Source organism: Gorilla gorilla, chromosome 6 (genome assembly GCF_029281585.2).
Source record: "Gorilla gorilla gorilla isolate KB3781 chromosome 6, NHGRI_mGorGor1-v2.1_pri, whole genome shotgun sequence".
Taxonomy (NCBI): Eukaryota; Metazoa; Chordata; class Mammalia; order Primates; family Hominidae; genus Gorilla; species Gorilla gorilla.
In genome coordinates, this window is record NC_073230.2 from 45,292,286 (window position 1) to 45,436,464 (window position 144,179).

General features: G+C 39.0%; 3 protein-coding genes and 2 long non-coding RNA genes across 6 annotated transcripts in view; 2 read left to right on the forward strand and 3 right to left on the reverse strand.

Moving 5' to 3' along the window:
• Positions 1-241, reverse strand: part of LOC129523834 (uncharacterized) — a 10,406-nt gene extending 10,165 nt beyond the window's left edge. The window contains exon 1 of the long non-coding RNA XR_008667482.1: positions 174-241. This is a non-coding gene — a long non-coding RNA (uncharacterized lncRNA). The remainder of the gene's footprint in view (positions 1-173) is intronic.
• Positions 242-8,467: 8,226 nt separating this feature from the next.
• Positions 8,468-66,499, forward strand: NME8 (NME/NM23 family member 8). Of its 2 annotated transcripts, none has more exons than XR_008667483.1 (17): positions 8,468-8,702; positions 10,260-10,299; positions 10,378-10,435; positions 10,635-10,741; positions 17,313-17,384; positions 22,064-22,180; positions 23,424-23,490; positions 24,380-24,453; positions 25,557-25,649; positions 27,741-27,937; positions 36,850-37,025; positions 44,360-44,504; positions 45,201-45,308; positions 48,347-48,498; positions 60,562-60,706; positions 63,013-63,203; positions 66,342-66,499. XR_008667483.1 is itself a non-coding variant. In XM_019030612.4 (17 exons), exons 2-16 carry the CDS (start codon positions 10,267-10,269, stop codon positions 63,186-63,188), a joined length of 1,767 nt encoding a protein of 588 aa, XP_018886157.2. In that variant the 5' UTR covers positions 8,737-9,030; positions 10,260-10,266; the 3' UTR covers positions 63,189-63,203; positions 66,342-66,499. The 2 variants fall into 2 exon arrangements, 1 of the variants encoding a protein (XP_018886157.2); XM_019030612.4 differs by lacking the exon at positions 8,468-8,702 and adding an exon at positions 8,737-9,030 and having other exon boundaries at positions 62,966-63,203.
• A 6,371-nt stretch (positions 66,500-72,870) lies between these two features.
• Positions 72,871-83,002, reverse strand: SFRP4 (secreted frizzled related protein 4). The gene is made up of 6 exons (XM_004045324.5): positions 82,146-83,002; positions 80,425-80,505; positions 80,265-80,330; positions 78,173-78,371; positions 75,684-75,747; positions 72,871-73,729 (listed from the first exon to the last, which is right to left on the reverse strand). The coding sequence occupies exons 1-6, from the start codon at positions 82,654-82,656 to the stop codon at positions 73,544-73,546; spliced, it is 1,107 nt and encodes a 368-aa protein (XP_004045372.3). The 5' UTR covers positions 82,657-83,002; the 3' UTR covers positions 72,871-73,543.
• A 3,619-nt stretch (positions 83,003-86,621) lies between these two features.
• Positions 86,622-117,960, forward strand: EPDR1 (ependymin related 1). The gene is given in 4 exon segments (XM_004045325.4): positions 86,622-86,712; positions 86,715-87,237; positions 114,870-115,078; positions 116,228-117,960. Coding segments are annotated over 4 exon segments (1,020 nt in total). The 3' UTR covers positions 116,425-117,960.
• Positions 90,458-109,445, reverse strand: LOC129523835 (uncharacterized). Its single transcript, XR_008667484.2, has 3 exons — positions 109,253-109,445; positions 92,722-92,815; positions 90,458-90,746 (listed from the first exon to the last, which is right to left on the reverse strand). It is a non-coding gene; the product is annotated as an uncharacterized lncRNA (long non-coding RNA).
• Positions 117,961-144,179: the final 26,219 nt, after the last annotated feature.

A 144,179-nucleotide genomic window follows, 5' to 3' on the forward strand; every position in this document is an offset into this window, starting at 1 on the left:
AAACTATGGAAGCCATCATACTTTAGAAAGATATATTCAAAGCACTGAAGAGAGTGAATAAAAAACATGTCAAGCAAGAACTCTGTATCCATAAAACATTTTTAAAAATGAAGGAAAAATTAATACATTTTCAGATAAACACAACTGAGAGCATTTGTCACTAGAAGACTTACATTACAAGTAATCCTATAGTGTTCTGCAGACTGAAGAGCGATGAAACGAGATGGCAATTCTGATGCCTAGAAGGAATGAAGACAACCAAAAATGATGGTAAGTATGTGAGTTAGTAAGTTAAGAACTCTTCTCTCTCTCTCTCTCTCTCTCCCCTCACCACATATGTGTGTATCTGTATTTTCTAAAAAACATGACATTTTAACAAAAATTATAGCACTTTATTGATGAGTTTACAAGATATATAAATATAATGCCAAAGATGATAATAACATTAAGGATGGGGGAGAGATGACTAGAAATATACTGTTGCAAGTTTTCTATATTTCACCTAAAAAAAAAATCAATACTAATTCCAGGTAGGTAAGGCTAAGTTATAGGGGTATATTTTACACTCTAAAGCAATAAGTTAAAAATAATTTCAAAACATATAGTTAGAAAACTAAAAAAGGCATTAAAGTGGAATGCTTAAAAATGTTCAATTAAAATAAGGCATCTAAGGAACAAAAGACAAAAACAAATAAGACAAATAGAAAAATGGGACACCTCAGTACAACCATATCAGTAATTACATTAAATGTATATGGACTAGATACTCCAATAAAAAGGCAGCAATCAAGATTTTTCAAACTGTGTAAAAAAGTAAGAACCATCAATATGCCATCCACAAAATAATGCACTTTAAATATAAAAACACAAATAAATTGAAAATAAAAGGATGGAAAACAGTAAACATAATAAAGTGGAGTAACTATACTAATATCAGCCAACATGAAATTCAAGACAAAGATACTTTCTAGAGACAGAGGGACATTTTGTAATGATAAAGAGACAGTTCAAAAGAAGACATAACAACTGCAAACATATGAGCCTAATAAATGAACTTCAAAATATATACAGGAAACTGACAGAACTAAAGGAAGTAATGCACAATTCCCACAGTCATAATTGGAGACTCTATCAGACTTTCTTTTTGCCATGTAGATTTTCCAAACGTTAATATGCTTTTTATTTATCAGGTTTTATAAAGGAATAAAACATTACAAATACAGCTGACGTCCCGCCTTTCTATCACATTCTCCTCCCTCTTTCTTTGGGCATTGGTAAGCTAATAATAATTCAGGATGTAAATCTCTGGAATGTGTGTTCTTGGAGTGCAGCACTATATCTTATTAATCTTGAATTTTTAGCTAATAGCAGTGCCTGACTCTAGAAGAGACAAATAAATATTCAAACAATTAAATAATAAATGAATGAAAGGGATTGTTTTTATAATAATAATAATTTTTATCTTTGCCATATGTAATAGGGGCTCTGTAAATGTTTGATGAGTTTGGGAATTAATAAAATAGTTTTGATTTCTTACTGAGAATAATTGCCCCTAGGTTTTTTTTTTATACTTTAAGTTGTAGGATACGTCTGCACAACGTGCAGGTTTGTTACATAGTTATACATGTGCCAAGTTGGTTTGCTGCACCCATTAACTCGTCATTTACATTACGTATTTCTCCTAATGCTATCCCTCCCACAATCTCCCACCCCAGGACAGGCCCTAGTGTTTGATGTTCCCCACCTTGTGTCCAAGTGTTCTCATTGTTCAATTCCTACCTGTGAGTGAGAACATGCGATAGTTCTTGAGACAGTTTGCTCAGAATGATGGTTTCCAGCTTCATCCATGTCCCTGCAAAGGACATGAACTCATCCTTTTTTATGGATGCATAGTATTCCATGGTGTATATGTGTCACATTTTCTTAATCCAGTCTATCATTGATGGACATTTGGTTTGGTTCCGAGTCTTTGCTATTGTGAATAGTGCTGCAATAAACATATGAGTGCATGTCTCTTTATAGTAGCATGATTTACAATCCTTTGGGTATATACCCAGTAATGGGATCGCTGGGTCAAATAGTATTTCTAGTTCTAGAACCTTGAGGAATCGCCACACTAGTTCAATGGTTGAACTAGTTTACACTCCCACCAACAGTGTAAAAGCGTACCTATTTCTCCACATCCTCTCCAGCATCTGTTGTTTCCTGACTTTTTAATGATCGCCATTCTAACTGGTGTGAGATGGTATCTCATTGTGGTCTATCAGACTTTTTAAGTAATTGTTAGAACAACTACACCAAAAAAAAGGTCCTTAAGAATCTGAATGACAATGTCAGTGGCTTTAACTCAAATGACATTTGTAGAACACTGGCTTTAACTCAAATGACATTTGTAGAACACTGCCTCCAACTACTCCATAATACACATTTTTTTTTTTTTTTTGAGGTGGAGTTTCGCTCTGTCACCAAGCTGGAGTGAAGTGGCACAATCTCAGCTCACTGCACTCTCCACCTCCCGGGTTCAAGCAATTCTCCTGCCTCAGCCTCCCAAGTAGCTGGGATTACAGGCACGCACCACCATGCCCAGCTAATTTTTGTATTTTTAGTAGAGACGGGGTTTCACCATGTTGGCCAGGATAGTCTGGATCTCTTGACCTCGTGATCCGCCCACCTTGGCCCCCCAAAGCTTTGGGATTACAGGCGTGTGCCACAGCACCCAGCCTATTTTCAAATGCATATGTAAGGCTTAACAGGCTAGACTATAAGCTGGGCCATTAAACAAATCTTAGCAGATTTCAAAAGCCTGAAATCTTACAGAATATGTTCTCTGACCGCAACAGAATTAAGGAAATCAGCAATGATAAAACACCTAGAAAAGTCCTATCTGGAAATCAGACAACTAATATGTAAATAACCAACCCATAGGTAAAAGAAAAAAAAAAGTAAATTAGAAAATATTTATAAATGAATGGTGATTTTAAAAACACAACATGTCGAAATTTATAGGATGCAATTAATAAGTCAGTTCTTCAAACTTTATACCTTAAACATTTTATGTTAGTAAAGAACCCTTTAATTTTGAAGATTATGTTAACTAATTTTTATTACTTTGTTCATAAGCCTCATGTTGCTTTTGTTGTTGTTGCTGTTATTAGCGTTTTCATTGAAATATGTATCTTCACTCATATAAATATCTGTCATATGCCTAATAACAAGGTACCAGGTTTTCTTGGTTTTACTCACCTACACATAGTTGGTGATTGAATGCACTTTGAAAACTAGATCTAGTGAAATGGCAGACATCTGGTGCTGCTCTTCTTGTCAGAAGTTAGATCGTCTCCTCTTCTCTAATATTCTGAACGCATATACCATACTCATCCTACATTTCCACTCCTTCTTTTCCTATCGCTGTCCCCGTGTAAGCCATCATTTAAAATTATTATCCAGCGGAGTCTTGGAACCACCTTATACTAGTTAATGAGAACAAATTGTTAGGTTTCAGGAATTATGTGAGATGATCATTAATCACAACCATTACAAAAAATATATAAAGTAACAAATTATTTATATTTAAAATATAAGTAATAAATTTCTCAAACTTGTTACTTCCTTATCACTTTATCACATTTTACTATTTTCTGTGCTCTTAAAATTACTTATATATATTGTATCTTTAGGTAAAAACACCAACCATATAATGAAGTGTTAGCGCATATCTTTTGTGTCCCATGGCATCATGCTGGTAACTTGAAAGTGAACATGGTGGGAATATTTACACCATGGAAATCTGCAAATGCTACAAATTAGCACTTTATTGATTTGTTGATCATTAATGCAGATTAAAAGTTAAAGTGTGTTGCATCTGTAGTTGTTACATTCTAAAAAGCACCCAATATTTGAGAAATAATCTTCCAGTATTTGCAAACTATTACCATATTCAGCAAGAAGTTGTTTATGTCACTGATGAATGGGTGAAATTCTAACTTATATCTTCATTGTTTCACTTTGTCGAACTCATTAACGTGTATTGAAATATTGACCAACATTCTTACTGGACCTACACACATTCATTGATGACGTGAATAATTTCTTTGCTGAATCATATAGTAAACAAGCATTTATTCATCTTCTGAACAAATTGCAACCGTAAATTAGCTATGGAAACATGAGTTTGGCAAAAATTAAAGAAAAACACTTTTGTAAAAGTCAATTGACTATATGGGATTTGCAGTAAAGAGTACTGTATATTTTATAATATATATTAAAAATGTGAAACATCATTTTAACAATTAAATTTGTAGTACTTTGTTGTATACATTTTTTTCCAAGAGAACTGGTTATTAACATTTACCGGCATATCACTGATTATGACTCTCAGGATGTCACAAGTTAATTTTTCCATTTTCTCACCCTTGCTTTTCTTATTTAGAAAGAACTGTGATCTTCCATAAATACAGCAAAAAAGGTACTAAAAGGTAGAAAATAGTACATAAATTGCATTATGAATCAGTGCCTGGACTGCAGAGGGATGGCTACTGTTTTGGTTTATTGCAACTCGCTGAGTCTCTGAGACAGAAAGCAGACAGGGAGGTCCAAAGCCTCTTTCTGATTAGTTTCAGGCTGGCAGATTTGCTCGGACATAGAAACTGCACAAAATTTTTATCTCAATCCAAAATCATCAATCTTGCAGTTCCCAACAGGTTGCAGTTGTAATAGGTTCACTCATTCTGTTTTATTATTATGAGTTTTTATTATTCTCAGTGCCTTAATTTCATATACAATGGGAAAAGAGAATATGTAATTTAGTATTATTATGCAGGTGACTTTTAAAATTGGAATTCAGAATCCGTGATTTTGATCTAGTGGAGATAGGAGAAATTTTTTAAAAGTTATATAAAGTTCTCCTGGATAGATGACTAGCTTACTTCTATCTCTAGCTGAAGTGATAAAATTAAAGTAAGTCCCTATACCATTTATTTTCTTTATAGTCTACTTAATTACCTGGACCAGATTTCTTCTTTTTTTAAGCATTGTGTCTTTATTTTATTAAACTTTAAAAATATTTTTCAACTTTTATTTTAGAAATGAGGGGTACACGTGCAGATTTATTGCATGAGAATATTGCATGATGCTGAGGTTTGGGGTACAAATCCCATCACTCAGGTAATGAGCATAGTACCTGGGAAGTAGTTTTTCAACCCACATCTCCCTCCTTGTCTCCCACTTATAGTAATCTGCAGTGTCTATTGTTCCAATATTTATGTCCATGTGTGCTCAGTGTTTAGCTTCCACTTACAAGGAACGACATGCAGTATTTAGTTTTCTGTTCCCACATTAATTCATTTAAGATTATAACCTCTAATTGCATCCATGTTGCTGCAAAGGATATGATTTCATTCTTTTTAATGGCTGTGTAGTATTCCATGGTGTATATGTTTATATACACATTTTCTTTATCCAGTGTATCATTGATGAGCCCCTGGATTGATTCCATGTCTTTGCTATTGTGAATAGCGTGGTGATGAACATATGAATGCATTGTCTTTTTGGTAGAATAATTTACTTTCCTTTGGGTGTATATCCAATAAGATTGCTGGGTCAAATTGTAGCTCTCTCTGTTTTAAATTCTTTGAGAAATCACCAGACAGATTTCTTGGATTCAAAAATTAAGAATTTTGTTTATCTTCATTAAAGAGTACATAAATGTGTCAAGAATATCTGCTATTTCCAAATGCACTAGCTTGCTATCTAATTTTAAAGTGTTTATGCACAAATGGTGATGCTAGGTGCCAGAGAGGATTTCAAGAGGAAGAGAGCAAAGCGAAAACAATTCTACAATCCAGTTCTTCTTTTCTGGGTCTTCATATATATTTAGAAGTCATGAGAACACACAAATGAAACAATTAGGCACTAATAAACTTGTGCCCCAAGGAAAGCAAATTGAGCACTATACATAGTGCTGTGTGAGGGTAAGAAAAGGCAGGTCAATATAAGAGAGTACCTTTAATGAATGTTGAAAGATAAAGTCAAATATATGTAAGGAGCAAAACAAACTATTAGGTCCCTTCAGAAGTAACATCTCTCATAGGCTTTTTGGCATTTATAGCTTACACTCTCCTATAATAAAATATACATTGTCTTGTAACCAACATTTTCAGAGAATTTGCCCTTAAAGTCAATTCTGGGCAGACCCAAGTCAAAGGCTCTTCAGGTTTATGTTTTAAAGCCTCAACATTCAAAGTTTTTGCAATTAGTAGTAATGATGTAAAAAAAAAACAACAAAAAAACCTAATTACACCTTCCTTCCATGTATTGGCCACTGGTAAATGTTTGTTCTAATTTGAGAATACATTGAAACTTCTTGCATCAAAGTGTTATATGAAGAATTTGCCTGAAATATTTGCATGAGCATTTCACCTTGTGAACTATTGTGTTGAATCAAAGAAGAATCAAAAGTCAATTTACTAACAGTCTGACTCTGGTGAAATAGCAATTATAGGAAATACATAAAACTTCTGTGAAAATAGCAGATGGTTTTAGACCCTTGAGGAATCGCCACACTGTCTTCCACAATGGTTGAAATAATTACACTCCCACCAACAGTGTAAAAGCGTTCCTATTTCTCCACATCCTCTCCAGCATCAGTTGTTTCCTGACTTTTTTTAATGATCGCCATTCTAACTAGTGTGAGACGGTATCTCATTGTGGTTTCGATTTGCATTTCTCTAATGACCAGTGATGAAAAACTTCTGTTCATATGTTTGTTGGCCTCACAAATATCTTCTTTTGAGAAGTGTCTGTTCATAACCTTTGCCCACTTTTTGATGGGGCTGTTTGTTTTTTTCTTGTGAATTTGTTTAAGTTCCTTGTAGATTCTGGATATTAGCCCTTTGTCAGATAGATAGATTGCGAAAATTTTCCCCCATTCTCTAGGTTGCCTGTTTACTCTGATGATAGTTTCTTTGGCTGTGCAGAGGCTCTTTAATTAGATCCCATTTGTCAATTTTGCCTTTTGTTACCATTTGACCCAGCAATCCCAGTACTGGGTATATATCCAAAGGATTATAAATCATTCTATTATAAAGACACATGCACATGTATGTTTATTGCAGCACTATTCACAATAGCAAAGACTTGGAACCAACCCAAATGCCCATCAATGATAGATTGGATAAAAAAAATGTGGCACATATATACCATGGAATACTATGCAGCCATAAAAAATGATGAGTTCATGTTTTTCGCAGGGACATGGATGAAGGTGGAAACCATCATTCTCAGCAAACTAACACAAGAACAGAAAATCAAACACCACATGTTCTCACTCATAAGTGGGAGTTGAACAATGAGAACACATGGACACAGGGAGGGAAACATCACACACTGGGGCCTGTCAGGGGATGGGGGGCTAGGGGAGGGATAGCATTAGGGGAAATACCTAATGTAGATGACAGGTTGATGGGTGCGGCAAACCACCATGGTATGTGTATATCTATGTAACAAACCTGCACTTTCTGCACATGTATCACAGAACTTAAAGCGTAATAAAAAAAAAAGGAAAGAAAATTGCAGATGGTGAAGTGAAGGAGTACTACATGTCCTGTCTTGATAGGATATGATCCTGGTCAAAAATCCTTCTGTAGGTAGCCCTGCTCATCTATTTGGTCCACTCCAGGGATGAGGATCCCTACAAAGGTTCACTGTGTCCCTCTACTCTACAGTTGCTTTCTGTATCTCAGCCTGTGGATTAATCAGAAACTATTGTGAAAAATTATTTCCAGATGCTGCAAGTGGGAGGGAGGAAGGAAAGTAAAGAGAAAAAAAAAGAGAAAAAGAAAGAGAAAGAAAGAAAAAAGAAGAGGAAGGAGAAGAAGAAGAGGAAGAAGAAGAAGAAGAAGGAGACGAAGGAGACGGAGGAGACGGAGGAGATGGAGGAGGAGGAGGAGGAGGGGAAGGAGGGGAAGAGGAAGGAGAAGAAGAAGAAGGAGACGAAGGAGACGAAGGAGACGGAGGAGACGGAGGAGACGGAGGAGACGGAGGAGACGGAGGACGAGGAGGAGGAGAAGGAGGGGAAGAGGAAGGAGAAGAGGAAGGAGAAGAAGGAGAAGGAGAAGGACGAGGAGGAGGAGAAGAAGAAGAAGAAGAGGAAGAGGAAGAGGAGGAGGAGGAGAAGAAGAAGAAGAGGAAGAGGAAGAAGAAGAAGAAGAGGAAGAGGAGGAGGAAGAAGAAGAAGAAAAAGGAGGAGGAGAAGGAGAAGGAGAAGAAGAAGAAAGAAGAAGAAGAAGAAGAAGAAGAAGAAGAAGAAGAAGAAGAAGAAGAAGAAGAAGAAGAAGAAGAAGAAAAGACCAAACCAGGGTAGATGAAGACAAAGTTAAAAAGAAAGAAAAGGCTGGTGCTGGCAGAGAGCCTTCTGCTCCGATTTGAGGTGTATGCATTTTATGCTGTAAAGCGTGGCTAGTCACGGGAGGATTCAAAGCCAAGGAGAGATATGATCAAATCTGCACTTGGGAAAGCGCACTTTGGTGCGCATCTGGGGATAGAGGAATGTAGGGATGGGAGGATGGGGGATAGGAGTTTGGGGATGAGGCAGCTGAAGAACAGAGTCTTGTGATGGTGGAACCAGGACTTCGTTGTTCCTTCATTGTGTGGGCAGAAGAGGTGGAGGATTTTAGGCACCACCTGGTCTTGTCCCCACTGCCCAGGTAAAGCTGCTGTCTGGAGCAGGGGCCTCGAGACACCGCTCAAGTCTCACGGGCAGATGGGTTGGACAAAACGTTGCCCCCCTTCTTCTCCCCAGACAGGCAGGGAATCCCTCTTCTTCCTTTTGCTGAATCAGCTGGAGAAGAAAGCCCAGCAGGAGGCCGGCCAGCCTCAGCCTCGGGCCCTACCAGGGTCCTAGGTACTGGAATGGAACTTCGCCGAGGTCACCGCTCAAACGGCCACAACGAGGGAGCCGATTTAGATCCTCTGGGCCTGTTCCTTCCTTTTCTTTAAACGTCCCAGTCTAGCTTAGTGGAGGACCTGTTTTGTGTAAGCCTTGCCGGAGCAACCAGCACCTTTCCTGGGATACAGTCTTGTTTGTGGCTTTTCCTTTGTTGTACGCTAGTGTCCACTATCGCCCGCACGCTGACTGACCCCTGTTCTACACTGCCCCTGACACCACTGAATAGGGAGTTTGGGAAGTTTATGTCGTGCCCCAGAAAACACTAGTGGCCTTGTTCTCAAGACTAAATATCCTTAGAGCAGCCAGATCTGAAGAGGGACCCCAGAAAGATCCACGGGCATGTTCATATGTTTGCAATTGATAATATAGGAAACACTTTCTAATATTTCAGGAAAACAAAACCTTTAAAAAAACCAGATGACGTGTAACTCCTAACATTCTTACCTTGCTTCAGGACTGTTGGGAGGATAAGATAGTGTGGCAGCTATAAGCATTTAGCATAGAGCCTAGCATACAATAGTCCTTCCATGACATTAGCTTCTCTCTCCCCAGCAAAGATGACACTGCATAATCCAATGTACAGTGGGGAAATTTTTCACTAGTACATTAAGATGTTATTTGCAGTTAGAAAGGATGAATACTGTAATCCCAGCACTCTGGGAGGCTGAGGTGGGAGGATCACGGGTCAGGAGGTTGAGACCATCCTGGTTAACACGGTGAAATTCTGTATCTACTAAAAATACAAAAAGAATTAGCCGGGCGTGGTGGCGGGTGCCTGTAGTCGCAGGTACTCTGGAGGCTGAGGCAGGAGAATCGCTTGAATCCAGGAGACGGAGGTTGCATTGAGCCCAGATTGTGCCACTGCACTCCAGTCTGGCAACATAGTGAGACTATGTCTCAAAATAAAAATTAAAAATAAAAATAAAAAATAAAAAAATAATAAGAAGAACAATGAATAAGACCTAGCATTTGCTAGCACAAACAGGTGACTGCAGTCAAAAAATCTAAATTGTACATTTTAAAATAACTAAAAGAGTATAATTGGATTGTTTGTAACGCAAAGGATAAATGCTTGAGGTGATGGATACCCCATTTACCCTGATGTGATTATTATGCATTGCATGCCTGTATCAAAATATCTCAGATTTAAATACACAAATATTTAAGTACATAAATACAGAGATACATAAATACATACACCTACTATGTACCCACAAAAATTAAAAATTGTTTTAAAAGATGTTATTTGCATGCATAAAGAAAATATTATTTAAATCTCCTACTTAAAAATATTTCTTTCTTTTTCCTATGATAGTAGATAAATGGCAAGCAAAAAACGAGAAGTCCAGTTACAGGTGGGTCTGACATATCAACAATTCTTTATCTGGTGCACTAGTGCTTGAATACATTTTACAGTGCCTTCCACTTTGCAGACAGTCATCAATAATCAAAGCTTGTGGGATGAGATGTTGCAGAACAAAGGCTTAACAGGTATAAGGACTCCCCGGCTGTCTGGCCACCTGGGGTTTGACCCAGGGCTCCTCCTGGCACCCTGTCCCTCTAGAGTGCCACTCCCCACTTTGACCAAGAAATCCTGCAGTGCCTTTGCCCTGGCCATGGCTCCAGATTGGGATAACTGCTATCCTAGATTGGTAGACTTTGTTATTTCATAAATATCATCATCTTCTAGTGATTGATGTTTACCAAGCCTGGTGTGGACCTTGCAAAGCAATGCAACCTTTATTCAGAAAATTGAAAAATGAACTGAACGAAGATGAAATTCTGCATTTTGCTGTCGTAAGAATTTTGTTTTCATTAAACCACTGTTTTCACATTATATTAAGTTTTTAAGTATCCTCTAATACTTTAAGTATTGTCTTAATTTAAACAAACTGTCAGTTCTTCAAAATAGATAGTCTTTACTTGGCAGTTTTACTATATATTTAATTCTACTAGATCTGAGAATGAACATGATTTTTATCCCATTCCTATAACGTCGAGGCTATTTACCATGACTGTGAAAGTCAGAAAAGTGTAATAATGGATACGTCTATTGTTCTGTTTCCTTTCACCTGACCACATGTTCAATGTGTGTCCTTTAGAATAAGGGCTGCAAAAGCTGTTTACTGGGTATCATTGAGTAGTGCCCTGGCATTAACCCAGTTACCATATTTTCCAGTGGCAATGATTTTTTCCTCATTTATTTGCTACCTACTTGCAATAAGGGATTAAAATATTATAGCCAAACACATTTTACTGAATTGTACTGCTTTTTCAATCTATTCACATAAAATGATCAACTAATTAGAATTTTGTTGTCCAACATGGTAGCTACTAGGCATAAGTGACTATGGAGCTCTTGCAATGTAGCTGGTCCAACTGAGGAACTGAATTTTTAATTTTAATGAATTTAAATCTGGATTTTCAAACTGATACTCCATTGAGTTATTGTAAAACTTTTAAAATCTGGGATAACTTGAGTATGTGAATCTACTACTTAACTGTAAATGTTATCAAAGCTAATTAAGGATTAATTATTTCTGATTAACATTTAGCATATGAATTAAGATGTACTCTTAAGTGTAAGAGACACATTAGATTTTAAAAATTTAATATGGAAAAAGAAAGTGAAATATGCCATCAATAATTTTATACATTGATTACATGCTGAAATGATAATATTTTGGATGTATCGGGTTAAGTAAAATTTATTGTCACATTATTTTCACCTTTTTTTGTTTTTAAATGTCACTACTGGAGAATTTATATGTGTGGCTTATATAATATATTTATATTATATAGAAAAGCTCCCAAACCAACTAGACTTAAGATACAGGAGCAGATAACAGATGATAACAGGTCTTTACTCCTTATCTCTGAAATACATAGTTCCTAATGCAGACATGCAACCACAACCCACTCATGTTCTCCCAGTTACAGGTCTTTCATGGCCCCTTTCAACCCAAACATCGGAATGGGTTTGCCTACTGACCTTGTATTTCACTATCCATCCCCTTCTTTAAATGCATTTTCCGTAGGACTTATTTTCCTTAGTTCAAGATGATGAATAAGCAGTTTGAAGCCTAGACACTCACCTCTTATTATTTTTCTATTCAAGAGAGTAAGTGGCTGTCTACAGTAGTTAAATCCTGTTGTCCTGGTGAAGGAATTGACTTTTTTTTTTTTTGTCTTCTGAAATAAGGACTTTGTAAGGTTTTCATTCCTTTAATTTTTTTTAAAAAATCTTTATATAGATGTTATTTTTAGAGCAGTTTTAGGCTCATAGCAAAATTTACCATGAAGTAAAGAGTTCTCATATATCCCCTATCCCCACACTCTCATAGCCTTTTCCACCATCAAAATCCCACATCAGAGTGGTACATTGTTACAACGGATTAGCCTACACTGGCACATCATTATTTACCAAAATCCGTAGTTTACATTAAAGTTCATTCTCGGTGTTGTGCATTTTAGGGAGTTTAACAAATGTGTAATGACATGTACTTACTATATTATGGCATCATATGGTATAGTTTCATTCCCAGCAAAATCCTCTTAATCTGTTCATCTCTCCCTACCTCATAACCTCTGGCAACCACCAATCTTTTGACTACCTCCATAGTTTTGCCTTTTCCAGAATGTCATATAGTTAGAATCACATAGTGTAGAGCCTTTTCAGATTGGCTTCTTTTACTTAGTGATATGCGCCATGTCTTTTAATGATTTGATAGCTCATTTCTTTTTAGTGTCAAATAATACTTCATTATCTGGATATACCAGGGTTTATTTATCCATTCCCCTGCTGAAGAACATCTTGGTTGCTTCCAACTTTTAGCAGTTAGGAAAAGGCTGCTATAAGCATCCATGCTTAGGTTTTTGTATGAACATACTACATTTTCAACTCATTTGGGTAAATACCAAGGAGTAGGATTGCTGGATCATGTGGTAATGATATGTTTTATTTTGTAAGAAACCACCAAATCTTCCTAAGCAGCTGTACCATTTTGCATTCTTACCAACAATGAATGAGAGTTTCTGTTGGTCCACATCCTCACCAGCATCTGTTCTCTGGATTTTGGTCATCCTAATAGGTGTGTAGTGGAATCACTTTGTAGTTTTAGTTTGCATTTTCTGAGATTATGTGAGGTGGAGCATCTTTATATGTACTTATTTGCCATTTGTATATCTTCTTTGAGGAGGTGTCTGCTAAGGATTTTGGCTTATTTTTTTAATTGGGTTGTTTGTTCTCTTATTGTTGAGTTTCAAGTATTCTGTGTATTTTGAATAACAGTCTTTTATCAGGTATTACTTTTGCAAATAGTTTATCCCAGTCTGTGGCTGGTTTTTTCACTCTCTTGTCATTGTAGTTTTTTAAAAGACAAGATTCTGTAATAACCTGTTTCACTCTGGAGAATCAGAACCACCAGAAAGGAGCTAGGAAATTATTCTAGACTTGATTCTTCACAGAGAAGAAAAATCAAGTTAGAAGAGCAGAGAATAGGGCCTAAAGGAGATTGCCACATGCAGTTGGAAAGGGGTTGATAGAAGCTAAAATACAGTATCACAAGTGTCTAACAGCTGACAGATGGATCACAGGGAATTGAGGATCAGGAAATTCTTGTGAATCCTGGCAGTTGGCATTAGGAAAGTTTGTTCAAAAGTGGCAGTAGACATTCACATAGACTAGGGGTTCTGGATTCTGGTGACCTACCCATAAAGGTGAAAGAAAATTATATCTCCAAACCTCCATTGTGAGCAGCAATGGAGAGATGCCCTCTGCCGGACATATTGTTTTCTGCTGTTAATCAAGGAAGAGAGACACTCTGAACTTGAACATGTAGGTCCAAAATTAAAATGTATGAGGTTATTACCTATTAAAATTGCCCTGAGCTGAATGGTCAGTATACAATTTTTTTCTGCTGTGTGCCTTTTTAAAAGAGGAACATTAAATATTTTATATATATAGAGAGAGAGAGGCATATAAAATTTAGTTAATAGTGTTTATTATAGTTACTGTTATATTATTATTAAATTATTTAATCCTTAATAATTTATGTATTATAATATAAACATTATAATTATAATACCTGAATTACTTCTAAATAGAGTTGACCCTTAGCAATGCTGGAGTTAGGGGTGCTAACCCCCCTATGCAGTAAAAAATTCATGTATGACTTTTGACTCCACCAAAACTTAACTACTAATAACCTACTGTTGACTGGAAACCTTATGGGTAACATAAACAGTCGATTGATACATATTCTGTATGTTACGTGTATTGTATACTATATTCTTGCAATAAAGTAAGCTAGAGAAAAGAAAATAGTATTAAGAAAATTATAAGGAAAACAAAATATATTTACTATGCATTAAGTGGAAGTGGATTACCATAAAATTCTTCATCCTCATCATCTTAACATTGAGTAGGTTGAGGAGGAGAAGAAGGAAGAGGAGTTGGTATTGACGTCTCAGGGGTGGCAGAAGCAGAAGAGGTGGAGGAAGTGGAAGGGGAGGCAGGAGAAGCAGGCACAGTGGATGTAATTTTATGGAAATACGTGGTAATTTCTGTCTGACGTTTTTGCTTTTTCATTTCTCTAAAAATGTTTCTATGTGGTACCAATCCTTCTTCCACCATTTGCTTTGGTTTCAGTGCCCATATCATAGAAGGGTCCATGTCATAAATGAAGTCAAAAGCAGTCTTGAATAACTGGAATTCTTCTGCCAGATGTTCTAATGTCAGTTTGTTTTCTGGCACTGGCTCTTCTACATCTTCTCCCTCATCGTCTGGCACTGCTTTAGAGGCACTCATCTCTATCAATTAGTCTTCTGTTAATTCCTCTGGTGTGGTGTCTCTCAGCTCTTGGATTTCTCCAACATCCATATATTGAAACCTTTCACCCCCCACCTTTTTGCCACATACACAATCTCTTTTATGACTTCCTTAATTGGCTCTGTCATAAATCCCATGAAGTCGTGCACAACATCTGGACACAATTTTCTCCAGCAGGAATTTATTAATTTGTGCTTGATAGCTTTTGCAGCTTTTTCTATAACAATGATGGCATCTTCAATGGTGCAATTCTTCCAGACTTTAATGATGTTCTATCAGGGTTCTCTTCCATAGCACTGACATTTTTTCCATAGAGTACCACGTGTAATGAGCCTTCCAAGTCCTTATGACCCCCTGATCTAGAGGCTGAATTAGAGATGTTGTGTTTGGGGACAAGTAGATCATTTTGACACCTTTGGTGTTGACCTCATGGGATTCTCAGTGACCAGGGGCATTTTCCAATATCAAAGAACTTTAAAAACAGTCTCTCACTGGCAAGGTACTTCCTGACACCACGGACAAAGCACTGATGGAACCAATCCAGAATAAAAGGTTCTCATTGTCCAGGATTTCTTGTACAAACTGAAAGACTGGCAGCTGGTGTTATCTTTTCCCTTCAAGGATTGGGGGTTAGCAGTTTTATTGAGAAAGACAGCCCTGATCATAAACCCAACTGCAATGCATAAAATGGTTGAGTTAGCCTATCTCTTCTTCCTTAAGTCTTGGTGCTCACTTCTCTTCCTCACTAAATAACGAACTTTGTGGCATCCCCCTTCCCCCACCAAAACCCAAGTTTAGGGCACTTTCATCTGCATTAAAAACCTGTTCAGGTAGACGTCTTTTCTTCTTAATTATTTTCTTAAAGGCATCTGGAAACTTTTCTGCTGTCTCTTGGTCAGCAGCAGCTGCTTCTCCTGATATGTTAATATTTTTTAACCTTTTCAAAAATTATCAAACCATCCTTTGCAGGCATTAAATTCTCCAGCTTTAGATCCCTCACTTACTTTTGCTTTAAGTTGTCATATGATAACTTTGCTTTTCTGGGAATTATATTAGAGTCTATAGGCATGCCTTTCTTATAGTAATCCTGCACCTGCATAAAAGCTGCATTTTCAGTGTGAGATAAAAAGGTTATTTCAGAAAAAGTGCAAGATCTATATGCCTGCTGGCACAGCTGCAGCAATGGCTCAATGAACTTCCTTTAAAAAAAAAACCCAATTACTCTTAGACTGGATTCTTTTATCTTGAAATGGTGGGCAACTTCAGCTGCAGACCTCAATCTAGGGTACCTATCAGGCAAGTCAGCTCTTTCTTGTAATGTCATGATTTTTCTCAGCTTTTTAGCAGCACTTGCAACATCCCTAGTAGCACTTTATCTGGATCCCAAGGTGTTAGTCAAGGTTTATGGTATTGCACTGAACACAATGAAAATGCCACTTTGAAAAGCGTTGCCTTAGATTACAAAAACCAACTGTTATAAACTGAATGTTTGCCATCAAATTTCATACGTTAAAATCCTAATGTCCAATGTGGTGATATTTGGAGATGGAGACTTTAGAAGGTAATTAGAGTAAAATCGAAGCTTTTATTTAAATAAAGGAAGAGACATATGATTTCTTCCAGGTGAGGACATTAGTGGAGAAGAGGGCCTTCACTTCCGGCACCCAGACTGTGCTGGCACCCTAATCTGAGACTTCCAGCCTCCAGAACTATGAGAAATAAATGATTGTTGTTCAGCCACCCAGTCAATAGCAATTTGCTATTGCAGCCCAAACTGACTAAGACACCAACTCTTACAGGAGACCCTACCAAACGATCTCATTCTGGCAGCTGGACCAATGGATACTATGTTAATATGGAAGAAGACACTATTATTGAATGTATAGTAGTTCATAATTAATTTGGAACAACTTGGAATTTATGAGAAAATATTAAGAAAATTACAGACATAAAATTCAAAATCTTTAAAAGTTGACTACTAATTTATTCAAGGAATGTTTAGTAAACCTCTTTTAATGTATGGCCCTATGACTGACAGAGGGAGATGAGATACGAACGTGGATAGGAAACATGCTATCTCTGTGCACACAACTCTCCTTCTAACAGAGCAGGTGCAACAGGCCCACACGTGCCTGTAGTAGAATATTGAAAGGGACATAGGTGCCTTGGGAGAGGGGCAGTAATGTGCTTTGCAGAACAAGAGATGATTTACAGCAAAAGGAAGTGAGAGAGAGTTGGAGGAAGGATAGTTGAACAGGGACAGCAAAAGAAGGGCAGGACCAGGGAGGAAAAGATGAGTAAATAAGTTTGGCTAAAGGTTGGTTAAGGTAAAGGGAAATGGTGTGGAAAGGTTAAGGCCAAATGACGTAGGGCTTGAATCGCCAGTATGTGCAGTTTGATCCCTAAAACCACTAAGGCATACCGAATGTTGCAGTAAACCTAAAAATTATATATATCTCTGCATTGTTTCAACATAGTGTATCAAATTACTTGAATATAGTTTTATTTATTATTATATGAAATGTTTACTTTTTCCAGGCAGAAGCGGACAACATTGTGACTTTGCAGCCATTTAGAGATAAATGTGAACCTGTTTTTCTCTTTAGTGTTGTAAGTATATTTACTTTCTCAATTGCATTATCAGATTCCAGTTTGCAGTTAAGAACAAGTAACATTGTAAAATTACCATGAAATTGTTTGCCAATGACAGTAATTACACAATGTTTGCCTTATCTTTTCTTGACTATTTATAAATTTTATAATTTGGCTGCTAGGAGCTTATTATGGATTGAAGGGATTAGATGATGACACACTGGATTCATCAGGGAAAGGAAAAGTAAGATGGCGTTTATCTTTGCTAAGGAAATGATCGGAGATTTGTACAATAAATTTTTTACAGGAGTAAAACCTTGGAAATTTCATAGATACCTAGCAAGAGAGAATTGGTTATAAACATTCATGCATATCCATACAAGAAAGCATCTGTATGATCAGTCTTTTGTAATACACATTACTCTTATCTCTATATTTATAAAGAAGAAAGCAAGTGGATCCACCAAAATGTTATAGCAGTTTTCTATGTGTGAGGAACAGGTGACTAATTTAAGTTTTATTATTCATACTATTCTATATTTTCCACATATTCTGTGAGGAACACACAACTTTAATAATCAGACAGAGGCCAGGCATAGTGGCTAACGCCTGTAATCGCAGCACTTTGGGAGGTTGAGGTGGGAGGATTGCTTGAGGCCAGGAATTCAAGATCAACCTGGCCAACACAGGGAGACCACATCTCTATTTTCAAAAATAAGTAATAATAAAATAAATATAAAATATAAATGAATAATTAGAAAGACATAAATAGTGCTATTTTCTAAAAGCAGAGTGTACAGTTAGTGCTAAATTGTGTGACACAGGGTATAGCTGCTACAGAGTTCGAGAACTGAGACAGAAGAAAGAAAGCCTTCACGGAGGAGATAGACAGGACTTGGACTGTTCCTCCACTGTGGATATTTATTTTTGATATTAGAAATACTCATTAAAAACACATCTTGGATATAACTTTTTTCTGCTATTAAACAGTACTCTTGCAACCCTTTCAAAGAGTTGAATTGCTGGGTTAATCATAAAAAATGCATTGAATGGTAAAAAATGCATTGTAGATCTCCTCTAAGTTGGATGTTTAGAATTCAATGATTTAGGTGAGGGGTCAGCTAACGTTGTTTTTGTTGTTGTTGTTGTTTTGTTTTGTTTTTTGTAAAGGGCCAGGGAGTGAATAATTTCAGCATGATTAAAATACAGTCTCTGGACTGGGTTGAGGTTTGCTGACTCCTAAACTAGATGTCATTACACTCATGAGGGGACCAGAATGAATAACAACACAGAGGCAGAATGGGCTTGGGGGGCTCATGGAACAATGAGGAGGCTTTAGCTGCACGTAGTGGGTAGGAGCATGGGACTGAGAGAAAAGATTGGGCAGGTGGGTCGCATTGTAGAGTCTGGAGCTCTGGGATAGTCGATAATATAGTTTGGGTATTTGTTTCCTCCAAATCTCATGCAGAAATGTGACCTCCAGTGTTGGAGGTGGGGCATAGTGGGAGGCGTTTGGGTGATTGGGGCAGATGCCTCGTAAATGGCTTGGTGCCCTCCCTACAGTAATGAGTGAGTTCTCCCTCTATTAGTTCATGCAGGAGCTAGTTACTTAAAGAGCTTGGCACCGTCTCACCTTTCTCTCACTCCTTCTCTCTCCACATGACATGCTGTCTCCCTTTCCCTTCCTCCATGAGAACAAGCTTCCTGAGGCCTCACCAGAAGCAGATGCTGGTGCCATGTTTGTACAGTCTGCAAAAGTTTGAGCCAAATAAATTTTTCTTTACGAAGTTCCCAGCTTCATGTACTCCTTGATAACAACACAAAACAGACTAATTGGGCCATCACCCCGACAGCTAGTCCAGTCTGACCAGTAGACCCAGCCCCACTCTCCTTAAGTGTACCATCCAATCCATGTTCTCTAATGCCTGCAATCAGTGCCCAGAGTTTAAGTCCACCCTTCCTCATAGCCATGTTTCATCCATCCTTCTAATGCTTATTCTTTGTCACACCCAGTTCTCCAACTCTTCCCCTATCTCCCAAACCTTTCCACTCTATGACATCTGGAATTAAAATGACTTCCTAAGATTTTTGACCATGGCTCTGAGCTTCTGTCTCGCTTCCTTGGCTTACCTTAGTTCTACCTTCTTCCTTTGGACACTCTCTCCACAGCCCAGAAGTGATAACTGTTTATTTCAGAATGTGAAGTATAATTGGTGTTTCCTTTACTTCTTAGTTCTTCAATAACTTTCTTTTCTTTGCTATTACTAGAGGTCTGTTTCACATGGCTAAATCTCCTATTCCCCCATCTCACTCCTGTCATTTACCGACCTTCAGATCAGGTCTATTGATGACTGAAGTCTTTGGCGTGTGGTTTAAAGTCTTACTCTCAAGCCTGAGTCCTGCCATCACCTTGAGGACTTCAGTATCCACACTGACAACCCGCCCAATATCCTGGCCTTTCAATTCTTGACCTCCTGGCTGCTAATAAACTTTTCTTCCAATAAACTTCATCGAATCACTCCTGCAATCATGTCTCAGACTGCCCATTGCTCCACAGCCATAATCATTAATTTAAGAATAGAATTCTGTGATCACAAAAACACCATCAAGCCCAATGCTCATTTTATTCAGATATTCCCTCAATGTCCCTTTGTACGGGTCAGCATTTTTAGCTGACAACAGATTCATTCCAGCTAGTCTCAGCAGAAGCCTTCCTCAAGAGATATTAGATAATTCACAGAATTGTTGAAAGATACTTTTTAGTTGGAAATGGTAACTAGAGTTTCAGGTTTCATTTAAACCTTACTCAACTGGATCTTTCCTGTTGGCTTTTGAATATGATTAAGTCTTTTCAATTTAAAAAATATATAATACTTCTTTCTGTTAGCATATCCCTCTCTAGCCACCATCCATTTCTTGTCTTCACCTCATAGCTAAATTGGTCAGAAGACTTTTTATATTTAATTTTACTTCTTTTCTTTCCATCCCATTAACTCCTCAATCCATTCTACCTGAGCTCTGATTATTCCACCAAAATTGCTGTTGCTAATGTATCCAAGTACCAGCCTGTACTAAGTATAATGGATATTGTTAGGTATTCATCATTTGTACCTCCTAAATGGTTTGAATATAGTGACCATGCCCTCCTTTTTAAAATATTTGCTTCTTTTGGCTTATGTGACTTGGTTTTCCTTTCACCTTCCTGGATGCCACTTCCCTCTGTCCCTTTGGCAAATTCACCCTTCTTTATTCCATGATTAAATATTGACTTTATCAGGCTACACTCTCCTTAGAAAATTTCCTCTACACACAGTTTCAATCACCACCATCTGTATATCAATAAATCACGTTTACATCTTCAGCTGAATGCTATGCTTTCCACTCGCAGCATTTCCAGTTGGGGTCTTGGCATCTCCTATTGGCTTTCTCAAAAAGCATCTCACAGCAAACTCACTCAATACCAGATCTTCCTCCCCACAAAACACAGTCCCCTTCTATTGTCTCTGAATTTGGCATATAATATGATAACTTATAATTTATCCAGTTTTCAAGTGAGAAACAGAAGAGTCACCTTGTGACATCTCTTTACATCACATTCCATCCAAGTCATACCTTGGACCTGTCAATTTTACTGCCCAGGTCTCTGTCACACTCATCTACCTCTTTCCATCCTTTCCATCTCCACCACCATCATCTCTCCACCTCCACCTCTAGCGTAGCTCCTAACTTGTCTGCGAATATTTTCTTTTGCTCCCCCCAGCATTTTTTCCACACAGTAGGTGAAATAATTTTTACAAACAATTTTAATCATGGTCATGGCCTCTGCTTAAACATTCTGACTGCACTTAGGATGAAGACTGAATCCCTGGCCCACCAGGCTGCGCACAGTTTGGCTTCTCCTGAGTGCTGGGCTTCAACTCACACCAGGCTCCCCCTCACTTTGTCACCTGGCCTTGTCACTTGCCATCTTCCCTTCCAGCTTTAGAACCCTTATGTCTGTTATTCCTTTTGTTCTTTCTTCTCCTTTTTGCCCAATTAGCTCTTACCCGTCTTTCATATTTTAAACCAAGAATCACTTCCTGACATTGAGAAGTACCTTTCCTGATCTCTTTGACCAAAACCCATTCTTATAGGTGCTCCAAGGGCTTTGCATCACTCTTGGTAGCACCTACTAAGGTTGCTGTTTCACATGTTTGTGTTTTTACGTAGGGCTTTTTAAAAAAAATCTAATTAGGTCAGGTACCAGATCTATTATTTTATACCATTATGCCTGGTATGGCACCAGTAAGCAGATGCTTAGTAAACAGGTGTTAAAAGATGAGTGAGTGAAAGGGGCATGGTGTCAAAAATAACTAGGGAGGATGTCATTGGGAGGCCTATCCAGAATTGTTCAACTTTAAAGCAAGGATGCCTCAGGAGAGATTGCATCAGGTGAGAGCTCCTGCAGGGGGATGACTTGCTGCAAGGTGCTGGAGGATGTGCAAATTGGAGGTAGAACTCAAAGAGCTGAGTTTATCAAGTCAAGAACATTCACAGTATTAAGACCTTACTGTAAAACGTTAATTACCATAGCTAAAAGAGGATTCATGAGGATGAGAGTAGGGTAGAAGGGAGGGATGACTTAGTCCAGTTTAAGTGTTAGTTCTTGATGCGTTCTGCAAATGAAAGTTCCCCTCCTGTTTTCATTTCCCTTACAGAATGGCAAAATTATCGAAAAGATTCAGGGTGCAAATGCACCGCTTGTTAATAAAAAAGTTATTAATTTGATCGATGAGGAGAGAAAAATTGCAGCAGGTGAAATGGCTCGACCTCAGGTAATACTTTGGATTAACAACAGTTTGAAGACAAGCTTATCATTTAGAGTGAAATAGAACAAAATGCACTACTGGTGCTAGGTACCTCTAAAGGCTTTGAGTACTTTATGTCTTTTAATTTTAAAAAAGTACATTACCTTTTATTTGATGTTTTCCTAAGTTGTTTAACCTAATTTTGTAACTATCCAGGTGTGTAAATGGTGCAATCTTTCTGGGAAGCATTTTGGCAATGCATGTGTATATATATTTATATACCTAAAAATGAAACCTTTCGGATAGTTCAAGAATCACAGAAGCATATTCATGGCTTCCCTGAAAGTTAGGAACATTTGTCCTTCTGGTACTTTGCTCTTTTTTTTTAATTGACTTTATAAGTGTAAGTATATAGTAATTATTTATATGAAATTTGTAAGAACATAAAAGCTATTTGGATGAATAAAAAAATCTGGTACTTTGCTCTTTAATAGGATATTGATTATTGGTTTGAGAAATTTTTTTTTTTAAGTTAAGGAAATATCGTTTTTTTCCAAATTTGCTGACAGTAATGGTTAAGAACAGATCTTCACACTTATCAAATGCCCTTTTGATATTTAACATGATTATCATGTGTTTGCAGTTTTCTTATTTATTAATTTCTGCTTTGTTCTTATTTTATCTCCCATGCTCTTATTAAATTTTAAGGTTTGGCTGGGTGCGGTAGCTCACGCCTGTAATCCCAGCACTTCGGGAGGCCAAGGAGGGCAGATCACTTGAGGTCAGGAGATGGAGACCAGCCTGGCCAACATGGTGAAACACCGTCTCCACTAAAAATACAAAAATTAGCCGGGCATGGTGGCAGGTGCCTGTAATCCCAGCTATTTGGGAGGCTGAGGCAGGAGAATCACTTGAACCCAGGAGGCGGAGATTGCAGTGAGCCGAAATAGCACCACTGCACTCCAGCCTGGGTGACAGAGCAAGACTCCTACTCAAAAAAAATAAAAAAAAAATAAAAAAAATTAAGGTTTGCTACCCTTTTCATACTGCACATATGCATTATTCCTGCCCCTTCCATTTTAAAACATCGCTTATTTTATTTAAGTGGAAAGCTGGAGACAGTAATGTTAGATAAGTTCAGGAACTCTTCCACTTTACTTTCTATTTCTTAGACTATAAATATTTACTAGATACAAAATTTCTAAAAACCCACTCACTATCATATTAAAACATAACTGTGTTATCTTTGCATTGCATTTCTTTTTCATAGTATCCTGAAATTCCATTAGTAGACTCAGATTCAGAAGTTAGTGAAGAATCACCATATGAAAGTGTTCGTAAGTAAATTTACTTCAAAGTAATCCAAGGGTTTTCTGTACATGGGCGGTCATCACAGCATCACTTGTTTCAGCAAAACACTGGTAACAAATCCATGTTTATTAAGGAGGAATTGTTCAGATAAATGATGATTTGGGCCTTGCAAGACTCAGCTATTAAAAAGCACCTTCTTTTCCTCACTCGCCTTACCTTTGGTTCTGGGCCTGGAGCCTTTCAGAGGTTACCCAGTACAATGGATTCCTGTCTCCTGTGACTTATCTGGACAGCAGCTTCCTATTTCATCCTTCATCATCTTCCAAATATTTGTGATGATAATTTCTTCCTTGATGACCCATACTCTTGGTTTACTTTGCAGTTAACAATTTCACGCCTTCACTAGATTATCTGCATTGGGGTAGTGGGGTGTATGTGTTCATACTCTGGAGGGAGCAGAGGCAAACAGCCATAACCAAATGAGTTATCTTGCACTAAAAGCTCATTATAAGAATGTCGATACATTCATAGATGAATCTGTTGGTGATGTTTACTTGCATGATTCACAGTTAAAACTTCACTTACTGGTAGTACTGTGCTGGATGGATCCTGTGTGTGATTCTTACGCATGGGAATTGCATTCAAACCACCAGGGCCTACCTCCTCAATTTTTGTTTCCTCTGGATTAAAAACTCCTGTCAATGTTTCCCCTGCATGCAAATATAGGAACTGCCATTTGATTCTAAGTAGGAACCCTCTGGTAGTTGAAATGCCATAGTAAGTAAGATACACAGCTATCAATGGGCAACAATTAACTGATCATTAGAAATTTACATTGCTAATTGCCAGATCCTTCATTATCCAGACTTTGTGCCAAGAAAATGAAATTCTGTCTTTTTCTAAATTTTTTTCTAGAGGAATTATACAGTATTGCTATTATCAAACCGGATGCTGTGATTAGTAAAAAAGTTCTAGAAATTAAAAGAAAAGTAAGTAATATTTTCCAACTATGATTAAATTAATTGCAAAATAACAACCTCTTAATCGTCAGTTTGAAGACAAGCTTACCATTTAGAGTGAAATAGAACAAAATGCACTACTGGTGCTAGGTACCTCTAGAGGCTTTGAGTACTTTATGTCTTTACAAGGCTCGATCTATTCATGCATCCTTCTGTAAATGATCCTACTCTACCAGCATCCTATGTAAATTTTAAAAAATTATAGTTCTTATGCTAGATTGTATATTAGTCTGTCTTCATGCTGCTGATAAAGACATATCTGAGACTGGGCAATTTACAAAAGAGAGAGGTTTATTGGACTTACAGTTCCACATGGCTGGGGAGGCATCACAATCATGGCAGAAGGCAAAGAGGAGCAAGTCACATCTTACGTGGATGGCAGCAGGCAAAGAGAACTTGTGCAAGAAATCTTCCATTTTTAAAGCCATCAGATCTCATGAGACTCATTCACTATCATGAGAACAGTGCAGGAAAGACTAGCCCCCATAATTCAATCACCTCCCACTGGATTCCTCGCACAACACATGAGAATTGTGGGAGTTTAAAATTCAAGGTGAGATTTCGATAGGGACAGAGCCAAACCATATCATTCTGCTCCTGGCCCCTACCAAATGTCATGTTCTCACATTTCAAAAACGAATCATGGTTTCTCAATAGTCCCCCAAAGTCTTAACTCATTTCAGCATTAACTCAAAAGTTCACAGTTCAGCATCTCATCTGAGACAAGGCAAGTCCCTTCTGCCTATGAGCCAGTTAGATCAAAAGCAAGTTAGTTACTTCCTAGATACAATAGGGGTGCAGGTATTGGGTAAATACAGCCATTCCAAGTGGGAGAAATTGGCCAGAATGAAGGGGCTACAGGCCCCAAGCAAGTCTGAAATCCAGCAGAGCAGTCAAATCTTAAAGTTTGTATATTTTTGAGCCACTTCAAACCAAGTGTCCTATAGATTTTGCTGAGGTTCTTATAGAAAATGTATTGAAAGCTGGTGGTTTGTTAAGCCCAAAAAACAAACTTAACTTGTTTTACATGTGATCCCACGACACCTGGATTTGACCTTACTCTCTAATTGAAGATTACCAAAGGTGGATTTATTATAGAAGCAGAGCATAAGACAGTGCTCACTGAAGAACAAGTTGTCGACTTCTATAGTCGAATAGCAGACCAGGTATGAAAGTTAAAAAGAAAAAATCCTGTATGTGTTTAAATACAGTGGCCTTCATAAGCTTTAAATCTTTATTACAGAAAAGCAAATTGGTAAGTCTGAACAACTAAAATAAGCTCCTGGTGCCCCTGTTGGTGTCCATATCATGGAGATGCCAATGATAGTGGCTCTGAAAAAATCTTCGGTAGAAATAGTGGCTACCAAGCAAAACTGGATGGTCTGATTGTGTTTTGTTGACATGAAGACCTCTTTATGTCAGGCCTTCCAAGAGCCCCTGCATCAGTCCTCTGGAAGTGAATATCCAGTCGTTTTCTATTGATTTTTATTCTGGGTTGAAGGCTCTGTCATCAGCTTCACAAGAATGCTTTAATCTTTTCTTTACCTAAGGGCCTTTCTCTCAGGCTGCCCCCACCCCAACTGCCCCACTCCTGCCACCTCCCTACCCCACCAACTCTTTTTTGTCTGGGGATATAATATAATAAAGGCAGTGCTGTGTATTAGAAAGTGTACTGGCTTGGGAGTGAGGAGACCTCACTTCTAGAAATGAACTGTCCAATATGGTAGCTACTAGATACATGTGATCATTTGAATTTAAATTCATTAAGATTAAATTACATTAAAAATTTGAAGTCTCAGTTGCACTAGTCACATTTTAAGTGTTCAAATCCACATGTGGCTACTGTGTTGGAAAGGGCAGAAGAGCATGTACATCATCACATACCATTCTACTGGACATCACTTTGTGGAACTGACTGCACCACTCATGCCATCTCTGTTGGCCCCAGCTTCCACCTGTGTAGAAAGAAAGGGTTATGCCAACTGTATTCGCATTAACTGTAAACTTCTGAGAAAATCCAATTCCTGGGCCCCACTTCAGACTTACTAAATCAGAAACTGTAGGATTGGGCTCCAGAAATATGTGTTTTAACAAGCCCCGTAGATGACTTGGAAACATCCTAAATTTGGGAATATTGTTAGGTTATCTTTAAGATAAATTCCTACTAGCTTTGAACTTCTGCCACTTAAAAATGTAGGAGACTAGTGACTGGGAAGGGATAGGGAGAGATTTGTTAAAGGTGTGAACCAAAAGTATCTGAGACAGGTTGCAATCAATCTAGAAAGTTTATTTTGCCAAGGTTAAGGACACGCCCATGACACAGCCTCAGGAGGCCCTGATGACATGTTTCCAAGGTGGTCGGGGCACAGCTTGATTTTATACATTTTAGGGAGACATGAGACATCAATCAATATGTGTAATATGTACATTGGTTCTTCCTGGAGAGGTGGGACAACTTGAAGCAGGGTTGCTTCCAGGTCTTAGGTAGATAAGAGACAATCAATAGCATTCTTCTGAGTCTCTGATGAGGCTTTCACTGAATACACGATTTACATGTGAGATGACATAGAGGAATAGTCACTTATGCCTTAGTCTTGCTTAGTGAATCTGTGTTTTTACATAAACAACTGAGCAGAGGAAGCCATCAGATGTGCATTTGTGTCTGGTGAGCAGCGGGATGGCTCTGTCTTTTGGCTCTGTCTGTCCTCTGTCCCCTACCTGTGAAGATAAGCTATCAATTATCAATTTACATTGCCAGGGTGAAATCCAACAGAACTGTTTTAGAGTAAAGATCTTGAGGCCCACAAGGAATTTCCTTGTGGACAAATTATGAGGGAGGTATGTAGCTTTTTTTTTTTTTTAATCTTTGTAGCAATCTTATTTAGGAATAAAATGAGAGGCACGTTTGCCTGATGGAGTTCCCAGCTTGACTTTTCCCTTTGGCTTAGTGATTTTGGGGTCCAAGAGATTTATTTTTCTAAGGACACAAAATTACCCTGCTCTGGTTATTATACATTTTCTTTATTGAAACATCACTATGTCCCCCATGAATATATGCAATTATTTTTCAATAAAAAGCAAAAATAAAAACCCCCAAACAATAAAAATGTATTGTTAACAGGAGATTTATAAGAGTAACATTCCTTTGCCCAGGGACCATGGAGAGGGAAGATTTCATTTGACTTGGGTAGTGACCACCATTTTAGTCCATCCATTTCAGGAGCCTGAAGGAAACAGTTTATCATTTTATTTTGTAGCCTGACTTCGAAGAGTTTGTCTCTTTTATGACAAGTGGCTTAAGCTATATTCTAGTTGTATCTCAAGGAAGTAAACACAATCCTCCCTCTGAAGAAACTGAACCACAGCCTGACACCGAACCTAACGAACGATCTGAGGATCAACCTGAGGTCGAAGCCCAGGTTACACCTGGAATGATGAAGAACAAACGAGACAGGTATAGCTCAAGACCAGGAATTGTGTTACTTGCAATGTCTTATTGGGTAATGAAGCATAGTGTAGGCACCTCAGTACCTAAGGGCAAATGTTTTTATGTTAAAGGCATAAGTATTTCTTCCAGTCAACCTAACATACTGTATATTCAGAAGAGCTGTGTGCCAGGTGAAGTGTCAGATACCTGGCATTGGAAAAAGTAGTGGCTTGTGGGTTGTAGGGTAGTAAGAATTTACAGATGACAGTGTAGGTTTGAAAGAAAAGTTTTGTTAGATAGAAAGAGCACTGCAGAAGAGTGCAGCGGGGCTCCTCAGTGAGAGAGGACTGAGCTCGCCATGGTGGATTTTTGTTTAGGGATATTTATGGACCTTAAAGCTGGAGCTTAAGGGTAATTTGCACCTTATTAGCCACACAGGTCATGATAAATAATTGCACTTGTAGACATGTTGGTGCCTTGATGTCAGCAAGGGTTGCACAATGAGTTTGAACATGCATGCATTCCGGAGATGTATAGAAATTCTAGTTACTTATAATTTTTTTTAAGCCTGGTACCAGATGCCAGCTTTAAATAATAGGGAAGTCTAGTTACTTCTAAATTCCTCAGATAAGGAGTTTTGCCTCTGGATAGTCAGCTTGGTGGCCCTCAAGTGATCTTTGCTCCCCTCACTGTGACTGCCCTGAAAGTTTATGTCAAGACCACTAGAAAGGGAGGCCTTTTCCCTGTTTGTCTTCCTAGAGCTGGGCATACCAGTCTGGCCACAAGGGCTGGGGCTTGAAGGGTGTATTGGAACCATGTATATAATCCCTGCCAACTCAGTCTCCTCTCCCATCTCCCCACCTTCCCCTTCCACCTTCCCGGTGCCCTAAAAACATGAAACATGCACTTTTACTTTAGATGGTTTGTGGTTACAAATTACTGAGAACAAAACGGTTGTATATTTTTTGTTGATGGATTTTAAAATATTAGAAAATGGATATAAATAATTTGTAGAATGTTGGTTTTATGTGCTGCTGTTTGTGCCTGTTATTCCTCTGAAGACTCAGAGAATGGAGAGTGTAACACAGCAGTTGTCAGGCTGCACCGGAAAGAAAGTCAGGTGAGCAAGAACATACTTAGAGTATCTGAGCCTTGAGGCTTCCTGGGATGTGTCTCCCCCTGCTTGGCAGCCCATCTCCATTGCATTTTCTGGCTGAGACTATCCAGAATGTCCCTTGTTGGTCCTTCTTGACTTATTAATGAATCGTAGTGGCTTTTCTTGGGTGCCTACCTCTGTTGGCTCCTAGTGATGCCATATTTTTAGGAAGTGGGAGATCCTAATATCATTAGTTCCATGTTGTACGCAGGATAAAGGAACTCATAAGGTAAATCCTGCTGGCAAGGAGCTTTTTAAACAGTAGCAGTTACTTTCAGGGTTTTAAGGGAAAATAATAATGAGTGGGCTGAGGGAAGGTTTGTTGGGTAGGGTGTGTTAAGTTTAAAAAGATACCAGATTTTATCCTAGAAATTTTGAGCCATTCAAAAAACAAAAAGCGTTCTACGAAGCACTCATTAATGTGACGAGTGAAGTCATCATTCCATGGCGCTATTGTTTAGGTAGTAAACCTCCATTACAACCAACTTTGAGAAGCTGCAATTGTCCCATACTCGCATGACACCATGGACAATTTAGGCATGTTAATTGGCATGTCAGAGGAAAGTGCCAGCAGCTCTCCCTCCAGAACAAGGGCAAGCACTATAGGGGCCAAGATCAGAGTGAAATGAAATGTGTACACCTTGCTCTGGCACAGTCTACAGTATTTCCTTTCTAAACTTAGAGTCCCCATGTGCCTTTGGCCCATGTTTATCCCAAGCTGGCCACAGCAGACAGCATGGGACAGTGTGGAGCATGCTTGTTTGGTGTGCTCGGGCTCAGAAACTGATACCCAAAATATGGCGCTTTGACATGCTGAACTGAAAAAGTCTCACAATCTCTCTGACTTGCCCCAGCACTCCCGGCCAGCAGTCTCTCTCAAAGCACAGAATGAAGTTGAATTTCTTTTATCTGCCTAAGATCCTCAGATCCGACAAGAACAATTGTTTTTCTTCCCCTCCCTATAAGACCAAGAATGTAACCACATCTGAACGGAGATAGTGTACAAGTTAATTTCTGTGCGTTGGTCCATTCATTCTCCCTAGTCATCCTTTATTGTCCTTCAACAGAATTCTTCTCCCTGCTCCCATTACCTGTTTTGCCAGATGGTCTATAACAGGGGTGTCCAATCTTTTGGCTTCCCTGGGGCACACTGGAAGAAGAATTGTCTTGGGCCACACATAAAATACACTAACACTAATGATAGCTGATGAACTTAAAAAAAAAAAAAAGAACTCGCAAAAAATATATATCATAATGTTTTTAAAAGTTTACCAATTTGAGCTGGGTGCGGTGGCTCATGCTTGTAATCCCAGCACTTTGGAGGGCCAAGGCAGGCAGATCATGAGGTCAGGAGATCGAGACCACATGGTGAAACCCAGTCTCGACTAAAAACACAAAAATTAGCTGGGTGTGGTGGTGCATGCCTGTAGTTCCAGCTACTCAGGAGACTGAGACAGGAGAATCACTTGAACCTGGGAGGCAGAGATCGCAGTGAGTCAAGATCGAGCCACTGAATTCCAGCCTGGGTGACAGAGTGAGACTCCATCTCAAAAAAAAAAAAAGTTTACCAATTTGTGTTGGGCCACATTCAAAGCCTTCCTGGGCCTCATGCAGCCAGTGGGCTGCAGGTTGGACAAGCTTGGTCTATAGGCTTCTGAACCTCATTGCAGGGTGGGTACTCACTCTGTGGTTCTCTCTGTGTACATGTTAATCAAATTTGTCTGCTTTTTCTCCAACTAATCTACTTTTTGTCTGTTGATGCCTGTTGGTTTTTCAGTAAAACTTGAGAGGACAGAGGGGAAGCTTTCCCCTGGCTTCTATAATGCTTGTTCTTATTTTCACAGCTCTTGCTCTGGAGGGAGGGCCTGAAAGGCACTGTCACTTCCATGTGACATCTTTCAAGTAGGTCCAGAATCTAAAGGAATAAGGACAAAAAACTCTCATGCGCAATTTATTCAGTTGTTTACTTTCACTCTTTATTGCCCCCTCTCCCCTATCTCCCAGCCTGCTCACTCTCCTCTCTGGGTGGTGGGGATGGAGAGGGTGAGAGAGGAGAGAAGTTAAAAGCAGAGCAATTGAACTGGGAGTGATTGATGACCCCTCTGTGTACAGAGCAGCGGAGTCCCAGAGCTTTATTGGCTGGTTATTCCTGTGGAGACAAACACTCACAGCTTATGAATTCGCATGTTGTGGGGAAACTCTCTCCATGCCATCGATGGTCTGCCTGCTCCAGTGGCTGCAGAAGGGTGGGGGAAGAGCCAGGGAAACAGGGCAGAGGTACCCATGTTTGTCGTTCACATTCCAGCTTCCTTCATGATGGCTTTTTATTACATTATTTACATGTCTGTCTCTTTAATCAGCCTGTTTTAAGAAATCAAAGGATAGTGTAATTTATCTTTGCTTTCCAGTCTTTCTACAAATCAGGAAGGTGTGGTTCCATTAGCTACATCGCTCAGAGTCACACAGGTAGTAACTGGCAGAGTCTTCTCATTCATTCACTTATTTTGTTATGTGTTGATTCATTCATCTAGTATTTATTAAAGACCTACTATATGCCAAATCCTAGAGATACAAAGATGGGGAAGAATTAGATGACGACCTCTGAGGTCACTTTCAGTTTTAAGTCTTTATGACAGAGTGACTTTCCAACCACCTCTACTATATTGTATTCCTCTGTCCACAGAAAATATCTGTTCTCTTCTCAGTAGCCTCTCTATTTGTCCCTATACATGTCATAGCTATAGGGAGCTTAATTTTTTCCTTTATGATATTCTCATTTAAATTAAACATAATAGATACAATTCCTAAAATAATCCTTAAAAGTATTTCCGGGATCAGGGAAGTCTGAATTCTATACCCTGACTCTACTCCCATCTGCAAAGCTTTCTTTCCTCTCCATAGTCAAAGGGAAGCTTAACTGGTAAGCAGCTGGCTGTCAGTGAGGTCTGGAGCTCTGTTCAGGTCCCTAGGGCAGGAGAAGATGAGGGTGGTGTGGTGTTTTCTCCACCGAGAGTTTGGGGAGCTCCTGAACTCCCCAGAAAACAAGGACCTGCAGACAACCACAGACCCTGAGAATAACAGACTTGTGGACTTCACTGAGACTTCCTGACTCCTAAAGGGCCAGGATAGAACTGAGTAGAATTATTGAATTCCTTGCCCTAGCTAGGTCTCTGGGGGCTTTTCCTGATTGCCCCTGCAGAAGAATAATAACCCACTGTCTTCTACAGCACAAGCTTGTAGAGGTCATCTTGCCTTCCAACTACAGGGTTTCCAACACATATCAAAAATCAGACCTAAGCCCCAGTGAGCCACCAAGGAAAAATGAGTACCTGCCTAAGGGAGACTGGCAGCCAGAGAAAGGAAGGCCTGTACAAAAATCACAACACAAGTCTAGTGAAAAAGAACTGCTTAGATATAGAAAAACCCTTAAATAAAATAACAATAAAAAAAGGACTTGAGCTTCAATTGCTAGGTATACATTTAAAAAGCCTTTCAAACTTGAATTATACAAATTGTGATTTGAATTATAAGTTTAGTGGAGAATTGGTATGATCATCGTTTGAGACTCAAATTAATGACATGGAAAGTCAGATGCAAGAAACAGCTGAAAGTACACACAAAAAATTAGACAGGATGAGAGCACAAGTCTGCAATCTGGATAATATACTGAGGGGATCAATTGCTAATGAGAAACTCTGCACAGAGAAAGAACAGATGGACAAACTATAATTCAACAAATAATGGGGGAATTTTTTCCCAGAATAAATGCATTTGTCTGCCAATTGCAAGGGCTTACAATAGTCCACCCTCAACTGATGCCACCCCACCCCCACCCCACACACAAATACAGGAACATCCTGGGAAGAAATACTGCACACTGTTTCCAGACAGACAGAGTAAGCACTTGTATACTTCATATGTTTGAAACCCAGAGCAGATCATCTTCTTAACAGCCTCTTCCTCTGTATGATGAAATTATTTTTAAGTACTAGTTACTGAATGAGGCAAACAATTATGCTAGAATAAAAATACAGACAATGAAAATAGTCTTTTATGGGCCAGATGCCGTGGCTCCTGCCTGTAATCCCAGCATTTGAGGTCAGGAGCTCGAGACCAGCCTGGCCAACATGGTGAAACCCCGTCTCTACTAAACATGCAAAAATTGGCCAGGCGTGGTGGCCCATGCCTATAATCCCAGCTACTTGGGAGGCTGAGGCAGGAGAATTGCTTGAACCCAGGAGGCGGAGATTGCAGTGAGCCAAAATTGCGCCACTGCACTCCAGCCTGGGCGACTGAGTGAGACTCTGTCTCAAAAAAAAAAAAAAAAGAAAAGAAAAGAAAAGAAAATAGTCTTTATGGACCTTTGAATATATAAACATATGAGTATAAAATAAAAATAAATGTTACAATGTCCCAAAGGAAAAAAGTGATAGATGAATTGTTTAATTAATCTTTTTAACAATAAAACACATGTATGTCTGTATATATTAATCTGTCACAGAAAATGAAGTACAGTTTTTGCTTTTTGAAAGCTTTAATTTTTGAAGATTTGTCCATGATGTTCTCAAAATTGATCTCCACTCTATGTTTAATAGAAAAAGATAGGTGAAATTCCCATTTTACAGTACATTGCAGAAATTGCAATAATGCCAATAGCTTTGTTGTTTTTTGATTGATTCTATATAGAGCACCATGTACAGCACACTACTTATGAAAGGATAAGTAATGAATATGTGTGAACTCCAAGAGTACATAGGCGCATTATCACTAATGTTGATTAGGAGTGCTGGTACATGGTGCTGATAAAAAGCAACCAGACTTTTAATTGGTTTTATTACTGATTTAAAATCGCACTTGCACTTTAGGTGGATCCCTTCCACCAACTGCATACTTGGCAGCAATTGAGAATAAGTTACTTACAAGGGAAAAATACTTGACTGCCATAGGGCTCATTTTAGGACTACTGGAAGAAAAAGACTGCAACCCCTGCATTCTTACAAAGCTAAGATGTTTACCTGGTAGAGCAAATGAAGATCTTCAAGGACATACTTAGCAATATATCACCTATATACTCCTTCTGTGGAAAATATGTGAGGATATACTCAACCAAATCAAAAATATGGGAGGAAAAAAAAGAAAAACAGTTCTTAACAGTGAACCTTGGAATCTCTGAACACACACACAGACACATACAGTCCATAATTCTGGGTTTTATAATATAACAGCTGATGAAGGACTCTAGAAATAGAAGAAAATTCTTCTAGATTCTAAATTATCTCAACAAAACCTAGAAGTTTCTGGGTGTATGTGGCAAAATGGTTCAAAGATCAAGAAGGCAGTATTTTGACAGTTGTATTTTGAGGTTCTTATTTGCAGAAAGGGCATAAATGGAGTATTAAAGTTGGGAGATAGTGTGTCAGAATGCAAGAAATATTTGGGGCAGGAAATATCTGACAACAGGGGCAGGAAAAAGACAGTAAACATTAGTGCAGTGGATAAGTATAGTAAAACTTCCACATTAACAACGGAAAAACATGGAATGAAGAGCAGTTTGCTCAGACCAGCAAAATAAGGGGAAAAAAGAAGAAACCTCAATTTAAAATAAATAGTCTAGATAAAGTAAGATGAAAAAAATAAAGTCAAGAATATGGCTATTAGGCTAACTATGAAAAGGTTAATTTTCCCATCACATATGGACATTACTAGGTAAAGGTTAAAAAAACCTAATTTAAAAACCATCATATTAATGATGTGCACAAGAATCATCATTGGGTTTAAAACTATTGTGTGAAAAATATATACACAGTTTCATATAATGTCCTTAGAGATTACTTATTAATTATAAGGGGAAAATTGTAGCTTTTCAGTAGATAAAATGGGGGGATATCAACTACATTAATATCACCAATAATGGGAAAAACTGACATCATACACCTCCTATGTGATGGAGCAAGTAACGGACCAAGAAGGACGCAGGCTCATGAAGATAGTTTTCCTGCCAAAGGTTCATAACCAGAATGTAATAGGAAACTACTGGGCCATCCAATAGTTTGAAACCATCCAAAATGAAGGGAAGTCTACAAACAACTGTCCTGGACTCTTCAACATATCAATATCATGAAAGACAAAGGAGGTTGAGTCGCTGTTGGAGATAAAAGCAAATTAAGGAGATGGGACAACTACATGCAATATATAATCCTGGATTAATATAAAAATTACTACAGATAAGACGGTATTAGAAAATTGGTGAAAATTGAATACGGACTGTTTATGAGGTAATAATTTTGTATTAATGTAATATTTCCTGAAGTATTTAGAGGTGAATGGTTAAAATATCTGCAGCTTACTCTCAAATGGATCTGCCAAGACACACACACACACACACACACCCACACAGCCCCCTATAGCCCCCACACACATTGGGGGATGAAAGCAGGAGACAGAGAGAACAAATATGGGACAGTGTTAACAGTTGGTGAACCTAGATGAAGGGTGTAAATGGGAGTTATTTGTCCTAGTCTTGCAACTTTTCTATTAATTTAATTTTTTTCAAAATAAAAAATTTAAACAACTTTTCTCATCTATATTCTGTTTAGAAAAAAAAGATGAAAATAAAGGGATGGCCAAAAAATAGCCAGGAAAAATAAAGTATTAACACTGATCATTAAAATTGCTAAATTTGATAAAGACACGATGTAGAAGGCAACATTTATGACAATACGGCACCCAAAAAAAGAAAAAATTGTGTCCCCACCAACATAATGGCTAAGTACCTAAGGAGGGAATTATTGGAAAAATAAGGAGAACCGGAAAAAATACCTGCTAGCAGACAAGAATAAGTAAGGATGAGAGGAATTAAAAATACATATTCCATAAATAATATATAATAAATTGACTGGGCGCGGTGGCTCACGCCTATAATCCGAGCACTTTGGGAGGCCGAGATGGGCTGATCACAAGGTCAGGAGATCTAGACCATCTTGGGCAACATGGTGAAACTCCATCTCTATGAAAATACAAAAAAAAATTAGCTGGGCTGGTGGTGCGCGCCTGTAGTCCCAGCTACTCGGGAGGCTGAGGCAGGGGAATAGCTTGAACTTGGGAGGCAGAGGTAGCAGTGAGCCAAGATTGCACCACTGCACTCCAGTCTGGTGACAGAGCGAGACTCCATCTCAAAAAAAACTATATATATATATATATAGATAGATAATAAGTTATCTATAATATATGAAACATAAACATGTATACAACCTTACACATTACAAATAATTTTTTCTTTTACACAAAGAATACCTCAACAAATTTTTAATCAAAATTTTACCACATATATTTTTCTGATTATAATTCAATAAAATTGGAAATAAACAATAAAAAGGTAATTGGAAATGTTCATTTGAAAATATGAAATGCACTTTTAGATAACCCTTAGTTCAAAGACAAGATTAAAAAGAAAATTAAAAACTATCTGGAAAGTTCTACATAGGGAAAAGAAAAATTTTTCCTTAAAAACACAAAATTTTATTTTGATCTTTGTTTATTCTCTCATAAAGTCAAACATAGATAATATCATATAAGTAATTTTTGTAGTGGGCTCAATAAAAAGTTGAATTAAGTATCATATTATTGGATATAATAGGGAGATACAATTTATCTTTACATGACATTTAATTTTTGTTTTATTAAACTTCTAGTAATTTCTGAACATATTATCAGATTTAATTTGTTGGCATGGTTATAAACTTCAGTTTATAATAATCTTAAATTATATTTTGGATTTTGACAGTTTACAAGAATATCTGGAAAGACAACATTTAGCTCAGGTTTGTGATGTTGAAGAGGATGCAACTAATGTTGCTAAGTTCATGGATGCTTTCTTCCCCGATTTTAAAAAAATGAAAAGCATGAAATTAGAAAAGACATTGGCATTACTTCGACCAAATCTCTTTCATGAAAGGAAAGGTAGGGAATCAAGCATAAATTGTTTAAGTATTTTATATAGATGAGATTTGAATAAACCCTAGTATAATTGCATTTAAAGACATTGTTTTAAAATTTAACATTGAAGAAAATGCACCTTAAGAAATTAATGTATTAACTTACTAATATCTTAATAGTGAATAAAACATATTTGTAGCTGAAGAGTTTACAAGGTATTTTCTAACCTGTGAATTTGTTAGAGTAGATTTTAACATTGTAGGAATTATTACATAATAAAGATTTAAAGCTTCTATGTCTGAAATGCCCCAGTTCAAAGCTGGGATCTACCATAACTGATAGTGTGACTTGAACAAGATATTTTACCAAGTTTATTTCTTCACGTGTAAAATTCAGAACATTAAAATGAGAAAACACAAATAAAGTACCTGGCACATAAAGAGTTAGTTCTTTTTAATCTCATCCCATATTCTTATAGCAGAGTGAATATGGCAGAACAAGAACACAAGTCATAAATTGACACTGTTCATTCTTTTTTTATACCTAATATATGGAAACATAATTACCATTAATATTTATATATTGGCCTTTTATTCTCTGACTTGTCCAACTACCTAGGAGCTTTCTAGGAGTTTTGACATAGTTTCCTTGGCATTTCTATGTAGACCAGGATTTCTCAACCTCAGACCGGCTTACATTTTGGGCCAGATCATTCTTTGTCCAGGGTGGAGGATTGACTGTGTTATGTGCATTGTAAAATGTGTAGCAGCATCCTTGGCCTCTACTCACTAAAAGTCAGTGTCATACCCCTCTTCCCCCCTGCCCCACCTCTCAAATTGTGACAACGTCAAAAATGTCTCTGGAGGTTGCCAAATGCCCCTTGTGGGGCAAAATCTCTCCGGCTGAGAATCATTGATATACACAGTAATAGGGTTTGCAAAGTGAAATACTTGTTCCTCTTCATTTCCATCTGTATGCCTTTTATTTCTTTTTCTTTCCTCATTGAGCTAGCTAGCACGTCCTGTATGACGCTGAATTGGAGTGATGAGAGAAGACATCTTTGCCTTGTACCTGATCTTATAGCAAAAGCATTTGGTCTTTTACCACTAAGTATGTTAGCTGTGTATGTCCTTTATCAGATTAAGAAAATTACCACCTCTTCCTAGTGTGGAGAGAATTTTTATCAGGAAAGGATGTTGTGTTTTTCTCAATTTTTTTGTATCTATTGATGTGATTGTGTTTTTCCTTCATTTTGATAATATGGTGGATTATTTTGATTATTGATGTTGAAACAGCCTTGCGTTCTCCAGAAAAATCCCACTTGGCTGTCATGTATTATCCTTTTTACACACTGCAGGATTTGATTTGCTAATATTTTGTTGAGAATTTTTGTGTCTATATTCAGGAGGGATATATGTTGATTTCTTTTCTTGTAATGTTTTTATCTGGTTTTGGTGTCAGAGTAATGCAGGTTCATAAAGTGAGATGAGAAGCAGTCACTCCTATTTTATGGACGAGATAATGTAGAATTTGAGTTATATCTTAAATGTTTACTGGAATTTATGAGTAAAATGATTAGACATGGGGTTCTCTTTTTTGGAAGATTTTGTTTTATTTTTGTCTTTTTGCCATTTTCAATGTCTTTTAATATTTAAAAAAGACAATATTTTCAAATACATGTTATTTTTAAATAAATAGACTTTACAGAACAGTTTTAGATTTACAGAAAAATCAAGCCAAAATATTAAACCATTGAGGACTTCGAGAAAAATTAAGAAAAATACTACAGAGTTCCCATATACCTGCTCCCTCCCACCTTCTCCTATCAACATCTTGTATTACTGTGATACACTTTTACAGTTAATGAACCAATATTGTTAAAATATCATTAACTAAAGTCCATAGTTTACATTAAGTTTCACTGTTTATTTTGTTCATCCTATGGATTGTGACAAATGCATAATGTCAGGTATTCCCATTATAGTATCATACAGAATAGAATTGCCACCCTAACAATCCCCTGTGTTTTACCTACTAATCTCTTTCTCTCTCCTAACCCCTGGCAACCACTGATCGTTTTGTTATTTGATATGTTACGGAATGTCTTAGAGTTGATATCATACAATATATAGCCTTTTCATTATATATATATATATATATATATATATATATATATATATTTGTTTTTATTTATTTTTATTTTTTGAGATGGAGTCTTGCTCTGTCACCCAGGCTGGAGTGCAGTGGGGTGACCTCAGATCCCTGCAACCTCCGCCTCCCAGGTTCAAGAGATTCTCCTGCCTCAGTCTCCCAAGTAGCTGGGATTACAGGTGTGCCACCATGCCCGGCTAATTTTTGTATTTTTAGTAGAGAGGGGGTTTCCCCATGTTGGCCAGGGTAGTCTAGAACTCCTGACCTCAAGTGATCCACCTGCCTTGCCTCCCAAAGTGCTGGATTTACAGGTGTGAGCCACCACACCCGGCCAGTAGACAGCCTTTTCAGATTGACTTCTTTCATTTAGCAATGTGCATTTTGTGTTCTTCCATGTCTTCTGGTGACTTGATTGTTCATTTCTTTTTATCACTGAATAATATTCCATTGTATGTATGCAACTAAGTTTATTTGTGTAGTTACCTATAGAAGGGCATCTTGGTTGCTTCCAGTTTTCAGCCATTATGAAGAAAATTGCTGTAGGTGTTCATATGCAGGTTTTTGTGTGGATGTAAGTTTTCGATTTAATTGGGTAAATATCTAGGAGCATGAGTATAGGATCATGCTGTAAAAGTATGTGTAGTTTGTAAGAAACTGCCAAAATGTCTTCCAAAGCACCTGTACCACTTTCCATTTTTGTTAGAAATGAATCAGAGTTCTTGTTGCTCTACAACCTTGCCAGGATTTGGTATTGTCAGTTTTTGGGAGTTTAGTTACATTAATAGGTAAATAATATTACCTTAGTGTTGTCCTTGTTTACAATTCCCTAATGACATATTATGCAGAGCTTCTTTTCATATGCTTACTAATCATCTCTATATCTTCTTTGATGATGTGTTGTCTCTTTATACTTTTTGCCCATTTCTTAATTGAGTTGTTCATTTTCCTCATTGTTGAGTAGAAAGGTTTTTTTTTTGTTTATTTTGAATACAAGCCTTTTATCATGTATGTGGTTTGCAAATATTTTCTCCAAGTTTTTGGTTCTTGGTTTCTTAAAAGTGTCTTTCACAGAAAAGTCTTTATTTTTAATTTAGTCCAGCTTATTAGTTATTTCTTTTTGGATTGCGGTTTTAATGTTGTATCTAAAAACTCATTGCTAACCACAAGGTCACCTAGATTTTCTTCTGTGTTATTCTCTAGAAAGTTTATAGTTTTGTGTTTTACATATAGGTCTATCATCCATTTTGGGTTATTTTTATGAATAGCATAAGGTCTGTGTCTAGACTTATTGTTTTGAGAGGGTATTTCTAATTATTTCAGCACCATTTGTTGACAAGACTGTCCTTCCTCCATTGTATTGCCTTTGCAACTTTATCACAAACCAATTGACTATGTTTGTGTGGGTCTTTTTCTGGGCTCTCTGCTCTGTTCCATTAATCAATGTGGCTAGGTCTGGTAGTATCACTTCTCTAACTTTGTTCTTCTCCTTCAATACTGTGTTACATCTTTGGCCTTTTCATATAAACTTGAGATCAGTTTGTCAATTTCCATATCCACAAAATAACTTGCTGGGCTTTTGGTTGGGATTGTGTTTAATCTACAGATCAAGTTGGGAAAAACTGACATCTTCATATTAAGTCTTGTTATCTATGAATATGGAATATCTCTCCATTTATTTAGATCTTTGATTTTTTTTCACCAGAGTTTTGTAGTTTTCTTCATTTAGATTCTTTACATATTTTGATAGATTTTTACCCATGTATTTTCTTTTTTAGTGCTAGTATAAATTGTTTTGCTTTAAATTTCAAATTCCAATTGCTCATTTCTGGTATATAGAAAAAAATTGACTTTTGTATATTAATTATAACCTGAACCTTTGCTATAATTGTCTCTTATCAGTGCCCGAAGTTTTGTGTTGTTGTTGTTGACAATGATGATGATGATTCTTTGGGATTTTCTACATAGACAGTCATGCCCTCTGTGAAGAACAATAGTTTCATTTCCTCATTCTGAATCAGTATACCTTTTATTTCCTTTTCTTGTGTTATTTCTTTAGCTAAGATTTCCAGTATGAATTTGAAGAGGAGTAGTGAGAGGGAGTAGCTTTGCTTTTTTTTCCGATCTTAGAGGCAAAGCCTCTAGTTTCTCTCCATTAAGGACAGTGTTAACTGTAGGATTTTTGAAGATGTTCTCTAGTAAGTTGAGAAAGTTTCCCTTTATTCCTCCTCTGGTAATAATTTTTATGATGAATTGGTATTAAATTTGTCATATGATTTTTCTGCATCTACTAACATAATCATATGACTTTTCTTCTTTATCCTATTAGTGGAGATTATGTTAATTGACTTGCAAATGTTGAACCACCCTGGCATACTTGGAATAAATCCAGCTTGGTCATGGTTTGTAACTTTTTTATACATTGTTAAATTTGAATGGTTAATATTTTGTTAAGAATTTCTGCTCCTATGTTCATGAGAGCTATTGGTCTTTAGTTTTTTTTCCTTGTAATATCTTTTTGAATATTATGGTAAGCCTGGCCTCATGGAATGAGTTAGAAAGTGTTCCCTCTGCTTCTATTTGCTGAAAAAAATAAATTGTTTCCAGAGAATTGGTGTCATTTATTCCTTAAACGTTTTGTAGAATTCACTAGCAAAATAATCTAGTCCTGGTGCTGTATTTTTCAGAATGTTATTAAGGATTAATTCAATTTATCTAATAGATATAGGGCTAATCATATTACCTAGCTCTCGTTGTGTGAGTTTTGGTATTTAATACTCAGTGTATTTCAAGGAATGGGTCAATTTATCTGAATTATCAAATTTGTGAGCACAAAGTTGTATTGCAGAGAAAAAGTCTGCTGTCAGCTTGGTTTTTGTTCCTTTGTAGATAATTCAGTTTTTGTTGTTGGTGGTTGTGGCTTGATTTATTTAGATACTTGCAAAATATTTTTCCTTTATTTTTGCTCAATTGTTTTTCAAGATTGTATAGATATCTAAGAATGAACTGATCTTTACACATTTATTTAACTATTAAGCACCTTACTTAGAAATTTGCCTCTGATTGATGAGAAGTAAGGTATCAAGGTGTGGGCCAGGTGCTGTGGTTCACGCCTGTAGTACCAGCACCTTGGGAGGCCAGGCAGCCGGATTGCTTGAGCCCAGGAGATCAAGACCAGCTTGCACAACGTGGTGAAACCTCATCTCTACTAAAAATAGAAAACGTAGCCGGGTGTGGTGGCCCATGCCTGTGGTCCCAGCTGCTGGGGAGGCTGAGGCAGGAGAATCACTTGAACCTGGAAGGTGGAGGTTGCAGTGAGCTGAGATGGTGCTACTGCACCCCAGCCTGGGCGACAGAGTGAGACCCTGTCAAGAAAAAGAAAAAAAGAAAAGAAATAAAGGAAGGAAGGAAGGAGGGAGAGAGGGAGGAAGGGAAAGAAAGAAAGAAAGAAAGAAAGAAAGAAAGAAAGAAAGAAAGAAAGAAAGAAAGAAAGAAAAGAAGAAGAAGAAAGAAAGAAAGAAAGAAAGAAAGAAAGAAAGAAAGAAAGAAAGAAAGAAAGAAAGAAAGAAAGGTCAACAAGGTGTTCGGGGCTTTGAAGTATGATTTTTTATGCATCAGGTTATTCCATGAAACTTCTATGCAATTGCTAGACACCTTTATCTAGAACCAGGAATTCTGTGTGTCTTCATACCTGTCACCAAATATGGCATCAGATAGTGTCACTGGAATGCTTGAAAGGATGTTTGAAAATTCTCATGGACATAGTGCAAGCAAAATAAAATATTTATTATTATATTCATCATGGAATTTAGAGTGAAACAAAGAAACTCAATGCCATCTTGCAAATAAGGCATACTCACCAATATTTTTTCAATTTATCCGTTGGACGGTGAGGACCCTCTCTACACCTGGTTTATAATTCCTTTGTGATCACCTAACTGAGACAGTGCAAATTAGGGAAGGCAATCTCCAGGATTCTCAAGGATTGACAATCGACCTACTCTCCCATTAAATCTACTTTTTTAGCTTTATGCAGATTTACCTTCCCTGAATATTTTTCCTGAGCTTTTATCGTGAGTCATTTCAAGAAGCTATTAACATTATATGGCAATTGCTTGGGGATTGGTTGTCAATTTTTAAACTGTGGTCATCAGGTACCCTCATTTGAGAAATCTTTTTACAAAATTAGTAATTAAAAAAAAACTTCAGTGTCTTCTAAGAATTAATATGATTCCACTTTTTCAACTTTCAAGAGCTATATATCCTGTGTTTTCCTTTTTTTTCTGTGAGGTAGTTCTGAAGCAAATTATTTCTTAAACTGTATTAACATGCATGATACTTTGTTTTATTCTTTCCTTACAATTGTTTGCTTAGTTCTACTTTATTCACTTTATTTCCTGTTTTTTGGCCTCAATAAGGAGCTTAAGGCTGTTCAAGATCTTAGTAATATTTGTGCTTTTGACTTATTCTTCTTTGTCACAAGATGACCTGCACAGCTCCAAAGATCATGTCCCTCAAACATTCAAAAGCAGGAAGCAGAAGGTGGTGTAGGACAGAGGTTCTCCCTGAGTGCCTCTCTCAGAAGAGTCCCCAGTGTATTTCCTATAAATATCATTGACCATAGCTGGATCACACTGCCACACTATCTGTAAGGAAGGATGGAGGTGTGAGTATTGGATTTTCCAGGCTTCTGTAGTGGGAAGTAGGCAAGAGAGAAGAAGGTTGAGAAATACCTTCAGGTATTCAATCACCTTGTTTATTCCCAAATGGGACAAATCAAATCATGGTTATTGAACATAAAAATTATTTGTAATGACTTCCATAATTGTGTTGGTTGATTATTTAGGTTACTATCTACACACACACACACACACACACACACACACACACACACAATCACTCACATTCACATGCATACACCCAAGAAAAATATTTAATGAGATACCTATGTGTGTGTGTGTGTGTTGTATATGTGTATGTGTGTGCATGCATGATTCCTATACGATGAAAAATTGGAAATAGCATCATAATGAGATGTTAAGAGATACTATTCACCTTAAATTAAAACCTAAGGAGGTATTTCTGCAAACTTTCAAAATTTCGTATGAGAATAAAGTGCATTGTATGCCCTCATGATAGTATATTATGTATTGTGTACATAACCAGTAATCTACCAGTTTAAAACTTATTATGTAACTGTTTTTATTTAGATGATGTTTTGCGTATTATTAAAGATGAAGACTTCAAAATACTGGAGCAAAGACGAGTAGTATTATCGGAAAAAGAAGCACAAGCACTGTGCAAGGAATATGAAAATGAAGACTATTTTAATAAACTTATAGAAAACATGACCAGGTAGAATTCAGGTTGAGAAAATTCAGTCTGATTTATTTTTGAATCATGTAAACTTTCTCTTAAGTCTGGTTTCTATTTAAGCTGCCAAACTCCTCAAGTCTGTAAACATGTTCTGAATTTACTTCTCTACCAGTCCTGCTCCCATCCCAATCCTCTGCTCACCTGCCTGTCTTCTCTAGTCTTCCTGGAATGTTACTGGAATAGTAGGAAGGTCTCAGAGGAAGTTACTGGAGTCCCATTGAGTTGAACACCAGAAGTCCAGGGTGTACAATACTATCAAGTTTAAGCAGAGAACTGACTGACTCTCAAGAGCTTTTGTAATCTTATAGTTAACTAGTTCTAGGAAAGAATGAGTTGCTAGAAATGTGCTGGGTTTCTTTCTGGAAGAATGACTGAAATAGCAATTGAGGCTGAAATCCTGCAAGGGCATATAAACCAGCAGGACCATGGGAACAATGAAAGAAACATCTACAAGAGTCATGGCACTCCCCTTCCCTTCCTTTCCCTGCTTCTATTCTTTTATAGATATGCTCTTGAAAACATATCAATGGAAAAAAATAGCAGACCTCTGTTAAAAGATTATTTTACATGTTACATGTTTTTGATCTATTTAACAATATGCATTTGATTGCCTATACATAATTAGCTACTGAGCTACACTTGTTATTACCTCTTCTTTGTTTTCTTTTCTAATAGTGGTCCATCTCTAGCCCTTGTTTTATTGAGAGACAATGGCTTACAATACTGGAAACAATTACTGGGACCAAGAACTGTTGAAGAAGCCATTGAATATTTTCCAGAGAGGTAGGATTCATACCACGGGTCACTATCTGTTTTCGTGGGCTCCATTTTAAACACCTTTTTAGATGTAGAGTATTGGAACCACAGCTCTAGTCCAAGGGAGCTTCTCAGGAAAGCTACCTTTCCTGGGGAAGGAGTGGACTGCTTATGACTGGAGGTCCAACCCAGTGACAGCCTGAGGATGGCCAAGGATTTGCAAGAAACCATTGTGAGGTGCTAGGCTTGGGGCTGGGAGCTAAGAGGTGTATATTTCAGTCAACAGGTCATCTCTTGGGAGAAATATCCACCCTACCCGCTATTTAGGAGAAATTCCTTTGAGAAGGTTATGGTGGCAGCTGTAGCTTCTTTAACTGATCATGAGTTTTAAGACAATGATGACTAATTGAATATGTACTCTACAATTTAGTGGGAACATTTATTGACTTAGCTTACTGATTAATCTTAGAAATCAGCTAAACTTTGTAATCAACTTGACCCCTGGCATATTACCTGACACATAGGGGGAACTCTTTCAATATTTTCTGAGCTTACCTGCTAGGCTTAGTATCATCTGCAGGATAGAAATAGTATCTCATGCATCTCCATACTTGGCATGAAGCTGATGGAAACAAATTGAATTTCAATTCCCTTGAATTCTTCATGCTGATTTTAGGGTAGGATTCAATTCAAAGGAAGAAAGGACACCCCTCATACCCCCTTCAGGTGTGCAAGAATATAGATGCTCTTTGAGGCACTGCAAACCTGACATACATGTTGACACAATAAATAACAATAGTTATGAAGCCTCACTTACATGAAAGCTGAAGTGCTTTCTTTTGGGTGGGATACACTTAAATCTGACTTGTGTTGCATTAACATGTATTGCCCCTTAGTTAGCCCTACTCAATTATGTCTTTGCTTATGTGCCAATGACTGTGAAGGATAATAAGCATAGAACCTCTGCAAGTGGTGTGAGCAGAGTGCCATGGAATCATTTAATAAAATGTGGCATAGAATGCAATGCATGCTACCAGAGAGAGGGATTGCTATCAACACAAGGCGTGTGCCAGTAGGCACACTGGTCTAGACACTGTGGCACCAAGTGTGGAGGCTCTCAGTTACTGCCCCATCTCCACCCCACTATCATACTGAAAATTGCCCCATGTTCACAATTGATCTTAATCTTTATTTCTAATTGATCCCCACTTTTCCACTTTCCTTGGCTCCACCCACCACTTACGGTTGCTTTAGGAATAACTCTTTAAATGGAACTTCACCCCTTTCCTGTGCCTGAATATCGGATTCTATGCTGGCATTGTTTTATCCAAAATATGATAATTTGCGTAGAAGAGAAGCACAGCAACCCCTCATTGTTACCTGTTACTCCCTCTATCCCACTATTCCTCCCCTGACATTTTCCAATAATCATGTTTAACAGCATAACATCTCCCAACAGGGTTGGGAGAATGCTCTGCATTGAGTAGAGTAAGTGCTCAGGATGGCTCAGGCTGTTTCATTCAGTCATTGTGCAAATCCCTCACCCCTGGCAATCACAGAGTCCAAGGGACTAGGGCTGAAAGTATCTCCAAATTAGAGGTGTGGGAACAGCCAAGGGCAGAATGGAAAGGTCAAGGTGATAAGGCAAAAAAACAAAAACAAACAAACAAAACCCTGAATGAGTCATTGAGACCAGAGAGAAAAGAAGAGGATCTGGAAGCTGGGGACAGAAAACCAAGTTTCCAGTGATGTGGAGAATCCACATCAGTATTAGCGGGAAGGAACATTATTCACCACAGCTGGAATTTGTTGGGTTGATTGCCCTGGACTGTTTAAAGGGAAAAAAGTGAAATGGGCAGTGAGCATTATTTGCTACTGAAATATGCATAGATAGATAGAAAAACAGATAAAAAGGACAACTGAAGAAATACCAAAGAGCAACAACTGATTCAAGAGATGCATGCTTATTTATAGGAAAGAAAGCATAACAATAAACTGTCTAATCTAATGTGGATGGTCTGGTATTATCAGCATCACTCCTGCCTCTTCCCACAAAGCTGTCCTGTCTACTTCTCTTTTATTGCTGTTGTTGCTCACCTGGAGGTTTCCCTTACAGCATCTTCTGGATTTAATGTTTATAATTTTGTATCTTTGGTCTAGAGTCAAATGCCATGTAATGCTTGATAATGTGAAGCATTATCACATGGTGAAAGCCACAGAAGAAAATTTATTTAGAGTTCAATACACACACCATATATTTCAAAGGCATCATCTGATTGCATCTGCAAAATCACCTTCTGAAACAGGTTTTATTGTCGTATTTATATTTGATACAACTAAAGCACAGAGAAGTTAAGCAGCTCCCTAATATCACACAGCTAGCAAGTAATGCAACAAGGATTCTACCCTCTGAGCTTTTTCACTGCACAGAGCATCTATATCAGTCCGTTCTCATGCTGCTATGAAGAAATATCCAAGACTGGGTAATTTATAAAGAAAAGAGGTTTAATTGACTCACAGTTCCACATGGCTGGGGAAGCCTCAGGAAACTTATAATCATGGCAGAAGGTACCTCTTCACAGGGCAGCAGGAGAGAGAATGAGTGCCAGCAGGGCTTGTAATACCAGGTGCTTGTAAAACCATCAGATCTTTTGAGAACTCACTCACTAGCACAAGAACAGCATGGGGGAAACTGCCCCCATGATTCAGTTAGCTCCCACTAGGTCCTGCCCATGACTTGTGGGGATTTGGGGGATTACAATTCAACATGAGAATTGGGTGGGAACAAAGCCAAACCATATCGGCATTCATCCCTCTTTCATAGTTATCTGTTAATATTCATCGTCTTGATGATTTAAATGATCACATCCTTTCTTCCTAATAACCGTTACCTCCTTGAAAAGAAGTAGCATGCCCTAAGCCGCCATGTACTTACTTCCTTTTGCACAGTGTCAAGATCTGGAATGATTTGCTGTTATTTGATAACTTTTGAATAACTTATAGAAATTGTGTTATATTATTCTGTTCTGTTCTAATAGCTTTTAAACCTGACTTCTTTTTCAAAGTTTATGTGCACAATTTGCAATGGACAGTTTGCCGGTCAACCAGTTATATGGCAGCGATTCATTAGAAACCGCTGAAAGGGAAATACAGCATTTCTTTCCTCTTCAAAGCACTTTAGGCTTGATTAAACCTCATGCAACAAGTGAACAAAGAGGTAAATATTTAAGAATAAAAGTGAATGTATACATTTTCTCCAAATTTTGTGAACATTTAAAAAATTTACAAGCAGAAAAGCAAAACAGGAAACAGAAAATTCAAAAAAAAGAAAAGTTGCGATGAGTACTCCTATCCTTCATTTAGATTCAACAATTAACTTTGTCGTATTTTCTCTTGCTATCTCTCTCACCTCTCCCTCCCTCATCCTTCTCTGTCTTTCTCTTAATCAGAAATGATATTGAATTTTGCTGAAGTCTTTTTCAGAATTTATGAAAATGATGAGTTGTTTTTTCCATGGATATCTTAGTACGGAATATCATGTTAATGATATTTCAAATATTGAACTATATCCTTCCATTCCTATATAGATGTTGCTTAGTTATGATGCATTTTTAGATACGCTATTGGATACTATTTGCTTATATTTTACTTGTTTTTTTTTTCGTATTGAGACTTAAAAGTGAGATTGATCTCTGCTTTCCATTTTTTTGGTTTGATATCGATCAGGTTTAGAAATCAATGGAATACTTCATAAGGAATGTGAATATATTTTTCAGTGCTCCAAAAGTGTGTAAGCAGCACTGAGATTGGTATTTGGAGGTCTGGTAAAATTTTCCCTTGAAAATATCTGGGCCTGTTGTTTTTTTGTGGGATAATTATTTGATTGCTTTCTCTGTTTGTTTTATGGAAATTGCTCTATTAAAGTTTTCTATCACCCTTTGAGTAAATATAGTTAAATTATATTTTCCTAGGAAGTTATCTATTCCAGCTATGTAATTTGTAAAGTAATTTCTTATCATTATTATATTTTCTCCATTTCAGTGATTATTTCTACTTTACCATTTCTTATTTCATTCTCTTTCAAACAATAAAAATTTAATTTATTCATGAGTTCTATTTTTTTCTCTTTTCTAACTACTATTTTTGGTTTTATCTTCATGATTTTCTTTCTTCTATTTTCTTTTTTTTTTTTTAATTATACTTTAAGTTTTAGGGTACATGTGCACATTGTGCGGGTTAGTTACATATGTATACATGTGCCATGCTGGTGCGCTGCACCCACTAACTCGTCATCTAGCATTAGGTATATCTCCTAATGCTATCCCTCCCCCCTCCCCCCACCCCACAACAGTCCCCAGAGTGTGATGTTCCCCTTCCTGTGTCCATGTGAGCTCATTGTTCAATTCCCACCTGTGAGTGAGAATATGCAGTGTTTAGTTTTTTGTTCTTGCAATAGTTTACTGAGAATGATGATTTCCAATTTCATCCATGTCCCTACAAAGGACACGAACTCATCATTTTTTATGGCTGCATAGTATTCCATGGTGTATATGTGCCACATTTTCTTAATCCAGTCTATCATTGTTGGACATTTGGGTTGGTTCCAAGTCTTTGCTGTTGTGAATAATGCCGCAATAAACATACGTGTGCATGTGTCTTTATAGCAGCATGATTTATAGTCCTTTGGGTATATACCCAGTAATGGGATGGCTGGGTCAAATGGTATTTCTAGTTCTAGATCCCTGAGGAATCGCCACACTGACTTCCACAATGGTTGAACTAGTTTACAGTCCCACCAACAGTGTAAAAGTGTTCCTATTTCTCCACATCCTCTCCAGCACCTGTTGTTTCCTGACTTTTTAATGATTGCCATTCTAACTGGTGTGAGATGGTATCTCATTGTAGTTTTGATTTGCATTTCTCTGATGGCCAGTGATGATGAGCATTTTTTCATGTGTTTTTTGGCTGCATAAATGTCTTCTTTTGAGAAGTGTCTGTTCATGTCCTTCGCCCACTTTTTGATGGGATTGTTTTTTTTTTCTTGTAAATTTGTTTGAGTTCATTGTAGATTCTGGATATTAGCCCTTTGTCAGATAGGTAGGTGGCGAAAATTTTCTCCCATTTTGTAGGTTGCCTGTTCACTCTGATGGTAGTTTCTTTTGCTGTGCAGAAGCTCTTTAGTTTAATTAGATCCCATTTGTCAATTTTGTCTTTTGTTGCCATTGCTTTTGGTGTTTTGGACATGAAGTCCTTGCCCATGCCTATATCCTGAATGGTAATGCCTAGGTTTTCTTCTAGGGTTTTTATGGTTTTAGGTCTAACGTTTAGGTCTTTAATCCATCTTGAATTGATTTTTGTATAAGGTGTAAGGAAGGGATCCAGTTTCAGCTTTCTACATATGGCTAGCCAGTTTTCCCAGCACCATTTATTAAATAGGGAATCCTTTCCCCATTGCTTGTTTCTCTCAGGTTTGTCAAAGATCAGATAGTTGTAGATATGTGGCGTTATTTCTGAGGGCTCTGTTCTGTTCCATTGATTTATATCTCTGTTTTGGTACCAGTACCATGCTGTTTTGGTTACTGTAGCCTTGTAGTATAGTTTGAAGTCAGGTAGCGTGATGCCTCCAGCTTTGTTCTTTTGGCTTAGGTTTGCCTTGGCGATGCGGGCTCTTTTTTGGTTCCATATGAACTTTAAAGTAGTTTTTTCCAATTCTGTGAAGAAAGTCATTGGTAGGTTGATGGGGATGGCATTGAATCTGTAAATTACTTTGGGCAGTATGGCCATTTTCACGATATTGATTCTTCCTATCCATGAGCATGGAATGTTCTTCCATTTCTTTGTATCCTCTTTTATTTCCTTGAGCAGTGGTTTGTAGTTCTCCTTGAAGAGGTCCTTCACATCCCTTTTAAGTTGGATTCCTAGGTATTTTATTCTCTTTGAAGCAATTGTGAATGGGAGTTCACTTATGATTTGGCTGTCTGTTTGTCTGTTGTTGGTGTATAAGAATGCTTTTGACTTTTGTACATTGATTTTGTATCCTGAGACTTTGCTGAAGTTGCTTATCAGCTTAAGGAGATTTTGGGCTGAGACAATGGGGTTTTCCAGATATACAATCATGTCATCTGCAAACAGGGACAATTTGACTTCCTCTTTTCCTAATTGAATACCCTTTATTTCCTTCTCCTGCCTAATTGCCCTGGCCAGAACTTCCAACACTATGTTGAATAGGAGTGGTGAGAGAGGGTATCCCTGTCTTGTGCCAGTTTTCAAAGGGAATGCTTCCAGTTTTTGCCCATTCAGTATGATATTGGCTGTGGGTTTGTCATAGATAGCTCTTATTATTTTGAAATACATCTCATCAATACCTAATTTATTGAGAGTTTTTAGCATGAAGGGTTGTTGAATTTTGTCAAAGGCCTTTTCTGCATCTATTGAGATAATCATGTGGTTTTTGTCTTTGGCTCTGTTTATATGCTGGATTACATTTATTGACTTGTGTATATTGAACCAGCCTTGCATCCCAGGGATGAAGCCCACTTGATCATGGTGGATAAGCTTTTTGATGTGCTGCTGGATTCGTTTTGCCAGAATTTTGTTGAGGATTTTTGCATCAATGTTCATCAAGGATATTGGTCTAAAATTCTCTTTTTTGGTTGTGTCTGTGCCAGGCTTTGGTATCAGAATGATGCTGGCCTCATAAAATGAGTTAGGGAGGATTCCCTCTTTTTCTATTGATTGGAATAGTTTCAGAAGGAATGGTACCAGTTCCTCCTTGTACCTCTGGTAGAATTCGGCTGTGAATCCATCTGGTCCTGGACTCTTTTTGGTTGGTAAACTATTGATTATTGCCACAATTTCAGCTCCTGTTATTGGTCTATTCAGAGATTCAACTTCTTCCTGGTTTAGTCTTGGGAGAGTGTATGTGTCGAGGAATTTATCCATTTCCTCTAGATTTTCTAGTTTATTTGCATAGAGGTGTTTGTAGTATTCTCTGATGGTAGTTTGTATTTCTGTGGGATCGGTGGTGATATCCCCTTTATCATTTTTTATTGCATCTATTTGATTCTTCTCTCTTTTTTTCTTTATTAGTCTTGCTAGTGGTCTATCAATTTTGTTGATCCTTTCAAAAAACCAGCTCCTGGATTCATTAATTTTTTGAAGGGTTTTTTGTGTCTCTATTTCCTTCAGTTCTGCTCTGATTTTAGTTATTTCTTGCCTTCTGCTAGCTTTTGAATGTGTTTGCTCTTGCTTTTCTAGTTCTTTTAATTGTGATGTTAGGGTGTCAATTTTGGATCTTTCCTGCTTTCTCTTGTGGGCATTTAGTGCTGTAAATTTCCTTCTACACACTGCTTTGAATGCGTCCCAGGGATTCTGGTATGTTGTGTCTTTGTTCTCATTGGTTTCAAAGAACATCTTTATTTCTGCCTTCATTTCGTTATGTATCCAGTAGTCATTCAGGAGCAGGTTGTTCAGTTTCCATGTAGTTGAGCGGTTTTGAGTGAGATTCTTAATCCTGAGTTCTAGTTTGATTGCACTGTGGTCTAGATAGTTTGTTATAATCTCTGTTCTTTTACATTTGCTGAGGAGAGCTTTACTTCCAAGTATGTGGTCAGTTTTGGAATAGGTGTGGTGTGGTGCTGAAAAAAATGTATATTCTGTTGATTTGGGGTGGAGAGTTCTGTAGATGTCTATTAGGTCCGCTTGGTGCAGAGCTGAGTTCAATTCCTGGGTATCCTTGTTGATTTTCTGTCTCGTTGATCTGTCTAATGTTGACAGTGGGGTGTTAAAGTCTCCCATTATTAATGTGTGGGAGTCTAAGTCTCTTCGTAAGTCTCTAAGGACTTGCTTTATGAATCTGGGTGCTCCTGTATTGGGTGCATATATATTTAGGATAGTTAGCTCTTCTTGTTGAATTGATCCCTTTACCATTATGTAATGGCCTTCTTTGTCTCTTTTGATCTTTGTTGGTTTAAAGTCTGTTTTATCAGAGACTAGGATTGCAACCCCTGCCTTTTTTTGTTTTCCATTTGCTTGGTAGATCTTCCTCCATCCCTTTATTTTGAGCCTATGTGTGTCTCTGCACGTGAGATGGGTTTCCTGAATACAGCACACTGATGGGTCTTGACTCTTTATCCAATTTGCCAGTCTGTGTCTTTTAATTGGAGCATTTAGTCCATTTACATTTAAAGTTAATAGTGTTATGTGTGAATTTGATCCTGTCATTATGTTGTTAGCTGGTTATTTTGCTCGTTAGTTGATGCAGTTTCTTCCTAGTCTCGATGGTCTTCATATTTTGGCATGATTTTGCAGCAGCTGGTACCGGTTGTTCCTTTCCATGTTTAGCGCTTCCTTCAGGAGCTCTTTTAGGGCAGGCCTGGTGGTGACAAAATCTCTCAGCATTTGCTTGTCTGTAAAGGATTTTATTTCTCCTTCACTTATGAAGCTTAGTTTGGCTGGATATGAAATTCTGGGTTGAAAATTCTTTTCTTTAAGAATGTTGAATATTGGCCCCCACTCTCTTCTGGCTTGTAGGGTTTCTACTGAGAGATCAGCTGTTAGTCTGATGGGCTTCCCTTTGAGGGTAACCCGACCTTTCTCTCTGGCTGCCCTTAACATTTTTTCCTTCATTTCAACTTTGGCGAATCTGACAATTATGTGTCTTGGAGTTGCTCTTCTCGAGGAGTATCTCTGTGGCATTCTCTGTATTTCCTGAATCTGAACGTTGGCCTGACTTGCTAGATTGGGGAAGTTCTCCTGGATAATATCCTGCAGAGTGTTTTCCAACTTGGTTCCATTCTCCCCACCACTTTCAGGTACACCAATCAGACGTAGATTTGGTCTTTTCACATAGTCCCATATTTCTTGGAGGCTTTGCTCATTTCTTTTTATTATTCTTTCTCTAAACTTCCCTTCTCGCTTCATTTCATTTATTTCATCTTCCATTGCTGATACCCTTTCTTCCAGTTGATCGCATCGGCTCCTGAGGCTTCTGCATTCTTCATGTAGTACTCGAGCCTTGGTTTTCAGCTCCATCAGCTCCTTTAAGCACTTCTCTGTATTGGTTATTCTAGTTATACATTCTTCTAAATTTTTTTCAAAGTTTTCAACTTCTTTGCCTTTGGTTTGAATGTCCTCCCATAGCTCAGAGTAATTTGATCATCTGAAGCCTTCTTCTCTCAGCTCGTCAAAGTCATTCTCCATCCAGCTTTGTTCCGTTGCTGGCGAGGAACTGCGTTCCTTTGGAGGAGGAGAGGCACTCTGCGTTTTAGAGTTTCCAGTTTTTCTGTTCTGTTTTTTCCCCATCTTTGTGGTATTATCTACTTTTGGTCTTTGATGATGGTGATGTACAGATGGGTTTTTGGTGTGGATGTCCTTTCTGTTTGTTAGTTTTCCTTCTAACAGACAGGACCCTCAGCTGCAGGTCTGTTGGAATACCCTGCCATGTGAGGTGTCAGTGTGCCCCTGCTGGGGGGTGCCTCCCAGTTAGGCTGCTCGGGGGTCAGGGGTCAGGAACCCACTTGAGGAGGCATTCTGCCCGTTCTCAGATCTCCAGCTGTGTGCTGGGAGAACCACTGCTCTCTTCCAAGCTGTCAGACAGGGACATTTAAGTCTGCAGAGGTTGCTGCTGTCTTTTTGTTTGCCTGTGCCCTGCCCCCAGAGGTGGAGCCTACAGAGGCAGGCAGGCCTCTTTGAGCTGTGGTGGGCTCCACCCAGTTCGAGCTTCCTGGCTGCTTTGTTTACCTAAGCAAGCCTGGGCAATGGCGGGCGACCCTCCCCCAGCCTCGCTGCCACCTTGCAGTTTGATCTCAGACTGCTGTGCTAGCAATCAGCCAGACTCCGTGGGTGTAGTACCGTCCGAGCCAGGTGCGGGATATAATCTCGTGGTGCGTAGTTTTTTAAGCCGGTCCAAAAAGCGCAATATTCTGGTGGGAGTGGCCCGATTTTCCAGGTGCGTCCATCACCCCTTTCTTTGACTCGGAAAGGGAACTCCCTGACCCCTTGCGCTTCCCAAGTGAGGCACTGCCTCGCCCTGCTTCGGCTCACGCACGGTGCGCGCACCCACTCACCCGTGCCCACTGTCTGGCACTCCCTAGTGAGATGAACCCAGTACCTCAGATGGAAATGCAGAAATCACCCGTCTTCTGCGTTGCTCAGGCTGGGAGCTGTAGACCGGAGCTGTTCCTATTCGGCCATCTTGGCTCCTCCCCTTTCTTCTATTTTCTAATAGTTTTTTCTCATGTTCTTCTTCTAGCTTTTTGAGTTGAATATTAAGTTTATTTATTTTCAACTTTTAATTTTTATTGATAAGAATTTTTAAGGTTATACATTTTCCTTTGATTACTGCTTTAATTATAGCCCACAGGTTCTAATGCATCGTGTTTTCATTATCATTATTGATTATTGATAATTAATTATTGAAATTTTGTAATTTTGGTTTGTATTTTCCCTTGGGCCTTTGAGTTATTCAACAAATAAATTATTTTTAAAGAGATTTTTTAAAATTCTGGTAGAAGAAAAAGCTTGCATTTTTTTGAAATTATCATGGTGTTGCCGAACTACCATATGGCAAACTTTTGTGAAGATTCTACATGTATGAGGAGAAAAAATATTATCACTAGTGTCATGGTGAAAAGTTTGAATATAAGATAAAACCAGCCTTACAGTTCGATTCATCTTGATTTATTTTTTCCCAGCTTGATCTGTCTTGAATTTCGGGGGTCTGTCAGAAACTAGAGGTATGAGTCACCTGTTTTCAGTATATTGTTGGCTATATTTCCTGTATTTTCTGATTTATAATGGTGGTGGCCATGTTATTTGATACATAGATATTTAAAACTATTCATGGTAAATTTAGTTTTTAGCATTACACAAAGTTCTTATTTGTCTCATTTAATGCCTTGGGGCCTGAATTCTGTATTGTTTGCTATCAAGACCACACACCCTGCTTTCTTATTATTTGCATTTGCCTTGTACGTTTTTGCCCATTTATTTATTTTTAGCCTTTTTGAATCACTTTTTTTAGGCTTGTCTCACACATAAAATCCATAAAGGCAGATTTGTATTCATGACTTTCTCTCAAAATACATGTTAAACAGCCAAATTCACTATAATAAAACAGTACACAACTCACGTATTTTTAATTTTTTAAATTGAAACATAATTGTCCATATTCATGGGGTACATTATGATGTTTTGATACATGTACACGTTATGTAATAATCAAATCAGGGTATATAGCATACCCATTACCTCATAACTTTATCATTTCTTTGTGGTGAGAACATTCAAAGTCTCCTCTTCTACGTATTTTGAAATATACAATGCGATATTATTAACTATAGTTACCCTACTATGCAGTAGAACACCAGAGGTTATACCCATAGACTTATCTCTCCCTATTTCTCCCTGCCCCATACCCTCCCCACCTCTAGTGAGCACCATTCTGCTCTCTACTTCTAGGAGATCAACTTCTTTAAGTTCCACATATGAGTGAGATCATGCAGTATTTTGTCTTTTCTGTGCCTGACTTATTTCACTTAAGATAATGTCCTCTAGGTTCTTCTATGTTGCCACAAATGACAGGATTTCATTACTTTTTATAGCTGAATAATATTCCATTATGTATATACATCACACTTTCATTATCCATTCATCCATCAATTTTTGTTGATAATGAATAGGTTGATTTTATTTAGGTTGATTCCAAATCTTGGCTGTTGTGGATAATGCTGCAATAAACATGTGAGTACAGATATTTCTTCAATGTACTGATTTTATTTCCTTTGGATATATACCCATAGTGGGATTGCTGGGTCATATATGGTAGTTCTATTTTTTATTTTTTAAGAGCTGCTGAGCCTTTTTGCATGTATCTGTTGGTCATTGTATGTTCAATAGATATCTTCTGAGAAATGTCCATTCAGGTTTTTACCCATTTTTAAATCAGAATCCTTTTTTGGGGTTTTTGTTTGTTTGCTATTGAGTTTAGTTCCTTATATATGCTGTATATTAACCTTTTGTCAGATGCATAGCTTGAATTCTGTAGGTTGTCTCTTCACTCTGTTGATTTTTTTCTTCACTATGTAGAATTTAGTTTGATATAATCCCATTTGTCTGGTTTTGCTTTTGTTGCCTGTGCTTTTGAGGTCTCACCAAAGAAAATCACTGCCGAGACCAATGCTATGAAGCATTTCACCTATATTTTCTTCTAGTAGTTTTGTTGTTTTAGGTCTTACAGGAAAAAAATTTAGTAGATGAGATAAACTCACATAATATATTTATTTTATGTTAATAATATGTTTAGTTTCAAACATCTTAGTATTTTAAGTTATATTTACTTTGCATGTTATTTTTCATTTACTGTTGTTCTTCTTTGTGTGGTCTTTTACATTTTCTTTTGTGTCTGAGAAATTTATTTGTTCTGGAAGCCATTTTTATTGCAATATCTATCAGGGTTGTCCAAGGGAAAGAATATAGTCATGGGTTCTTAGTTTCTGTTTCTGATTGGGCCAGTAAAGCCCCTTCCTCATTCTTCTTTTCTGGTTATCACTAGAGACAGAAACTAAAAACCATGGCTTTGGGCTGCTAAAAGCCTAAAACAAAACACAACAACAACAAAAAAAGGTGGGATGGATAGGCTTGAAAGTTCACTCTTCTTGACTGAGTGCCTATTATTTGTTTTCTCTGCTTTAAATGATATCCTATTACCTTTGTGACAATTAGGTACTTAATCTACTTTCTCATTTCTTGAGCTATTCTCCTATTTTTTGAACTTGTGTTAAATGTTAAATGTACTTTGTCAGAAAATATATTATTTACATATATGCTGGATAGAAATAATCCTAGGCTCACATTTTTTTTCTTGGAGATTCTTGACAGGGTATCTCTATTCTTGTTTCCTGCATTTCTTTCAGGAAACCTGGTGCCATATTGACTTTTGTTTCATTGTAAGTAATATGGTGTTTTGCCAGAAGAAAGTGTTAATTTTTGTTTGTTTCTCAAGTCTAGTAGTTTTACTAATATATGTCTGAGATTTGACCACTCTTGGTTTCTTTTTCCAGATCATGTTAGTCTTTTTCACTGTCTAGATTCTTATCTTCTCTTATTTCAAGAGGGTTTTCCTGCCTTATAGTTTTAAATATTAGTTCTGTTCCATTGTTCTTTTTTTTTTTCTTAGGGATTTCACCAGCTGGAACTAACAGGGGATTCTTTTGAAGTTTCTGAGTATTTAGATTGACCTACTCAATTTTTAGTTAAAAATATTCTCTTTTGGTGTGATGAAGTCAAATTTCTTAAATAAATATAGTAATATATATTATTTAATTGTATACACAGATATGTACACACACACACCTACATACACACACGTGTAGACATGCTTATCTTTGCCTAACTTCTGTATCTATCACTTTCCCTATTGACTTCTCTTTCTTTATTTTGCTTTCCTTTACTTAGCTATTTTTACTTCTGTTCTCTATGTCCTTCTCTGTATTTTAAGTTACATTAGACACCTAGTTTATTTCTGTTATTTTATCTTTGTCTTTCATGAGTGCAGCTTTTATTTCACATCTACTTATTGCTTGGCCATTTCTAGTTTTGAGTTTGAAGTTCTGATTTATGATTTATGATTTTTTTAATGTTCAAACTGCTTAATTCACATTAGGGTGTCGTGTTACAGTTTGGGGGGGTATTTGTCATCCTTCTGCTGGCTTTCGTTCTTCCTCCCTCCCTTCCTCTTTCTCTTTCTTTTATTTATTTCTTTAACAGGGGAATAAATTTTTTAATTAGCATAGTAATTTTAATTTTATAATGGCTCAGTAAAGATTAATAAGGGTTTGGGTTAGCTCATTTCATTTCTCAGCTCAGATTTTCTCTTGGTTTTGTATTAATATAATTAGGTAGTTTCTTAATAGGTGGGGCCTTTGCAGGGGGTGAATCTGTCTCACTACCTGCAGTACTCTCTGTTTATCTTGAACGTTAACCTGAGCCACTTGCTGTCTTTATCTAAGAACTGTAAGAGACTTTTCTTTTCCAAGGTGCCTCGTTTTACCAGGAAGTATTGATTTCCAAAAACTGCATTAATCTTCAAATACCTTGCTTGCAATGCCACAATCACCCACTCCTACCCTAATTCATTCTTCATGGTGCAAAGGAAATTATCGTTTTAGAGCACAGATCTGAATATGTTCTTGCTTAGAGTGCTTCAAATGTTTCTTGTTGTTTTTAGAGGAAAGTCCAGATTTCTTCACAGGGCATAGCTCTTGATAATCCTTCTTCTACTTACTTGGCCAACTTCATCTCCAGTATATTTTCACCCAGTCACTTCTTCCTGCCTTCTGCACTTGGCATACATTACTCACTCTGCCTGCAATGTCCTTTCCCTACTTGTCCACTTGGTGATCACACCTTATTTTTACCATGCTTAACACAAAGGTCAGTGTCTCTGTGAAGTCATCCCTGACCTCTCCAGAGAAAGTTAATTGTTTTCTCACCTGTGGTTCTGGGGACCTTATATATTACTCTATAATAATGATCACTTTCTCATGATATCTTTATAGGCCTTGCTCTCTGTTGAGACAGTCTCTGAGGAAAGGTTTATGTTTTCTTTCCTTTCATTTCTGCAGTGCCTGTCTTAGGGCAGATCCTGGCCCCCTCCCTTCCAGCAGGAGAGGTCCAGCCTTCTCCAGGCTGTCTGTTGGTTATAATCATATTGCCTTTAGCTCCCAGGCCACTCTGTGTGCTTTTGATCTGGAGCAAAGAAGAGGCCATTTTACCAGAAAGCTCCCAGTTTCTCAGTTGGTTCACCTTTGTCTCTAGAATGTAGCCCTCAAAACTTAGGCTGTTGGTGAGATTTTGACAACATTTGCTTTGTTTAATTCCCTCGATGGTACTCTGATTCTTCAGGGAGAAGAGTTCAGATTGGCTTTATCCTTCAATCCATATCTAGCAAGAAATTCCTTGGCATTTGTAGTGTGAAGGTGAAAATAGATCTTTATTCTTAGCATGAGAGCAGGTCCCTTCCCCTTCTACTCTTGTGGCCTACTAGGTGTTTCAGGTGGTTTCTGGAAAGGTGAGCCTCAGAGACTGAAAATCTACATTAACATACTGAAGTTCTGAATGTCGATTTGGTGCTTTGGAATTTTAATTTAGTTTGGCAGAGTTTTGCCATGTTAAACCACAATATGCAAATTAAACTATCATTTTCCTTAGTTATTTCAGTCTACTTGAGTATGGAGGAAAAGTGAAGCAATCTGCATTATCAAATATCTGTTTTTCTTAGAGCAGATCCTGAAGATGGTTAAGGAGGCTGGATTTGATCTGACACAGGTGAAGAGAATGTTCTTAACTCCTGAGCAAATAGAGAAAATTTATCCAAAAATAACAGGAAAAGACTTTTATAAAGATTTATTGGAAATGTTATCTGTGTAAGTTTCTGATACATAATTATTTGCATTATAAAAGTGGTAAATGTTTGTTATAGAAACTTTGAAAAATGCAAAAATTAATTAAAACATTTCATCTAATCTCATTCATGAAAAGACATTCTGCTAACATTCATGGTTCATCTTTTTTCTATTTCCTTACCTCCCTCCCTATCTTCTTTTCTCTCTCTCCTTCTGTCTCTCCTCACTCCCTTTCTTTCATTCTTTCTTCTTTCCTACTTTCCTTTCTCCCTTTCCTTCCCTTCCCTTCCCTTCCCTTTCCTTTCCTTTCTTTTCCTTCCTTCCTTCCTGTTTCTCTAGGTCTTCACATTAGATATAGAGGCTGCCTCAGTTCAAACCGCTGCTTTGCCAACATACTTAATTGTTGCCTGAGTTTCCTTATCTGTTGAATGGGAATAATAATAGTATCTATCTAATAGGCTTGTTGGCAGGGCTACGTAATTGATGTGTTGAAAGTACCTAGAACAGTGCATGACAGATATTAAACACTTGATAAATGTTAGCTATGATTATTAACATCTTTTTTTACATGTGTTGATACCTTGTCAAACCATGTATACATAATAACATAAATATTACGATAAGAAATACACTCTTTTAAAACTTCTTTCTACATGATGCATCTGTTCCTGACAACACATACTTTTATAACCACCACATAGAAATTAAAGGCTAACATTTATTGTTTCCTTAATTCCAGGCCTTGTGATGAGCTGTACACACTTTATTTCATTTGACTCTTATAATAATAACTCTATGAAGTAGTTTTACTAGAATTTCCACTTTGATTTTGAGAGAACATAGGCCCAGGGCTAGAAGTTGTCCACAGTCACAAAACTAGTGTTTCGCTGGGTCCTGAACCCAGGGAGTCTCTGCTTTTAACTGCTGCTTTCCAAAATTCTCTTTTACACAGAGTTCATAATTATGTGAACATCATTATCGATGTACTATGAGTTAAATTTCTTTTCTATTTTATATATATTAAACATCAAAAATTTTCCATACAGTCATGCTTTGCAGTACAATATTTCAGTCAGTAATGAACTACATGCACAGCAGTAGTCCCATAAGATTATCATGGAGCTGAAAAATTCCTATTGCCTTAGTGACATCATGATCATTGTAATGCAATGCATTACCATTTCTGTTTATATATGTTTAGATACACAAATAACACTGTATTACGGTTGTCTACAGTGTTCAGTATAGTAACAAGCTATACAGGTTTATAGCCCAGGAGCCATAGGCTGAACCAGATAGCCTAGGTGTGTAAGAGGCTATTCTATCTAGGTTTCTGTAAGTATATTCTAGGATGTTTGCACTACAATGAAATAACCTAATGTCACATTTCTCAGAATGTATCTGCATTATTAAGAGGTACATGACTGTACGTACACACACACATGCACACACACACACGTGTGTATAAAATACGTATAAGAAACCTCTTTAATTGCACGTCTTCTCTTTTTTCAGTTCCTGACAATTTGTCAATGAGTTTAGGAAGGCAGAATTTATAAAGTTAACAAAATTTAATGGAATATATGTGCTATTTAGATATAAATAATAAGCAGAATCCTAGGACTGCACCATGACAGCTTAGAAAACTAACTTTCATACTTATTGCAGGTTGCATTTTCTGGGAAGCTGAAAGAGTTTCTTGTTCAGGCTATTGAGTAAGGATGCCATGAGGAAGACAGGGCAAAGAAGCAGGATGGGGATGACGGCAAGTCAAGATGTAGTGCAGACCAGACAACGGCCTCTGCTAACCGCAGCTAGATTGGTCTATCAGAGTTGTCCAGTATTGGCTGAGATGACCAGGCTGTTGTATGCTCACATCACTCAGTTACTTGAAGTAGGCCATCCTGGCAATGAGGATGGCCTGAGCAAGGTGGCTATCTTAACTTGAGGCAATCCCTGAAGGGGTTAGAGGCTGCTGGACAACCATAAAGCAACAAGTCTTGAATCCATGACAATGTCTCTATTTACAGACCTCAAAGTAGCAAAATAATAAGACTTCATTGACAAATATTCTCTAGAATTAAATTATAGCACTCACCTAGCATATAAACCTATTAGAAGAGGGAGAAATGAAAAAAAGAAAGTACATGATTGCACTGATAAGGACAAAGAATAAAAAGGAGCTCCCTGGCCCAGGCTGCAGTGTTCTGTCTTTAGCCTTGTTTGCCGTGTCAACAGTTTTCAGTAGGCTGGGTCTTCTGAAAGCACCGTTCTTTGCAGGGGTCCATCTATGGTCATGATTCTGACCAAGTGGAATGCTGTTGCAGAATGGAGACGATTGATGGGCCCAACAGACCCAGAAGAAGCAAAAGTACTTTCCCCTGACTCCATCCGAGCCCAGTTTGGAATAAGTAAATTGGAAAACATTGTCCATGGAGCATCTAACGCCTATGAAGCAAAAGAGGTTGTTAATAGACTCTTTGAGGATCCTGAGGAAAACTAAAGTGTATACTGTGAAGTATGTACCTGTTTAATTATTATTTTATTTTATTTGCTTGTTGCAGTGACTGAGGCTAGGACAAACCTGTCCTAAAAAGAGAAGAACTTTTCCTAAATTCCTGAATCAAGCTTTATTTCCTGTGAGACACACTGTTCTATTGCATAGTAGCCACACAGCCTCAAAGCTGCACCTTGTAGATGCTGATGACCTTGGGGATTCTGGTTGCTTGTAACCAGGCTGAGGATGCTGCAACCAGGCTGGAGGGATGGAGACAACAGGGCAAGCAACGCACCCATTGGTTCACACACTGTGGTCTTGAGCTGTGGTGTCTTCTACCATGATATAAAAAGCCTCATGTAGTCCCTCTACTCAGCTCCTTTCCACTTCTCTGCTTTGAATGGCCAAAGTTTCTTTCTTTTTATCTTTATTTGTTCTAAACAAAAAAAAACAAACCAAACCAAATCAAAACAAAAAATAGGATACATGTGCAGAACGTGCAGGTTTGTTACACAGGTATATGTGTGCCATGGTGGTTTACTGCACCTATTGACCTGTCCTTTAGGATCCTTCCCCTCGCCCCCCACCCCCTAACAGGCCCTGGTGTGTGTTGTTCCCGTCTCTGTGTCCATGTGTTCTCAATGTTCGACTCCCACTTATGAGTGAGAACATGTAGTGTTTGGTTTTCTGTTCTGGTGTTAGTTTGCTGAAGATGGTGACTTCCAGTTTCATCCATGCCCCTGCAAAGGACATGATCCTTTTGATGGCTGAGTAGTATTCCATGTACCACATTTTCTTAATCCAGTCTATTGCTGATGGGCATTTGGGTTGGTGTCATGTCTTTGCTATTGTAAATATTGCTGCAATAAACATATGTGTGCATGTGTCTTTATAGTAGAATGATTTATATTCCTTTGGATATATACCCAGTAATGAAATTACTGGGTCAAATGGTATCTCTGGTTCTAGATCCTTGAGGAATCACCATACTGTCTTCCACAATGATTGAACTAATTTACATTCCTACCAACAGTGTAAAAGTGTTACTATTTCTCCACAGCCTCACCAGCATCTATTATTCCTGACATTTTAGTAATTGCCTGAATGGCCAAAATTTCAGTGTACAGTGTACAATGATTGTACGGTGTACAGTGATTGAAAAACCCACAGTCACCTTGGGCTGGTGGGAATATAAAATGGTGCATCTTCTGGATAATCATTTGGCAGTTTCTTAAAAGGTTTAACATAGAATCATTATTTAACCCATCAGTTCTATTCCTAGGTGTATTCCCAAAAGAACTGAAAACGGGGACTCAAACATATACTTGTACAGTAATGTTTATAGAAAAATGATTCACAATAGCCAAAAGGAAGAAGCCACCCAAGTGTCCGTTAACAAAACAATGAATAAAGTGTGCTATAAAGATACAACGGAATATTATTTAGCCATTCAAAGGAATAAAGTATTGATGCATACTGCAACATGGATGAATCTCAAAAAAATTTGGCTAAATGAAATGTTAGACACAGAAGAACACATATTGTATGTTACCACTTATATGAGTTACCTAGAACAAGCAATTATAGAGAGAAAAAGTAAATTATAGCTTGGGGCTGAAGGAAGGGTGAAATTGTGAGTTATTGCTTAATGGGTGCAGAGTTTTCTTTTAAGTTGACAAAATATTTTGGAAATTGTTTGTGGTGGTGATGTTTGCAAACCATGTAAATGTCATTAATAACATTGATTTGTACACTCAAATGGTTGCAATGGCAAATTTAATACACACAACCCCTGACATATTGCCAGGATAAAAAAAATAGTAACAAAAATAGTGAAATAAGGAAGAATGATTTCTCAGACAAGCACAAAAAGCTCTTGCAAGAGAACTCTTCAAAACCCATTCCAAAATGATACAAAATTAAGTTAGTGTTACATTTTTAAAAGACAATGCATGTAATCCTAACATGGAAACCCTTAATTAAAAGTAAGCCTTTATGTTGGGAGTGTAAATTAGTTCAACCATTGTGGAGGACAGTGTGCTGATTCCTCGAAGACCTGGAACCAGAAATACCATTTGACCCAGCAATCCCATTACTGGATATATACCCAAAGGAATATAAATCCTTCTATAAAGATACATGCACGGATATATTCATGGTAGAACTATTTACAATAGCAAAGATATGGAATCAGTCTAAATGCCCATCAATGATAGACTGGATAAAGAAAATGTGGTACATATATGACATGGAATACTGTGCAGCCATAAAAGGGAATGAGGTCATGTCCTTTGCAGGGACATAGAGTTGGAAGCCATTATCCTCAGCAAACTAATGCAAGAACAGAAAACCAAACACCGCATGTTCTCACTTATAAGTGGGAGCTGAATGATGAGAACACATGGACACATGGGGGGAACAACACACACTAGAGCCTGTTGGTGGGGGCTGGGGGAGGGAGAGCATCAGGAAGAATAGCTAACGGATGCTGGTCTTAATACCTAGGTGATGGGATGATCTGTGCAGCAAACTACCATGGCACACATTTACCTATGAAACAAACCTGCACATCCTGTACACATACTCCTGAACTTAAAATAAAGTTGAAGAAAAAAGTAGGCCTTTAATAAAGTTCTTAAACAGTTAGTAAATAAAGGAAATTTTGTTTCAAACAAAATATAACAATACCAACAAACTCCCTAAACTCTTTCTTGGGCGTCTCTGACCTGAGAGTCCTGCTGAACCCCCAGCTGCTCCCCCAGGCCACCCCACAGCCCCCGCCTTTACACTCCAGCCTGTCCATCATGTTCAGAAGGAGCTGCACAATCTGTCCTGGTATTTTTCTCACCCCCTTCCTATTGTCTTCCTAACCTTTGGTTTAACCAGCAATTCTGAATCCTTGAAAGGGTTGGGTAGAAAGCTTACTCACAAGTTAATATTTTTAACCCTGTCCCAAATGTTTGTTCATTAACTCATTGCTCTGTAAATGTTTGATGACTGCTTACTTGCTCAGTCAGGCTGTCTATAGGTAAAGATTAAGGCCCATCTCCCAGCTCTGTGATTTGTGTGCAAAACTTCAATATGGAAACTGATAACTGCTGAAAGATTAGTGTATAGCACTGTCATTTATTTTATTAAGTGCATTCTTTCTTTTCCTAGAACTTTGAGAAGATAGTACATATGTTCACGTCAATATACAAACATTTGGCACAGCTTCCTGGGAGGAATAATAAGAAAAACATGCTTTGGAGGAGAACTCAAGATACAAAAATGAATGGCTATGCATAATAACAATAAAAATGTATTCCCCAAACAAATCTTAATGTTTATTTTTACCCGATCTTCCAGAAAAGATTTAAGGTATATAAATGCACACAATCTACAACAAGATAATTGAGGGAGGAACACGGAATGTGGGGAAGAAGAGAGTAGGAGAGATCAAATAAAGCCAGGAGTGGAGTTAAATATAAATGCATACTGCCTAATGTATATTGAAAATTGGTCAAAGTTTTGACTCTAAATTTTCTTGCAGAAAATGAGGAAAAGGATGACATGTAGATTTATATAGTTTGCAAACTATAGTACTGTCCAACAGTCCAGGCAGTGTAACTAACTCCCTCATGGTAAGATAATGCAAGAAGGTGGTAATAAGCCAATTTTGTTTTTGTTTCTTTTCCTCTCTCACGATGTACTCTGAATGATGTTTTCTGCAGTGGTATGCCCTTAAGCCCATAGCCAGAGTAATGTGTGGTTCCCAGCATGTTAGCCGTGGCACCCTCTTTTTCATTCCACTCAGGAGAAATATTAGATTGCACATGATTGAGAATAATGTTGCTGAATGATTAACTTTTCAATCTAATTTCTTAACTCTAATATTATTAAAAGTAAGACGCTCACAAGCTTTGATCCTTCCACATTAGTAACAGATTACTCACTGCAATACTTTCATATTCCAACATAATGTTTGAGAAGCATGCCTGTGAGCAGTGTTAAATTATACAAAATCTAATTATGTACATAGGAGATATCAGTAAGGATATTTCTCAATCTTTCTCCAGAATGCAGTAAAAAATAAGGTAAGTCGATTATCGGCTTCCTTTACATTGTGCAGAGAAATAAGTACAGTCAATTATCTTCACTTTCCTCACTTCCTTCACCTTCCCTGCTCCCGCAGGTTGAATAGTATTATCTGATGCTTTCCATGGCCTGATAGTATTTGGATATTCATAATATGATTGTGCTGAGTGGCACACTGCTATTGCCTCAAGAATGATCCAGACCTTCGAATGCATTGGGGGGGAAAAAGAAAAAAAAAAAAACTCTCTTAAAGTGATATCGTATTTCACCAGCAGATGGCAAGCTACACTCAGTTGTGTGTATATGTGACTAAAGTTGTACAAAGATTTCATACACAAGACATAGAGAAAGGCCATTTCTTTCTAATTGAAGTAGTTAGAAATCTAATAGTCAATGTCTAAAGAGATCTATCCAATTAAGCTTTAAGTTGAGTTCGTCTTGGTCTCGAGGGGATTGTATTTGGAACACAGCAGCAAGAGGTAGGCATGTAAGGACTGGGGTTAGCAGTACTTGGAAATATCTTCTTGACTCTGGGGGAGAAAGATTTTAAAAGGCTAGAAAGTCACCAGGGCTTCTGCTAAATGGGCTGGTCTTGAATTTCGGCTGGACTTTAGGTGGTAAAAGCATGGCCTGGATCACTGTGGCTGAGGCAAGTAAGGCCTGAAAAATCAGCAGGAAAAGTTGGAGCTTGAGGCTGAGAACTGTCAGCTGATGAGATACCCAGGAGGGTGGGGATGTGGGTCTGAATTCAGGGACGGGCTCAGTAAGTAGGCAATGGGACACCTGTGCAGAAAGTGCCCCTATCCCATCAGCCAAATACATGAGGATGACTTCGCTGGGATGAGGTCAGTGTCTACATGAATTCCCCTAGACGGAACAGTCCCCATTCTCTAGTACTGGCTCAGTCATGCACCTTGACCCTAAAGCCAGAGTCTCTCTGATGGCTACACCCAGTCCATCCAGCCCAGTTCCGTGACAGGACACCCAAAGCATTCTTGATTTGAGCCTAATGCTCTCCAGTACCTTCTTTGGATGCCCTGTGGAAGATGGACAGATTTCGTAAAATATGCTGTCCTCTATTTGTGGCCCTCTAGCTGGACTGTCTTGGTGCCCTTTCTGGACACTGAAAGGGATTCCTGACACTGATGCCTATCTGAACTGTGTCTGAACCTGCTCAACCATTGGAAGCTACTTTGGATGACCTCCAAAGCCAAACATTTTATGCATTCCAAAAAGGGAGAAAGATGACTCAGCAATTGTCTGCCTAATTTTCAGCTGCTGAACTATTTCAATGACATAATAAATATTTTAAATGATTATAATTATTCTTAAAATGTTAGTGAATTTTAAAAGTCCATCAGTTTGAATCAACAACATTATTTTAGATTTATTTTGGTACCATGGCGAAATTTTATTCATAATACCATTTTTTTGCTTAACTTCAGTTCTTTACACCTTGTTATATTATTCAAGTTCTTATAATTTTATGAGATTTAGGAATAGTCCTCTGATTATATGCCCTCCCTGTTAGCTGAATATAATTGTTAATAAACAATTTAATTGTTTTCCCTTTTCATAATATGTCATTTAAGTGAGCCATACTGGCCATTAGAAAGTTGTTCTCATTGAGATACTGCAGCTGCATGTTTTAGTTATAAAATTTCATACAAATATCACAACTAAATATATTAGACTTAGGCTGTAAAGGCAAAATTACACACCATGGCTTTGTTCTTGCCATTAATTACCTCTTTACAAATATTTTCTTACATTCCAGTAGGCAGAAATTTCTCTCAGGTAGCAAAGCAAATAAATACTGTAAGTTCTGTAGTGGTGATCAACATATTCTTTCCTTAATAAATTCGAAAAGAAAAAGACATGAAAAAGCATGAAGACAAAAGTCGAAGGCTTAGGGATTAAATAGTGTATGGCTGCCAGTTACGGAAATTGACAGAGACATTCTGTTGCTTGACACTACTTTATAGTTTGTGCTGGAAAAGTATGGTGGTCAAACTTTAATATTTTTATGATTGTCATAGTGTGATGAGTATGAGAATGTGAATCTCAACCTCCAATTGCAGGGGCCATATTGACAAGGGTTCTAGCTCTGCACCCTGAAATTCACTGCCACCTTTGCAGCAAGACCACACTACCTATGGGTTGCTGCCAGTCAGTGACTGAGCACAACAGGATACTTAGAGCTATCCCTGGGAGAAGAGGGACTCCTTTGACAGATGACTGGCTCAAGACTCCCAAGTAACCTTGCCAAACTTTCCTTAGACTTTACAGCAGTCTGGAATGCTTCTACCCAACCTTCCTTCACTCAGGGTGGACATCCATTGTGCTCTGACAGCTCTCCCATCCCTACCCAGATCCCTCCCCATTCTCTCTCACAGGCGTTTTGCACATTTAATTCTGTTTTGGCATTTGCTTCTCTGAGGACCCAGATGAAAACACATATGATCAAGGGAATAGTTTTCAAGTCAGCATGTCTAAATGTCTTTAAATCAAACTACATTCTATATATATCCCTGTCTGATAATATTTTTGTAGTATCTGATAGTTATAAAAGTAACACATGTTCATTAGACAAAATATGGAAAACCTTTACGGCTTGCACTCTTTTTTTTTTTTTTTTTTTTTTTTTTTGAGACTGACTCTCACTCTGTCACCTAGGCTGGAGTACAATAGCGTGATCTTGGCTCACTGCAATCTCCGCCTCCCCGGCTCAAGAGATTCTCCTGCCTCAGCCTCCCGAGTAGGTGGGACTACAGGTGCCCGCCACCACGCCTGACTAATTTTTTGTATTTTTGGTAGAGACGGGGTTTCACCATGTTAGCCAGGATGGTCTCGATCTGACCTTGTGATCCACCCGCCTCAGCCTCCCAAAGTGCTGGGATTACAGGTGTGAGCCACCGCGCCCAGCCTATGCTTTGCACTCTCTTATGGCAACATTTTTTATGGTCTTTAGTATTCAATAATGAAGGAAAGTTATTTGTGTCACAAACACCTATCCTACCCTGACATGACTTGGGAACCACATTTAAAAGTCCATTTTCACAAATTATTGGTAAAATAAACTCTGATACATCCAAGCTATGCAACTGTCCAATATAAACCTACTGTTGCATTCTTTAGTGGAGCAATTTTCATGCTGCCTTATTAAGTTCATACAGCAAAACAGAAGGAAAACCCAGAAGGATTCACATCAAAATGCTAGTTTTGATATTTTGAGTAGCTACTTTGATATTTTGGGTCTTTTTGTTTTATTTCATGTTTTTGCTTATTTCTGTTGTTTGAATAATAAGGGGGGATACTCAATTGCTATCCTAGGGTTCAGCGTCTTCTTTGGGGTACTTTAAATTAAAGTAGATATTCTATCTTGGGTACTTCATTCATCTGGAGAACATGGCATGCTTCCTTATCAGTTAAATCACAGAGTTGACAATTAACTGATATTATGGCTAATAATATCAGTTAATTACTGATATACTGTTGGGTGGTATGCCTCTCACTATGATGTAATACATCTTTCAGTGTAAACTGCTTTTCAAAAGTATTTGCCAATAGGAAATATGGTCAGTATTAGCATAAATCAGACTATAACAAGAAGCAGAAATTTGTTATCCTGTTGCTTTTTCTATGGTGATAAATAAATAGTCCCTCTAGCAGCCCAGATTTATGTTACCAAGAAGTCAGTGGACTTTGGACTGGTAAATCAAAATTCAGGAAATTTGAGGGCCCAGATCTGTCTCTAGCTATGTGCAAGAAATCAGACAAACTTACACAACCTTTCTCCAACAAGCAAGGTTATGACTTCTGAGGTCTTATTCAACCTTTTCATTCCATGATTCCAAACAATCATTCTTGCTTTTTGAATGGCAATAATAGCAGGTACATCCTTGCAGTAAAAATGTGCTCTTCTTTTTCACTCAGGGACTGGTTACCCCAACCAGAAACACCCTCAAGCTAGTAAGGGGTTTTGCTGTAAGAATGCAATAGACCATCTTATAGGTATCCAAGGAGAGAAACCAAAAGTGTGATCAGACTGCATTGGTTTGGAGCTGAAAAGTAAGAACTAAGGCTATTTATGTAAGTTCTCATGTATCTTAAAAGAAGTCTAGACAGAGAGCATCTATTGGCAACTCTGCTATACTCTAATTCTTCAGTTCCTGTAGTTAACCAGTTATATTACTAAGTTTGATTTGTTAAAAAATAGAGAAGGTTGCATAGGCTTTTCCAGCAGTTAAGAAATCTATCTTTCTATCTATCTATCTATCTATCTATCTGTCTGTCTGTCTGTCTGTCTGTCTGTCTGTCTGTCTATCTATTCATCCATCCATCTTTCTATCCATCTATCTATCAATCATCTATCAATCCATCTATTTATCTCTATACTTTGAGGGGCTCAAGTCACTATTTCCCAGCTGCCAGGAGTGTAGGAAGTGCTGAGAATGTTGTCAGCTGATGGTTCACAGATGAAGGGAGGAGCTTTGCCCAAGGTGGCCACCAGTTCCAACTTTACATTTATAATAAATATGGGGAAGGAGAAACAATCTTAGTGAGGGTTTCCATACACCATACACTTAGTGAGCATTTCCATACATTGATGGTCCAAGCATTCTGGGGCGTAACTGACAAGATCAAGAACTTTCCTTGCTGAGCATACTCCTTGGCCCAAAAATGCTATTTAAACAAACGTATCCCAAGGTACTAATGAAGGATGTGCACAGATGTTTGACTATTGAGATGTTTATTCAGTATTGTCAGTGAAGAAACCACCTAAGTATCCAATAGCACAACAGTTTGTTGAGTAATGCATACTATGGAATATAACACAGCTGTTAGAAATGAGATGGTATCTGCTTTCTTGACAGGAAAACTTATCTCAATAAAGGGCCAAGCAAAGGAGGCAGGTTATGAAACACATGTATAGCAGGTTCCTAGTTTTATTTGTTCAAATCATTTTATAAGTGCATAAGAAACACCTGGAGAATAATATGCCAAAATACTAATAGTGATTACCTCTGTGTAGTGGAGAGTAGGATTAGATAGGATTTTATTTCCTTTGGGCGTTGTGCATTTATTGAATGCCTTATAGAGAGTACATGCTTACTGTGTTAGCCAAAGGCCAATAAAATTGTTTTTTAAAATAAGTGCCTCCAATTGTCCACAATTATGAAATTTGTTGATAAAATGCTGCAAGATAAGTTCTTTTTTTCTGATTAAAGTATCCCAACTGTCAAGTAATTCTCATTTCAGAGATGGAACCTCAACTTTCCTCTCTGTACATTTATATTTAACTCCTCTCACATGTATTTAGGCAAAGAAAATATTTAAGTGAAGAAAACAAATTTTTGGCACTCACATGAAGGCCATTTTTAAGCTTGTCAAATTATTCTCAGGGTGGATGTCCTGGGAAGTAAGATGAGTGACATACCTCTCTTGTGGGTATAAAATACTTGAGCATTAGCCAACTAATTAGTACCTAACTCCTAATGGTACAGACAAACTCACTGTTTCTGGTGCTGCTTAAGAGGGTGTTGACAAGAAGCATCATGATCATGAAATCAGGTAACCAAAAAACAGGAATCCAGACATTGTCTGCCTCTCCTTTTTATTTATTTTTCTTTATTATTATTTTTGTTTTTAGAGTTTCTAGCTAAAAACAGAGCTGAAGTCATTGTAAAAAAGACACATTATAATTTTCCATATGCTACTTCTCTAGATTTTTCAGAAAATCCCCTTTCATCACAAAAATCCTTCTGCAGACCATAAACACATAAAGATCTTTTAGACATTCATTCCACTACTGTTCCTTCTTAGAAGCATTATATTTTCGATCACGTTTTAAAACATCACTAACATTGCAACAACAGATATCAAAAGGTAATAAAACATACTGTAAAAAAATTACGTGTTTTGTTTGAAATATGGCATTTATTTTACAATGCACATATTAGGTCGAATTGTAACAAGCATTATTTTCCCTACTCTCCTAGAGTATGCACACAGGTTACTCTGAATGCAATGCAACAAGCCTTTTCCACCAGCTTTAACTCACCTTCTGTACCAAAGGGCAAACCTACCACTATGGCTTGTGATGGCTTACAAAGAAAAACTGAAGCATAGCCTTAAGAAAAATGCTGCAAGATGTGTCTATGAAGAGCACTGCAGTGAGTTGTTAGGGCAAGGGGCACATGGCCTTACATAGGCTGTCCCAGGCAATGCCCAGCCTCATCCTGTAAGGAAGTCGGAAGTCTCCGCTTTGGAAACTAGTTAGCTCACACTCTTTTCGGGTTTGTTCTCTTCTGGGCACTCCTAGTTTTAATGTTCTTCTTGGGACTGGCTGGTTTGGGAGCAGGAGGCTTTCCCTTTGGTTTGGGGGGATTACTACGACTGGTGCGCCCGGCTGTTTTCTTCTTGTCCTGAACTGTTCTCCGCTGTTCCTGCAGCCTCTCTTCCCACTGCTGAAAGGCAATTTGTAAACATAACTGTCAAATTATCTCACCCCTTTATGATGCTCAGCTAATGTGAAAATTAAGGCAAGTTTTTCACCATAATATATTAATGATGGTAACAATTGTAATAGCTACCCTATGTCAAGCACTTATCATGTACCAGGTGACTTGGAAAGTGCTCAGTGTGTGATGAAGTTTCCACATGCATTCATTTCATTGAAACAACAGTCCTTCCAAATAGGCACCACTGACAGGGTCAGGAAACAAGCCCAAAGACGTTATTTGCAGTGCACAGAGCTGGTAAATGTCAGAGTCAGGATTCAAATTCACCCACTCTGACTCCAGAGCCTGAGGCCCTCACCCATGCACTTTTGACCACTAGCCCTATAATGCAACATTCCTACAGTGCAAAGCCTTCTAAAAAGGCTCTTATTTCATGGCTACTAGCATTAGTTTACCCCATGTCACTGGGAAGTCAGGGGTTTGTTCACTTCTTTCTCCCACATCCAAAGGAAGACAGAGTCCCCTTCTACACCTAGTCATCCGCTAACGTGCTAGCTATCCAGAACCATTGGGAAGTGAGTCATTCTGAAAAATCAAGTTTCTCTGATAGAAAAAAATTTATTCTTTAAATAGCTCAAGTAAGGAACAATAAAAAAGTGAGTCCACTTGAATTGACATTGCTTTATATTAACACAGATGTCCCTGCTTGGCTAGAGTCTATTTCATTCAGCCAAAAGTTTGAACACAGTCATCAGCTGGGTATTATTCTAGGCACTAGGAATGCAATGAAAAGAAAAACATTGTCCCCACTGTGCAATGACACACTTCTAGTCTATTCTAAAATAATAAACTCACTATGGTATGTTGCTATCATGTGGTGATATTTGCAAATTTCTACTGAAGTATATTGGAAAATATGCTGCCAAACTGAATGGTCCCCACAGCTATGATTATTGAATGCTTTCCTCTCGGCAAGCTCAGGTTCTCACGGTCTGCTTGCCTTCATGTATTGATGCTTCTAATCTACTGTAGTCCTGGAAACCAGATAACCAATCTTGCTAGAATTTCCTGTCTAATAGAACTAAGCATGCTCCTGAGCAGCTCATGAGTTTTTAGCTCTGATTTAACACAATAGTGTTTGGTTCTCTTATTCAGAAATGCACTGACTAGTGGAGGCTGTGTTCTAACTACGTTCTCCATAACTCAATTGTTAATATATACTTTTCTCTTGCTTGGAACTCTTTATTGGTGCAAACTAAGAGAGCATAGGCAATAGCAATATGTTTTGTGAACCTGTAAACACAAATTCTTCTGAATATATATGACATATTTTGCAGATAAGGGATGCTTTAAAAATTTAAAACCAATTACCTGGTGTCTTTAGATTGGTATAATTTCACATCTCTGGGAAAAAAATTATTCTAACTCCTCTAATTGAATTACCAATATTTCTACAATGTTACCACAAAAATCATAGATTTGACGGCAAAACGATTACTTTTTGCATATAATTTTTGACAAAAGTCTTAAATTATTATAAATACAGGAAAAGATTCTGCTATGTATAGTGATAGGGTAAGTTTTAGTACTAGATATTTCACCCCTCCAAATATATGTCAGTTTTAATCTCAATGGATATTAAGTCTGCTCAAGTGTCTCATGGTTCACTGAAACAACTACATGTAATAAAGAAACAAAAGGCTCATTTAACTTGGAAATAACCAGTACCTTAGTATTGAACACAACTAAATCACCTTTGAAGTCGAATGATAGATTCCTGGTAAAAATTCTGAGTGAGAATAGCTACACTCTTAACGGCCTATTCAAAAGACAAATACTGTTGCTATTGCTGGCTCTTATGAGAGCTTGGAGATTAGAGAATGGGAAGAATTCCCCAACTCTGAAGAAATCTGTTACGTGCACTTACATCCATCTTCACAGCATTGTTCATGATACTTACTATGGATCTTTTACTAAGCTGATCTCTCCATTTTTCAACTAAGCAATTTTCAAGAAGCATCATCCTGAAAAAAATTATCTTAGTAAACAGATTTTTATTACAAAAGTAAAAAGCTAAAAATACAGAAATTGTAAAAAAGTTATTCAATAATCCTTTACCCCATAATCCACACATCCACCATTTATATTTTATTGGTGTTTCCTTTCATTCCTCCTTGTAAGAATATTAATTATATTTATTAGATCACATTGTGTATTTAGATGATCGGCTGATCTGCAAATTTCCTTTTGTCATTATATGATCTAAATTTTCTGATGTAATTAGAATAATTTAAAAATATAATGTTAATAATATAATACTATGAATATGGATATCCATAATATATCTAGCCATTTCTTTATTGCTGAATTCCCCTTTTGCTTAGCTATGATTACCAGTATTGCATTGAATAACCCTGTATACAGTAGTGTGCACTGGCTTATTATTTTCTTAGGACAGATTTTTAAAATAAAATAACTGAGTTAAAGGGTATGTATTTTTTAAAAAGATTTTCAATGCATAGTGCCAAGTTGTTTTCAAAATGGTTGCACTTTCATCCAATTCACTAACATTAAGAATTAGGTGAAAATGGAATCTTATTTTTATTTGGATTTAGAATTAATGAGATAATTTTTTTAATGTTTACTTACTATTTGTATTCTATTTGTATTACTATTTGAACTTCTCTATATAAATTTCTGTATATATATTTCTATATCGTGGTCTCAATGTTTAAATATTAATTTTATGAACTCTTTAGTAAGATTACTATTTTTTCATATCTTTTGCAAGTATGTTTCTCAATTTTTATTTGCCTATCATTATTTGTGATTTTTATATGTATAATATTATGCAGTCAGATATGTGTATTGATATTTTTCCTTGTAATTTCTTACATTACTTTTATGTTTACAAATTACTTTTCAGATATAACATATTTAGTCACCTAATTTTGTCCTTTTTTTAAAGTTCTTAGAATATTTATCTATTTAATCCATTTGAAAGTTATTGGAAAGTACAGTATAAAGTGAAAAGAATGTATTTTTTACAAATAAGAATATTTTCAACATTTACCAAACAATACATTCATTTTCTATTGATGTGCCATATTTCCTTCATAATGAAAAGCTGTATTTTATGCATTAAAACCTGTTTCAAGAGTTTTTGCTCTGTTTCATTTATCTTTACGTCTACTGTTGCATCACATGGTTTTAACAAGTGTAACTTTACACCAGGTTTGCGGGTCTCATAAGGAAGATTTCCTCTCTTATTTTCAGAATTGTCTTTACATACCCTTACCAATTTATTAGAATCATTTGTGAGGACATAAGTCCCAATTATCCAAAACTATTTTTACTGGGATGGATTATAATCCATTCATCTCTCCAGATAGAATGTAATGACTAACAACCTGGTATCCCCAACTGGATCTCTAGCACTGCAGCAGATGCAAACACCTTGGTAGAGATGAGTCCAGAATCACTGATTGCTTCTTTAAGGAGACAAGATATACGCAGAATCTGGCTTTAAAACCAAGAACTCAAGGTGATATCCATGTTGTAAGGAGGGCACCCAAGTACTGATAGAATACAGAAAAGTGGAGTTAGTTCCCAAAGATGTTTTTGGTTTCTTTTCAGAGGAATAGTCTTAGGTTATATCTAGAAGAAACAGATGAGCATTAACAGCAGAGAATGGGAGGGATGCCTTGTTATGTAATACTGAGTGATTTTGCTGGAGAAGTATACTGCATCAACTTATGGGGCCCAACATGGAGGCTGGGCTCAAGAGTTTGACTTTATATTACAAGTAATGTACCAATATCCAAAAAAAATTTAGAAAGAAAGCGAGGCCAGGGAGACAAATACACACAGCTAGAATTTGTGTGTGTGTGAAGCATATATTTATTTGTTTATACATTGCCTTGTGATGATTTGAATTGAGAACCACATATTTGATTCAGAAATCACCTTAAAGTGTGTGTGTGTGTGTGTGTGCGTGTGCGTTTGTTTGCAATACTCTATCAAATATTATGAAGTGTTTATATGGAAAACATGTGGAACTATAGTCTCAAATCGCTACTTACTTCATCTGTAAGCTATTAAAGTGGCCTTAAAAATTCAGTATTTGCCACTCTAAAATTGTTTGAATGATTTGAAAAGAATTGTTCTTCCTTAAAACAGTTGACTTGCCTGTAAATTTTGAAGCCACTTAACAAATTTGGAAATTGATTTTTAAAGACTCTATTCAAATACTCATATTTTGATTTTTCCTTCATTCTGTGAAGAATTAATTGATAGAATATATGCTATTCAAACAGAGGCATCTGTTAAACTAATTTTTTTAAAAAGACTTTGGCATATTTTTGTTATATTTTTAAACCATGACTGCTAACTGAGATTGAGGTCTTCCTAACAGTGTGCATACAGTTCCTTCTGCCTCTTTGTGCCTACCTTGAGCGCCACTCGTAACACATGATGAGAACATCTTGATGGGGCAGGATGTGTGGACACTGGCAAGAAGAATTTGTAATGAGCGGGACTTGAGTTCGAGGGATGGGTGATGCGGACTTGAAGATCTCTTTTACATCCACCACCGTTGTGACCTCATTGCAGCCACTCCTCTGCACAGCTTTTATTTTGGCATGAATAACTGCAATTTAAAAATAGATAAAAGTGTTGTTGAAGGTTTTGGGGAAAAACTAGGGATGGTGTATTCATGCCAACTTCTGAGCCTCTCTTAAAGAATCACTCCTGTAATTATGGTTATGTCCAAGTGGCCTGAGTGCAGGCAAACAGCCCACACAGTCATATGCTAAATGGATGGTGTCCTATATTGTCAACATTGTCTTAAATGTTCCGGGGCATACTGCAAGATAGGAAAGCAAGCTGAAAAGCAGGTTTTAGTCTTTCTCTGACTTTAGGTCAGTAAAAAATTCACAGAAACATATATTTGTATTCTTCCTTGTGGTAATTTGAAGTGGGGATCATATATATTCAGATCAGAAGTCATCTTAAGGTTTGCATTTCTTCAATCACTCATCTGATGCTTGAGCTGCTTCTGTTTTACAGAGATAGTTATTAGTCATAACATTTTTGAACTGGAGGGAGTCTCTGAGGACTACTGTTCTCAATCTTTAAATTTCACAGACTGACAAAGTAGACCCATGGTGAGCAGAGATAGAACTGTTATTACAGATGGCTGTTAATGTCACTGTCTCTGACCAAGTTTTAAATGCTGGTTTCTGTGGTCTCTTGCTATTACTGCCTCCCATAGAGTTGTAATCAGCCTAATATGGCTCTGTCTTGGATTCCATTTCAGGAAGCCAGTTTATGAAGACACCAAAGGACTTGAATACAAAATGGTTTCTTCATCAAGGTCGTTCCAAGGCCATAACACCCCAGAGAACGACATGACAGTGAAACTCAGATTAGTATCTCAGGCTGGATCTTGGCAGAGGAGGGACTAAGTAAATCAGATTAGGATGGTAGCTACACAGAGCAGGCTATAAGAAAAAAAGCTACAGGAAAAGATAAACTACTTTTTGTTGTTGCTGAATTACCCACATTGGCTAAATATGATTCTGAAATCTGATAGTTTTGTAACAGCTTATTTTTTTTCAGATTTCTATATTTCTGTGATCCTCCTACTTTCATGTCTGATATATATCCTAAAGTTTCTTACTGATATAAAATTTCAATCTGCAAGATGAAAACTAAGTCAGCAAACAAAATAAGCATTTTCCCTAAAACCACTTTATGTTATTTCAGCAGAAATGATTTAAGACATGCAATGAAATATAAAGTAGGCAGCCCAAACAGACATTTTTAAAATGTCTGCCTTTTACATTTCTTTTTGAATTGAAAAAGAACATATGTTAATTAAATTTACTTTCAGATGACAATTGTGAAATTAAAATTACTTAAAACATTTCAAATTTCATGACTGACTTATTCATGGAAGAAAATGCTGAATGGTTCTTTCAAGTAAGAGAGGAGGGCAGTTAAACTAGTTCGGTAGTGTAACCATAGGATTTTGTGATTAACATTTTTTTCACAATTTATTTAAGATGTTAAATATTTGTAGCTAGTCACAAGTAAAAGGATATGCAGGCAGATCTCAATTGTCTGGGCCTATGGGCCTTAATTCTCTGACGCTCAGATAATCAGATCCATGGATCATTCTCCCATTCTTCCTGCAGCAGTAAAACCTCAGGAAGAGAACAGGTGGGGTGTGCCATCAGGGCTGATAAGCACTTCTCACCAAGACAAGGAGGATCAAGATGTCAAATTTTCAATCTGATGCATGTAATTGTTATCACCTGGGTCATTTCCTTTGTTTGCACTTGATTTATCCAGAAAAGCAAGACATTTTGCAGTTGTTATTGTGCCATATATTAATAGAATTCACATGATCAACTGGAAAAATAGTCAACCTTTTGTTTTCTTTAATTTATGACTAGCTTTAGTGAGAGCGACCTTATTGAGATTCCAGCTTTGTAATGAACCAAGTCTCAAAAGTAAATGGCTTTAACAGATGACTTACCGTAGCTGTAGTTTCTGCTGAGATATGTTGCCAAAGTTGGCTTCACCTTTTTACACTTGCACCGATCTAAAAAAGGCAGAAGAGGCAGCAAGTTGGAAAGAGAACAGAAATCACTCAGGAGAGGAGAAGTAGAGGGAACATCAACGAAGAAAGAACTCACCGGGGCTTAGGCGTTTACAGTCAACATCAAGAGGCCTTTCCTGTACCATCATGTCTGGTGTGATGTCTATCCACTTAACATCTGAAACACAAACAGGGCCACATGGGCGTGGTTGGTGATTTGGTCTGTTCACCCAGCTGGTATAAAGAGCCCTCTGAAGATATAAACTAAAACAGTATCGCAAAAGAATAGTATTTAATGGTAAAAATGGGCCAGGCGAGGTGGCTCACACCTGTAATCCCAGCAGTTTGGGAGGCCGAGGAGGGCAGATCACCTGAGGTCAGGAGTTTGAGACCAGTCTGGCCAATATGGTGAAACCCCGTCTCTACTAAAAACACAAAAATTAGCCAGGCATGGTGGTGGATGCCTGTAATCCCAGCTACTCTAGAGGCTAAGGCAGGAGAATCGCTTGAACCCGGCAGGCGAAGGTTGCAGTGAGCTGAGATTGTGCCATTGCACTCCAGCCTGGGCAACAGAGTGAGGCTCCGTCTCAAAAAAAAGAAAACAAAACAAAAAATATTTATATATAGTAAAAACGGCATGTGATTATTGACTTCTCCTTTCATAATGATATCCAGGGCTTAGGAAAGAAATCCTCTGGGGGAATATTTGCCTATCCAAGCACAAATTGATGTGAATGTATATCCATTTAACCTCACTGGTATATACAACCAAACTGGATAAATCACATCACTCTCTCCCAAAGTCATATTTAAATGTTGATTTTCCAAGTTAACAGTTTATGTTAATCAAAATAACCAAAATATTTCCAAATCCCTACCTCATATCTTGCAGTGCAGAAACAGTTCACAGGTATATAACCAAAACCAAGCATAACCCTCTATTATTTATATAATTTAAACAATAAATATGTTTTCTTTCCTAAAACTCTAAATTACAGAGGAGTTTCCATTTACCCTGTTCACTTAACCACTCCTCCTTCATGTTTAGGGCAATGCTCTGGGGTATAACTTCAGAGATTCCAGCACAGCAATATCATAGTCTGTTTAAATGTGGGGTAACCTGAGTCAGATAAAGCCTGGATAAAAGAATGCAAAAATATTCCTAGGTTTCATTTCAAGAAGTGAATTTAAACCTCTCCTTCTTTTTAGAAAAGCAGTCAAATGACCAAAGAAAAAAGAAGGAGGTGGAAGCAGAGATGGGGTTAACTAAAATGCCACAGTAGTTGACTCCGGGTCAATGACTATGAAACAGACCTCACAATTTTCCAGGGAAACTGCAATTACAAATCTCACTCCTGGTGGGAAGCAATGACCATTACTGCTTTTTCAGAAAAAAAACTTTTTAAGAAGTAGCACTAAATGGAATGAGTATTGGCACCTGCCTGGTGAGATTATTTTGGGCATTAAATGAGTGAATAACGTGTAATGTGTTTAACACTTGCTCAGACACCTAGCAACACCTGTTTACTGCAATTATCATTTCTATTATTACTATAAATGCAAACATCATCAAAGGCTCCCTTTGTAAGCAAAATCTTTTTTTTTTTTTCTTTATGGGGTGCAGTGCTCTCCGCTAGCTCCTAAAATTCCTATGGGAGAAACCAGACTTTTTCTGAAGAAAATGTTTCCCCCATTCTTTCCCACCTCCTACAAGCCTCAGACGCCCCTGGCAGCCTTAGGTGTGGCCGCCCAGTTCTCAAGTGGCAGCCACAGCCCCGGGCGCCTCCTCGCCTCCCTCCATCCTTCCTACGGCCTCACCCTCCGGGAGGTCCGTGACGATGGCTTCAGGCGAGATGCACACGCCACGGTCATAGACGGGCAGCTCGTCGCAGGCCAGGCTTTCGGGCCAGCTGTGGTTGTACATCTTCATGAGGGGCTCGCAGTCGTCGCGCGCGCGTTGGCACACCGACTTGCACGGCTTGATAGGGTCGTGCAGGAACTCCAGGGTGCAAATGGGCGCGTACATGGCACAGAGGAAGAAGCGCAGCACGGCGCTGCAGTTCACGTCCACCAGCTCCTCGTACTGCTCGATGGCCAGGATGGCGTTCTCCTGCGTGCTGTGGTGCAGGTGGTTGGGCATCCGCGTGATGTTCCAGGGCATGTGCCGGCACATAGGGATGCGCACCGCCTCGCAGGGCGCGCCGCGCACGCCCAGCGCCAGGTGCAGCCACAGGCACAGCGCCACTAGGATGGAGAGGAACATGGCACTGCCCTCTCGCGCTGCGACCCCGGCAGACAGAAAGCGCCCTTCTCTTCCTGCCACCCTCATCTTTCGCTGTCCCTTCGCCGAGGAAGAAATCCTCTGGGGCGCAGGAGAGTTTCTTCCCCCAAACTCCAGTCGGCAGCAAAGCGGGGCCGCGGGGTCCGGCCGCGGAGCTCCGCCGTCTGGCACACAGGGCACGAGCAGCGCCAGTTCCTCAGCCTTCGGGGCGCGAACCCGCCCGGGCAGCTCCAGTCCCGGACTCCGCAGCTCGGAGCGCAGCCAGCCACGGCCATTGCGGGACCCTATTTATCCCGACACCTCCCCTGACGTGGGCTCGGAACGCTCCCTTGGCAGCTGCAGCCGCGGCGCGGGCTCCCCCTCGGCCGCCCCACCCCCAGGCCCGTCGGTGCAGAAGCGGTGACATCATCCCCTCTGGGCCGCAGCCCAGGGCTGGAAGCCTGCTTTCCCCCTAAAGTCCCTCCTTTTTAGTCTGGCCAGTCTTTTTTCTTCGGACCAAGAAAAAGAACCTCTGGCAGTTGTTTTCGACACCGGATACAAGAGGGTGCGGGAGAGAATTTCAAGAGAGAGAAAGACACTCTTTGGCTGAAAACTGAACTTTGCTCCCTCTGCCTTAGAGTTTTTCCAAGTATAGAGGTGGGGGAAAACAGGAGCTTCTGCTGCCCTCTAATTCTGAAATATATTTGCTTTCTCCGGTAGGGGGCATGAGGAGCGCTGAGGACAGTTGGGACACTGTCCTGCAAGGCAGGCGAGAGTGCAGTGAATGTCAGAACAGGAGGGTCACATTGTATAAATCACTCCCACTCCGCCCTTAGTTGTGTGGAGTGTGGTTTGTTGTTGTTGTTGCTAGTAGACAGTTTGGGCCGAAATTTTTCCAGTATAACACTTGGTTTGTTTCTGCTCCAGGAAGTTAACAACTGGGGGAAGGTGTGCTAGCATCTTCCAGCTTGAGAAATGTCTTCTAACATTTCCTCTTCCTTCTAACTCCCTTTTCCCCTCTGCAGCATTAGTGGAACCCAGGAGAAAACATTGGGCACCACAATCTGAAAGGTCTCCCCTGCTCTGATCCTTCATGCCAAAGGATTTCCACCTCAGCAGCCTAAAATCTTGATTTTTGATGTGCTCAGAGACTGTTGCTTGAGTTGAGTAAGAAGCTGTGTACTATGGGATGCAAGTATGTATGTTTTGCTTTCTCTTTTATCTTACTTGCATGAGGAAGAGGTAGTCCAATTGCTGGCTCAGCTATCTACAGAAAAGGGAGGCTTTATTTATATAAGATTGATGTATATCAATCTTCAGGTGGTAAGACTTCTGGTATATGCTATTTATTAGGGCATCAGCAATATGGAAACATGTTCTCTGAATGTTAATATTTAAAAACATAGTTTAACTTGAATTTAAGGCACATGGTTTTTCTCTCCAAAGCTTAAACCTACACAATTAGTTTAGTTTTGACTGAGGATTAAAACTGAAGACTAAGGATTAAAACAGGTGAGGAAACAACAAGCGCAAGTGACATCTATTGGGAATTTACAATGGTCAAGGTATGAAGCTAAGAACTTTAAATGCATTATCTTATTTTTTAGGGAACATGAATTAAACGTAGTAAGTGAAAAGGATAAATGAGACAAATACATTTCAGGATTCATCCAAAGAGTCTGGTTCTTATTTAGGGGAAGCCCAGGGTGTTCTTACACTGCCAAGCCACTCTAGAAAGGTAATCTAGTTCCTATAGAACCAGTCTCCACCTCCAAAGATGCCAAGCCAGGCTAGTAAAATATCACATGAGGAGGAAAGCCCAGATGACATCTCAAGCCATTTCTAGCAGTAAACTCCAATGAGTCTAAACCCTTCACTGAGTGAAAAAGATTTTCAGCTGGAGTTCCTACCAGGGGAGCAAGAGAAAGAGCTGAACTACCCTACACTTTTCCTATGAATCTGAGCAGGGCAAACTCGGAGAGGGCTCAAATTTCTGCAGCCAGTTTGAACCTGCTGCATCTGTTTAACTATGTAAGTACCAAGTCACAAAGTCTTATGGACTTCCCTGATGTTCTCTGAGGCATGCCCTTTAAGAAAAGGTAAGGGGAAATGAAGAGCCCTTCTTCCTAAAGCTCTCTGCCTGCCCCATTCGGCCCATTGGTAGTGTCTCTGGTGGTTCGACAGACAGGGGGCAGCAGAGAAGGATGCATCAGGAAAACCTGTCAACTGTCCCTCCTCTTCGGGACCTCCAGGGAGGCTGTGATTCTAGAACACCCTACTTCAGCATTCAGTCCATTCTTTCCATGCCTTACATTTATTTAACAAGGCTCGGGAAGTTGCCTCATTCAGTGGCTTCTCTCTGGTGACTCCTTTTGGTCTCCTCAAGTGCCTGTTCTTTGCCCATCCTTTAAATGTCTGGAGCTCTCTGGGGCTCCATCCTAATCCTTCTTCTCACACTCAACACTCCCCTGAACTCCAGGTTTTCTCACCCCCAACACTTAGGACATTTGGGGCCAGATAATTTTCTCTTCATTTGGGAGGGGGGAGGTGGCTGTACTGCACATTGTAGGAAGTTTAGTAGCATCCTTGGCCTCTACCCACAAAATGTCAGCGGTAGCCTCCTCCCCATCTACATTGTGATCATCAAAAATGTCTCCAGATATTGCCAAATGTTTCTTTGCTGGGGAGGGGGATGCGGAATTTCCCCGGGAACCACTGTTCTACTCTTCGGCTTCATTTACCACCTATGTACCTATGGCTTCCTAATCCAAAAGCTCTGCTGGTCTCCAGAAGTATTTATCCAGCTGTCCCTTGGATATTTCCACCTCTAATACTCCACAGTCAGCTCAAGATCAACCAATCCTAAAATGAATTGATCATCTCTCCTCACTCAGGACTGGACTCCCAGTGGCCCAAACCAGAAACCTCCCTCTCTGAGTTGAAATGCTTCTCTACAGCTCCCAACTGTCTTCCACCCTTTCCATGACCACTCCCGCTGCCTTAGCTGAGTCAGGATCATCTCTTTCCAGGATGATAACAGTAGCTTCCTCCTCTCCCTGCCTTCCCTCTGGCCCTACCCTTTCTGTTGTCTAAGTGGGCTTTCTAAAGCATATGCCTGATGATGCTCCTCCCTAGCTTTACATTGATTGATAGTTCCCACAGTCCTCAATATCAATGACAAATTCCTTAAAATGAGTGCTATGGCTTCAGAGTACTCCTCTACCTTGTCCTTGAACCCCAGCATTATTCTTTTCTTGTCCTTATGCCCTTCATTCAGGAATGTTATCTCCCACTTTCACCTGGCTCAATCTTAATCATCCTTGAAATGCAGTTCAAATGGAAAGACGCTATACATTTTTTTAGTTCCTTTCTTTTTTCTTGATTTCATATTTTATCACTATATTTTTAGAGACAGGGTCTCGCCATGTCACCCAGGCTGGATGGAGTGCAGTGGCATAGCTCACTGCAACCTCTAACTCCTGGGCTCAAGCGATCCTCCCACTTCAGCCTCCGGAGTAGCTGGGACTACAGGTGTGTGAGCCTCGCTCATTCCGTATTATAGATCCTAACATTACATAAATATAAACTCAATTAACCTTGTTCTTGAAGAAGCGAAACCCCCCAGACACCCAAACCACTCGGCTGGTGGTATTGCCAGGCGATGGGAGGAGCAGTCTCACTGTGACCTTGAGGCTATGTCCATGAGTCCTAGGCCCAATGCAAGGGCCTGTCTACTAGTCTCCTAGACTCTTCACTGGGAATGGGAGCTGAGAAGCGGCCATGATGAATAGCTAGTATCATTTCTTCAGGAAAAGACTCGTCTTTCCACTTTTAATTTGGAGGAAGAAGTTTGCAATTTTGTCGAGGGGCAATGTAGGCGGGGCAAACGTTTGCACAGCAAACGCAGCAGCTCTGCTTTTCCTATCTTGACCTTGAACTTGCCCCTCCGTGTGTGATTACCTGTTGAACACTGAAGTTAGTGGAGAAACACACTTCTCAGCACAGTCTCCCCCCATCCCCCCTCTTAAAACACGATGCCTCCCAGGATGCTAGTGGCACCACTGCCACTGCATTTCCTGTTGGCAGCAGTGAGCAGTGAAAACCGAAGCGGCAGAAGGCAGTGGCAGCAGGCAGTGGCCCAGGCAGAAATAGCTCCCGCGCGATTCACTGGAGCCTTCCCCGGGCCCTGGTCCCGGCTACCGGGACTCGCGCGCCTGGATCTCAAAAGCGGCAGAGGCCACCGAAGGGACAGGAAGCACCTTGGTCCAGACCACACTCCCGGCACAGTGCGAAAAGAGCCGGCGGGAGCCACTCTGATCCCGGACGCCTCAGCGCCCCCTTGGGCTTGAGCTTGCCCTCGGCCCGGGGAAGGCTGACCGCGATGCCAGGACGCGCTCCCCTCCGCACCGTCCCGGGCGCCCTGGGCGTCTGGCTGCTGGGCGGCCTCTGGGCCTGGACCCTGTGCGGCCTGTGCAGCCTGGGGGCGGTGGGAGCCCCGCGCCCGTGCCAGGCGCCGCAGCAGTGGGAGGGGCGCCAGGTTATGTACCAGCAAAGTAGCGGGCGCAACAGCCGCGCCCTGCTCTCCTACGACGGGCTCAACCAGCGCGTGCGGGTGCTGGACGAGAGGAAGGCGCTGATCCCCTGCAAGAGGTACAGGTCATCGGCCCGCGGGGCGGGAGTAGGGAGCCGCGCGGGCATGGGGAGGGCGAGGTCGCAGAGGCCTGCGCCCTGTAACTCTTTCCGGCCCCTTGCAGCTCCTCCCTTCTCCCAGAGAGATCTTTCGCGAGGAGGGTCGCTTGGGGATAGCATGGTCGGGGGCTGGGAGGGGCGCTGCGCCCACCGAGGGCGGCCTGCTGGCGGGGGACTCAGTAACACCCAGCGAGGCGGTGGCAGGTAAAGAAGGGACCCATCCAGGGCGGGATCAAGCTGCAGAGTGCCCCATGCCCAGGTTCGCCCCTGTTCTCACGCTGCTGAGTCAGGCTCTGGGCTCATGGAGCCCCCTGCAGTCTAGGGCGTGTCTTCTGCGCTATCTCATTTCTTTCTAGAGCCATCTGCGAGAGAGGCACGCAGAATATGTATTTTCTAAGAAATACTTTTTGTATTTTAAAAGAATATAGCAAGACTACAAACGGTATGGGAAAGTGATAAAAAGAAAATTTCACCCACAAACTTACCAAATTGTTACAGCATTAAAATTTTGGTCTACTCCCTTTAAGTTTTTTGTTTATTTTAAAGCAAATTTTACATACTATGATCAAAAGCCATATGTTATCTGAATCTTTTTTTAACTTAACATTGTCCCTTATATGTTCTTATTTGCCATTTTATTAGCTTCCCTCCTATTTTTAATGGCTGCACAGTATTGCTTACAGGGGCAAAGCTGTAAGTTTCTTTTAAGTATTGGTCTGACCATTCACCTTTTCACATCTGTTGTGACAAAGAAAACCCTCTTTTTGAGACGTCATCTCGCTTGTGGCCCCTTTAAGACCTGATTTCTAATTTGGGATCACCACCTGTCTCCCTTCCAGAGCCCTGCCATTCCCCCTAAGTGTGTTCCTCTCACTGGCCTCTCTTTATGGCATTTGCATCATTAGGAGTTGCAAAGTGAATTTCCATGGTTTGAAACTCCAATGGACTGTAAGATCTATAGCAAAAGGGCACCATTAGTTTATAGAACAAAACCAAACTTGATAATATCATTTATTCTAAAAGCATTTGTTCAAGTATTAGGTGACTTGAAGAAAGTATGGAAAGGGCAGACCCTTTCAAACAATATCAAGGGTGCAAAATAATGCATTATGAAATGCAGCACAGAGCAGCACAGTCATTATGGTGGACTGGGAATTGATTCGAAGTCTTTCAAGAACATGAATGTTTTCAGTAGGGTCTTGAAGGGCACAGTAATAATAATAACAACTAACAGTTGCATACTTATTATATATGAGGCATGACACTGAAGACTTTACATATATTATATAATTTAGTTTAAATCTCACAATAACTTGACAGTATAGGTTTTATGATCTCCATTTTACAGACAATAACTCTGAGGTCTAGGGAGATTAAGCAACTTTCTTAAGATCACACAGCTAATACTTGAGGAAGCTGGGAGGGGGGGTTCTGACGCCTATGGTATACCAGGTTCACATTCATTCATTTATTTAACAAGCATTTGTTCATGTTAGGCACTGTGTATAAACAGAGTGGCTCCTGGCTTTCAGGGAGGTCAGAGTCTGGAGGTGAAGTCACATAAATAAAAAAAATTTCCATACAGTGGGATGAGGGGTGAGAGCTGGGGTGTGATGAGAAGAACTCAGTTGGGCACCTAACCCAGGCTTCCTGGAGGAGCTGAAATGAGAGTGAGTTCCAAAACACCTGTACAGGTTTCCCAGGGAGATGTGGAGAGACTGCTGGTCCAGGGGGATGCAGGTGTATCCATGCCTGGTATGTGTGTGCCATCCTGGAGTTTTTAGAGCTGAGTAAATTCCAAAAACCGCAGACCACTCACTGCTAGGGCTGAAGCACAGGACATGGCAAAGGGTCATACTGAAGGAGTTTTAAACCGTGGAATGTGTGATTAAATTATTTAAAGATCCCTGGATGTGTCCTTAAGGATGCATTCCCAAGATGTGGACACAAAATGGAGCCATGTGGAGCAAGAGTGGAAGTGAGAACACAATCTTGGAGATTTTCGTAGTGGTCCAGGTGAGAGATGGGTAGTAGCGATGGAAATGGTGAGCAGGGGGCAAGTGAATGCATTAGGGAAGTATTGAAGAGGTTCAACTGAGGAAAATGTACATGATTGGACGGGTTGTGGCAGGCGTGGTGAGGGAGAGGAAAACGTTAAAGAGGCCCCCATTTTTGGCTTGTGAAGCTAATGGTACTGATGGCATAGGGTAGATGGTGATGCTGTTCCTTGCAACAGAGCTTGACTTTGTGCACTTCTAATTCAGGGTGCATTGGTATCCTATGTAGTTTTATGTGAAGACTTGTACAGTAGTGGTGCATTGATGAATAGTCATATTGAAGATGGACTGGGATGGCCGAGAGCACATTGCTGAAGCAGAGGAGTGTGTCAAAGAGAAGGATAAGGGTTCATCTCTCCAAAGGTAGTATTTTTTTTTTTACAATTAAAAAAGTTAGACTTTAGAGTCAGACAAATCTGGATCTGAATCCAGACTCTGAATATGGGTCTTTGGGTAAGTTAATAAAGCTTTCTGAGTCTCAGTATCCTCATTTACAAAATGTGAATACTTATAATGCCTAATTTATTGGATTATTATGGGAATTAAATGAGCTCAAGTATATAAAACATATAGTACAATGTCTGATAGTACACACAAGATGCTCTGTTCATGGCCAAGGTTGGTCCCATCACTACCACTATCATCATTATCCTGGTAAAGTTACCATACCCCAGAGACTTGCTGCCAGCCCTTTGGGCTCAGAAACTTGATCCAGCAGCACACACAGACCCTTCCTTTGGGAACAACGTTCGAGTAAGGAAACTCAAATGCTAAACCTGTCTACTTCAATGAGTCTTATTGCTGGCATGAGGACCAGGATTCTCAAATCCACCAGACTAGGTCACTCTCTCCCTGTAGTCAGAACTATGTGGGGAGCCAAATTATCATCAGGCAGTTGTGAGCAAAGAGTTGGAGCAAATTCTTTGAGCAAACATCTAATGATTGCCTGCCCTAGGTTAGGCTGTATGCTCAATGTGGAGTTTTCCATCATGAATAAGACAGGCCAGCCTGGGGTAAGGTTTAATGGTAATCAGGCAAAGGCAAAGTGATGCATTGATTTTCACAATAGAGATGACTTGGTGGTGGTTCTGTGCTACCCCAACTGTGCTGTTCCTGACCCCTTCCACTCAGAATGGACCCTTGGTGAGTACTGCTCAAGTCTGTCTGAGCAACCCTTCTTCCATGACTCCATGACTGACTAATATAGCCTTTAGATGTGTGTTTTATACCTTTAGTAGAGTCACAGCCAACTCTTGCTGGCTTAGAAGCATTTTTGTCCCTTTGCGGTGATTTCTCGTTCCTCTGCCCTAATCCAATAGGTGCTGGTTTCACAGTTAAACTTCTAAAAGACATTTTTTTCCCTTTCTTTCCGAGTTCTTGGCAAGGTTCTTTCTGACAGTCACATCGCTGGCCCTAAGTCAGATGTGGAAAAGAATGTTTAATGCATAAACACATTTTTAAGCTCTTTAAGTGTAGATTTGTTGGAACAAACTCAGAAACTTTTTCAGGTATTAACAGTCTGGCCAAGCAACCAGATGTTATTTGAAGAAAATATGGATGAGTTGTCTCTTCATATTTATGAGTAAGTTGAGAAGTAAGTTTTAGAATTGGATCAACTTCTTAAGATTTTCATTTTGCATCCAGATAATTATGGAAAATCCCATTGATAGTTACTGTGGAATGACTAGGATTTTCCAGGCTCTGTTTTCCCTGAGATGATGGAAAAGATTAAACAACTTTACAAGCTTCAGATAAGACAAGCCTGAGCAGCAAATGGGAAATATTAGTAATTGATACCATTTTGTTTTCTAATTCCAACTGTCATTTTCCGACTCCTTGATTAAATTCACAAGTATTTATTTGAAAGACTGAAGGAAATCAAGAAGATGATTTTCATATTTCAGGCAGCATGTTGAACTTTATAGGGGAAGCAGCGTTGATACACAATGAACCCTCTCAGGCCACCAGTAACTATAGGCTCCCCCTTACAAAATGGTGGCTTGGGTGTTGGAATCAATGAAGCTCTTAATGCAGAGTGAGCAGAGAGGCAGTAAAACAATATGCACAGTCTGGTATCTTGGAATATTATTTCATCACCAGTCGTACATGTTCTATTAAGGATTTGTATTTGTAAAACATGAAAAATATGTCACAAATGGGGCAGCAGGTGGATTCTTATTCAAATTCTGATTAATTCATGTCTGCTTCTCTTGATTCTCCCAGAGCATATTATTTCTTGGAGAAGAGAATAGCATTAACCTCTTTTTTAAACAGAGAATCAGCCTCCTGTAGTGGAGAGAGCAGGGGCATTCATGTTAGACCATGATGGAGTGACAACCATGGCTTCTAATCCTGCCTTCACCCCAATAAGGTCCTCAACATTGCAGAACCTCTGTGTTTTTCATCTTTTAATTTAATTTGAATGATGCCTACAATGTTGATACTAAATCACTTTTAGGCTTTCATTTGTTAAATGCTAGGTACAGATAGTATTAAATGATATCCTGAAGGCACCAATTGTACTTTTATTATATCAGGCTGATTCACTGTTTCTAATGCAATGAATTTGACACAGATTTTAAATTTTTTCTCAACCTGTCCCATTGTGTAGACAAATTAATTCAAAGTTCTTTTTCTTCCTTCTCTTTTTCATCTAAGCCTGTGCTTATGAGTAGAAAAAGAGAAGAGGCTACCTTTAAATGCCTTGGGCCCAAACTCAGAAGGCTCTGCACTCAACTGAGCCTCTCTTCCTACTAAGAATGGAATAATGTTGCTTATAGGGGTGTTGGTCCAAGTATCAGCTGTGGATGATTAATTCCCAGGGCTGCTATCACCTAAGGTAACTTCAGTAATCTTTTGTGTTTGGAAAGGAGGATGAGGATTATTTTTCAAATATATAATTTTGTTTTATTTTGAAACAATCTCACACCTACAGAAAAGTTGCAATTATAATACAAAGAGCTTCCCCCTCGCCTGAACTGTTTGATAGTAAGTTGCCAAACTGATATGCCCACGATCCCCAAATGCTTCAGTGTATTTCCTCCCAGCAAGGACATTCTCCTGCATAACCACAATACAACCATAAAAGTCAGGAGATTAACACCAGTTCATTTTGACCATCTGAAATTCAGGTGTCATTCATGTTTTGCCAGTTGTTCTTTGTATGTTCTTCATAGCAAAAAAAAAAAAAAAAAAAAAAAAAAAAAAGATTTAAATGCAAGCATTACACTTAAGTGTGGTGTCTCTGTGGTCTCTTTCTGTCTGGAATAGTTCCTAGGTCTTCCTTGCACTTTAGTGCTTTTAAAGATTGCAGGCCAGTTATTTTGTAGAATGTTCCTTGATTTGGGTTTGTCTGATGTTTCCTCATAATTAGATTCAAGTTACTTACCTTTGGCAGGAATATCAGGGATAATACTCGTTCCAATTGCATCCTGATGTTCACTTTGATCACCTGATTGACTGTTGTCTGCCAGCCTTCTTCACTGTGAAATGATACATTTTTTTCTTTTTAATTAGTAAGATTTGGTAGGGAAATATTTTAAAACCATGTACATATCCCATTCTTCATTAATCTCCTGAATTATACTTTATTTGTATCAGTGTGGACTCAAGCCTTCTAATTTTGTTCTATTTGCTCTCATTGTTTACTTTGCTGTTCATAATGTCCTAGGTTTGGCCAGTGGAAGCCTCTTCAAATTGGTTTCTATGTTCTTTTGATGTGTTTGGGCACTTCCTTGCTTTCCGGCACAGCAAGATATTTCAAGATCATCTATACTTTTCCTGCCCCAGTCCTAGGATAAACCATTTTTCAAGAAGCCCTGGTTACTTTTCCTGGGGAATAATATGTGGAAGTCAGAACCTGTGCTCTGGTCATGCTCAGTGCTATCAGGTGGCACTGCTACCAGGTCCTCTCAATGGACAAAGCAAGGGGTGTTAAGTTTGAATACACACATCCCTCCCCACACACACTCATACATATATACACATTTACATCTATATTTATTTCTGAACCTCCAGTTCTAATCCATACAGGTGTTTAAACTGATGCCTTCATTCTAATCCAACACTACATGGATCATTCTAGTTTTTTTTTTTTTCCTTTCATTTTTGCTACTCCCTTCTCAGCCAGTGAGAAAACTGGCTTACTATTCAATTGCAGTAGGTAACCAGTCATGTATCACTACGCTGTCTCCTTCACACATGGGCTCTGCACTCCAGGCCAGCCCATGTAGAAGCCTATCTTCCTTGGTCCTACCTAGTGGCTTTAGTCTAAATTGTTCAAGAGAAAGGAGTAGGTGAAATTATGTTCTTAACATATGTTTGTATTGCTTTTGGATTCTCAGTATGTCATCATTACAAATCCTCAGAGGTGTTTCTGTGTGACGGGGAGGCAGACTAATATAAAGTGCTCAATAAATCTATTCGATCATGAATCTTGTCTTGCATGGATTGGATTTTCATTTTAAGAAATCATGACTTTGTGAATATTAAGAGCATGACTTCTCCTTTGACCTTTACTCCATCATTTTGGTCTCAGATGGCTGGAGATAGCATATTCTTTTGTGAGCTGAGGAAGTCTTGACTGCTTGTGGCCTCCTGATCCTCAAAGAATAAACCATACTGATTTGCAACACTTGAGTTTCGCAATATTTGAGTTTTTCTTCAAGAAACAGATTTTCTTGGAAGCACACAAAGTTTGATTTAAGGGACTTAATTCAGTGTGTCTATAGACCCTGGATTTCAGACAATTAATGCTGAGATGGGGAGGGAGAAGCAGGCACTGGGGAAAAAAGATCCAAAGAAGATAAGCCCAGGAGAGTAAGGAGGCTGATGGAATGTAAGACAAATTTACAAATGGAAGCCAGAGGTGGTCACTATACTGCTTTGAAAACATCTTTACTTTCTCCAATAACCTTGAGCTGTTTCTTCCTGATTCTGACCTTGAGGATGGTGGTCAGGGGCAAAGTGCCCAAAGATCTGAAAATATTCCACCAATTAGTGGTTTGTTTTTCCTGGAATAAATATCATAGTCTTAGATTTCACCAATTCCAGTAAAAAATTTCTATTTTCTCCCTTAACATTTTCTTTTATTTTACCCATCTTTAAATAAAAAAAAAAAACTTCTCTTGATCTTACCAGCTGAAATCTCATTCTCCTCTTCTATTTAAGGCAAATCTCATGCTAACTACAATTTTTGTACTCCCATGCTCTCTTGAACACCCTCCAATCACTTTTGTCACCATTCTATTGAAAATACTCTGGTCAAAAGCAAGAAGCTCTACATTACTAATCAACCAATCTTTGATCAGTCCTCATCTTATTGTAGATTAATTCCCCAATCTTGATGCACTGTCTTCACTTGGCTTTCAACATGCTGGTCTTCTGGTTTTCCTCCTCCCGCCTTATTTCCTCTCCTCAAGCCTTTTTGCTCTTTCTGCTCTTCTCTGGACTGCTAATAGTGGACTCTCCCAGGGCTCAGGCTCTCATCTCTTTACATTCCTACCTATACCCTAATTTTGATATATACTGAATCTGACCATACCTCTACTGTTATTCTGGTCCAAACCTTTATTATGTCTTGGCTGGATGTTTATGATAGCCTCCTAACAGGTGTCCCCACTTCGGACCTTGCTCCCTTTAGTCTGTTCTCCACATAGAAACCCCAGGGGTTCTCTTGAAAATATGTCATGCCACTCCTTGGCTCAGGATCTGCTCCCCAGCCTTTTCCCTACCTTATCTCTGTCACCAGCTCACTCATTGCGGACCTGGCCTCACCACGCTGACCCCGTTGGCACTTGAATCTGTCATTCCCTCTGCCTAGAAAGTCTTTTTCCTAAGAAGCTGCATGACTTACTCCCAAATTGAACTGTTTCTCTGCTCAACATTCTCAGTGCCCCCTCACTGCTTTATATTAATATATCCAAGGCACTTATGACTCTCTGGCAGAGTGTTTAATATTAAAGTTTGTTCCTTCATCTCCCCCACCTTCCCTCACGCACAGTAAGGCTCCGTAAGGCCAGGGGTTTTGTATGGTTGTTGCTGTGTCTCTAACTCCTCAGAACACTTTACATTCTTTCCAACATACTATGTGGGACATAAATGAATACTTGTCCCATATGAAAGGAACTGTGTTCTGATGTCGGAGAAGGCGATTCCCAAGCTCCATTTTCTAACTGCTAAGAGCAGGGCCTGATTAATTTTTATTTTTTTTTTGAATCAGTGAATGAGGGAAATGAATAACTGATAATATACATTCATTGTAGAAGGATACCTAAATAATAGATATGTATTTTCTTTCCTTTTTTCCTTATAATTAAATTTCTTAGACAATAAAATGATAGATTTATGTAATGGTTTCATGGTTTTTCATTTATATGCTATGTTATACCTCTTTTATGTTAAGAATGATTTTTGACATCGAATTACACTGCAGTGTTTTGAAAAGTTTTCCAGTAGGGTTGAAGTGGAGGGCACACCACCACCTCCAGAGAGTGGATGCCCCAAACTCCTTTCGCCCATGAGCCACTCCCCCACTGCCCTCTCATCAAACACTGTCTTCAGTGTCTCTCTTGTGCCTCAATTTCAATTTTGGGGAACTTCACCCAATGTGGGCATTTGACATTTATTTCTAAAGCACCCACAGTTTCTCAGAAGCAGTGCTTTTTTGAGTCGGGAGGCCATCTGAAGAGGAATCAGATCCTTAGCAGGGTGCCTAAGTTACCCTCAGTCCCCCAAAGAAAGGAGAAACTCTTGGGATGATGGCTCCCCTAAAGAAGGCAACTTCTCCTGGAGGAAAAGGATATACAATGCCTTGGATGACTCCTGCCCGCTCACAGAAGGCTGCTTTTGTTGTGGCTTAAGGTTAGATCTTCTGGTAGAGTTCTAGAATGTGGGCCCTGCCGATGAGTGACAGCCAAAAGCTCACCTCAGAAGAGGCACCAGAGTCACAGCCCCAGCTCTCTCAGGGAAGACGCTGCTCCAGAGCATCTCAGAAGCCACCAGGGAAGACAGTGGCAGATGGGAAGCCGGTGGTGCAGGGCCAAGGGCACAGCTCTGCCTGATGCAGCATTGTCAGCAATAGGTAGCATATAACTTATGAGGAGTATCTGAGTACCAGCAGGCAGTCTTGGGAGTGAAGGATGGGGGAAGAGAATCTGCCCCAGACTTCATATCCATTGGAAATGCCACATCAGGTGCTGTATCTTGGCATGGATTGTGTTTCCTGTAGGTGTGGGAGTTCTTCTTCTCACAGTCAAGCCTTCCACCTGTCCCTTGTCACACACCCTGTCCTTTTGAATAGAAATTCTCATCCTAGCCCAGCTTCAGGCATGGCCTGGCTTACCCTTGGACCCCAGAGATCTCACCCTTCTGAGGTCTCAACTCTCCTTAAGGAGTTAGGAAATGAAGCTTGGGAATCCACTTCTCGGACATCAGAACACAGTTCCTTTTGCACAGGACAAGTATTTATTTAGGTTCCACTTAGTATATTGAAAAGAATTTGAAGTGTTTTGGTGGTTTGTAGTCCTCTTTCCTCATGCTGAATCAAGCCTCAAAAAGGTCAATTTCTGCAGTTGTTAAAACACAGAGGAATTTTTATAGTGTGTGTGTTTGCATAAGTTTATAAGGAGCTTTGTCACAAGGTCTTCTGTTTTAGAGAAACAAGCCATTTTACTCCTTTCATAGTTCACTGCAATTTATTTTATACTAATTTTCGTATTTACCTTTATTTCAATTCATGTTTTAGTCAGCTAGAGAAATTATTCAATTTTTTTTCCAGAGAAGACACTAAGGTTGCATACTTTCAGAGATTTTCAATGTCTAAGCACATCTACTTATTGCCATTTAAATAATGATTTTTTTGGTGTATACAATTTGGGTAAAAATAGTCTTTTTGCTTAAATATGTTTATGGCATTTACAGCTCTCAAAGAGAAGTCTGAGGCCAGGTGTGGTGGCTCACGCTTGTAATCCCAGCACTTTGGGAGGCCAAGGCGGGTGGATCACCTGAGGTCAGGAGTTTGAGACCAGCCTGGCCAACATGGTGAAACCCCATCTCTACTAAAAATAAAAAATTAGCCAGGCATGGTGGCATGCGCCTGTAATCCCAGCTACCCAGGAGGCTGAGGCAGGAGAATCGCTGGAACCTGGGAGGCAGAGGCTGCAGTGACCTGAGATTGAGCCACTGCACTTCAGCCTGGGTGATAGAGCAAGACTCCATAAAAAATAAATAAATAAATAAAAATAAAAAAAAGAGAAGTCTGACACCAAACTAAATTTGGTTTCGTTTCAATAATTTTTTTTCTGCCCATGTTTTTGTAGGTTTTTTCTATTATCCTTGAATTTTATTAACATCTCCAGGTAAGGTGTAGTTTTAGGGGAACTTTGTTTTTGTTTCGCTTTGTTTTGTTTTTGTTTTTGTTTTTTGAGACAGAGTCTCATATTGTCACCCAGGCTGGAGTGAAGTGGCGCAATCTCGGCTCACTGCAACCTCCACCTCCTGGGTTCAAGTGATTCTCCTGCCTTAGCCTCCCGAGTAGCTGGGACTACAGGTGCACACCACTGCACCCGCCTAATTTATTTATTTATTTATTTTTTTGTAGTAAAGAAGGGGTTTCACCGTGTTAGCCAGGATGTTCTCGATCTCCTGACCTCGTGATTTGCCCACCTTGGCCTCCCAAAGTGCTGGGATTACAGGCGTGAGCCACCGCGCCCGGTTGGGAACTTTCCTCTAGTATTTCTGGAGGTTTGATACTCTGCTTTTTTCTTGGTTCCTTACAGAATCTCTTTCTGCTTATCTGTTCTGGTTCTCTTACATTACATCTGTCTTCCAAATGTCTTCTTTGCTTTAGCCTTTTCATCACTTAATATGTTTTTTTCCCCTCTGAATTCTACAATAATACCCTCTAAGTCACTGGCTGTGAGGTGGTTTTTGTTGTTGTTGTTGTTTTTGCCATAGTCAATCTGCTTTACAATGCCATGACTGCATTTTTATTTTCTAAATTTTTTAAATTTATTTACCTATTTATTTAGAGATGACATCTCACTATGTTGCCCAAGCTGGCCTCAAACTCCTGGGCTCAAGTGGCCTGCTTACCTCGGCCTCCCAAGTATCTGGGACCACAGGCCCTTGCCACTATTTTTTATTTTGATAATGATGTTTTTCATCAGAAAGCTATCCTTGTGGTCACACATTATTCCTTTTCAATTGTAAACACAGTCTATCCCAAATCCCAGTGAAAATAAAAAATAAGATTTATATTTCAGAGTTTCATTAAATGTTAGCTGGAAGGGTTTGCGTGAGTTTATATTTCAACATGGTGGGAATTGATCTATTTCTGCTAAATGGCATCATGCTGACCCTGCACTGTCCTTCCCATCCTTCTTAGAGTACCCCCTGCTATGTCATTTTAGAAGCCACTGAGCACCATGGCAACCTGGATATCTCAGTACTAATGATGCTATTTCTTTTTGTGGTGGTGAAACAAAACTCAGCCTGCACTACTGTCTCATGAGAAATTTTTTATTATCTTTCATCAGATGAAAGAGTATTTGCCTACACATTGCCAATATTCATCCAGATATATTTTGAGAAAAAAAGCTCTTCAATTTCTCAAGCACTTTTTTCATCTTTTGAACTGGAATCCAAGTCATGGAGGCCCATCACCTTACAGCTTCTTAAATGGCAAACATAATTATTCTTTGATTTTGCTTTTCCTCAGGCTGCATTCTTAAGTAATTTAATTTTCCTTTTGTTATATGTGATTGGCAACAATACGCACAGTGAGTTTGTATCTAACACAATTTTGAAATAGTGTTTTTTCTTTTTTATGTCTCATAATCATTGCAGGGTGTAACTCAAACTTAGTATACGCCAGCATGGCAAGTGGCCGCAGCTCAATTCTTCCTCCTGAGAGTCAGATGGCCGGCATGCATTACTAATCTATTATAGTGCGTATTAAACAAATCCAAAGTTTGTTCAATTTTTTCCATAAAAGCCAAAGTCCTTTTGTAATCACAATGTAATATTTGTCTACTCCCTTTTCTGTAATTTAATATATCTTGGATGGCCAAGCATTTCTACATGGATGGGAAGAATCACTCCTTCCCCCTGTTGAGAGCAAGAAGGCACATGGTGTTTAAGAGTTAGAATGAGTCTCGTTGACCCCATACTTAACTACGAAGTTATGCTGTGAGCCTCATATTTTCTCATCTGTTAAAAAAATAAAAATGCTAATAACATGTTCAACCAGCTGAATTTGCCAGTCTGTAACCTCTGCTTTGGATGTGTTCTTTTTTTCCTGACTACTCCAAATTGTGACAGAAAAACACTTGTCTCTTGACTGTTAAGGCAGTAGCTGCTCAGGTTCACCTATACCCAGGCCAGGCTCCGGTATTTGGGGTTCTAAGTTTAGTCAAATCTTTGGGCCCTGCTCATTCTGAGAGGGAAGGCTCTCATAGAGTTTTTGTAATGAATTGAGTAGATGTTATCCATAAAGGAGTGGTTTTTATTCATTTCATTAAGGATATTTACAGCTATAAGTCTCAGAAAATCTGACTAGCAAATGCTAAAATATAAGAATATTTGTTGTTTACTCCAGAATTCTTGGGATACATGTTCCTAGGTCTGATTCAACAGTTTCATCAAGACCCCAGGCTTATCTGCATCCACTTACTCTGCCATTCTTTTTTTTTTTTTTTTTTTTTTTTGAGACGGAGTCTCGCTCTGTCACCTAGGCTGGAGTGCAGTGGCGTGATCTCAGCTCACTACAAGCTCCACCTCCCGGGTTCACGCCATTCTCCTGCCTCAGCCTCCCCAGCAGCTGGGACTATAGGTGCCCACCACCATGCCTGGCTAATTTTTTGTATTTTTAGTAGAGACGGAGTTTCACTGTGTTAGCCAGGATGGTCTCAATCTCCTGACCTCATGATCCACCTGCCTTGGCCTCCCAAAGTGCTGGGATTACAGGCATGAGCCACCACGCCCGGCCTACTCTGCCATTCTTAGCATGACGGCTCGTAGTTTCAAGATTGCATGTTGACTTGTTGCCTCATGGTTTCAAGATGGCTGCCTCTGCTCCCAGCATTATATCCTCTCCCAACTACAGTCAAAGACAGAAAGTGAAGGGAGTAGCTTCCCTAGAACAAGGACTCTCCTCTTTTTTTTTTTCTTTTTCCTTTGAGAAAAAGGAGGAATCTCCAGAGGATTCTCTCTCGTTACAAACTTTCCTTTAGATCTTCAAAGCCAGAACCAGATACCTTTAGCTCTAAGGGAGACTAAGAATATGAGTACAGTCAGCCCTCTGGATCCATGGATTCCATATCCATGGATTCCACCAACTACAGATGGAAAATATTCTTTTAAAAAATTAAAAATGGCCAGGTATGGTGGTTCATGCCTGTAATACCAGCATTCTGAGGGGCTGATGTGAGAGGATCACTTGAGGCCAGGAGTTTGAGACCACCCTGGGTAATATGACAAAACCCCATCTCTACAAAAAAATACATAAAATGTCCAGGTATGGTGGCATGTGCCTGTGGTCCCAGCTACTTGGGAGGCTGGGGCAGGAAGATTGCTTGAGCCTGAGAGGCAATGGTTGCAGTAAGTGAAAATAATGCCATTGCACTCCAGCCTGGGTGACAGAGTGACACTCTGTCTTTAAAAAAAAAGTTAACTATGACAATAAAAATAATACAAATCAAAAATATAGAGTGTAATCACTATTTATATAGCATTTACATTGTATAAAGATTATAAATAATCTAGAAATAATTTATAGTATACAGGAGAATATGCATAGGTTATATGCAAATACTAAACCATTTTATCTAAGGGACTTGAGCATCTGTGGATTTTGGTATCTACAGGGCTCCAATCTTTCATGGAGGTAGAGGGACTACTCTGTGTGATTTTCTCAACCTCTATATTGAGAGACAGACAAGGGAGAAGGGGTACAAATGCCTGCTGGGTCTTTTAGGAAGGGATCCACCATAGTACTCAGAATGTTCTGTCCTTCATCTCTCTATCCCACCTGGATGAATTAGCCCTTCTTTGTTACGTAGTAGAGCAATTCATATGTGTACATGTAAAATGATTTGTTTCCCTGTTAAACATTAACTGATGATGATAAACACAAATATGAGATTTTCCTGCCATGGTTATGATACCTTACATTTATATAACAATTTTATATCTATTATCTCAAATTCTGTTCATAAGAATGTCATAAGTTTCAAATTTTTGGTCTCTCCATATAAAAAGTAGAGAGATGACATTTATGATCATACAGCTCATCAATAGCAAATGAGGAAGCTTGATTCTTTGACCTAAGCTTTTTAACCTTTTACGTTGTCTGTAAACCTTATGCCAAATTAAGAAAACTAGAAAGTTTTTTTTTCCCTGCTTCTAGTAGGGTAAACTTTTAGTATCTTTTCTAATGCAGAGAAATTAATGAAGCTCTACATCTAGTTAAAAATTCCAGTGTTTTTGTTGGGTAGGGGTGGGGAGGTGGGACAGTTAGTAGTATCTCATAAAATATGATATGGGAATTTCGTTTGATCCAATGATCCCATTCTATAAATTTTTTTGCTGGCATATAAACACAGAAAGGTAAAAGGTTTTATCTCCAATTCATGTTCAGCATCATTAATATTAACAAAACTGTAGAAATAATCTAAACAGACATGATTTGGGAACTAGCAAATCATGGCATATATATATATATATATATACATATACATATACAAGGGAAATGTGAATCTGTTCAAATTATTGTAGTTCAATCTCACTTATGAATATTGATATAATAAGTGATTAAAAGTTCCTTAATAACAGACTAAGTCCAACAGCACATTAAAAAAAATACATTGTAATCAAGTGAGATTTATTCCAGGAATGCAAAGATGGTTCAATTTTAGAAAATCCATAAATATCTATAAAATAATCATGTGATTATAGCCTTAGTCTGGCAGAAAGGCAGTTGATAACATTCAACAAACATTCATAATACAATGGATTCAGTAGGAACTGATGGATGCTTCTTTAACATAGCACAACCTGTGTAGTTCTTAATTTACTTGAAACCACAGCCCTTTTTCTGCTAAACTCAGGAAGAAGGCAAGGATGCCCATTACCTACATTCTATTTAATATTGTGCTGAATTTACTGACCAGTATAGACAGAGAAGACAAAGTAATTAGTGGTAAGGGATTAGAAAAGAAGAAATTGAAAACCATCTCTATCAATGATATGGATATAGTATTCCTGGAAGACACAAAAGACCTGAACATAAAACTAATTCAGACAATAAAAGTAAGGTGGTTATATGTAAAATTAACATGAAAAATCAATAGTCTTCATATATACGAACAATAACCTTGCTAGAATGATAGTGTAAGAGAAAGTGTCATTTAAAACAGCAACAGTGACAACAAAAGATCAACTACTTAGAAACAAATTTAAAGGAAATGTGCAAACCTTGTATAGGAAAAAATTTAAACACTCCTTTTTTGGAGTGATAGGATGATTCAACATCATAAAGATATCAGTTCTCCTAGATTTAACTCAATTCCAATAAATGCAAAAAAGCAGGATTATTTTTAGCTAAGTTGGTGCTAAATTTCATATGGAAAAATTAAAAAGCCCAAACATAGGAAAACCTTGGAAAAGAAGGACACAAGAGGAGGACCAGTAAATTTGACCAAATGTTGAAACACATTAGTAAGTCTCTGTAATTAAAAAGTGTGACATTGATGTGTAAATAGGCAATTCAGTGGAATAAAATAGAGTCTTGAAATAGATCCACATACATCTGGAAATTAGGTATGTGATAAGGGTGGCATCTCAAATCACTGGGGAAAAGATGGACTTATTAATCAGTGTTGTTGGAACAACTGAGAAAAGATAAAACTGAATCCACATCTCACACCATACATAAAAATAAACTGCAAACCAAACTAAAGATCTAACAAACAAAATAAAACCACACAGTTATGGTAGAAAACATGATGCATTCCTTTATAATCTGAGAGTAGGAAGCTTTTTTTAAATATGACAAAACCCAGAAACAATAAAAGGAATTTGCTTTTTAAAAATGAAAAATCCTTTGCATTGTAGAAAAAATTTAAATAAAACCAACAAATGGCAGGGGAAATTTATATCAAGTACAAAAGGCTAATTAATGATCTATAGAAAATAGAGAAGAGAAAAAAATCCTGATGTGCAGAGAAATGAACAGTCAGTTCATGGAAAAATAAAATGACATGATGCTTAATATATGAACACTCCACCAACTATTATGAAAGGAGTTGAATTAAAATTACACTGCTCTTTGAAAGGTTAGTGACTGAGGGGGCACAATGGAGGCTTCTGAGGTGCCTTATCTTTGATCTGTGCTGGAGACACTCAGATTGTTCACCTAAAAAGTTTCTCAAGTTCCACACCTTAAATCTATGCAATCTATTGTACAAGGGGACTTTTGCAAGTTCACAGGAAAATAGAATTAAAAGATATGAATAAAAAATATAAACATTTCTTGACACAAGCCCCATCAACTTCAATACAGCTTTGTAAGTGATAATAACAGCCATTTAGTCCATCCTTAATAAAGTGAGGTCCTGGGAATTCAACCATGTCAATGCAGTCTTTTTTACATATTAACTGAAGAAAAATGGGTGCCCTTTAAATTTTTTTTTCTTTTTTTTTTGAGATGGAGCTTTTCTCTGCCGCCCAGGCTAGAATGCAGTGGTGCAATCTCAGCTCACTGCAAGCTCTGCTTCCCGGGTTCATGCCATTCTCTTGCCTCAGCCTCCCAAGTAGCTGGGACTACAGGTGTCAGCCACCATTCCGGGCTAATTTTTTGTATTTTTAGTGGAGATGGGGTTTCACCATGTTAGCCAGGTTGGTCTCCATCTCCTTACCTTGTGATCTGCCTGCCATGGCCTCCCAAAGTACTGGGATTACAGGCTTAAGCCACCACGCCCAGTGCCTTTAGATATTTTTAAAGTTTAGGAAACAAAAAGAAGTCAGAGGGAGCCAAATCAGGACTGTCAAGTGGATGATTAATGATTTCCCATCAAAAATCTCATGGAATTGTCCTTGTTTGATGAGAGGAATGAGCAGAAACATTGATATGGTGGAGAAGCTCTGGTGAAGCTTCCGTGGACATTTTTCTGCTAAAGCTTTGGCTAACTTTCTCAAACACTCTCATAATAAGAAGATGTTAGCATTCTTTGGCTTTTCAGAAGGCGAACATGCAAAATGCCTTGAGCATCCAGAGAAACTTACCATGACTTCTGCTCTTATCCAGCCTACTTTTGCTTTAACTGGACCACTTCTACCACTTGGTAGCCATTGCTTTGGTTGTGCTTTGTCTTCAGGATTGTAGTGGTAAAGCCATGTTTCAGCTCATGTTACAATTCGTAAAAGAAATGCTTCAGGATCTTGACCACTTGTATAAAATTTCCACTGAAGGGTCTGCTCTTCTCTGCAGCTGATTGGGCCACAATGTTTCAGTACCCTTGGGAGTGAAAAGTCTGCTCAACTGAAATTTTTCATTCAGAATTGTATAAGCTGAACTAATTGAGGTATCTGTGGTGCTGGCTATTGTTTCTCCTGTTAATTGTCTGTACAATTGTCCTATACAATTGTCTCCTGTACAATTAGGGCATGACCAATATTTTTTTTTTTTTTTTGAGATGGAGTCTCACTCTGTTGCCCAGGCTGGAGTGCAGTGACGGGATCTTAGCTCACTGCAAGCTCTGCCTCCTGAGTTCACGCCATTCTCCTGCCTCAGACTCAAGAGTAGCTGGAAATACAGGCGCCCACCACCACACCTGGCTAATTTTTTTGTATTTTTAGTAGAGACGAGGTTTCACCATGTTAGCCAGGATGGTCTCGATCTCCTGACCTCATGATCTGCCTGCCTCGGCCTCCCAAAGTGCTGGTATTACAGGCATGAGCCACCATGCCTGGCCCAAGATTTTTTTTTCTCACAAATTGATGTGGATGAACTGCCACTGTGGGCTTAAATCTTAAATCTTAATCTTAATATTGACTCCTACCTTTTTAAAATGAGTTATTTATTTGTAACTGCTGACTTCTTTCGAGCAATGTCACATAAACTTTTTGTAAAACATCAGTGATTTCACCATTCTGCCACTTGAGCCTCATAATAAATTTAATATTTGTTCTTGCTTTAATTTTAGCAGAATGCATGTTGCTCTGATAGAAGCTCTACCCAAACTGATGTCTTATTCTTCTTGGTGTCTCAAACTAGATCCTGTTTAGGCATGTTATAACAAGTTTTGTGAGTTTATTTTGGTGAAAAAAGTTGGAATCCATGCATAGTTTTTTCATAATACACATTTTCCATGAACTTTTTAAAGACCCCTCTTATGGATGTTATACTTACTAAAAATATTCTTAACAAAAACCTAGTAGTCAGATACATTTCTTATTCCTCAGATTAGCACAGATTTAAGTTTGACAACATGCTCTGTTGGCAGGACTATAAAGAAAAAAGGCACTATAATATAATGCTGATAGGCATGCAAAATAGTACAACCCTGTGGAGAGAAATCTGGTAATATTTAACAAAACCACAAATGCTTTTACCTTTTGACCTGGTAATTCCACATCTAATAATTTACCCTAAACATACAACTCCAAAGCAGCACAACACAAGGTCATTATTTTTGTTAATATCAAAGGAATAGAAACAACTCAATGTTTATTGGTAGAAGACTGGCTAAAGAAATAATGATATTTGCACACAGTAAATTTACATGGCCATAAAAAAATAAAGATAGTCTGTAGGCATTAGTGGAGAATGGAGAAAGCAAGATGCAGAAAGGTCTGTATGGCATGCTACTCTTTCTGTAAAGAAGAAGAGAAAATAATAATTCACATATATATTTGCTTATTTTTTGACAGGCATGCAGGAAAAATAAAATGGAAGCAGTTGAAAAGTGTTATCTATAAGGAGCATGAGGAATGGGGAAGAGGAGATAGGGATGGAAGGGGAACTTGCCTCAATGTACCATTTCCTGTCATTTTGAGTTTTGAAATATGAAAATTTTTACATATTTAAATAATAAAATCAGAGAGGAAAAGTGTAAAGTCCCTGAATTGGGAACAAACTAAAACAAAGGAACCTAATGATCTATCAATCTGGAAACATAACCACACAGAGAATAGGCTTATTCTAAGTGAATTTTTGACACAATACTGACTCTCGATACTAGGGAATTATATTCTAAGGATAAGAGGAACTACAATGAAATCTTAAACTTCACTTGGCAATTTTGTTATTCATAATAGTTTTGAAGTTATTATTTCAAAATTATAGAATAAAGCAAATAAATGTTTTTGTTAATGTTTTTAGGAAGCATGATTTTTATTTTAAGAGGAAAGATATATAAAAGATATACAAAAAATAGGGGGGGAAACCTGTAATGTTAATTTAAATGGAAAATATCTATATGAATTCGAGTTTCTTTTTTTTTAATTGGAAGCTCTGACCACTCGAAAAGCATTCAAAGCAATGACATCTCAATGGCAATGAGCCCATCTAGTGCCCTGATGTCAGTTTCTAAGTTGTTTCCCCACTAAGGGTAACTAGAGTTTTTTAGAGAAATGCCTGATTTCAGATCTGGGACAGGGAAAGTCCAAGGTTAGCCTGTGCCACCTTGTGTCGTAGAACATCGGGAAGCACTCAGAGACTAATAGGATTATATCAGAAGATACATATACCAACTTGAAGGAGCTCCCTCTGGCCAAACTTGGGTAAATTTTAGCATCAAAAGGATTAATGACTTTAATTGTTTGTCATACATTGAACAAATAATAAATCCATGAGTCCAGAGTGGTACTCGATAGGTTAAGATAGATGGACGTCATTTACTATACCATTGGTACTATGATCCTAACTCCCAGTGAAATAATTGATTCAGGAAATGGATTTGCCTAAAACCATTAGGTGACAGTTATTGGGTAACAGGACATTTCCAACATCACAAAGTATCACTCATCAATTACTTGCCAATTGCAAAAGGAAACACTTTTATAGCAGATATCTGGAGTCACCATATAACTTGGTGATCAAAGTTAGCAGCATTAATAGTGGGAAGGTACATCACCTGTCTTCAGATATGATAAAGTCTGAAGTATACAGCCTCACCAATGACATGTTATTTACAAATATCTTGGAACTCAAATCGAAAAGAGCCTTTAGACTTCATATCCATTTCATAAGAATGACAAATGCTCAAATAGCAATTTAAATGACACCATGAGGAAACTGCCAAAGAAATCCACATTGTGGAATATCTGCAAACCTGAACTCTTCAAAGAGTCAATGTCATGCTGGAAAATAAAAAGGTAGGAGTACTGCTCCAGATTTTTGATAGAGACATAACCAAATATAATGCTTGAACTTTAATTGAACTCTGATTTGAAAAAACAGTTTTAAGATGTATTTGGGGGGCCACCTGAATATGCAGCAGATATCAGGGAATGAATTTTTATTTCTAAGATACAGTCCTATTGTGACCATGTGGCAGAAGCTCTTGTTTTAAGGAAGTATTTAGAAAACTAGAAAAAATACAGTAAAATGTAGAGAATTGTTGAGCCTAGGAGGCAGACATAAAAGTGGTCATTATACTAGTTTTTCAACCGTTCTGCATATTTAAAATATTTTATAATAAAAATTAGAAAAATTAGATTTATCTTTTTACTTAAAAGATTATCAAGGGCAAATTGTTGAATTTAAAATGCATAGTTAGAAAACAAATAAATAATAGGCACTCATTTGCGTAAAATGAGTATAGTACATATTGAAAAATCAATCCAATGTTTGTACACCTATGTTTATAGCAGCATTTTTCACAATAGCCAAAAGTTAGGAAACACCTAGGAATCCATCAGTGGATGAATGGATAAATAAAATATGGTGTATACGTACAGTGGGATGTTATTCAGCCTTAAAAAGGAAGGAAATGCCAACACATGCTACAGCGCAGATAAACTTTGAAGATATTATATTAACTGAAAAGAACAAATATTGTGTGATTCCACTTACATGAGCTATGTAGAGTAGCCAAACTCATAGAATGGTGATTGCCAGGAGTTGGGGAGAGGGAGGAATGGGTTATTATTGTTTAATGGATATAGAGTTTCAATTTTGCAAGAGTTCTGGAGACTGATGTACCGCAATGTGAATATATTTAACATTACTGAACTGTGCACTTAAAAATGGCTAAGATGGTACATTTTTGTCACGTGTATCTTGCCACAATTAAAACATAAAAATTTAGATATAAAAATTAATACGTACATAAAGACATATTTAGAAGAATATATGTCCAGACACATGTACAGAGTTGTTATTTCTGTAAATTAGAGTTTCTTGGCAATTTTTGCTTCCCTTTCCATCCCTAGATTGTTTTAATTTTTTTATATTTATCATGAATCTGTTTTACTAAAAAAAAACTATTTTCAAAAGCAAGAAAACTTCCCCAGATTTTCGGTGTTTCAGAAAACATGGTGATTCGAGAGCCTACTGTTTAGGGAAATGGATTTGCAGGAAACAATGGAAATTGTTAATGTAACCTGAGAATTTTAGTAAAAGCAACAAAAATCCTTTGTCCCATATAGTGAGAAGCAAAAGAGGCCGCTGGCCCATCCTGTGTGTTGTGGTTGCCGTGGAGAGCTTGGCCTTCTGACCCTTTGGCAGGGCCTAGCCAACCTGACCTTGCTCACAGCTGAGGCTCAGCAGCAGCAGGGCCTTTGTGGGAACTCGCCTGCCACTCCCAGTGAACTATGCTTTGCTTGGTGCCTGGCCAGCAAGGAGGCGAAGTTTGTCTGCTGTTGTTGACCTGGGCTGGTCTGCCTCCCCGTCCTGAACACCAATTCCAGCATCTCACCTTGCTTGACTGTGCCCCAGGGGGGGCGTTGGTGCCTCTCATCTCACAATTGCCTCTGTGACAGAGCCAGTCTTTGATCTCGCCTCCAGGAATCCAATTCCTCTCAAAGTCTGTTAATCCCTTGGGTCCACGGGTTATTCCCGTACAGCATCCCCACTCTGATTACTCATCTCAACCGTGGCTGATCTCTGCATTTTGACCTTTGGTCCCTGTCAGGCCACAGGCCCTGTATTCTATTTGTGATGGAGAGACTTATGTCCTAACTGTTAATATGTTCACATAAACACACACGCCACTACAGTATCATTAAAATGTTTTCTAAAATTTGTCATAGAGCAGTACTAGCATTTATATCCACATGGGATTTTGAAAACAAATGAATTATATAGTTCTATTTTGTTTTCCATTAATTTATTATTTTCAGTTTAACTTAAGGTGCAGTCAACATAACCTCAATATCAGATGATGTCTACTTTTAAAAAGGCAAATATTTTGAAAACATAGAAAAGTACAGAGAATACCAAAACGAACACTTGTGTTCAGACCACCCAGATTTAGCAAATGTTAACATTTCGTAGTGATTGTTCCGGGTCTAAAATTCTCATTTTAAAATTAGATTTTACTTCTGTATGTGGGCAGAGTGGGCCTCAGGGAAACAGTGAAGCTGTGAGTGTTCCCTCCCTGCTGTCCCCTGCCCTTCTGTTGCAGGTGACTGACCAGGCATCTGTGGCCCTTTGTGCCACACAGGGCCATGCTGGGCCTTTCCCAGCACAGCTGTGCTGGCAGCTGCTCCCCGGGTCTCTCCATGGAGCACTGGAGTCCTCAATTCTATCAGAAATGATAGAACTGAGTAGCATAAAAAGCTGCAAGCCATAAAAGGAAGGAAAGTTTATTAGAACAAAGGAAGCTTATTGTAACTCTGTAAGCGGGGGTGCTCCAAGCATCTCAGAAAAAAAAGAGCCCAGGAAATGAACAGCTGTTGGAATCCCAGTTTGCTAGTGCTTCTCTCTGCTTCATTCTTTAATCCTATTCCACTTGCATTTTGGAAAATAGCCTCCCTCAGCTCTAAATTTACATGTGATATGTCCAGCCACATAAGGGGCTGACTATTAGACCTCGGTCGTCATGACACAGGTCGAGATGAAAGAATCTCATTGTCTCATCTCTGGTCTAGTAAACTCTGGTGAGGAAGGTAAATATGAGGCTAGAATGACATGTATGACAAATATGAGGCTAGGAGGACTGTATTAGTCTGTTCTCATGCTGCTAATAAAGACATACCTGAGACTGGGTAATTTATAAAGGAAAGAGGCTTAATGGATTCACAGTGGCAGAAGAAGGAAGAGCAAAGGGACTTCTTACGTGGTGGCAGGCAAGAGAGAGCTTATGCAGGGGAATTCCCATTTATAAAACCATCAGACCTTGTGAGACTTATTCACTACCGGGAGAAAAGCATGGGAAAGACCCGTGCCCATTATTCAATTACCTCCCCCCGGGTCCCTCCCATGACACATGAGAATTATGGGAGCTACAATTCAAGATGAGATTTAGGTGGGGACACAGCCAAACCACATTAATGACACTTCTGTGATCCTGTGGATTTGGGGAGTGATGGCGATGATTTCAAGAACGAAACCCCCTCTCCTGCACATGGCTACATATTCTCCAGGGAACAATTATTGCAGTCTGAGAAGCACACAACAGGGACACCAGCAAAAGCTAGTAATGCCTTTCTAGCCCAGATACCTAGCACTGGGGAAAGCACAAGATATTGCTGGTGGTGAGAACAATGAAGACAACTTGTTTTTTGGGTGGCCCACTGGTCATTAAAAGTATCACAGGACAGGATTTGTGTATGGACAACAATTCCCATATTTACAAATGAACAATGCTCTAAGAGTTGGGTTAATGTTGCTGTGTTTCTTCAATCAGTGCTTAGGCTCTGCTGTGTCAGAGATTTAGCTGGTTATGAGAAAACAGTGACAATCCAAACCCAAACGTTTTCAAAGGGCTAACAGTTTTATGTTGACCCTGCATGCATATTATACAAAATTAGCTCCATTTTTGAGCAATATCTCATAAAATGCACACTTATATTTCTTTCTATATTCATTCTCATTTCTAAAGGTATGTGTCTGGGTTATTTTTACCCTCGTAAGCCATTTCAAATCTTTTCTGAAATAAGCAAGATACATATAAATGTGTAAAATGATGTCATGTTTATATTTCCATACTATCTCATAGAAACCTGAAGCATACGGCTACTAATAATACAATGGTGTGCTTCATAATGATGTTTCAGTCAATGAAGTGGTGGTCCCATGAGATTACAATGGAGCTGAAAAACTTCCATTGCCTAGTGACCTCATAGCCATAGTATGTGGTAGCGCAGTGCATTACTCACATGTCTGGGGTGGTAGTGGTGTAAACAAACTTACTGTGCTGTCAGTTGTATACAATTCTAACATATAAGTAATTACTATATTATACTTTTTTTTCTTCAACTTTTATTCTAAGTCAGGGGTACACGTGCAGGATGTGCAGATTTGTTACACAAGTGAACGTGTGCCATGGTGTTTTGCTGCACAGATCATCCCATCACCTAGGTATTAAGCCCAGCATCCATTAGCTACTCTTACTGATGCTCCCTCTCCCCCAAGCTCCACCAACAGGCCCCAGTGTGTGTTGCTTCCCCGACGCGTCCATTTGTTCTCATCATTCAGCTCCCACTTATAAGTGAGAACATGCAGTATTTGCTTTTCCGTTTCTGTGTTAATTTGCTGAGGATAATGGCTTCCAACTCCATCCATGTCCCTGCAAAGGACATGATCTTGTTCCTTTTTATGGCTGCATAGTATTCCATTGTGTATATGTACTCCATTTTCTTTATCCACATTTTCAGTCTATCATTGATGGCATTTAGGTTGATTCCACGTCTTTGCTATTGTGAATAGTGCTGCAATGAACACAGGTATGCATGTATCTTTAGAACAGAATGATTTATATTCCTTGGGGTATATACACAGTAATGAGATTGGTGGGTTGATGGTATTTCTGGTTCTAGGTCTTTGAGGAATTGCCACACTGTCTTCCACAATGGTTGAACTAATTTATACTCCCATCAACAGTGTAAAAGTGTTCCTTTTTCTCCACAAGCTCGCCAGCATCTGTTGTTTTCTGACTTTTTATTAATAGCCATTCTGACTGGCATGAGATGGTGTCTTTTTGTGGTTTTGATGTGCATTTTTCTAATGATCAGTGATGTTGGGCTTTCTTTCCTATGTTTGTTGGCCACATGTATGTAATTACTATATTATACTTTTATCATTATTTTAGAGTGTGCTCCCACTTACATAAAAGGTAACTGTGAAACTGCCTCAGGCAGGTCCTTCAGGAGGTATCCAGAAGAAAACATTGTTATTATAGGAGGTGACAGCTCCATGCATGTTACTGGCCCTGATGGCCTTCCAGTGGGACAAGATGTGGGAGTGAAAGAGGGTGATACTGATGATCCTAACCTTGTGTAGGCCTGGCTAATATCTGTGTTTGTGTTGTAATTTTTAACGCAAAGTTTTTTTTTTAAATAAAATAAATTTTAAAATAGAAAAAAGCATATCAAATAAGGTCATAAAGAAAATATTTTTGTATAGCTGTGCAATGTGTGTTTTAAGCTGTCTTACTACGAAAGAGTCAAAAAGTTAAAAAAATTCAAAATGTATATAAAGTTAAAAAGTTACAGGAAGCTAAAATTAATGTATTATTGAAGAAAGGAACATATTTTTTATAAATTTAGTGTAGCCTAAGTGTACAATGTTTATAAAGCCTACAGCAGTGTATAGAAATGTCCTAGGCCTTCACATTCTGTCACCACACACTCACTCACTCACTCACCTACCCAGAGCAACTTCAAGTCCCGCAGGCACCATTCATGGCAAGTACCCTATACATGCGGACCATTTTTTATATTTTATCCCATATTTTTACTGCACCTTTTCTATGTTTAGATACATAAATGCTTACCATTGTGTTACAGTTGCCTCCAGTATTTAGTGCATTCACATGCAGTACAGGTTTGTACCCTGGGAGCAGTAGGCCATACTGTGTAGCCCTGGTGTATAGTAGGCTGTACCATCCAGATTTGTGTAACTGCACTCTATGATGTTCGTGCAGTGATGAAATGGCCTAATGACACATTTCTCAGAACATAAGCCTATCATGAAGCGACGCATGACTGTGTTTTGACTATAAGGACAGTAACCATTTATAACATTTTTTTCCGAAGAAAATAGTTTTTAAGCTCGGGCTTGGGCTGGAGAGCAAATGTCTTCCCTGAAGTCTCCTCTAGTGCATTGGGTCTCATAAGCTACAGATAATTTGTTGGCTGTTTTTATTTGCTGATGAAAAGTCACCTCTCTAGGCTCTTCAGCCCTCAAGTGTTGCAGATTTCACTTTCTGAGGTGATGGCTGCAAGACACATTTTCTTGACCAGCAGCTGTGGCCTGAGTTTTAGATTGACAGTGAAATGCATAGAAACATAGCAGGCTTCCCCCAACACCAAGATGTCTCAGCTTTAAGGAAGATACAGGACTGATGCCAATACTGCATGGCTGGTGACTCCTGGGCTCAGCCTCTGAATATCTCCCTGTCACTCCCCAGGAAGGGTGAGCAGGTGGTCACGGGAGGAGGCTGAGAGCATGGAGAGAAACTCAGCTGAGGGAGTCATTTGCTCTGGGGTCGCCTCAGCTTTTGTCTTTGCTCATCTCAGCCACTGCAGGGTATGTGGGCTGCGCCCGAGCCGGATCAGCTATGCGCATCAAAGCCCCTTACTCATGATTGCTCGGCAGTGGAGGCAGTGAAGCACAGGCACTCGGTCCATCCAGTCCTCAGTGTGTTCTTGTCCTATATTCAGTATACCCCCATAATTCCTTGACTGAGTGCTGCGAGAGAAAATGCACCAAACAAGAGTCAAGTCCTCCTGTGTCTCTGTGGGTAAACAAAAGTTCACAAACCAGCTCTTCAGCCGGGGCCACATCTTCCCCATGTTTGTATGCTAAGCACAGGGTCTGGCATATACTAGGTCCTTGGTCAAAATTTGTCCAGTGAATATACACTTTTGACCTCAATTTTTTTTTTTTTTTGATGGTGGACGGGATCTCACCCAGGCTGTATGTAGTGCGGTGGCATGATCATGGCTCACTGAAGCTTTGACCTCCCAGGCTCAAGTGATCCTCTTACTTCAACCTCCCAAGTGGCTGGGACTACAGCTGTGCACTGCCATGTCTGGCTAATTTTTAAAATTTTTTTTCTAGAGACAGGGGTCTCACTGTGTTGCCCAGGCCAGTCTCAAACTCCTGGGCTCAAAACGTACTCCATCCTCGGCCTCCCAAAGTGCTGGGATTACAGGGATGAGCCATCATGCTCGGTCTGACCTGTGAATTCTAATTATTTCATATGCAGGTTGTTTCATGTGCCTAGTGCTTATAAATGTTAAGTGATTGCCTAGCTAGTAATTTCTTTCTATTTTAAAAGTAATATCTATCAAGGGTGTTTGTGCTGTTAAAAGGCACGAGGATGGTAACATGAAGTCCCAAACTACTTCTTTCCATCTGTGTTTCAGATTATTTGAATATATTTTGCTGTATAAGGATGGAGTGATGTTTCAGATTGACCAAGCCACCAAGCAGTGCTCAAAGATGACCCTGACACAGCCCTGGGATCCTCTTGACATTCCTCAGAACTCCACCTTTGAAGACCAGTACTCCATCGGGGGGCCTCAGGAGCAGATCACCGTCCAGGAGTGGTCGGACAGAAAGTCAGCTAGATCCTGTAAGGGTTCAAAGGATCTAAGCATTGTATTCAGCATGCATGATGGGGAAAAAGGTTTAAGTCCTTTAAGGAAGGTAGTTTTTAGGGAAACATCCGCTTAATCAAAAGTTTTTTAAAGCCTCCACTTAGGTCTGCACGTTACTTTGCTCACTATGTGGCAATGGGATCTCAGCTTCATATTTGAAACACCTCAGCCTTCTAGTGCCACCTGCACCTCTCTGCCACTTGGGCTCCTGTGAACTTAGCCTTGATTTTGACATTTTATGGTCGTCCCGAGGTCTGTGACATGGAAGGCATCTGTCTAAGGCACACATTTGAATTGGGTGCCTCCTTTTCTTTCCCCCACTTCCTAAAGTTGCAGGTGTCACATCTACTCCCATCATGCTGAGTGTGCAAACCAGCCTGCTTTTATGTGAAGCCATTCTCTGCCCTGCTGCTGATATACACCTATCCCAAGACAGTTTTTACCACACAGGCATTCATGCTGTGGAACACAGTATGGTGATTTCTCAAAAAATTAAAGATAAAACTGCCATATGACCCAGCAACTCCACTTCTGTATATATATATGCCCCAAAGAATTGAACGCAGAGACTCAAGCAGATATTTGTACACCCATGTCCACAGCAGCATTATTCACAATTGCCAAGAGGTGGAAACCCAAATGTTCATCAACAGATAAATGGATAAACAAAATCTGGTATAGTCATACAACAGAATATTATTCAACCTTAAAAAGGAAGGAAACACCAACACATGCTACAGCCGGAGTAAACCTTGAGGACACAATGTTAAGAGAAACAATGCAGGCAGAAAATGACAAATACAGTACAATCCCACTTACATGAGGTATGTAGAGTCGTCAAATTCATAGAGACAGAAAATCGAATGATGAGTTCCAGGAGCTGGGAGAGGAGGAATGAGAAGTTAGTGTTTAATGGAGACAGAGTTTCAGTTTGGGAAGATGAAAAAAGTTCTGGAGATGGATGGTGCTGATGGTCAACAAATGTGAATGTACTCAAGGCCAGCAAACACTTAAAAATGGTAAAATGGTAAATTTTATGTTATGTACATTTTACCACCATAAGAAAAAATACGAACTTCTTGCCTGTCTTCTTTATTCAAAAGTCAACTTTTTTCCTCTTATAGATGAAACCTGGATTGGCATCTATACAGTCAAGGATTGCTATCCTGTCCAGGAAACCTTTACCATAAACTACAGTGTGATATTGTCCATGCGGTTTTTTGACATCCAGCTGGGTATTAAAGACCCCTCGGTGTTTACCCCTCCAAGCACGTGCCAGATGGCCCAACTGGAGAAGATGAGCGAAGACTGCTCCTGGTGAGCCTGTGCATAGGGAAGCGGCAGCATCGGATGTCAGCCCCCTGTGGCCCCAGCTGGAGATGGATATGAGACTAGTCAAGATGTGAATGCTAATTGGAGAGAAATATAATTTTAGGAAGATGCACATTGATGTGGGGTTTTGATGTGTCGGATTTTGACTGCTCAAGCTATGTTTACAGAAGAAAATTGAATGGCGAGGGTGTGGCCATATGAGCTGACTAGATGGTTAATATGGACACTGGGTATTTCTAATGCCTGTTCAGGGCTGGTTTTCTGCATGCACAGGTATACACACAATGCAGTGCCATGCACATAGGGAGGGGTCAGTAAGAGAATTTTGCCTTGGCAGCAAGTATTTATTGTTGACATTATTCAGAATTACTGATAATAAAAAGCAGAGTGATTTTGGTCAATTTTATTATTAATTCTTAAATTCCCTGCAGAGAATGCCCCCTTTATTGCTGCACCAGGGTGGGCATTGCTCCCACTGAGCCCTACTCCACCCTGTCCCTGCACTCCCTTGGTTGCCAAAAAAATGATAACTTAAATCCCTTCCAGACTTAAGAATTTTATGGCATGGCCCAATTGATATAAACATTTAGAAGGAAATGAAAAGCTAAAATAGGAAGTAATTATTCTTCTAAAGAAACATTTTGAGCAAGGCAGTTTAGAGAACCTAATGTCTACACTGGCATAGCACGAGCCATGTAAGCTTCTTTTTTTTCTATGCAAGAGTATTGATGTATGTGCTGAATCTTCACAGACTTGTCAATACACAGGCAGTATTCTAAACTAGCACTGAACAGGGAGTCAGGAGACTATTGTCTCCTAAACCCAGGACTAGAGTTCCCTCGTACTCTCACTCCTTTGGTCATTAAATGCACTGGGCTTGCCCGCACTTTGGCCTTCCTAGAACGCTGCTTCATAACCTCTCTGTCTGACTTCTGCATCTCCTTCAGGTCAGCTCATTCACAAGAGCTGCTCCCAAGCCTGGATGAGTTGCACCTTGCATCTTGAGCGTGCATTTCTCACAATAATTATTAAGCTGTGTGATAATTTCTGCTTTCAGGACACTCATCCATTATCTTGGCTGTGAGCTCCTTGGGTACGGGTACCTTGTATGTTTACTTTTATATCCCTAGCACAAAGCAAGTGCCTGGCACATGGTCAGTGCCCTAAGTATTTGTAGAGTGAAGAATGCCAGCCTCTCTTGTCCCTGGTTTCCTTATGTGTTAAATGTGGTTGAGTTTGTCCATTGCTAGGGAGAGACTTCCAGTAATAAAATTTACTATTCTAGATGCTTCTACTGTTATGTTTTATCTGCCCATTTATCTTTCTTAGTTACCAGGAGAAATGTGTGACACCTATATTATAATGAAAACAATCTTATTACTTATAGTTTATCTATATTAAACAAATTTAATTGCATTTTAAAGCATTCTTTGATATTGTTGCTTTTGCAATAAATATGGATAATCTTGGTTATAAGGGAGTTAAAACAATGCTGTAATAAATAAAGTGCTTCATGTGATCAAAATCAAATTTGTTATCCTCTCTCAAAAGCCTGCTCTCCCTCTTACCTTCCCTAAACTCCAGTGTCCAGTTGCCAAGGCCAGAAGCTTCCAAGTCATTCTTGACCCATTTGTCTCCCTCAGTCCTCACTGGCAGTCAATATCCCGAGTCCTATCAAAATAGCTCTTAAAACTTCTGCCTCTTCTCCACTCCCTCAGCCACCACCCAGCTCTGGGCTCTTAACATCATTAGCCTTTGCAGGATCTTCACACCCTCTGTCCTTGCCCTTGTCTTTTTTCTCTAGAAGCCATCCTGTGTTCATTCATTCATTCATTCACTTGGTCAGCCAAATCAGAAGCCAGTACTAAGCACCTGCTCCCTCCAGTGCCCATGCAGGTTCCTGGGGTTGCAGAGGATTGTGAAGTTTGGCCATGCAGGCATCTGAACCTCACAGACAGGCATTCTAGGTGGCCCAGCCTGCTAACGCCTTTGTGACCATGTTTGCCCCACTTCCTGTCTCCCCAACCACAGAATGATCCTCTCCTCTCCAAGCTGCACACCTCCCCTTAGCCCTGGGATTTTGTCTTTGCCCATTGCAGGCCACAACCTCACTCAGAGAGAGAAGGAAACTCCTTTTATTTTATGGAGGCCCATGCAAAGTGGGTACACTTTTGTTTTTCAGTTGGCCTGTTTTGGTTATTAAGCCACTTCACCGAAAGGAGTAAAAAGTCCAGAAGGATTTGACATCTGGTCAAATCTGATCTGATGGCGCCCTGCCTCTGTGGTTCTTCACTGCTTACAAGTAGAGTGGAGACCCCATAGCATGGTGGACACACCCTTTTTCATCAGGCCTCTGACTCTTCCCAGCCTCACTCCTTGGCACAGTTTCTTCTTTCCCTAAATGCCCAAAGGGCTTGAGGAGTAATGGCTGGGTCACCTCTTGGTGGCAGGAAGGTTTCCTTACTCTGCAGTCTTATGTAAAAACTTTCTAGTGGCCACCACAGTCACAACGAAGAGGGCTATTAAATAGGTATGGACTTGTACCTATTAATAAAGTGCAGTATCCCAGTGCCTCACTCATCTGCAGAGGTGGTATCACTGATAGTGGTCTGAGCCAGGGCTGGGTACCACTTTGTGGATACCCCACCTCATATGTCTCTGAACTTTATGCTGCACTGGAACAATTTACTTCTACTTCTCCAAAGGAAGCCTTGCCACTTCCAAATTGCCAGGATCCAGGCAAGCCCCAGGGTGTGCTTGACATACACCTGCCTTCAACTCTGCCACCCTGAAGGCCCAGCTCTACGACAGAGCCATCACTCCCTCTATCTCATGGGCCATGCGGAGTCAAGGAGGCCCAACCTTTCTGTCCCCAATTGCTCTGTCATCAGGGTGAGTTTCTTACCATAAGCTTTGCTAATCGAGATTCCTAAAATTGGGACACATTTTAAAATTCTTTAAATATTTAATGAAGGCCAAGAATTTTAGGTCTTTGGGAAATTTTTCAATTAACTACTAATAATTTTCCACCAAGTTAAATTTGACATAATTTGAAAACAAAACACTCACCTCTTGCTGGGTTTCCTTTACCAAATCCACTTTCTCTGCAGTCCCAGCTACTCAGGAGGCTGAGCTGGGAGAATCGCTTGACCCCAGGAGGTGAGATTGCAGTGAGCCAAGATTGCACCACTGCACTCCAGCCTGGGCAACAGAGTGAGACCCTGTCTCAAACAAGCAAGCAAGCAAACAAACAAACAAACAAACAAACAAACAAATAAAAGCCTTCATTTTCTCAATGTTGCCTCTGTTATTTCAAATCACTTTGCCTATATATCCACCTGCAGCATATGGGGTGTTTTTACATTTTTCCATTTACGTAGATCCTGTCTTTCTCCATCCACAGAAAGCACCTCAAATGCAGGAATGCCATTCTTGTCATTCTTGTTGAGTGAAAATAATTTATATTGAATGACAGAGTAAGCCTCCTCAGCCAAAGACTTGTGAATAACTGGTGATATTTGAAGGCTTTGTAGGTGAACACCTCTTTACGAGACAAATTTAACTTTATTTATGGATATTCTGATATCAACAACCATCTCTTTTTGGAATGATGCTAAGATAATAAATGATTAGAACATATTTTTATTTGTTTTAAAGCAGAATTATTAGCTCAACTACATGTGTAGAAAAAATACTGGGCCTATAATTTGTTGTATAGTTTATTCAGGGAGAGAGATGCTTCCCTTAATGATATCCTAATTTTAAAATTTATACTGTTTTCATTAGAGCAAAAATGAACACATATTTTCAATATTTATTTCATATTTAAAGTTGGGAAATATAATGTAGTCCCAACATTCAAGGAGTGGGCTATAACTATCCTATAATTTAGAAATAATATCAAAGACTTGGAACCAACCCAAATACCCATCAATGTTAGACTAGATAAAGAAAATGTGGCACATATACACCATGGAATACTATGCAGCCATAAAAAAGAATGAGTTTATGTCCTTTGTAGGGACATGGATGAAGCTGGAAACCATCATTCTCAGCAAACTAACACAAGAACAGAAAAACAACCACCACATGTTCTCACTCATAAGTGGGAGTTGAACAATGAGAACGCATGGACACAGGGAAGGGAACATCACACACTGGGGCCCGTCAGGGGGTGGGGGGCTAGGGGAGGGATAGCATTAAGAGAAATATCTAATGTAGATGAAGGGTTGACGGGTGCAGCAAACCACCATGGCACGTGTATATCTATGTAACAAACCTGCATGCTCTGCACATGTACCCCAGAACTTAAAGTATAATAATAAATAATAATAATAATTTTTTTAAAAAGAAATAATGTGCAATGAATACAACACACTCAGGATTTAAGTAATCTGAGTATATGCATGTGTTGTGTTGTGGTTGCAGTTATATCATTCCCAATGGCATATTGTATGTTTATTTTAACATAGAACTGTTTAAATCACACAGCTAAGTATTCCTTTCCTTCACCAAGATAACTGATGGCAAAATAGGTACTCTTGTTACTTAAACATGACTAGTATCATTGCCATTTTTACATAACCTCTATGATTTTAATAAAGAAAATTATGTAAAAAAAAAGTCAAGGCATTATCTGTTATTGTGAGAAATGGGTTTTCAAGCCTAGAATATGTTACTTAATAACCTCTCAGCCCTAGTTGATTAGTTTCTCAGTCAGCCTAGGAGAATACCTGTTGGGAAATCACTGTCTTAGTTTCCCAACCAGGAGGCACCAATCTAACTATTGAAAAGTCCCCAGTTAACCAAATACACAAACCTGCTTAATTAAAAGTGTAGTTTTGGGATAGACATGTGGGTATTGATATACGTATTAGAAAAATTTAGGGTCTGTTGGTTTTGTTTCACTCCTGATACCAGAAATGATACCTTTCGTGTGGGATCGTGGTATATCTGTCCTCTCTTATTATATAAGTGCACTTTAGCAAAGCTTAGTTTTCTATTAAATTCAATTATAAACTGGGGGATTCTTTTTTAAGAAAAATTAAAATGTGTAAAAACTAAATTGAAAATCTTTGATGAGGAAAAAACTAAGATAAAAGTTGTTTCTAAAGCAGTTCTATGATCACACTAGTTGATGGGCACATACGGGAAGCAGTTGCAATTTAGTCTCTTTTCAGAAAAGCCCTTTGCTTTTAAAGAACTTTCTGATTCTAAAGTGTTAGGTGACCTTTTCTCAGTAGCTGTGGCATCTCTGAGGGCTTGGGGATAATAAAGTGAAGATGTAGACTGCCCTGTCTTGAATGATCTTAGGACATTTTAATAACCTTAAAGTGGACATTAGAATAATGGGAGTGGGCAAAATGACATCTCAAGCCCAGGAAAAGTGTATGCTTTTATGATGTTTCTTATAACTTAAACCTCCCTGTACTTAACACCTTTCATAATTTCCTCCAGGTAAACCTATGTTCCTATCACCATAACTCTTATCACATAAAAAATAACTAATAGCACTGCAAAGATGTTTAGATGTATTTTAAAACTTCAAACATCTTGGGACTGAAGACGTTACTTAGATCCATATATGTCCTATCCTTAATACAAAAAATATCATGTTGATAGCAATCCTATAATACTATCTAGCTCAAACTAACTATATCCCAAGCAGCAAAAAGAGATGAAGAAGGAGGAGCAGGAAGGGGAAGAGGAGGACACGAAGAAGAAGAAGAAGAAGAGGAAGAAGAAGAAGAGGAAGAGGAGGAAGAGGAAGAGGGAGGAGGAGAAGCAGGAGGAGGAGGTGGAGGAGGAGGAGGTGGAGGAGGAGGAGGTGGAGGAGGAGGAGGTGGCGGGGGAGGGGAGAAGGAGAAGAGAAAAAGAAGAGGAAGAAGAGAAGAAGAAAGAGAAGGAAGAGGAATGGAAGAAGAAAAAAGAAGGATGTAGGGGAGGAGGAGAAAACATTTATCACCATAAATTCTCAGTCCAAAGGGCTGTTGATGTATATAGATGAATAAACATGAGAGCAGCACAAGCCACAATGGAGCAGCACTTTAGAGATTTTCAGTTCAGTTGCCTCCCCTTTAAGTTTCTCTAAATTAGAGCATTTCCAGACTAAACGTTCTTTCCTGAACCATGAACCATTGGCCCCGCCTGTCAGAAATTTAGAATTATTTCCATGTCTATGTACCTCATAGTAGATGTTGACATTCAATGAGGAATAAAAAAAGCCTTAAAAAGAAAGCCTGCTTGTTCAGGGAATAATTTCTCTGCCTTTTCAGTTCAATACATTTAAAATGAGTTTTGTTTTGTCTTCTGAAAACAACTAAAGTTCAGTATTATGGTGTATTCAAGTGTGTAGGTATTGAACCTCAAAGGACTTTTTAAGTTTAACTTTGTATGGAAAGTATATGATTATGTAGGTAGTCTTTGGATAATAATGGGTTATCAAGTGATTTTGAAAACTCTCAGATCCATCTTATTTTTTCTAAACCTCTTACTTTCCCTGTTCAGTCATGAGAACTCTGTATTTCCTGAGTGAAGAAAGAGGAGGAAACAGCTTTATTGAGGTAATTCAAATAGCTCAGATAATAGAGGAATGAGAGTCTATTATGGAATTTGCAGTAGATGTCCCTAGAATGGAGATAAGTAAAAATTTTCCCCAGACTCCTGCCGTATGTAATCATTCAGTACAACCATTCTGTTCAAAAATAAGTTTGTTAATAAATTTTCCATGTGTCTCTAGAAGAGTGGTCATCAACAAATCAACTTAACAAAGTCAGCATAAATAGACTAAATTTAGGTGCCCCAAAGTTGGAAATAAGATTAAGCTCTGTGATTGAAAATATAGGACTGATACCTAATAAATGTATAAAGTAGCTATTTAGAGATATACATCACAGAAAAAGAAGGTCTTCAAGTTTGGGGCTATAAAGCTGGAGAAATCATGAAGTCCGATGAAAGCAAGATTGCCATTGAAATGCAGTCTCATCAAAGTTTAATCAGAATTGGGGCTGATGTAAAAGAACACTGGAATGTTGTAATTTCATCGAAAATGAAGTGTTTTCGCAGAAGGAAGTTGGTTTACATGTTTAGTTAGGGAATCTTAAAACCAAGGATTTGGCAGTGTTTATCTAACTGTGTCCAGGAGAGAAAAATATGGAATCTGGCAGTCATATACAGAATGTTGGGGACAATTATGAGATTAAAGTCATGTGTCGTTATTTTTCCTAAGATTTAGGAATATTTCACTTCACTCTCCCTGTCAGGGATCCACAACAGAGCAAGGTCAGGAGACAGCAAAGCAAGTCATCACCATTACTTAGCTGGAGCTCTGGCCCCGAGCACTTCTGTGGACATCTGGTCAATCAGGCTAGACCAACTGGAGGAAGTGGAGGCCAAAGTAGCTGCAGGCCAGAGCAGGCCAAATTACTAGTTCTGTCCATTCTACTGCAAGTCCCAACACAAGTAGATCTTACCGCTCCCAGGTCAGCAAAAGGGCACACAGAGTAGACCCACTGGCAACAGAGGAAAAGGAGCAAGGACAAGGAAAGAAGTTTGTGCCTTGGTGCCCAATGCTGCCTTCCCCAGACCTTGGGCTGGTCAGAGCAGTAGCTAACCTGCATGGGAGGAACACCCAAAACAGAGATTTGGCCAGGCCTGTTGGTCAAGCAGAATCCAATAAGCTCAGAATGATCCCTCCAAACTAGGTAACTTTCTTCTGATTAGAAATTTTACTTCTCAAGTAATTTTTTTAAATCATAACTGAATATCCAAAATGGCAGATTTAAGTATTTCACTCACTGGAAAAGTTTAAAACATCATTGCAAAATAATGCAATGTTTTTCTGGTTTATTTCCCAGTCTCTTAAGTTAAATTGCTTAGTGCATGTCAGTCTGTAAGGGATACTGTGCAGTGTAGTAGAAAGGATGAGGATTTGAAACCATACTTACCTGAGTGCAGATGCTGATTCTGTCCCTTATTACCACTGTGTTACCGTGGACAAGTCATTTGAACAGTCTATGAACCTAAGTTTCCTCCACTTCTAACAAACGAACAAACAAAAAAAGTGGCATATGGGGGTTGTTAGGGTTAGATGAAATAGCATTAGAACGTGTGTAGCACACAGCTTTGCAGGCAATCAGCACTCAAAATATTAGATGTCTTCTACCTGTGGCTTCTTTCCCCCTGAGATCCTGACCAATCCTCCATGGACCAACAAAATCAAACCTGTATGACTGTATGATTCTGCTATGGATTAGAGCTGGGTCCTGGAGGCCTACAAAGGCAGTGCCCTCAGTGGGCTCTGCTGGACCTGTCAGCTAAACCATTCCCTAAGGTGTCTCTGTCTGTTCCTCATTGCACACATTCGTGTGCAGAAACATGCACCCACCTCTAGCCATGCTCAGGCAACGTCAAGTGTAATATACATGTAGTTTAAAAAAAAAAAACCCAGCAACTTCCCCTTAATAAATACATCTCTCATGAACCCTGGCATTTTGCACATAACATTTTTAAGATAGAGAAAATAAAAGTAGTATCAACCTCAATCTACGTCACTGAGCACTTGTTTTGTGTCACATTCTCTCCAGAGTTTTATACTGATTATTTTATTCAACCTCAACAACCATCTTTGAATTAGATACTATTGTTATTATGCCCATCTCATAGATTAGAAGACCGAAGTCCACATCAAATGCACTTGACTTGGGAGGATAATTGATAATAATTTTCAACTATGATTTTATTTACTGGTTGCATGCTATTTGTGCATTACTTATAGAAGTCATGTTGACTAAGTGAAGAAAAGACTGGGGAATACATTAAAACACATTTCTCTAAAGCTGATTTTGAATGATATGAGCTTAAAATAAAACTATTTCAATATCACCTTTGTTAGATTGCCAGCAATGCCTGTGGGCTTTTATGCTGTGGTGAAACCTTAACTTTCCCCAAACTTCATGGTCACACTTCCACTTAAGCACAAAAAGGGTGTAGAGTCACAATATATTAAGTTATTTTTTGGCACTGGAAACAAGAAGTACCCATCAGCAGTATGCCAACCTATGCAAAAATTTTCACTAACTGGCCCTCAAGGGTCATGGCTCAGCAAGGTCATGACCATTCCATTTCCAGGCTTTGAAAGGTGCCGGGGCAAGCAGGAGTAAGGTAGGAAAATGTTGGCATGCACTGTTGCCACTTCTGCTGAAAGTCTGGCCCATCAATCAGAAAGCCAGCAGTCATCTTTTTACTGAGAGAGTTGTACTGGGGGTAGCTGAAGCCACCCCTTTATCCTCAATTTTCATCCCACTACTGTTCAACAGCACCTCTTTCCCTGAATCGATGTCAGATAATACAAATTCTAGCAGCAACCAAGAGTGAAATAGGACAGGCAATGGGGCCACTGGTGAACAGTTAATGAAATCCCCAAAAGAGACAAGAAGATCTGAGGATTGTAGTTTTCAGACTAAAGAAGTATCACTTGCTTGAAATGATCAAGAATCCATTCATTCATTGAGCATTACTGAGGCCCTCCTACATGCAAGACTCTCTTCTAGGCACTGGGGAGACAGTCAAGGACAAGGTCCTGCCCTCAGGAAGCTTGCATTCTGCTGAGAAGGAGACAGATGACACACAGAGAATTTTAAAAGCCAGAGAATGACAATAACCACCCAGTTAATGGAAAGAGGCTAAAGGAATATGGTGAATAAATAGCACCTTATGATGGGGATGGTCAGGGACAGCCTCTTTGAGGAGGTGCCCTTTAACTTGAGTTTCCAATGTCAGAAAGAAGCTGGTCAGGAGAAGATCCAATAGGTCACATTCTAGGTGGAGGGAACAGTTAAAGCAAAGGCTGAGGCTGCAAGGAGTTCATCTTGTTTGAGGAACTGTACAGGCCAAGTAGACGGAGTTTGGTGGCTGAGACTTTCAAGGAGAGTGGATCCAGATGAGACAAAAGAGACAAGGGAAGGCCAGACCTCACATGCTGGAGTGGCCACAGCAATGAGTCTAAACTTCATTCTAAGGCCAATGGGAAGTTGTTGAAAGGTTTTCAGTGATGATTCACAAAATCTGGTTTATATTTTCTAAGATCCTCCTGTTTGCCGTGTGGAAATGGATGGAAGGGGTGTGAGAGAGAAGGTGAGAGGACCGGTGAGCAGGAGTGCAGCAGCTTGGGAGAGAGAGCATGGTGGCTCTCAAGGGGGTGGCTGCAGGGGAATGGGGAAAAGGCACCAGGGTCAGGGTATGTTTGGAAGCAGTAAGTGGGACTTGTTCAATTAGCTGTGGTAAGGTGAGGGAGGAAGGAGGAGTTGAGGAAATCCAGTTGAGTTTTGGTCGTGATTAAATTTACATAATATTCAGAGAACTAGACAACAGCAGCAGGAGGAAACCTCTTAATCTAGTGTCTAGTGGAATACCGTGTGTGTGCATGCTGTTAGAACAATGAAGAAACATCTATTAATTATGAAAAATGTGTATATATGCAAGTTTGTGTCTGTCTGTGATGCTATATAATAGGATATCAAACAAAATTTTTCATGTTTTCATGGCTCAAAGCCAAGGACAATGTTTAGAGAGCCACAAGCCACCCCCTGCTTTTACTGAGAGGCACTAATGAAGACTTGGCTCTACCACTAACTCGTGCATATATCTCACCTTCCTTCTTTTAAGCCACGGAATGTGAAGTAAGTCTTGCTGGGTGTGCAGTTTTCAAAAGTGCATCTGCCATCCCTACCCCACTCTGCTCATGAAACTGAATATGTTTGTCCATCCTCTGGGGAGACTAGCATCTTGTTACTCACTTGAGCATCTGCTTAGACAGAAAAAAGTTTGAAGATAATTTTTTTTTTGAGACGGAGTCTTGCTCTGTTGCCAGGCTGGAGTCCAGTGGCGCGATCTTGGCTCAGGGCAACCTCAGCCTCCCAGGTCCAAGTGATTCTCCTGCCTCAGCCTCCTGAGTAGCTGGGACTACAGGCACCCGCCACCATGCCCAGCTAATGTTTGTATTTTTAGTAAAGATGGAGTTTCACCATGTTGACCAGGATGGTCTCAACCTCTTGACCTCGTGATCCATCTGCCTCGACCTCCCAAAGTGATGGGATTACAGGCGTGCACCACCACACCTGGCCTGAAGATAAATATTTTAAAAATCAATCGTTTTCTAAATACCAGAAATAATTGGAAATAAAACCAAAACAAAAAAATTATACTTACATGAGCATTAGGAAAACAGACTGTCAGGAATAATCCTTACAAGAAATTTGTGAAACCTCTATTTTTTAAAAAAATGTACTTTATAAATACATAATAATATGTAATGATTTTTTAAACCAATTTTTACATCTATCTACTAAATATTGTATATAATTTATATATATTGAATATATGAAAATATGATTTTTCAGCTTAATATAGGGTTAAAATATCTATTTCCAATCCCAAAAAGATTTCCTTTGCAATTTTACAAAATAATTTCCAGGTTCACTAGAAAAAGGAACAGTTGAGATTAGAAAAATAAAAGGAAACAGAGTTGTGGATGCTCCCTGTGAAATGCTAGGTACAAAACAAAGTGTTCATAAAAAGCTGCATGGACTCTAGAGTTCACAGACAAGTCACTGAATACAATGGCCTTAAAAAAGAAACGCGAATTGAACATTTCATAGCAAAGCATCCTAAGGCCATATAAGGAATGGATTTTCTTACCAAAATATATTGGGAAAATTATCTATTTCATTCAGAAACAAAGTCTAGCTGGAGACTTACTCAGACCATGCAGTGAAATCAGTTGTAATGCATTAAAGAGATAGATGTAAAAACAATATAAAACCACTCAAGAATTTTATTAAGGCTGCTAAACTAAAAAATAGGCCAACATATCCTGATCTTCGTTTGAAAAAATTTAAAGAAAATAAAAAGCATTGAATAAAACCACACAGGAAAAAAAAAAAAGAACTGACAGTATAAAGCCCTATATATGTATATGTACATATAAAAATAAAAGAGATTAAAATAGAACTTACAGGCCAGGCATGGTGGCTCATGCCTGTAATCCCAGCACTTTGGGAGGCCAAGGCAGGTGGATCACCTGAGGTCAGGAGTTCGAGACCAGCCTGGCCAACGTGGTGAAACCCTGTCTCTACTAAAAATACAAAAATTAGCCAGGCATGGTAGCACATGCTTGTAATCCCGGCTACTCAGGAGGCTGAGGCAGGAGAATCACTTGAACCTGGGAGGCAGAGTTTGCAGTGAGCTGAGATCGCGCCACTGTACTCCAGCCCGGACGACAGAGCCAGACTCAGTCTCAAATAATAATAATAATAACAATAACAATAATACAACTTACGTCTGGGCACGGTGGCTCACGCCTAAAATCCCAGCACTTTGGGAGGTCGACTCAGGGGGATCACTTGAGGTCAGGAGTTTGAGACCAGTCTGGCCAACATGGTAAAACTCCGTCTCTACTAAAAACACAAAAATTAGCTGGGCATGGTGGAGAGTGCCCGTAATCCCAGCTACTCACGAGGCTGAGGCAAGAGAATCACCTGAACCCAGGAGGCAAGGTTGCAGTGAGCCGAGATCGCACCACTGCACTCCAGCCTGGGCGACAGAGTGAGGCTCCATCTCGAATATAATAATAATAATAAATAATAATAATAATAATACAACTTAAAACTGGAGAAAAATCTTAGTATATTTCCTAAATAACATGACATTTTACTAAGCAATTAAAATATAGCTTATTAAAAATAGATAAAAGATACGAGACATTTATAAAAGAAGACAAAAAGCTAATAAGCATTTTTAAATGTCCAACTTCAGTAATAATCAAAGAAATGCAGGTTAAACACTACATAATGCCATTCTCACTTCTAAGATTTATAAATATTAAAAAGTTTATAATCCCCAAAGATATGAAAGGGTTGATGATACATACTCTCATATGCCATAGCTAGCCTATTCTTTCTATCTTTATTTTTTTGAGAAACTGCAATCGTTTGGGGGATACAGGTGGTTTTTGGTTACATGGATACGTTCTTTAGTGGTGATTGCAGAAATTTTAACGCACCTGTTACCCAAGCAGTGGACACCCGTACCTAATATGTAGGCTTTTATCCTTCACCCCACTCCCAACCTTCTCCTCCACCAAGTCCCCAAAGTCCATTATATCACTCTTATATGGCTGGCCTATTCTTTGGCACATTTCTAGAAAGCATTTTGGTGATACAAATTAAAAGCCTTATAAAATTTCTTATGCCATCATCTGCCCACTCCCACCCCCTAGTTATTGAGATGGGCATTTAAGTATCGCAAACTTTAAACATAATTCCAGCTAAATTCTTGCAGTCCAGATGTGCGCTCTAGAACATGTAAGTTTTAATGAATTATTTGATCATTTCTTGGAGTCATCTTCAAATTGCTTTTGAAGAAAACACTGGTCTTTCCTCAGATTATCTTTGAGAGTTGGAGAATCTTTTATCCAACCGTTTTTAATCTTCCATCAAAGGATATGAATTCGACCTGATGGGCTATTGAAACTTTGGGGGTTGTACTAGTCTGTTCTCACACTGCTATAAAGATACTACCAGAGACTGGGTAATTTATAAACAAAGAGGTTTAGTTGACTCACAGTTATGCCTGGCTGGGAAGGCCTCAGGAAACATACAATCACGGCAGAAGGAGAAGCAGTCACCTTCTTCACAAGGTGGCAGGAGAGAGTGTGAGCGAGCAAAGGGGGAAGTACTTCTTCTAAAAGCATCAGCTCTAATGAAAACTCACTCACTATCATGAGAACAGCATAGGGAAAACCACTCCCATGATCCAATCAAGTCCCACTAAGCGGCCCCCTTGACACATGGGTATGGGGAATACAAATTGCAATGAGATTTGGGTGGGGACACAGAGCCAAACCACATCAGGGGTCTCCTCTTTACCGGCCACAGAATCTTTGGATTCCCACTCCTTCAAAATGCACATGCTTGGGCAAAAATACATTGTGTCCGTCACAAACCTTTAGTTCAATTTTGAATGGTGGATTAGAGTAAAATTCCTAGAGCAGTGGATCTCAAATTGTGCCATGACTTGAAATCACCTGAGAGAGTTGATAGAAGAGTTTGTTGGTCCCCTGCTCCCAGTTTCAGATTCAGTAGACCTGGGGAAAGGCCTGCTAATTCACCTTTCTAACCAGCTTCCAGGTGATGCTGATGCTGGTGGAGAACCCCTGGCCCAGAGGAAAGTATTTCTAAGGTGAGCAGGACAAGTAGTCACTTGGTTTTTGAGGGGGCCAAAATTTTGAATTAAAAACATGAAACTATGATAGAATTATTTCAAGCACATATCAGCTAGTGTGGGACAGAGATTTTGGTGCCATACCAATATCCTAGCCACACTCTGACTGTCATTTACTACTTTTTAATGTGAGACCAGCCCTTGGTTTTCCAGTTAGACTTTCTTTTCCTAAAGGGCAAATTTCCATCTTAAACATTTTTTTTTAATTCCCCATAGTTATTTGCACAGGTAAAGGATCAGTAGAGATATGCTTCTGAACTGAATTTATAAATCAAACATACCCTGAAAAGAGAGAATCCATAGAAAGTTTTGGGGTTGTAGCCACAGCTGCAATTTAGGATTTGGTGCTTAGCCCAGTTAAGAAATGTCACTAAATCCCTATCTTTCCATTATCCCAGTTGTAGCTGAGGATAAACTTTGAGGCTGAAGATTTTAATGATGGTAAAGCTCCTCTAAGAGTCCCTGGATGGACTTTATTTGAAGATGCCAATAATAATGATGATCATGGGATGAGGATAGTATTATTCAGTTCATGCCGGTTCTTAATGAAGTTGTGGGGAAAGAGAAGGAGAGTGTGAGAGATGCAAATAAAGGAATTATCTCTGCCTGGGAAACAATTTTTAAAAGCCAACATTTCTCATGTATCGGCCTCGAGGTTTTCTTTTTTTATTTTTTAGGGAACGCTTCTTGGAAAAAGCTGTTGAGGTTGGGTATCGAATGTTCTTTGTCTCCTTCTTTTTTATGTACTTATGTGGTTATATATGTATTTACTTTTATCCCAGCCATTGGGCAATATCCTATTTTCCCCTGATGAAGTTGGGGCTTTGGTGCCCTTTCCAGTTATAGTAATAATAATGGTTAACTTGTTTATAGCACTTACTAATCACAAGGCACTGTCCTAAGTATTTGACAAGTATTAATTCATTTAATTTATAACGGTCCTATTTTATTATTTATTTTATAGTTGAGAGCTCTGAAGCACAGAGAGATTAAGTAGCATGTCCAATGTCAGCCAGGAAGTAATACAGCTGGGATTTATGCTGGTCAGTCTCTAACCACTATGCCGAGCTGTGGGCTTAAAGCCATGCTGCTGAACTGCAATGGAATACCAGGAAGCCACAGGCTCCAAATCAAAGGACCCCTGTGAAATTCTGGTCCAATCTATAGATGTCTTTGAACCCAATTTTTCATCCATGTATAATCAAGGACCCTAATAATTACTTCACAGACTTCATAAAGTAAAATGATAATATGTATGCACAAACAACTACAACAGTCCCCTGAGCACGTGTACTCAGCATATGTGAGTTTCTGTCCTTATGAGAAGAAATCTTCACAACAAAGGAGGTGTGCATTCTCTGGCCCCATACATCTACATGTTCTACCCATCCTTAGAGGCATTGTGGCTGAAGGTGAGAACATCCCTTGTGTCCTGGGGCATGCTGTGTTTAGAAAAGCTGTCACTCACATGCATACACATTTTGACTGAGTCAAAATTGCACCTAAAAGAGACAAGAAGGAAGCTCTCAACTAAACTGAATTTTCCAGGATTTGTCTATAGCAGAGAGACAGGGTGATATTTTAAATATTACCATCCCCAGGCCTCAGTGAACCAAACTCAAAAACTTTTCAAGCTTTTCAAAAGCTGCAAAACAAAACAAAACAAAAAACTATGGGGCATGAAGATGCAGATGCATGCATACTTCCAGAGTGAGTCTCTGCAAGCCCATGACAACTCACAAAGGAGATAAGCCTTGGTGAGTCCAAGCTAAGATGGAGTGTGGGGCTTCAAGGCCAGCCACTGGCCAACAACTCACCTTTGAATGCCCAGTGCCCTGGGCTCTGCCCGCTGCCCTGCCCCATTGCATTGCCTACATCCTAGTAGACTTGGAGGCTTGCAGACTTTGCCTGAAGATGGTGGCAGGAAAACCAATGTGGAATAGGACCAACCTGTTGAAACTTCTATATGATCCAGAGACACTATGCACAGGGCATTGCTGCCACACTTGCCACTGGGGAGTGGTTCTAAGGAGAGCAGGTGAAATGAAAGGCATGACTACTGTGTCTGACAAAGGCAGGGCTCCAGCAGGGCTTGCCTGTGTCATCGTTCTAATATGAGGGCTCATGTTTCCTGGGGCACTGTTCTGAGAGTACTGTGTGAAATGACCCCTTTATTCTTCACAATGGCCCTTATTATCCTGTATTATGAGACAATTGAGACTTAGAGAGATTCAATGACTTGCCTGATTCCCACAGCCAGTAGCCCTCTCTCTAGGATGGTGCAAATCTTTAAAGGCATCCCCCTGCTCTCTGAAGGAAATATAATCTCCATTATAGCTGCAGGCAAGTCCCTGCAGAAACCAACCCCTGCGTACCTCTCTACTGAAATTACTATTATTTTTTTGCCCCGTTCTCATTCTGCATTTAGTCTACGGTGAATTGTGTTCATGTCTTCAAGTGTGTTATATTCTGTCACGTCAGGACTTTTACATGTGTTTTCTCTGCCTGGAACCATTCTTTCCTATCTCCCTGTCCAGGACAACCACTATTCAGACTTCAGGGTAAATTTAGATCCAGTGTTTTCCCCAACAAGAAATTGGTAGTTACTCATATAATCTGCTTTGTAGTACATTGTTCTTTGCTTATCATACGTTTTACTTTATTGTATTGACTGATGGAGCCATTGGTCTCCCCACTAGACACAAGGCTCTATGTGGCCAGACTTTGTCCACAGAGCATGGAGCCTTTCTCCACATGGGTGATCAATAAATATCATTGCATGAACAAAAACTTGAATTTCTTTTGCTTTGCTGTCTCATTTCCCCCACTATCCCATCTCTGACTCTGAAAATCCTAATTTAAAGTTCTTGCTGATAATTGGCCTCATCAGTTTGACTTATCAGTTTGACTTAAGACTTTGTTGTCTCCATGCTTGCCTAGCAAGGACAAAAATTCTTATATACCAAAATCCTTAGAGAGTTCCAAAGAAGTTATCATAATGCCAAAAAATAATGCGGAGCAGTCAAAAGGAAGGGTCTTTTTTTCCTTCTTAATTTAAAAAAACTCTTCTCCGATTTCCCTTGAAGCCACTGACACACACATAACCCTGGTCTCACTGTAGCCTCACAATCCAGGAAGCCACATATCATGTGCTTTGGCTCTTACAGGTCACTCATGCTCAGAAGCAGGGCAAGAATGAAAAAAACACTAGTTTCAGGGGAAAAGAAAACTCAGGCCCTGTTCCCAGCACGGTAACTCTCTAGATGTGCTGATTTCTGCATGATGTTCAATCTCTCTGGGTCTCTATTTCCCTTTATTTCATAGAGTAGCTTTGAGAATTTAGTGAAGTAATATATGCCAGATGTCTAGGCAAGGGCCAAACATGTAACAAACAGTTGCTGATGCCAGTTTTCTTCTTTCCTTTGCCTTTATCTTGGGAGATTTTGGTTTAGGAATTTTATAGCATATCTGATCTATAAAATGATTAATCTGGTCATCAGTGGATCTGTAAACACCTGGAAATTGCATGCAAAGTTGGGTATGTCTTCAAGGAATTTTATTTCTAGAGAAAGTGTCTCTGTTAGCTTCCTGGGTCTGCTTTAACAAAGTACCACAAACTGAGTGGCTTAAAAAACATAAACATATTGCCACACAGTTCTGGGGGCTAGAAGTCTGAAATCAAGATATGGGTAGGGATGGTTCCTTCTGAGAGCTGTGAGGAAGAATCTATCCAAGGCTTCTCTCCTAGCTTCTGGTAGTGCCAAGCATCCTTGGCTTATCGATGGTTGTCTCCTTGCATCCAAATTTGGTCTCTGTGTCCAAATTTCCTCCTTATATAAGGACATCAGTTATTCTGGATTAGGTCCCACCCAAACGACCACATTTAACTTAATGATCTGCAGAGATTCTATTTCCAAATAAGGTCACATTAATAGGCACTGGGGTTTGAACTCCAATGTTTCTTTTGAGGGGAAACAATTCAACTCATAAAAGAATACAGTTTTCATCAGATTCTTAACGGGGCTTGTGGCCCTTCCAAAGACTAAGAACTAGTGACTGTAAAATCTACTTTATGGCTTATCCAATACCAACCTAACCAGCAAGCTTGTAGGCTTGAGATGGACCATGGTATGTCTTGAGTGCCAAATCATGGAGAAACACCAAGGCAATTGTGATGGGGTTGTTTATGCACGTGCTAATGGGAAAAAAGTACAGGAAGTATCTTTCTACATCAAACTTTATACCAGTTGGTAACCATTGCTGTTTGGTTAAAATCTTGCTGTGTTAAGAATTTCTCAAGTCTCATTCTAATGAAGTTTACAATCCAGTGGCTGAGACATGTTTACCAAAAAACACATATGCATGCATAATTATAAATTGGGAATAGTCCTAAGATGGAAAGAAGCAAGATTCTATAAAATTAAAGAATTTGACTTGACCTGGATTGGCCAGGGAAGGCTTTACTGAGGAAATGATGCTTCATCTGAGTCTGGAAAATGAATTAAAGTGCATCTAAAGGGATGAGTATTCCAGGCAGAGGAACAGCATGTACAAAGCCTCTGCGATAGGAGGGAACATGGCATACTGGGGAAACTATAAGAAAGCCAGTGGTATGGGAACAGAGACTTGGAAGTGGGAGAATGAGAACAATGTGAGATGAGGTTGAAGGACATTTGGGCATTTTGAGAAATGCAGGAACTTATCCTAAGAGAAATGAGACACCATTGAAAGGCTTTTCCATCTTCCTCAACCTGCATGTCAATCTATACTCTTAGCCTGCTAGCCCTCTGCCATCTTGACATTTTTAGCCTTGATTCTTCAGAGATACCACTTTATTCTGGATATACTCCCACTACTCTGGCTATGCTTTTTCAATCTCATTTTTCTCTGTCTGCTCCTTAAATATTGCTTTCCACTCCCTCCCTGAGTGATCTCATCCTGTTGCATGGTTTCAGCTACCATCCTCTTGTAGATACCTTTACAAAACCTTTTTCCTGGGTTGTAGTTGCCTTTTTTCATCTGCTTACAAAATAAATAATGCACAATTTTGGTCGATTTTTGTCACATGAATATATATGAATATGTATATGGTCTGCTTAAGCCCTGTTTTGTAACTCTATGGATAACTGCTTTTGAGGGAATGTTCCCAAACTGGTATCATTTTAGCTATTAAGATAAATTTGCTACAGGGCGGAAGGGAATAAGTCACCTCTGAGGAGGTGTGAACAGTGACTGGTGGGGTGCTGGCCACAAGGCCTCCCTGCTCATCACTGGAAACAGTTGACAGATAGTCTGCCCTTGTGTGCTCTCCTGATATATAAAACACATGCTTTGAGTTTGCTGAGGTTTCCATTCATCTTTCCCAGGGCACCCTGACTCAGGGCTCCAATCACCCTCTGCTGACATCTGTGTGGGCACAAACATCCCCCCAGCTGAGACGGCATGAAAGGAAACCAACACATTAATGCACTTGAAGGTCACTGTGGCAATGTCTGAAAATCAGACTGCAGTAAAAGTCTTGGTGCATCTGCTTCTCAGGTAGAAATACTTCTCTGGTATCTACTGTGGAAGATAAAGAGGAAGGGTAGAGAAAGAAAGAGAGAAAGGGAAGAAAAGAGGCAGGGAGAAAAAGATGCAAATGAATATTTGCTAAACACTACATGATTTACTTTCACAGGCATAGTTTATTTAATCCTTACAGACAGCCTGGCAAAGTAGGTATTTTTTTTAAATTTTAATTTGTATAGGCTCAGATCCATGAAGCAGGTCTCCTGAACTAAAGACAAACAAATAAAAAACTAGTAATTTTTTCAACAAGTTTGGAATCAATCATTCTTGCTTTCCTTTAAATTTGATGTTCTTTCAACTATACCACAAAGCCTTGGTCACTGATTTGGGGAATTAACCAGAACTTCTGTGTCATTCTGGGTTCTGTCACTCTTGTGAGGACTCAGCTACCATTGAGTTCTCTCTGCTTTTTCTTTGCACAACTTGTACTGAACCTGTACGTTTAAGTTGAACCAACACAGCCAGAAACCCAAACCAAATGGCTGACAGCAAACATATAAGCCAGAGACCCATCAGTTCAACTGAGACAATCTCCTCTGTCCTATCCCCTAAATTTCTCCCATCTTATTACAATTTTTTTTCCTTCTAGTCTAGGTTTCTCTTCCTGATTTGGCTCAGCTTATACTCTTGGATGTGGGAACTTATTTTTACTGGCTCTAACTCAATACTAATTAAGGATTTGCCTCCTGGGACACCAAAGGGTGGTCTTCCTGGACTTATTTCAGGTCCTTGAATGCTTTATGACTGAAAGCAAACTCCTCATACTTGTCTACCTGGCTGGTACTCAGATGCTCCAACGCCGAAGCCCTGTAGGACAGGAGAGATTTTAGAGAGGACATGGAGAGGAGAATCCAATCAGAGAATGGCCTTTGGGCACTCCAGCAATGGCTCTCATAAGCAGACTGTACTTATCCCCCTAGCAGGAGTGTTATATTGAGGAATTTGAAGGAAATTTTGTCTAGCAAGAACTGTCTGCTTTAGTCATCATTAATGGACTACATTGAGCAAGTGGTCATTCAACCAAATTCTCATACATAGGGCAAATTCCTTTCTGTTCAACTCAGTTAGTCATTCTATCCCTGGGGACTCCAAAAGGTTTTGTGCAAATCTCTATTAGGAATATACAGCAATCACTCCACAGCAGTGAGTTTCTTTGTTGGGTAATTCCAATAAATGTGTCTCTACTTCTGGATTTCTTTTCCTTACTGCCCAGAATTTTGCCTACATTACCCATGCACTTTGAATTCTTGGGGAGGTTTATGTCCTCATAATAAGCTCCAGCCGTGACTTCCAGGTACCGGGGAATCATTCCATGCCCCATGCTTGCTGCTATTTTTTGTTATTCACATCTTGGCACTGGTTGAACATAGGTCCAACCCCTTTCTATTATTTTTACAAAGAAACAAATTACTCAAGGTCTTTACTGCAATTTTAGGCAGATAGAAGGAGCTTACAGGCAGCACAGAATGCACCCTAAGATTGGACATAAAAATTTCCGAAAATTCTCATGGAAATTGTAGGCACGTGACTTGGTCATCTCTTTAAAAAAAAATCTCTTCTTTCTTTTCTCCTCTCTCACTCCCATATTCCTGTGTTTTTCTAACTGAGAGCAGTTGAGCTCTTTCTTTAATGTCCTGTTGTTTTCTAACCAATGCTCTCAGTGACTCAGCTCCTAATCTCAAGTGGTTAATTAAGGTATTTTGCTAATTAAGTCAGTTGTTTCCATGAGAGCTGACTACTGGTATGATTTTTTTTTTAACAGAACATAAACATAAAAGCATTTATTGTTACTAGGGTAGTAATACACCAAAATGGATGTAAACACATATCTTTCCTTTAATCCAACTCTGCGAGTATTTTTTTTTTAAGAAATATACTCCAGTCTGGGCATTCGCAGTCTCCTTGGCAGAAGCATATTTATAAGTCATCCCACCCCTCCCTCCAGGCCACGTGAGAAGAAACACCTGGCAAACAGACTCTGAGCTGAGCATCTCACATCTTCTGGAGCTTCAATGATGAACAGGTAATTCCCCACCTGTCATCAACATCATGCTATACCCTAAAAATTAGGCAGAGATATGTATCAATTTATTTGCCTAACAAGCAAAACCAAGTTAACCAGTTATTAAAATAATTTTTTTCTCACCCTTCACACCAAAATTCAAACCACTCTGTGTCTCTGGAAACTCAGTGAACCCAGTCAGAGGTAGTCATGAACTTGAAGTTTGAAAATAGGAAAAACAGAGGACATTCTATTTTGGTTATTGCAGGTAATAAAAACAGGCAGTTTAAAAGGCCTGCATGTTAGTTCAAAACACCCATCTGATTTATGCCTTTAAGAGCTTAATTTTTTTCCCTTGACTATTTTGAGAAATCTTACCTTTATGATTGATGAGGGGCTGCTGTATCTTTCTGAATTATGATTCTTTCCAAGTCTTCCCTGCTCTGTTCTCCAAGCTTCTTTAAGTGCTAGTAAATGTAGATTAAATGAATGAATGGTAGATAAACAAAAGAATTTTAGAAAGAGAACAGAAGGAAAGAAGAAGAAGAGACAGACAGAGAGGAAAATAGAGGATGCAGGGGAGAGAGAGAGAGAGAGAACTGATTGCTGTAATTCATTTATTTAAAACAACATTATCTAGAATAGTCAGTATCACCTAATAGAAATGTGTTATTTAAGGGGAACACTCAACCCATCAGCAATAAAAAAGCAGCTAGGACACTCCAACTGATATTCCATATCATAAACTAGGTCAATATAATTTATTAAGATTATGTGATTGATAAGGGAAGTAACTTTTCTGGTTAGATTTTGGGGAAATAGTGCAAAAAAAATACCAATGTTTACTGTCCATTTAAGCCCTGTGCTCATGTTTTAATTTTTGTGGGAAAAGGGAAAAATGATTCTGGATCATGCCATTCCTCGTTTCTATGACAACACTCTCTCAAAATTCTCACAGTACAATATTGTTTTAAATACTCAGTGATCAAATACTTTTATCTGAAACTAGAAAATATTTAAGAAGAAATAAGCCAACTGGTGGTTTTATCCTCATCATTTTCTTTTCCTTCATCCCTTCCTTTCTTCAAAACCCTAGCAAACGTCATACGTACAAAAGAACCACTGCCTAACCACAGGTTTTAATTCAAGGAAGGCAGAAATTTCCTCTCCCAAATAAATTTCAAAATAATGAAGCCAGTAATTCAATAAAGGAAAGAAAAATAATATTTTCATGGAGGAAAGTTGCCTACTAATGCAGTGCCACAGTTTCCAATCCAAGCTGCCCCCAAGCCTTGATAGTGGCCAAGAAGACTGATTTCCCAGAGAGTCTCCAGAAGAGGAGTCATCAGGGACATTCTCTTTCTTTCCTGCTCCATGGTCGTATCTGGTGTGGTCACCATGGAAAGACAGGCCTTCAGCTGAGCTGCCTTTGAACTGTGTGAGCTTAGCCCTGTTTGAGTTGAGACAGGCACTGAGAGGCATAACTATGGCTCTCCATTTAGTCCACGTCAATCAAGGAATCGTCATGTCTCTTACTGACTTTGTCTTAAGCACCTTGTAGGACAGATAAGAAGCAGTATTTAGAATGTCAGAGCACGACTAAGAGGTGTAGGTGGTCAAACCTCATAGGGGAATATGACTAAGCTTTCATTTCTGAACAATGGTGATAACAACAGTTTCAGAAAGCACCATTTCTGGAGCTTTTACTTTTGACTCTGATATTTTGCCAAGAATTTACATGCATCTTTATATCCAATGATCCTCATTATAGAAGGATGATGATCACTATTACCACCATTATTCAGAAGAGGTAACTGAGCCTCAGGTAGGTTAATCAATGTACCCAGGTTCAGTAGGGCACACCCATGGAGAAGCTATAGAATGGAATTCAGCTGTCTGCTGAAAATGCCCATGTTTTTAACTGCTATGCAAAATGATGTATTTATTATGGAGAAGTCATTTTAAAATCAGGTAGAAACATATAAATTTATGATCCATAAAACTTAAAAGTGTTTACCCATTGTTTGTTGAGTTGTGCTCTGGTGTAGAATCAAGGACACTGGCCTCCAAGGATGGTCCTCCAGCTAAGTTGTCAATCCTATCTGTAGCCACTCCTCTACCCTCTGCTCCAACTGCCCTCAACTGCTTATATTCCAACACACTTCGCGCCTTTGTTTAAACTGCACCATCTGCCTTAAATGTCTTTCTCCTGTCTGAGCAGCTCAAATCCTGCTCATTCCTTACATTTTGGCTCAGTTGTCACGTTCACTTAGAAACTGGGAAATAAGAGAAAGTTGAAGAATGGTTCTTTAATTGAGTTGTGAACCTAGCATGTGTTTTGGTAAATTTGATACTGGTGTGAGTGAAGTGCTACCACATTACAGAGCCTTTGTGTTTGCCAAGTGAGAGCAGACAGTTCCTATTTTCTGTATCCATTGTGATTCTCCAAGAACAGAAGAAGATTTCTCTCCAGAACAAGGAAAGCAGGGCTGAAAAGCTGCCATTCTGCCTGCGAAATCTGTAATTCCTGTATATTCGAGAGAAAATTTACGCATGAGGGAAGCTCCCATGTTCTTACATATAATATAAATGGGAAAAGTACTAAGAATGTCCAATGTCCAATAAATAAGTCTTTGATCCCTCATGAAATTTTTGATACCCTGCTCCTCTTTTTGCAGTGTGGGTTTATTAGAATTACCTTATCAATGGCATATCAGGTTTCTATTCCTTCCATTAATTTAAGGAAAACGAATGAGCTATATATGCATCTGTGGATAATACATTGTTGGTTATCACATTCGGCAGCTTTAGTGCAGTAACAATCCCTCCAAATCCCAGTGACTTAACCAAAACCATATACTTGTCACTTGACTTTGTGCATTAGCAGCAGCTTCTTATCTAGGCAGCTCTGCCCAATATGTCTCATTGAAAGTTGAAAAGTGCTCATGCTGGGCACTAGGCTGAAGGAGCAGCGCTTATTTGAGATATATGGTCCTTGTGGCAGACAGAAAAGAGTAAGATAGCTAAAGAAAACAATCAATGGCTCTTAAAACTTCTGCTTGGTAGTGGAGTGTGCACACACACTCACTTTGCGTGGACCAAATCAAGTCACATGGCTGAGCCTGACGGCAATGGGCATGAATATTTATCCCTTCCATTGGAGGCACTGCCAATCAAATTGCAGAAGGTGGGGACATATAATCCTTTATTTTTTTTATTTTTTTATTTTTTTATTTTTTCATTTTTTTTCCTTTTTTTTTAATTATACTTTAAGTTTTAGGGTACATGTGCACATTGTGCAGGTTAGTTACATATGTATACATGTGCCATGCTGGTGCGCTGCACCCACTAACTCTTCATCTAGTTTTAAAAGAAGGGCAAGTGGCCAGGCATGGTAGCTCATGCTTGTAATCCCAGCCCTTTGGGAGGCCAGAGCTGGTGGATTGTTTGAGGCCAGGAGTTTGAGGCCAGCGTAGGTAACACGAGGAAACCCTGTCTCTACAAAAGATAAAAAAAATAAAAAAATTAGCCAGGTGTGGTGGCACATACCTGTAGTCCCAATTACTCTGGAGGCCAAGGCGGGAGGACCGTTTGAGCCCTGGAGATTATGGCTGCAGTGAGCCAAGATCATGCCACTGCACTCCAGCCTGGTGACAGAGTGAGACCTCATCTCAAAAAAAACAAAGAAACAAAAGAAGAGCCAGGAAGTTGTTATTGGTTATAGTTGGTTATGGCTACTTAGATATTACTTATAATGGGTGTGACCTCTATTGCGGATTGTCATAGTCTGAATTGTGTTCCACCCCAAAAAAATCATGTTTGGTATCCTAAACCTCAATGCTTAAGAATGTGACTGTATTTCAAGATTGGGTCTTTAAAGAGATAAATAAGGTTAATGGAGTTCATTGGTGTGGGCTCTAATCCAATAAAACTGGGGTCCTTATAAGTAGATGAGAGTAGAACACAGATATGTACAGAGGAAAGACCACATGAAGATGCAAGGAAAAGATGACCATCTGCTAACCAAGAATAAAGGTCTCAAAACAAAACCAACCCTGCTGATACCTTGATCTTGGACATCTGGCCTCCAGAATTGTGAGAAAATAGATTTCTGTTGCTGAAGCCACCCAGACTGTGGTACTTTGTAATGGCAGCCCTAGCAAATAGACAGTGATGAATAAATTAGCAGATTTGATGACATTGATATTTCCATTATTTATTTTATTCAACACCTCTAATAATCTCTATTATTATACTAAACATTTACTCTGTATTAAGTATAGTATTAAATGTTCTATATACATTATCTGTTTTATTCACTCAAGACAATTCTATGATGTAAGTACTGCTATTTTCCACATTTTGTATATGAGAAAATGTTATATCGATAGCTTGAAGGGTTTGAAGAACTTGTCTAAGTGACACCCAGGTGGGGAACTGTGATCTGATCCTAGGTCATCTGAATCCAGAATCAGCTTTCTGCCACCATTATCAAGGGACATTGGATATTCTGTAGCATTTACTAAAATCAAGAAAGTCAAAAAAATATAAACATGAGAGATCTATGATGCCCGTCTTGAGGAGTTCACAATCCAGTTGATAAAAGAAAAGAAGAAATAAGTATAATCCTAGAGAAGATAAGATAAATATCATGTAAAACACTCTGTCCAGAATTGTTATTTATAACTTGGATGAGGAAATTGATGGCACAATAATAAATGTTGCTGAAGATGCAGCTGAAAGAGACGTTATTCCTTGGATAACACTCAAAATTTTAAAAAGGTGATACATAAAACTATCTTGTCAGGCTGGAACGATTGGCCGAATCTGGAGAAACGATGCATGATGAACAAATAAAATAAATTTCTAAGTACAAAAAATAAACTGGATCAGAACAATAACAACAAAATAATGTAGTTTGTTGTGTGAACAAAGGTCATTTTAATTTCATATTAGTCAGCTGTGTCACTCATTGTGGACTAAGTCATTCAACAAACATTTATAGGGTGGCTCCTAGGAGGAAGTGGAAGGAAGTCACTGCTCTCAAGTTGTCCAGTGGTGAGAGAGACACATGAGCAAATCATGATACAAGAATCTGACAGATGCCTTTAGGTGAGTCTGAATGAAACACCTCGGTAAATGGCAGAGAAAGGAAATAATTTTTGTAGGTTCATGAGAAGAGGTTGAGATGAGAAGGAGTTTGCTGGGCAGAGAACCAAGTTCATGATAATCTAGGAGGAAGAACAGTAAGTGAACATTCAATTGTATGAAAAAGCTCTCCCCTGTTTGGAATGGCTGAAATACAAATTAAAACAGCAGCATAGGACGAGGCTAAAATTTTTACTGGGATTCGGTTTTGAAGGGCAGTACAGTTAATGCTGCTGAGTCTGGCCTTCCTCTTGTATGTAACAACAAGATAATAAAAATTTCTAGAGGAGCAACATGACCACATTTGATTTTTTGGAAGATAATTGTTGCAAGCAATGTACAGAAAAGACTGGAGGGTGGAGAGAACAGATTCAGGGAGATCAGTTAACGAGTGGTTGCAATTTTCCAGTAAGAGAAGTTGAAGCCTAAGGGAGGTAGGTTCTGCTAAAAATACTGACACTAATGGTACAGCTGTGGCTCTTTCCACTGTCCTGGCTCAAAGTGAAGTTTTGAACTGTTTTTTTGTTTTGTTTTTTCTGAAACCACCCAAGTTGACCTGCTGGTTCCTTCTGCACTACCCGGTCCCTTCCCGTGTCCACCGTTCTACCTTTTCTTATACGGGCCTTAAAAAGTGCTGGGGTATTGATAAATGTTTATAGTACAGTTGAGATGGGCTGACTGAAACATCAGGATGTACACGGGTGACATTTCTACTGGGTGCTCATGGGATGAGTTGTAAGCAGCGA

What these genes read in the sequence shown, in the direction of transcription:
- NME8 (XM_019030612.4), top strand. Translation starts at nt 10,267, where the DNA reads ATGGCAAGCAAAAAACGAGAAGTCCAGTTACAG. An exon ending in ATGAAGAACAAACGAGACAG is followed by an intron (nt 27,938 to 36,849) that starts GTATAGCTCAAG and finishes GGATTTTGACAG; the next exon opens with TTTACAAGAATATCTGGAAA. An exon ending in TGCAACAAGTGAACAAAGAG is followed by an intron (nt 48,499 to 60,561) that starts GTAAATATTTAA and finishes TGTTTTTCTTAG; the next exon opens with AGCAGATCCTGAAGATGGTT.
- SFRP4 (XM_004045324.5), bottom strand. Translation starts at nt 82,656, where the DNA reads ATGAGGGTGGCAGGAAGAGAAGGGCGCTTTCTGTCTGCCGGGGTCGCA. An exon ending in CTGTAAACGCCTAAGCCCCG is followed by an intron (nt 80,331 to 80,424) that starts GTGAGTTCTTTC and finishes TGCCTTTTTTAG; the next exon opens with ATCGGTGCAAGTGTAAAAAG. An exon ending in AGCTTAGTAAAAGATCCATA is followed by an intron (nt 73,730 to 75,683) that starts GTAAGTATCATG and finishes ATTGCCTTTCAG; the next exon opens with CAGTGGGAAGAGAGGCTGCA.